The sequence below is a fragment of the Musa acuminata genome, chromosome BXJ1-6, assembly GCF_036884655.1.
Source record: "Musa acuminata AAA Group cultivar baxijiao chromosome BXJ1-6, Cavendish_Baxijiao_AAA, whole genome shotgun sequence".
In the NCBI taxonomy this organism is placed as follows: Eukaryota; Viridiplantae; Streptophyta; class Magnoliopsida; order Zingiberales; family Musaceae; genus Musa; species Musa acuminata.
This window is the reverse complement of record NC_088332.1, coordinates 16692479-16836329: the sequence shown is the minus strand read 5'-3', so window position 1 is coordinate 16836329 and position 143851 is coordinate 16692479. Positions and strand designations below refer to the sequence as shown.

The window sequence follows — 143851 nt, the reverse complement described above, 5'->3', positions numbered from 1 at the left end:
AATAAAAACTGCGTTTGTACGATAAAAGCGATTTCGGTGTGAAAGCCGATTCTAAGATTACTTTAACTTAAGATCAAGCGAGATGAAGTTAAAGTAAATCTATGAAGGCAGTTTGCAGTTATAATGGAAATCAGAATATAAGCGCAAACTGAAATATGACGTTCGTACGATAAAAGCGATTTGCGTCTAAACGTCGATTTGAAAAGCACTGAACTTTGAAACACGTTCGTAAAAGCACAGAAGACAGTAAGCTATTGAGGAGGTTTGCAGTAAATATAAGATGCTCAAAGAAAATGCAAACCGAGATTTAGAGTGGTTCGGTCAATCTTGACCAACTCCACTTTTGGCTTCCTCCACCGACGAGGTCACCGACATCAACTAGAGGCCTTCCTTCAATAGGCGAAGGCCAACCACCCTTTTACAGTTTCACTCCTTTTGACGGGCTTAGGAGACAACCCTTACAGAATTTTCTCTCCTCTCTTTAAAGCTCAGAACTTGGAAGAAAAGAGGGAGAAGAACTTTTGGCCTTTACAACAATTTTGAACTCTAAAAATCACAAAACAAGATCAGAATTTCGGTGTATATCTGTGTGCTTTCAGTGCTGAATGGGTGGAGTATTTATAGGCCCCAACCCAGTTTGAATTTGGAGCTCAAAACTGTCAATTCCCAGAATTCCGAGATCTGGCGGTTGCACCTCCTAACTGGAGCAGTTGCACCGCCTGGCAGAGCTCGAAGACTGAGCCTCTAGGCGATGCCACCTCCTGTCAGGGGCGGTTGCACCTCCTGCCAGAGCACTGCCTGACTGAGGCGGTTGCACCTCTCGGCCAGAGCTTGGAGACCGAGCCCAAGCGGTGCCACCTCTGTCAGGGGAGGTTACACCGCCCACTCTCGCTCGGAGACTGAGCCCATGCGATGCCACCGCTTGGCTGGGGCGGTTGCACCGCCCAATCTCGCTCAGAGACTTAGCCCAGGCGATGCCACCTCCTGGCTTGGGCGGTTCAACAACCTGGCAGAAATTAGGGTCCGAATGGGTTTATCCATTCGGCCCAATTTGGGTTTTTCAAGGGCCCAATTGCCCCAAGATTAAGTTAATGGGATCACCTCTCATTTCCAACTTAATCCTTGTGCTAACTATGATTTTTCCTAAGATATTTACTGCAGCTTACTCCGGTACGTCAATCGCTTCTTCCGGTGAGCTTCCGGCGAACTTCCATCGATCATCCGATGAACCTTCGGTGATTCTCCTGCCGACTTCCGGCAAACTCCTGGACTTGCGACGATCCACTTGGCGAGTTCCGACGAGCTTCTTTTGGCAAGCTCATAGACTTCTCGGATTCGTTCCCGTAGAACCTCCGACGATTGTCCGAACTTCCGTCGAACTCTCGAACTCCCAACGTGATCATTGTCTTGACTCCGGCGTAACTCCTGCTGCATATCTTACTTTCATTGTAGTTAATCCTGCACACTTATCTCAACATACAGATTAGATAACAAATGACAATTTACTTCATCATCAAAATCCGAGATTCAACAATCTCCCCCTTTTTTATGATGACAATCAATTGTTAATGGAGTTAACCTTAACTCCCCCTGTTTATATGTCATACTTGAGATAAGTCATTCTTGAATTCAAAACCTTTGAATTCAAGAGACATATTGATAAGTTAAAATCATTTAAACTTATCAATACTCCCATCATGATTCCCATCATGATGTTTCTCTCTGAAGATGATGTCAAGGCTTGACATTCATTTTCATTTTCAGGTTTGAATGATGGTAATAGTAGCAATTCATCAGATTATAAGATATCAACATGTAAAACTGCGAAGTAAGATTTTGATATCATTATATGATACAACCAAGGCATAATACAAATTATAGTAATCATAGCATCAATTCATATATCTCTTGGTGATCGGTGATGTAAGCATGGCATTAATACTCATATATTTCTCCCCCTTTGTCATCAACAAAAAGCATGGTAATTGTGATAGTACAAGAATAATAAGCGAATTTTGAGCATAAGCGTGATAGTTGTTCATGCCTTTACATGTTATTTTCCAAGCATATAAAGGAATGCATGATACATAGAATACTTAATCTTTTTGCATGAAGAAGGAAGGCTATTTGTGATACCAGCTATTTATGAGTTTACTTTAAGTGAAGTTAAAACCGATGAGAGATTAAATCATGCTTCAGTTTTACAAGGATCACGATATGTATGTGAAACAAATCTTTGCAAGTAAAAACACTATCATTCATATTTCAAGATGGAATTCATAAGCAGGAATCATTTCATCAAGTCCATTTCAGAAAAATATTTTTCATATAATAAGTGTATGAGAAAATCCGATTTTTAGGATACCCATTGTTAAGTGAATCCGAAAATAAAATTAACACTTTCATTCATTCGGACAAGATTATGTTATTGATTTTCAAATACAATCATGAAGACAAAACATGCTTATTGTTATGGAAATTTTTGTATTCAACACATAATTTCCAACATGTTATTTAGGCATGTAATGGCAATCAAGTGATTTGATCATTCAATAAAGTCCGAAAGATAATTTTAACTAGTTTATGTATTCGAACACATCAACATTCCTAATTCTCTTCTTATGAAATCAAATTGTTCTTCATTTAGAGGTTTTGTAAAAATATCAGCTAGTTGGTGTTTAGTATCAATGAACTCTATGATTACATTATTAGTAACATGATCTCGTATAAAGTGATGTCTAATATCAATATGTTTTGTTCTTGAGTGTTGTATAGGATTTTTCGTTAAGCATATTGCACTTGTGTTATCACATTTGAATGGAATATTTTTAAGATGAATTTTATAATCTTCTAAGGTGTTTTTCATCCATACAACTTGTGCACAGCATGCACTTGCTGTAATATATTCAGCTTCGGTTGTTGATAGTGCAACCGAGTTTTGTTTCTTAGATGATCAGGAAACAAGGGCATGTCCTAAAAATTGACATGTTCCTGATGTGCTTTTTCTATCTAGTTTACAGCCAGCAAAGTCCGCATCAGCATAAGTAATTAACTCAAGATTCTTTGATTTTGGGTACTATAATCCTAAATTTGTGGTACCATTAAGATATCTAAGTATTCTTTTAACTGCTTTGAGATGAGATATCTTAGGGTTTGATTGAAATCTAGCACAAAGTCCTACACTAAACATGATATCTGGTCTAGTTGCAGTGAGGTAAAGTAAACTTCCTATCATGCCCCTATAAGTTTTTTGATCGAAGCTTTCTCCACTTTCATCGATTTCTAACTTAGTGGAGGTGCTCATAGGAGTGTTAATAGCTTTTGAGTTATTCATATTAAACATTTTTAGCAAATTCATAGCATATTTAGTTTGACTAATAAAGATGTCATTGCTTAGTTGTTTGATTTGTAAGCCTAAGAAAAATGTTAATTCTCCCATTAAACTCATTTCTAATTCAAGACTCATAGTTTTAGCAAAGGATTCACAAAGAGATTCATTCGTAGAACCAAAGATAATATCATCAACATAAATCTGAACAATGAGAAAATCATTTTCAAAATTCTTGATGAACAATGTAGTATCAACCTTGCCTTTTGTGAAATTATTTTTGATAAGAAAAGAACCAAGTCTCTCGTACCAAGCCCTCGGAGCTTGTTTTAAAACATAGAGAGCTTTAGTTAATCTAAACACATGATTATGGAGGCTATTATTTTTAAATCCAGGAGGTTGTTCAACATAGACTTCTTCGGAAATAAAGCCATTAAGAAAAGCGCTTTTAACATCCATTTGAAACAACTTAAAATTATTACTACTAGCGTAGGCAAGGAGCATCCTTATGGCTTCTAATCGAGCCACAGGAGCGAAGGTTTCTTCGTAATCGATACCTTCTTCTTAGTTGAAACCTTTGGCCACTAATCGAGCCTTCTTTCTAACCATGATACCATATTCATCTTGCTTGTTTCTAAAAACCCATTTAGTACCAATAACTAAATGATCATTTGGCCTAGGAACAAGCTTCCACACCTCATTTCTCTCAAATTGATTTAATTCATCTTGCATTGCGATAATCTATGAATCATCTTTCATGGCTTCGTCAACACATTTAGGTTCAATTTGGGAGAGAAAAGCGGTGTTGGAACAAAAATTTTTAAGAGAAGAACGTGTTTGAACCCCCTTTGATGTGTCTCCTAAGATTAGCTCCTTAGGATGAGCATCTACATACTTCCAATCCTTGGGTAAGGATGTTTCGGAAGTGGATGCATCCAAGTTGCTAGTTGGAGACGGGGTTTCATTTAAATTCAAGGAATCAAAATTAACATCATCATCAAAATCGTTTTTCCTGATTTCGGGAATCTCATTGAAAACAACATGAATGGATTCTTCAATAATTAAAGTTCTTTTATTGAAGATACGAAAGGCTTTAGAAACCGAAGAATAACCAAGAAAGATTCCTTCATCGGATTTAACATCAAATTTTTCTAAGTTATCCTTTTCATTCAAGATAAAACACTTACACCCAAAGACTTTAAAATATGAAACATTGGGTTTTTTTGTTGTTCCATAACTCATAGGGAATTTTGGTGAGTAAGGGTCTTATTAGAACTCTATTCAAAATATAGCATGCAGTATTTACGGCTTCGGCCCAAAAATATTTGGGTAGGCTATGTTCATTCAACATGGTTCTTGCCATTTCTTATAAATTTCGATTTTGTCTTTCTACTACTCCATTTTGTTGAGGATTTCTAGGAGTAGAGAAATTATGGTTGTATCCATTGAGTTCACAAAATTCTTAGAAATCATGGTTTTGAAATTCACCACCATGATCACTTCTAATTGACGAAATCATAGAACCTTTTTCATTCTGAACAAGTTTACAAAACTTGGTAAAATATCTAAAGCATTCACTTTTCTGTTTTAAGAAGTAAGTCCATGTGTATCTGCTATAGTCATCCACAATGACGAAGGCGTATTTGCTACCTCCTAGGCTTGATGTAGAGATTGGTCCGAACAAGTCCATATGGATCAATTGTAAGGGCCTAGAGTTGCTTATTTGATTCTTCGATTTGAAACTACCCTTAATTTGTTTACCTAATTGGCAAGCATCACATACATTATCTTTGATGAACTTGATATGAGGAATTCCTCTTACAAGTTCTTTAGATGATATTTGAGTGATTAGTTTCATACTAGCATGACCTAATCTTCTATGCCATAGCCAAGCATCCTCATTCAAAATCGAAAAACACATTTCATTACACAAATCATTAATGTCAATAGTGTATACATTATTTTGTTTCAATGCAATCATAGACATGTTTTTGTATGGTTTTTCAATAATGCAAGCATTAGATTCGAATCTGATAATATATCCTTTATCACATAATTGACTAATGCTCAAGAGGTTATATTTTAAACCATCAACTAACAAAACATCTTCAATAAAGAAGTTTGATTTGTTACCTATGGTTCCTTTGCCAATAATTTTACCTTTGTTGTTGTCTCTGAAGGTGACAGCCTTCGTCTATGCTAGTGAGCTTAGAGAATTGAGATGGATCTCCGGTCATATGCCTTGAGCATCCACTATCAAGGTACCATCTCTTGCTCCTAGCTTGCGATGGTATAGGTTTCTACAAAAAAGGATGATATTTAGGTACCCATTTGCTTTTGGGTGCTTCAAAAATAGATCTACATTGTTTATCATGTTGCATAGAATTTATCATGGTTCCTTTAGGAACCCAAATTAATTTGTTTGGACTAATTTTCTTGAATGGACAATAATGCATTTTGTGTCCAAGTTTGCAACAAAAGTTGTATTTGTCTTGGTGTCGAACATGTAAGATGGGGCCTTTTATGAAGGTGGTTGGATTTTGGTGAGGACTTCTCACAAATCCGATTCTACTTCTTTTGGGAACGTGACCCTTGTTTGCAAGGATCATGTTCAAGGACTTGCTACCAACCTCGAATTTCTTCAAGGTGTCCTTAAGTAGCAAGTTTTCCTTTTGGAGAGTTTCTAGATCATGACATTTTATGCATGAACTTAAACTATCATGATATTTAACTTTTAACTTATCGAAATTGCAAGTAAGACTATCATGCTCCTTTTTTAGCAATTTGTATTTTCTACTAATAATCTTGCATTCATCAAATAAATCATGGAAGGCATTTAATAATTCATCAAATGATAAATCTGCATCTATTAAGTTTGTTACCTCCTCTCCGATGGCCATTAAGGCGTAATGAGCAACTTGCTCGGTGTTGGACTCCTCTTCTTCGGACGCGCTCGAGTCATCCCATGTTGCTTTGAGCCCCTTCTTCTTTGATGTTCTCTTTTTAACTTGGGGACAATCACTCTTGTAGTGTCCCGGTTTTTTGCACTCATAGCAAATAACTTGGTCCTTCTTGGGTTCAAGTTTATTTTTTGTGTCATTCTTAAACTTGTTTCTTTTAATGAATTTTTTAAATTTTCTTGTTAGAAGTGCCAAGTCATCATCACAGTCCTCATCACTTGAGTTTTCTCTCAAGTGGTCTTCTGAAGTTCTAAGTGTCATATCCTTCCTGTTCTTTGGAAAGATGTCTTCTTGCTCTTCATGAGCTTTGCAAGTCATCTCGTAGGTCATTAATGACCCGATTAGTTCTTCAAGAGGGAAGTTGTTTAGATCTTTCGCCTCTTGAATAGCAGTGACTTTAGGATCTCAACTCTTAGGAAGGGATCTTAGAATCTTATTTACGAGCTCAAAATTCGAAAAACTTTTACTGAGTCCTTTTAGACCGTTGACGACATCCGTGAAACGGGTAAACATGTCGCCAATAGTCTCACTCGGTTTCATCCGGAAAAGTTCGAAAGAATGTAACAAAAGATTGATTTTTGACTCTTTCACTCTACTTGTGCCTTCGTGAGTCACTTCGACTGTGTGCCAAATATCAAATGCGGTTTCACCAACCGAAACACGGTTGAACTCATTTTTATCAAACGCACAAAATAAGGCATTCATAGCCTTTGCATTAAGAGCGAAAGCCTTCTTCTCCAATTCATTCCAATCGATCATTGGAAGAGAAGACTTCGAAAATCCATTTTCGACAAGATTCCAGAGTTCAAAATCCATAGAAATAAGAAAGATCTTCATTCGGGTCTTCTAATAGGTGTAGTCCGTCCCATTGAACATGGGTGGACGTGTAATAGAATGGCCCTCTTGATTTCCGGCGTATGTCATCTCTCTTGGGTTTTAATCCGTTTGAGAGTTAATCCCGCTCTGATACCAATTGTTAGGATCAAGAGCACTAAGAGGGGGGGGTGAATTAGTGCAGCGAAAATCTTTCTACGATTAATAAAAACTGCATTTGTACGATAAAAGCGATTTTGGTATGAAAGCCGATTCTAAGATTACTTTAACTTAAGATCAAGCGAGATGAAGTTAAAGTAAATCTATGAAGGCAGTTTGCAGTTATAATAGAAATCAGAATATAAGCGCAAACTGAAATACGACGTTCGTACGATAAAAGTGATTTGCGTCTAAATGCCAATTCGGAAAGCACTGAACTTTGAAACCTGTTTGTAAAAGCACAGAAGGCAGTAAGCTATTGAGGAGGTTTGCAGTAAAGATAAGATGCTCAAAGAAAATGCAAACCGAGATTTAGAGTGGTTCGGTCAATCTTGACCTACTCCACTTTTGGCTTCCTCCACCGACGAGGTCACCGACATCAACTAGAGGCCTTCCTTCAATAGGCGAAGGCCAACCACCCTTTTACAATTTCACTCCTTTTGACGGGCTTAGGAGACAACCCTTACAGAATTTTCTCTCCTCTCTTTAAAGCTCAGAACTTGGAAGAAAATAGGGAGAAGAACTTTTGGCCTTTACAATAATTTTGAACTCTAAAAATCACATAACAAGATCAGAATTTCGGTGTATATCTGTGTGCTTTCAGTGCTGAATGGTTGGGGTATTTATAGGCCCCAACCCAGTTTGAATTTGGAGCTCAAAATTGTCAATTCCCGGAATTCCGGGATCTGGCGGTTGCACCTCCTGACTGGAGCGGTTGCACCGCCTAGCAGAGCTCGAAGACTGAGCCTCTGGGCGGTGCCACCTCCTGTCAGGGGCGGTTGCACCTCCTGCCAGAGCTCGAAGACCGAGCTCAGGCGGTTGCACCTCTCGGCTAGAGCTCGGAGACCGAGCTCAGGCGGTTGCACCTCTCGGCTAGAGCTCGGAGACCGAGCTCAGGCGGTGCCACCTCTATCAGGGGAGGTTGCACCGCCCAGTCTCGCTCGGAGACTGAGCCCAGGCGGTTCCACCGCCTGGCTGGGGCGGTTGCACCGCCTAGTCTTGCTCGGAGACTTAGCCCATGCGGTGCCACCTCCTGTCTTGGGCGGTTCAACCGCCTGGCAGAAATCAGGGTCCGAATGGGTTGATCCATTCGGCCCAATTTAGGTTTTTCAGGGGCCCAATTGTCCCAAGATTAAGTTAATGGGATCACCTCCCATTTCCAACTTAATCCTTGTGCTAACTACGATTTTTCCTAAGATATTTACTATAGCTTGCTCCGGTACGTCAATCGCTTCTTCCGGCGAGCTTCCGGCAAACTTTCGTCGATCATCCGATGAACCTTCGGTGATTCTCCTGCGGACTTCCGACAAACTCCTGGACTTGCGACGATCCACTTGGCGAGTTCCGACGAGCTTCTTTTAGCAAGCTCATGGACTTCTCGGATTCGTTCCCGCAGAATCTCCGACGATTGTCCGAACTTTCGTCGAACTCTCGAACTCCCAACGTGATCATTATCTTGACTCCGGCGCAACTCCTACTGCATATCTTACTTTCATCGTAGTTAATCCTGTATACTTATCTCAACATATAGATTAGATAACAAATGATAATTGACTTCATCGTCAAAATCCGAGATTCAACACTTTTCTTGTTATCAGCCCCTTGAGTAGTAGTCAGAATATTATAAGATATTTCTTGTCTTAATCTTAATTCTTCCTGAACACACATACTAATCAGCTCATTCAATTCTCATTTATCTTTGAATGAGCCAAACTGAGAAGGAAGAGAATTAAGAATCAATTGTATAAGAAAAAAATCATCAACATTCATGCCTAATGCTTTAAGTTTCATTACTGTATCAACCATATTGAGGATGTGAGCTTAAATTACTCGAGTGTCATCATACTAAGTCATAGTTAATTCCTTCATTAATACATCGATCAATGACTTATCAATAGATTTAAATCTGTCTTCAATAGCCCTTAAATATTTTTGTGCGCTAATTGTAGTCGGTAATGAAGACTTTATATTATTTGCATTCGTCATTCTTATAAACATTAAACTAAGCCTATTAGATCTTTCTCAAATATTTATTTCACTAATTTGTTCCACGGTATTTTCGTCAGTCAAGTCTATAGGTCTTTCAACAAATAATGTCGAGTCAAGATCTAATATGCCCAATATAAACTGCACATGCTCTAACCATTTTAAATCAGAGAGTATAAAGACACTAGAAAGATGAGGGTGTATGAAAGAAAATATCATTGTAAAAAATAAAACAACATTAATGCTTTAAATTTTCAAGATATGATGAACTATTAATATCACCTATTGAAATATTGACATATCTAATATTTATAAAAAATTATTTTTGAAAGACTGATATCCATATGGAATAGTGTTGTATACAATTCTAAACTATATGGATTACCCAAAATAGTATCATCATACCTCATTATAAAATTATTTGAAGTATATTTTTCTTTGAAATTATCTATTTTTTTAATTATATGTGTCATTATAAATATTATTTCTTTAATATCGTTTAATATTAATTTTTAATATAATTTTATAAGTTATTGATCTAAATCATTTTAGTGACTATAAGACCAATAAAGTAATATAAAATATAAATATCTTATAAATGATAAAATATTTTTTTATAATTTATATCTCATAAGTCTGTCATCCTAGGCCACTTTGATAGCTATCAATTAGATAAAATTTAAAAAAATAAATTATAAATAATATTCACTAAGTCTATTTTAATCTAATATATATAAAAATAATTTATTAATAATAAAATAATATTCATAATAATTATTAAATATTAATCAACAAGAGAAAAAACTCATATGATAACTATAATCATGATAAATCATATTTTTATGTGAAAAATAAATATTATTTTATAATTTTAAATATATGTATGTGAACAATTAAATAAATATTCAAGAACAATAATTAAATTTTTACTTATCACATGTAAAATTTTATCAATATGTCATATATGAGAAAACTATAAAAAATTATAATTTATTTTTTAATTTTATATAAAACCCTAAATTAGACGAATCAATCCTGCTTAATTGGACAAGCAGAGAATTGAGTTAAACATTAACCCAATTAAAAGATTAAAATACATTAAAATAAAAAATATGACTTTCCTCGTATCAAGTTCAAAATTCTCAATTTTTTAAAGGGTAAAACTATCGAGGAGAAAAGAAAAAAAGAAAACAAGAAAAAAAAAAGGATGGTGGCATAGCAGCAGCCATGCGCTCTAATAGTCCTCATGTGCTGTAAGAGTTGGCCATGATGCTGCTGCATAACTGCATATAGCTCATTGGAACCCAAGTGATGCATATTGGAGACCAAAGGAAAGAAGAACCTGCGGAGTCGCATGACTGGCAACAAGGTGACAGGCTACACGTCCAGCGAAGGACCATGCAAGCATCGTGGGTCCCAAGCGTTGGTGCAGTGTGCCAAGCAGGCACACTACGTTGTTGCATAACCTGTGCCTGCACATCGGGTTAGCTATCTCCGACAGGAAGGAGGACCGTGCCTCGTGCTGGCCTCCGCAGATCGCCGCCAGGATCGGCACCTACTGGCTTGCAAGAAGGGAAACCGACGGAAACGATTAGGGTCGACTCGTAGTTGCAGGTTTATGTTGGTAAGTATGGCTTCTTCGACTGGATGAGGCTTAATTGAGTTAGCATATATGGTTTTGATTCATGATTGCAGTCTGTCTATTGTTTGCCGCAAGTCGATCCTTTAGAAAATTGCAGTATACATGTTCTAGGATATGATGATCTTTTGATTGCGTTAGCATAAACTACAGAGATCTAAATAATCCATTCATCAAGTCAATCATAATCTTCTTGTGGATATGCTAAGGAGACGTTGACTTGAAAAGCAAACAAGATTGTATCATGGAAGATTGAATGATTTTAAGACTAAACTCAACAACCATCGTAAAAGGAATAAGAAATAATAAGAATTAAGGATCCCTCCCTACAGGCAGATTGTACCACTCACTCATCTTTCTCCTCAGTAAATAAAAAAGTATGTTTATAAAAGATTTAATAGAGAGATCCATATCATCCTAAACAGATGATGATGATGATGATGATGATGATGATGAGAAAAATGCATCGACGAAACATATTAACGAGAAAAAGAGGAGGGATCCATACGTCGTCTACTCCTCTCTCCCACTGTTTGCATTTTGGCCTCGCTCCTCCTTTGATGATGGCTTGGGAGAAAAGAGGGGGGGAGGAGGAGGAGGAGTTGTATTTATAGGATGAATATCTTATCTCTCTAAGAATCCTAACCCTAATATATATTTAGAAATCCTAATTTACTTAACTTAGTTTGATTTGTGATCCTAATCCAATTACGATTTTCATTAGATCTTCACCTCCACCTTTAACTCAAAGATATACATTAGAGGAATAACATACATATCTAATCAAAAAATACCCTTAATTAATTTTAACCTAAATTTAATTTTTAAATTTCTAGACTAGATTTAGACTAGATTTAGAGGATATTACAATCTTACTCACCTAAAAGTTTGATTTTAACAATGTATAATAGTATAGTGTGATCGGCCCTCTAATCTCATCGTCTATGGAGAGTACTTTCCTACTCGAGTCCTTAACTATATCTGTCATTAGGTCAACACTTAGTTTAGAAGACACCAACTAATCCTCATCCTTAATCAGCTTGATCGATATGTACCACATGTATGCATACTCCTCAACAACACAATCACAATTTTCAGCACACAAATCCAGAGCTTTTTTCTGGTTCAGCAACACAGAAAACTCAGATTAGCATAGGATTCTACTAAGAGAATACACAAGTAATTCATCCTCTCAATTGGCAGCAAGGATGAGAAGGTAGGTTTTAAGGCCCAATTCACAATTCACACATAGAAATTCAAGACATTTTAAACAGCCATTTTAAATCAGTGTTATGTCATTTTGAATATACCATATTACTTGATCTGCATCTGCCAACATGAATAGATGTAAAATTCTCAGACAAATTCTATTTTGATGGTCATCCTATTTTCTAATACACAATCCAAGTCACTATTGCCTTATGCAAATAGAAAGTAGGTTGGTTAGATGCTTCCTGTCATGAATCTAGGTTGATTTGCAAACATGAATTGTGTTATTGAGAGATGAAACTTGCTAGATTCATGCAACCGGGAGTATATGCATACCGATCGATATTCATGTCTCGAAAAATTATATTACTCTGAAGCAAATGCATATCAAAGCTAATATGAATGTTATAGCATCTGCATTTGAGATGATAAGTTTATCGTAGCATGGTGCTTGCTATACTAGGCCAAGTTCATTCGCGTCGATTCTAATATTATTTATTATGACTTGATTTGATGGGACAATCAGTACATTAACTTTGTTGAACCTGAATGATTGAGCGAAAATGCTCCGATGCAAGTTAATAGTAATACATTTATGAGCTTTACTAAATCAATGTATTTATGAAGTAAAATTGAGTCGAGCTTCTTTTTTTTTTTCTCTAATTACACTTGGTTGAGGGTGAAAAGTGGATTTAATAAGTCACAAGAAACTAAAAGCATAGTTTGCAGAAAGGCATTACACCATATGGAGTTCATCATAATTTGCAGAAAGGCATTACACCATGTGGAGTTCATCATAGTTTGCTGAAAGACATTCCACCATATGGAGTTCATCATAGTTTGCAGAAAGGCATTACACCATGTGGAGTTCATCATAGTTTGCTGAAAGGCATTCCACCATATGGAGTTCATCATAGTTTGCAGAAAGGCATTACACCATGTGGAGTTCATCATAGTTTGCTGAAAGGCATTCCACCATATGGAGTTCATCATAGTTTGCAGAAAGGCATTCCACCACAGGTAGAAGACTCCATCTAATTCTCATCCTTCTTCAGTTTCGGCATTAACGATATCATTTGATTGATATCCACTACATATATGAAAACTATTGAACAACACAATCACAGCATTCAGCACAAGAATGCACAACTTTTTTTTCTCTCTCTTCACCAACATGGAAACTCAGATTAGCATAAAAATTCTACAAAGAGAAATCACATATGAAATTTTTTTTATCATTTTAAACATTCATCTACAATAGTATTATTATCATTTTGTATATAATACCATCATACTTGATGTTCACAACCATTTAAGCCCAGTTGTTTGAATCCTTGAAGCTAATTCTTCTCTAGCTAGTTAATTATAATAAGCACTGTTACTTTTACAAATCTATGATTATTATGGAGCCAAGCAACCTAATCTTTTCACATTGCTGGTAAGTTAAGTTACCGAATCTTTGGTTAATTTCTGCATAATAGAATGCAAATGATCTTAGAGGCAGAGTGGCCAACCAAACAGCTGCTGACAATATAATAGCCATTGTTGCAATTATCAGATTAAACAGAGTTTTGAGTCACTGTGAGATTACATATTGCACCAACAGCCAACCATTTCAAAAGCTCTTCTCTCTGCTCCAAAAAAAAAAAAAAAAAAAAAAATCTTTATATATGATTTGGGGTAATTCATCAAAAGAGCTCATTCCAATCGATCTCTACAAGTTCATTCATAGCCATCGTGTACGCCACGTGTAAAGAAAAAAGACTCTCTTGTTAGATTACGTGGTCCTATTTAATTAGGTCAAATATATTATAGATATGATTGGATTTTGATTATGGTTATTGGTCAATAGAAAATAAGTCCATGTTAAAGGAGGATTCCTTATGAGATAATCTTGATGGGAGGAACTCTTTTAATAACTTATCCTAGACCTTTTGTTCTAGGGGCTAAGTATGCATCTGAATAGCATCTCAACAATTGAGAGATAAAGGTTTTTCTCTCAATCTCTCTCTCCCCTAATCGTCCTGTGAAAAAATAGGAAGAGAGGAGAAGGATCTAGTTTTCCTTGTAGATCTTTGCAGATTGATATTTCAGATTCGAAAATGAAGCACTTGTAGATCAGATAAGGTTTATTCTTCTGAATAACAAGAAAGGTACGCATCGTAATATTGTTAGATCCAATTTATTTGATTTCAATCTTGGCATAAAAGTTTTTCCACATTGCAGATAGCATGATTACAGATTTTATGTTAACAATTGGTATCAGAGCTAGGTTCTTGAGATCAAATATATTAGATCTATTATTTTTGTTTACGATGCTTGAATGATTCGTCGGATATTATTGATCTGTTTTTTTTCTATATGATTTGCTCGATTATGAGTAATGCATAATTTTATTTTTCATCGATGAATTTACTGTTTACTATGATCGATGTAATTGAGACAATTATCTCAATTGATCGTTAACGACGAAGGGTCGTGTACCACCCCATAGCTGCGCATCACGGTCGTGCACGGGCAACGGTCCGCTTGCGAGCGGTGGCGGCACCACGGGCATCCCGCACCGCCTTTGAACGCGGTGCCCGCGGAAGGCGGTGGCTGCACCCCGTGTGAAGGCGACGACCGCCCTCACGCATAATGATGGTGCCCGCATAAGGCGCCTACGAAAGGGCAATGGTCGCAGATGGCGGCAGCCGTTGCCCCCGTGGACAATGGGCAGCGGCAGCGGCTGCGCCAAGGCGGTGGCCAAGCGCGGGCAGGAACCGCGGCGGCCGCGCGCAAGCAGCGGCAGCGCCACACGCGCAGGCGGCAGCGACAAGGCAGATTAGGGTTTTTGGCATAATTATAGTTTTGACCTAGAGGCTAGGGTTTTACAAAATTACAGTTCTACCCTTTGTAAATTTCGTAATTCTCAGGTCTAATTTCTGCCAAATTACAGTTCTACCATTCATAAATTGCATATTTTCGATTTATATCCTATCAAATATTTATAATTTTATCATTATGAAATTGAGAAATTTAGTTTAAATTCTTAATTATAAAATTGATAAATATGATTTATTATAATTATGATTGAATTTAATGATTATATTTTGGTTATTTGATTGGATTTAATTTTTGATTAAAAAATATAAATTATGGGTTACTTTATAGTTTTCTCATATGAATTATTCATTATACATGTGATAAATAAAATTTAATTATTATTCCTGGATATTTATTTAGTTATTCATATATATATATATATATATATATATATATTTGAAATTATAAAATAATATTTACCTGAAGACATGATTTATATGTTATCATGATTATCATATTAGTTTTTTTTTACTGATTAATATTCAATAATTATTATGGTTATTATTCTATTATTGAACTATTCATTCTACTTGCTTTATGACTCCCTAAAACAAGAGAGAGAGAGAGAGAGAGAGAGAGAGAGAGAGAGAAAAGAAAAAGGTTCGCACCAATTGAGAAGTCCGGTTAAGTTTAATCAAAGAAGTTTAATTAAACTCATGAAGTGGAATAAGTTATCCCCTACCCAATGAGTATTTCTTTGGATTAATTCCTCATGGTTTTCTATCTGTAACAATTTAGAACACATTTCCCTTTGTCAACCATAATTTTTCGATTCACGAATCAATCAATATAACCACATGCTTTTTTCAGTAATCCTACATTTACATGTGAAAGTGCATTTACACAGTTCCTAACAATATATTTAGCTCATCATTCTCTTGCATTCCACAAGTCACTTCAAAAAGAAAAAAAAAACTTAATGAGGTATCTAAAAGAATTTTGGATTCATGAATAATTTCTTCTTCTCTAATTCATATGTTTGAACTAAGGTTTCATCTTAGCAATTTCAACAAATACATCCATCCTTATGCATCAATTCGTAATTTCTTTAAGTAAAAAGAAACTTGAAAAGCCTTATGCTAATTTGAAGAGTACCAAACAAAAAGGGCCTCCTTAAATGTAATTTAGATTACCTTACACTGAAATCTAATTGACCTTAAAGAGTTTTCGAAATAATACCTTCTTCAATTTATTGTGATGGAAGATAATGATGATACATTCTTGACACCCTTACCATATCTTCTTTGCTATCTTGTATCATTTTCTTCAAACTTCCTAAAACTGAGGTTGAAAACTGTGTCTATATTAATGGCATTTTATGGTAGCATGACAACATTCCTAAGCCATCCAAATCATAATTAAGATTTCCTAATTAAGTGAAGATACATGTGGTCAACAAATTCCACATGAATTGACTTGCATCAACTGTGTGGATCAATAAGGTTGGATTCCTGCATCTCCCAACACAGAGGGAAGCAACATTCTCTGCATTCCAATATTCTTCTTACAAAGAAACATATTCCTCCTCTTTGGTCACAATCTGAGTCATTGTTGTCTTTGATGCTTGCCGTCATGAATCTAGCTAGATCTGCAAGCATGAACTCAGAAATGGATTTTCTGGACTCATGCAGCACTTGTGTTGAAAGGGTCTCTTAACCTGCAGTAGTACCAAAAGAAAGAAGAAAAAAACACAACTTTTTCTGTTTTCTTTCCGGCCAAAGGGTATCGATTAGTCAAAAATATTTTCATGGGAATTTAAAGGAAGATAGTGTTGTTTCTACTTGTGCTTTTGTTCTTTGAGACATTCTATAAAAAGCTTCTCATTCTAAAGAAGATGTGAAAGACTGAGATATAAGATTGTAATGCTCAGCAGCAGTCCAAACACTCCCAAGTCTCTATTAGCTTTAAACATTCTTCAAGCACAAATCTTGTTTTGCTGGCAAATTGCTATGCAGGACAGTCTAAACTTGCATCCCCTTCATTGAATTTACATGTTTAATGCTGTGGATTTCGATGCCAAAGAAGGTTAATGCCAAACTTGCATCCACTCCATTTTGCTCAAAGGGGGAAGCAACAGGTATGCAATTAAAAGGAAAAAGAAGCCACAATGCATGTTATTTCTAGTAAAAAGTACATGTCCAGAATACATTTAGTGACATAACTCCCCTGATTTGCTCAAGTTTGCACTCTACTGAGTGCTATGAAGAAACATAACGTAAAACAAGCAGAAAGATGTTATATAAATAGATAAAATTCCAACCAGCTAATTCTTGTCCCCGATCAGTCTCAGCAACGATAAGAGCACTTCGTTCATGTCTGGCCGGTCCTCTGCAGAAAAGCTAGTGCATGACAAAGCTAACTCCAACACCCCCGTCACTCTTTCTTCTTCTATCTCACTCGCGAGGTTCATGTCGCCGTCTATTATTTGGAGAACACTGTCGAGTCCAGTGACAATGGCCTTCTCCACAAGCTGCTGCAATGTAAGGGAAATACCATTTTCTTCAATCAATCCTGTAGGCCTTCTCTTGGTGAATAGCTCCATCATAACCACTCCAAAGCTGAACACATCCACTTTTGTGCTCGCTCTCCTCATGTATGCAAACTCTTCATAACACAGACACTATTTAGCACAAAAACTACTTATACAGGGCAGAACTACTTTTTAGCAACAACACAGAACTCAAATTAGCATGAGAATTGTATTAAGAAAATTATCTAGCATGCTTTGTCCAACCTACAATGATGGTCGCTGATGAGTAATTCAATGTAATTTGGTTGATCCAGAATGAAAGTGCATATTTCAACTTCCAAGACATTATATTTTCACAATTAAATGAGTTAAGGAGGTTGATTACTTGCAGCAATACATATATATATACACACACTTAAGAAATATTACTATTACTAGTTCAAAGAAAATGGAACCTTAAGGATCACCTGGTGCCATGTAGCCAATGGTGCCTTGGAAGGCTGCAGATGAGGTCTGGTTGCTTCCATCCTGCAAATGAACTCCCAACATGCGAGCTGTACCAAAGTCACTCACATGGGCAACCCAATCTCTATCCAAAAGGATGTTTGATGGCTTGAGATCACAGTGAACTATAGGGAAGTCATAGCCTGAGTGCAGGTAAGCAAGCCCGTTTGCAACAGAGATGCAGACCTGCAACCTTTCATAGATTGTCCACCTCAAACGATTGATTTGTGGACTGTGTATGATGCTTTCCAGATTTCCATTCTCCATGAACTCCAGAGTTAGAGCTTTCATTTTCCCTGATTCCCAAGCATAGCCCAACACCTTAACCAAATTCCTGTGCTTCAATCTGCTCAAAACCTTCAGTTCAGTGAAAAAGCATTTATCAGACTCAACAGGAAACTGCTCCAAGTTTAGCCTCTTCACAGCTACAAAGTGCTCATCACCTTCAAGCCTTCCTTTGTAGACAGTGCTCAAATTGCTCCGACCTATCACATTTTCTTCACTAAATGACTCTGTAGCAACCTCTAGCTCACTCCGTGTGAATCTTTTCAGGTCTGGGATGAGGGGAAGTTCAGTACTAAGCTCCATGGCGTGATGTGAGAATTGATTTTTATCACGTTTCCAGAAGCAGATCAGTCCCACAAAAAGCACTAGCAGGAAAACAAATAGAGAGCATAATGTAATAACAATGATCAATGCCTTTGTTGTCAACTTCTGGCTTCCTTTCTTGCAGGTAGAAGAAGAAGTTGAGCCACATAGTGCAGGATTTCCTTCCAAATTCGATGAAGACAAATTACTAAATATCCCACCTTTTGGAATGAACCCTTCGAACTGATTGAAAGAAAGGTTGAGTGTTTGTAAGCTTGTAAGATTAGCCAAGCTCTCTGGTATCTGTCCGCTGAACCGATTGTGAGAAACATCAAGGGAGACAAGGCTCTTTAGCTCTGATATGCTGCTGGGAAGTTGTCCGTATAACTCATTGTTTGAGAGATTCAAGCTAGTAAGCAAGTCAAGCTGAGGAAAAATACTGGCAGGTAGCTCACCTGAAAATTTATTAGCAGAGATGTCCAGCGAGTCCAAGTTTTTACAGGCCTTCAGCGAAGCAGGAATACTCCCTGACAGTTGGTTGTTTGAGAGATCAATTTCTTGAACCATTTCTAGACCACCAATTTCCATTGGCAGAGAACCTACAAACATATTATTTGATAGATTCAAGTACATCTGCATGTTTGACATGCTTGCCATCACAGCACCTGGAATCGATCCGCTTAGCCGATTATGTGAAAGATCCAACATGAGAAGTCGCCGCAGATTCTTCATAGCTTGTGGAATTGAGCCATTAATCATGTTATCGTTGAGGTACAGATAAGCGAGCTGTTGGAGATTTCCCATGGCATCTGGGATAGGCCCTACAAACCTGTTGAACTGCAGATCCAACAGAACAAGCCGTTCCAGTTGAAACACCTGCTTGGGAATCTCTCCTTCAAGAGAATTCTTTCCAAGGAAGAGTCCCTGAAGACTTGACAGCTTTGAGATCTCTGTAGGAACCTGACCAACAAAATTATTGCTATGAAGCTGTAATTTGAACAACATGCTAAGATTTCCAATCTCTGGTGGAATCAATCCAGACAAGGAATTATGCTGCAACTGTAAGATCCCTAAGTTGGTTAGTTTTCCAATCTCTGGACTGAGTGAGCCAGTTAACTTGTTGACTGCCAAGTCCAGAGTTTTGAGCTTGCTACAGTTGAACAGATCTTCAGGAACGCTTCCAGAGAGCAAATTAGATCCAACCGAGAAGAACGTGAAGTTCTGCAACTTACCCAACCCAAAAGGTAATCCCCCTGTGAACTTGTTGTTAGTAACACTTACATTGAATAGATGAGAACAATTGGTGATGCTCACTGGAATCGGGCCATCCAAAGAGTTGTGGTGAATGACCAAAAACTCCAGCTTGTGGAGTGATCCTATGTTCGGCGGTATCGGTCCTGACAGTGAATTCTCACTCAAGGACAGGTACCTGAGGTTCGTCAAGTTCATCAACGATGGAGGGATTTCTCCTGTCAGTCTGTTGACATGAAGAGAAAGCCACTGAACTGAAGTAAGAGACCCAAATTCAGATGGAATTCGACCGGTTAGCTCATTCTCAGAAAGACCAAGAGAGACTAACGACTTGCAACGGGATAGGGAAGCAGGAATCGTTGAATTCAACTTGTTGTCATGTACACGTAAAGCTTTTAGCTTGTGTAATTCTCCGAGCTGAGGGGGAATGCTGCCACTGAGTTGATTGCTGTAAATGTTCAACAAGGTCAGGTTTGAGCACTGGCCTAGCTCAGGAGGGATGACACCAACAAAACTGTTCTCGTAAAGCTGAACAACTTCCAAATGCGAGAAGTTACCGAGCGCAGGAGGTATAGTTCCTGACAACTGATTCACACTAAGGTCTAGCGTCTGCAGATTTGTTAGCCTTTCAAATGAATCAGGCAAGGGACCGATGAGATAATTGTAATACGCCGTGAAGAACTGAAGATTTATCAAGTTACCGATGCATGAAGGGATCGTACCAGTCAGATTATTCGAACCGAGGATTAGAATTAAGAGAGATGTGCAGTTGCAGATGCTGTCCGGGATGCTTCCACTGAAGGAATTGTTGCTTACATCCAACCACTGAAGACTTTCCAAGCTACCAAATTCTGAAGGTATCAGCCCTGACAGAAGATTCTCACTCAGACCAAACTCACTGAGTTGAGGCAGAAGTCCGAGTTCAGGAGGGACCGGACCGAAGAAGTAGTTGGCAGTGAGATCAAGGAATTGGAGAGTGGAGATGTTTCCGAGATACGGGGATAGCCTGCCCCTGAGATGCATCTGGGGAAGGCTGATGGAGATGACGGCATCGGTTGATGGGTCACAGGTCAGCCCGCTCCAGTTGCAGTGATGAATGGTGGTGTTCCAATCGGCCAGTGCGCCGAGAGGGTCATCGGAGATGGAGGCCTTGAAGGCCAGCAAAGCCTCGACTGGGACATCGGAGATAGACCTCCCTGAGGTCGCCACCTCTGCAGCCATTAGGGAGCAGAGGAGCAGCAGCAACAGCGGTAAAGTCTCTCTTAGCGCCATTTCCTCACGAAGATGGTAGACAAGTGAGAGGACAGGGAGAGGAAGACGAAAGCTTAAATTGGATTCCAACTTGCTGATAAGAACTGCGGTTTTCATCAACTTGTGGTGAGGAACACGACCTCGGAGTCAGCCAAAGTCTTGGAGCAATCCTGTAATGTGAAACCAATCGCTTCTCAAGCCGACATGCCAAACAAATTATGAATGACAAGAAAAGCAACTCCTTGCGCTGTGAAAAGCCTCGAAGATCCAATATTTTCTCATCTGAACGCATATTTACATCGATCTGTCGTACAAACATGCATAATCGTCAAGCATTGGTGGAAAAAATCATCAAACATGACCTGAACAACTGGTGGGGACGAATTATGACCTTACAGTCAACCACGCGTCTTCGAGTAAGCATGTAATGTGAAACCAATTGATTCTCCAGCCGACATCCTAAACAATTTGATAATGAAAATAAATCAGAGAATCATCAGAAAGGCAACGCCTTTTGCAGTCACGGGCTTTCAAGATCCAATCTTTTCTCCATCTCAACGCCTATCTGCACCGATTTCATAAAATCGACCGTGCAAAAGCGTCAAAATTTTCCAGAAAAATTAACGTTTTGCAGCAAAAACGGCATTTTTTTCACAGCAAGAAAAAATACCAATCCCATCGTGACGCGGGAAGAGTGCCTTCCGAGCCACGCACTGACAAAGCTGTGGGACACCGATGAGGATAGAGTCAAAGATACGCCGCAGTTTTGACTAGTGGAGGAGGAAAGGGGGGAGAGCGGCCGCAGGGAAGTGCGCGATTAGCGTGGAAACCGGCGGCTGTACGGAGTCAATGAGATGAAAACAAACGACTGTGACTTGGGAATGGTTGACTCCGTGTCATCTAAAGGGAATGAAGAACGACGAAGGCTATTGAGCTTTGTCGCGTGGTTGAGCTTGCGGACTTTCTCGTGGACGGACGTGCTCTCTCTTCGACTGGTGCGCGCCAGACTGGAACGTGATCTCTTCTTGGCCGGTGACGAGGACATCATCAACCTAAATTCCACTGCCAATGTTTAGATCCGACAAGATTGCCAAACCAATTAGCTGCACACCAAAGATATGAAGGAGAGAGAGAGTGTGTGTGTCTTCATCAAAAATAAATAAATTTCTAGCAACCTCATAATTTTCTAAAAATATATGCCACAGAGGAGAGGGAGAGGGAGAGAGGGTTCCATTTTGTTATTTTCACTCTCTCTACAGACATGGTTTCGTTAGTTTCACTTTTACTCAATTAATATTATAGCCTTTTATTTTTTATATATTTTTAAATTAAATGGTTTGTTTAATTAAAAGATGCTTTTTATGATTGCTTTTATTTTCTGAAAATAAGTTACAAATTTGAAGGTCAATATGTTTTTGGTTTTAGAGTATCAAGAAAAAAAATTTACATTATCATTTGTTTTATAAAAGAAATTTCAACAAATATTTTCATGCTTGAAAACTTCTATAAACCCTACACATGTGTATTAGTAAAGTAAAAAATATGTATAGTAATGTCCAAGTCAGCCTAACGTTGTTCGGACCCATGGGCGTAAAAGAGATGAGATGACATGGATGTCACGTTAGCAAACGTCACAAATAAGTTGGCATGGCTATGGTTCAAATGCTTTCCATATTACTAACGAAAATACGTGGGCCTGAGTTTAATTTGTGATTATCGATTTGATATGGAAGACCAAAGCCAACCCAAGTTAAAATCATCTATTTCTCCCCAATTAATATCATTCAAACATGACATGCAGTAGTTATATTACGGTATCTAACATTGTTAATTAATTAGTTATCTTTAGTATTTTAATTTTTATATTTTTAAAAGTTATTTTAGGATTCTTATACTTATGAAAGTGATACATTGTTGATTCTGTTGACGAAAATATCATAGTATTTATCACTGAGCATATGTTGATTCTACCTTACTTTCGTTTATCACCGAGTACGTATAATATTTTTATCAGTAAAATAAACGACGTGAGGAGAAACAGAACTAAATGTTTTACGTTCGTAAATATAAGAATCCCAATGTAATTTTTTTGAAAGTATAAGAACCGAAATACTATAGATAACTAATTACAGAGAATAATTTATAATTAATCAAAAGCAACATATATTAGTAAATAAATGGTGCAGCGAAAAGAGGACGACCTAAACAGCTGAGTTTGAGCATGATACATAATGACAAGAATGAGCTACCCTAAAAATATTTCAATGCTCAAGAATAGTAGGTTATGAGATCCCGTTTTACTACTAGCAATGCCTGCATTCGGATCACATGATCCTACTACGGTGGCAACACTAGCTGCCATGGAGCCATGTGAGAGATGTCGCGGTCCAGAAGACAACAGACAGTTTCATCAACAAAGATCACCAAAGTACAACCAAGAATCACATGCTTCTCCTCACTCCAATGTATATGTATATATATATAATTGCAAAGGAGATCTTTGAAGCGGTGAAGGCGATAAAAGCATCTGAAACAAGCATGTTAGACAATGGAGATTGGAATCTCTGCCTCCTACTCCGGCAGCAGCAGCAGCGTAGGCGACCCCGCGTGCTACTGGGAGGGAGAAGGGACAAAGGAAGACCAAGAGAATACGAGCCGTCCGATCACATCATCAGGACGAGGCTTTCCCCGTCGTCCGCCATGAGACAACAGAGGCGGAGTAAACGAAGGAAGCGAGCAGGTGCGCAGGTCGCCATGGCTATAGTTGCTTCTACTGCTGCTCGTTCTCAGAAACAAAAGGCTGGCCCGAACTGTTGTAGGGAAACGCATTTCATTACGGATCGGTCGAAGGGCGCAGTGGTCGTGGACCGAACCGGAATCGAATTGATCCGAACCGGTTTTGTCTTTATTTCTTTAATTTCCTAATATGTAGACACAAACAACTGATGAATAGCATCAAAAATATCCTGATATATTTACAGGAGAGAGAGCGAGAGATCGAAAGAGCAAATCAACATGGGGAGGATTTTTTTGGATTAAAAATAACTATTATTGGAATTTTTTTTCATTTACTGTTTTCTAAAAATATTTATGGGGAAGGGTGCAGATTTGGTCTCGACGCCGGGCCGACCGGACCAATTCAGCCCGGTTACGGGCCGAGCCGATCCGGTCCTTCTTCTGCTGCGGCGACAAGACGTGGGCGAGACCCAAGACGGAGACAGGCTTGCCCGACCCGCGCAGGGAGCAGACGGGGACGACGTTGAGGACCGGAGCGACGCGGACGTTGGCGGAGTAGGACCGCTCCACCCCGCGCGGCCGCGGTCTCGGGCCGCCAGTGAAGCTCCCAGGGCTGCTCGAACTCCGCTCCGGGCCATGGAACACGATCTTCCCCGACGAGCTCATCCGCGGGCTGTCCACCGATGCCCCCCGCGGCGGGGCCGGCGCTGCTGGTTCTGCCGGCCGGAGTCCGACCCTCGATGACGCTGGGGTTGCGGGGCGCGGCCGGGCTAGGCGGACCCGGGGAGGGACGCGGCTGGGTTTGTCCGAGTCGATAGAGAGCCTCCCGAGGTCCTCGTGGTCGGGGCCGGAGGAGGACGAGGAAGAGGAGGAGGAGAGGGAGATCCGGGAGGCGATCGCCACGGACTCGCGATCTGAGTCGCGGAGGAGAGGGAGGCTCAGCGACGCGACCGGAGAAGCGGGCTTGTGGTGGCGGTGTAGCAGATGCTTGATAGACGACCGAGGGATAGGATTCTTGGAAGCGGCGGGGGCCGCAGCGGAGGGCACGGGGGCGGTTACATGGACACCAGGCGGCTTCGCGAGGGCCCTCCTGAGGCCGAGGAGCTCGCGCCACCGGGTGGTGCACCTGGGCGCGCGGGGGGAGAACGCGTAGGAGTCGGGACCGGCGATGTCCACCTTCCGCGCCGTCTCAGGGGGCTCCGACCGGGCGATCTCCGACTCCAGAGCCGGTTTCGGCGCAGCCAGCTGCATGGGCACCAGCTTGCCTCCGGAGAAGAGCTCGTCGGCGGGGAGCATCGTGACGGGGTCGTCGTGGAGGCGGAACTCGAAGTCCTCCGCATGGTCGTCAGGGCGGCCCTCCCGCGGGGCGACGGGGGTGGGGTCGGCGGAGTCGTGGCTGAATGAGATCCGAGGGCTGAACCAGGGGAAGGCCTCCGGCAGCGGCGGGAGGGCGACGATGTTAACCATAGCGGACGCCATGAACGAACGAGACGAGGAAGAGGCGGTCAGTAGAGATCACAATGCGTCGATGACGGCTTTCTTCTATATAGAAAACCGATCGCCAGGATGGCCCTCTACCTACCACTGATTCGTACCCAATCGCCACCTGCCCTGTGATCGGAGGCAGCGATGGCCACGAAGCGGGTCCCTTGCCAACGCTGCACACAGCATGGCATGAGGTCCGTTGAAACGATGAGTGCAAACCGTCTATTCTGCGTACTTTCATCAGAGCATGTCGTCCTCCGTGTGTACTGCTGTAGCTTCCTTTACCGTCCTCCACAAACGCAATTAGAAAGAGTGTTGATGTGGAAAACGACGCTTCGCCTCTGTAACGGTAACCTTTGGTCGGATGGGAGATTCCACCCATCTTGGAGACGTGCGACCCATTTTCCTGACGCCGTCGGATCCGAAACCCGTTTCGTGCCCCTTGGTCCTGATTGGATGTGACAGTGGTCCCAGGTAACGGGTCCCGCAACCTTTGCGGCTATCGAGGTTGACTGCCTCATCCAGATCCGTCATTAACGTGTCAAGGGGACCCGTCCGTCCATTTTCACGGCCACCTGATCCGACGGTGAAGAACCCATCACTTCCGAAACGTCAGCTGCAATGTAGCCGAGGAGAAAAGGTGATGAAGAATCCTGTTCTTTGCTTATGCGAGAAAAAACAGCATCTGATGTGGGGGGGTGTCGCCTCCATTCCGAGCACACTCATGTGAGGGTGTGGTAAAAAAAGAATGGAGGAGGATTTGGACCACCCTTTAAGCCAGGATGGGACAAACCTACTAAGCTCTTGGGGCCATGGAACTCAGCACCCGGATCTACTCTCACATGCACTTATCCCAGCAGAATCTTTGTTAGGCTTTTCCATGTCCCCCAAGAGGCATGTGCCTGGATATAAATTGTTAGAGAATTATCTTATGCAGCCATGTGATGGGTCGTAAAATAACTCTTGGCATATCTGGTTTCAACTATTCATTCTACTGGGGAAGGAACAATAATGATTCTGATTGGGATTTACGAGTGCTGCGGGAACAGCTCTCATCTTCTTCTCCTCTCGGTTGGCTGGCTTATGGATTCCGATTTAAGTTGGATAATATATTTGGATTGAGATTCTAGTTTGATCTAACAGAGGTGGTCTTCTACTGATCTGGTAGAAATTGCTGTGGTCGTAAATATTACGACGACAAACAAAAAATGCTTGGTTTGTTGGAGGAAGCTGGAAGAGTCTTTTAAACATGCATGACACCTGATGCACTTACTTGTTCTCTGTGGGGATCCAAGCTCCAGAACCAGTGCTTGACTTTTGTACCTGTGCATGACATCTGATGCAGACCCGAGAGCTCAACAAACCCTCCCAAGTATTATACTTCATTCTATCATTTAAATCAGCATATGATTGAAGTACAGGAATCACCTAAAACAATTACCATTATCCAAATGAACAATCATGTGGCAAATGCAACGAGTTATTTAAAAGTCCTAGTTCATGAAGCATAGCTCACCTCAGATTTGGGCTCTGCTTCAACCTACGCATGCATACAAATGTAGTGTATTGTTTTAAATAATTACAGAACATTTAGTCGTCAGCCTACGGTTGCGCCACTGATGGACCATATGATATATTTCACAAATGACTTGCTTTCCACGATGCTGGATTCACGTGGTGAAACATTATCACATCTTCATATGTTCAAAATTCTTGGATCTATAAATCAGTCAACTATCTTTTGTACAATGGCCCAGTCCGATGAGCAATTATTCACATTTGGCTGCTCCATGCACAACGGCCAGGAAAAAGAAGAGAATCCCTAAGATCATAGCCCAGCTGCCCAGGCAAATCGAACCATGCAAGAATCCACCGTATTCTTTATGGAAATCAAAAAAGAATTATCCCGCCAAAACTTTGATGAGGCGTAAGGGGGATTTGATAAGTCAAACTTCATACCGGAAAGAATAGTGGCCGGATGGCAATGTCTCTTCTAGATCCCAGAGATTCCAGCAGTTTTATCGCAGACGAAACAGAAATCTGAAAAATCATCTTAAGTTGCTTCTCTACTCTTATTTATGCACATTCTTCTGTATCTCATCTAAAAGGGCCCCGTATGCTGTTCTCCATGTGCTGCTTCCTGACTTGCTGCGGAATATTTTCTGCATCATCCTTAATTCTTTGAGGCTTGCCTTCTTGAAGAACCCTCCTAGTATATTCTGAACCTCTTCTACTGATTCACCAGGGTTGTCATATGATGCATCCTCTTCCATCTTAGTTGATAAATTTACTCCAAATAATTTTGTCTTATCCTGATGGGAACTACATGTGCCAACATTAGCGTCGAAAGTCGTCGGAATTGCTGCAGGCAGATCTTTCACATCCATCCTCTTCGAGAAAGAAGGTGAAGTGAACTTACATTCCCAGTACTCTTGACACTGATGGTAAGGATCGAGAGCTTCAACAACCTGTTGACGTTCTAGTCAGGAAAGTGATATAGAGTAGAGATACAACAGCTTAATGCAATGTACTTTAGATATTTTTATAAAAGAAAATAGTACTTGAGATTTAAACAAGAGGATCAATAATCACTAGCAAGAAAAATTCACCTACCGACAACCTAGCAATTGGATTTTCAATGTTTTGCATGTGACAAACTACCAGGAATAATACAACTAACTAGGTTAGCAAACTTTAACTACTACAAGCACTGTTTTCGTATTACAATATTTTATGACATTCATATTACAATATTTTTATAACCAGGTATTCAACAAATCAGAAGCTACTAGCAAGTTTACGATGGTAGATTTTAATCAAAAGTTTGGGCTACTAGAAACTAAACATAAAGGAGGCAGACTTACTCGAATAATTGAAGTAGATAAGAACCCAAACATTTCAAGACCATCCATGGATTCTGGGCTTTGTAATTCAGGAAGGCCTTGCTTTCCAAGATTATGCTGTCTAACAATCTCTTGATTCAGTCTTTCCCGAATCATTTCCCAACACTGTAAAGCAGACGAGGCCGCGAAGGACATCTCTGGGTTATTTTCCACTGTCACCTAAATAAGGTAACAAGCACAAAATAATTGACCTAGGTTAGTCATTTTTTATGTACATCGGAATTACAGTCCAAAGACTAGCTTGCTTTATGAAGATTGAAAATAAAAAAGGAAAAAAAATCATGTCCGACAAGGAATGGAAACAAAAACATGGAAAATGAATGCATCTTGAAAGAGTATGAGTGAGAAAGAAAATAATTGCTGTAGTTTGTGATGATGCTAGTTCTTTACCATGAGGATGGACCTCTTTTTGCTGTCCTATAGTAGTCATGCTATTATCTGCATCTAACCATATAAACCTATTTGGCTAATATCATTTTTTATTATATATACCAAATAATTTGCATACAACTACTTTGGCAATCACAAGTTATTCTAGCGGCCACTGCTTCAGCATTGGGCTTGGATAAAGAGACTTTTCCATAGGATAAGCCTGCAAGGGAAGTTACTTGAACAATACACATGAAATGCAACCACCAAAACAGGATATCAGCAGAGCAAAAGTTGATGCAAATCCAAAGATTCTAACCTTGAACAAAGGTCCCAAAAGTCCAGCATCTAGTACTTCTGAAACATAATTGCATAATTTTGTCGGATCGAGCACACTGAAGAACTTGACACGGGTTCTGAATCCTGTAAAATCAATTAGCCAACCTGGTTAATAAATTATTAATCAGCAAAAACCTTATATAACTGACCTGACTGAAATATACCATTTGGAAAGATGGCTTGCCTACTGCACCACTGCTTCCCATGCATCACCTTTCCAAAGTTAAGAGGTTCAACACAATATTTAGGCATTGGATGAATCGTCCCCAAGTCATGATCGCTTTGATTGACAGCATTAGAATGGTTTGAATTATCCCTCATAGATTGACTTCGTTGACTGCCTGAAGGTGATGAACTATACAGATCATGCTGTAGGTCAACTCCAAAAAGTCTAGGAATAGATTTACGTGGGAGTTCAGTATCTCTTGAACATGATGCTTGATTTAAATTTCTTTCGGAAGAAGCATGGGAAGAACCCAAGTCAGCCCAAGGACCGAGGGACATTGAAGACCCACAATCAGAGCCTGTTCCAATTATGTTTTTATTTTTTCTCATGATATCAGATTCCATTTGGATTCTGACAATGCCACAACCATTTACACCCATAACCTTGAAATTTGAGGAGCACTCCTGTCTAGAGATATCAGAGTCCCAAATCTGCTCTTCCTTAATGGTGCATATCACTGGTTCTGTGCACTCAACATGACACCCTTCAGTTTCAACCTTAGGCTCCCCTGTTATTTGTTCTACATTCAGATCGAGACAAAATTGATGGCCTTCATCCTCATTACTGCTGAATAAGAGGATATTTTCTTTTCCTGATGATGACACCTGACATCCAACATCATTATGCAGCACTACATCTGATTTCACATCTAGAGGTGCTGCATCAGAGTATGTATGTGCACTATTCCCTTCTTTGTCACTTAAACTAACCATTCCTACAGATGGCTTGTTGATATTATGGATTCTTTCTGGTTCTTGAAAAAGACTGTGGCTCTTGTGCTCTATATTTGCAAGAGAAAGAGCTCTGGATAGTTGGTTATCAATCTCCTGATTGTGGACTCCATTATCAATATTCAAAGCATTTACATCACTCAGTGGTCTCTCGTGTTCTGAGATGCTTTTACTCAAGGAATCATTTGGTTCTTCCAGAAATTTTGAATGTGTAGGTAACGCCAACCCAATGTCCTCTAAATTGCAGAGCTTCACTGCACCCAGATCCCCTCCCAGAGCCAGCACAAGGGCATTTAGCTCATCCAAGTTATGTCGAACAAGTAAAATCATTTTACTAGGGTCACACGAGCATATAAGTTTTGCATGGGATAGACATGCATAACGATTTGGAGAGCATTCACAACCAGCTGCAGAAAGATGTAGATCATAGAAGCACAAAAAGCATTCTCTTTCAGTCGATAAATCAAAATTATTATCCATCTTTCTCACATTTGAAATACTAGAAACATTCTCCCTTCTTTTATGCTCCATAATGACTCTTGCCTAAAACAGAATTAGCCAGCACAGATGAATAAGAAACTTATTGCATCATAAGAATGACTTCAGTAAAATGAAATGTTACCTTAATGGCCTCAGTTAATACTCCATCATTCCCACAAAAATTTTGCCACCTCAGGGATCTTGGATTGTTACCCTGCAGGTGAGATTGCTCCAACTGCTCTTTAACAGCTTCCCATGCAACACCTAGCAGTAACTTATCATGGGACAAGGATGTCTTGCGGTGTTGTTCACTATACAACTCAACAGCACATTGACCATGTGGAAGCCAGTTTACCGGAGCAACGTTTACTGCCTCAGCACAATTGAAGCCACAGTTGAAACCAGAGTGGTATGCTCTTGGAAAAGTAAGAACAAATTCTCCAGAGTTCTGAATGGCACGGTATACAGGAACTCCTTCAGATTTCAGGACAGACGGAGACAATTGGGTAACCTGCTCAAATTGGATGATAAGTAGAATAGAAGAAATTCACCTGACTGAGATAAATAACATAAGCTATACAATAGAAGTTATATATTATACAGTAAACTCCAATTTGAGCAGTAAAAATTATATATTATACCAGTAAAGTCTAGAAATCGGATGGCAGAGTTGTTCTTTAGGAGCTAAAAAAATGAGACAAACTTAACAAGGCATTTGAAGGAATTCAACATATCAAAGTCTGATGTCACTTACAATAATCATGATATGGCACCGCATTGCGTACACCATTTACTTTGTCAGAAACAAGCACTAATTTCTTCTAATGAAATTTCAATTAGTTTCATCACATGTATCTTGATGTACAAACACTATAGATTGTTCTTGTAGCCTGATAATCCAGGCAGGAACTATTTTCTTAGATATCAAATGCTTGGTGATTTAGAAAAGATCAAGCATAAGAAACAAGTACTTTTGAGTCTAAAATTCAAATCAAATCTCAAAACCAAATTTTAGATTTTTAACAGAGAAACAAGTTTTAAAGAATGTAACTACAAGTAAAATTTACAATATACATGATGGGTAATTAATTCAAAGAAATAAATTAGGCAGAGAGGACATGATGGGGCAGGCTAGTTCAGAAAAGCCAAAATTGTGAAGTCTGGGCCGTTAGGATCAAACATACACAGTCACTCCTCACATGTGGAAGGCTATGTGAGGAAGGTTATTTTTATAATAAACCCAATGACATGAAAATTTGTGTTATCAGTTACATAAAGAATAGATAAGTATCAGTCTAGCCCCAGAAAATAAAGGATAAAAATTACAATGAGAAAACTTTAAGGAACTTTGACATCCAAAATTTGGATTCCAAATCAAGTGTCAGGCATAATAATTAACATACATATAAAGGATCCTATGACAGACATGATAATGTGTGTCACAATCTAAGCCACACCTTATAGAATGTTGTGTGCATGTAATTTTCCTAAAACTAAGCAATACTGAATATATAAAATCAAGAGATATTGAAACTTGCCAATTCATGCAGCAAATCTGGTTGCTCTTCGAACAACTCGGGAAGGTGTTTTCGCATGGCATCCTCCAGCTTCACTGCATCACTGCCTGGAACCCCATACCATACTTTTGGATCACCAAAGTGCATGTAATTCAAAGAATAAAGATGGTGATCTTCCACATGCTGCCATGACAAAATAAAAAAAGAGATTACTGATCAACCAAGGCATATAAAGAACATTGGCAAAAGAAAAGAAACTAAGAACAAGCTTAGTAGTATAAAATAAAGATCATATAGATCTAAAAAGGATGGAAACCAATAATTTATTAAAAAATATAACAGATGTCATTCTAACTATTTGTGGCCAGCCACTTGGATTTTTTCTACCGTTCAACTCTACAAAAGAGTAATATCACTAGGATAAACATGAAAGATAACAATCTATCCTGATAAATTAATTATCATATATTTCCATGAAGGCTTATATCATTTGCTGAATACAAACTTTTGATGCCTATATTTTCTAATCTGTAAAAATGTGAAAAATTAAAATTTTATTCAGTGATGGAAAAGCTTTAAAAAAAAAGATAACAAAATAATGATATTTATTTATAGCAAATCATGGGAAACAAAAGAAATGTGAAAATACAACTATACACTTACCCAACAAAATGAAGAAAAGCACATTCCCACATATAACCAAGGCACTAACACACCAGAGATATCCTCACGCTCAAATGAAAGAACTGAACCAGGAAGCCGAGGTAAATTATTTAAGTTCCAGCCTGAATTCACATAAGGATCCAATTCGGCCTTGTTTCCCAAGGAAGCTTTAGGGAACCCACTACCAAACATTGCAGTATCCAGATCAGCACCATAATGCACCTTCATTTCAATGATAACATAAAATTGATTATTAAGTATTACTGTGACAAATTAGCACAAAGATAAACAAGCTAATACCTCAATCTCATCAGTTGGATCCTCAACTATCCGCCAATATTCTCCTTCAATATCCTCCGGGGAGGGTTGCCACTTCTTCTCATGGTTGTCGTCTTGATGCTCTATACTTCCATTAGTACCCTTCACTCCAAAATATTGTTTTTTGAACTCATCAGCATATTTCTTGAATGTCTCAAGTGTAAAGTCTGAACCAGACTGAAAACCAAACTTCTCATCTGTGTCTGAGCCAACAGATTCATTTGTTTCAGAAACAGCAGAGGCATTCCGCCTTCGAGTCATCCCAAATCTCAAGCGCTTTCTTCTCTTTCTTCTTTTATGGCAACGATTCCTGAACTTTTTTCTAATTGGCTCTCTATTCTGAAGCTTGTCAACTTCTTGTACACGAGTGGTAAACTTAGTACATCCCCAAAAGTTATTTTCCTTTAGAGGACAAGGTGGTGACCAAGAGTGAGGTGGAATAATGCGACATATACCATACTTTTCTGCTTTCTCTCTTATGCTAGCAATGTATCCAAGTGTATCTTTGAAATCCTAAGAAAAGACATCATTTAGTTAAGACAAAGATATGCAAAGGAACACCATCTAGTAGAGCAATATCCAGTAGGGAGTTTTGACAAGCACCTCCTCAGTTGGATAAAACACAGGAGCTTCATCAATGACAGGTCTACGTGCTTCTTTTGGATTCCATCTAGAAGACTCCTGCTATTAACATTTGCAATTAGTTGGTGGCTACCTTGAGAGAGAAAGTGTAAAATCATACTTGAGCAATTTACCCTTTCATATCTGGACTTGTTAGTGCTCCTCGATACATCATTCTTTTGTCGGGAACGTTTTAAAGTCCGATCCTATACCAGAGCCACAATTATAGATCACAATGGATATTTCAAAAATTAAGGTTTTTTTGCTTTTTATTTAATCAATACAATTAAAAGGTTTAGAGAGAAACATCCATGTCCACAGTAAAAAATCGGTGTATATTTATAAAAGAAGATGTGCTATAAAATCATATGCTTATTATTATGGCCCATTATGAACTTATGGAGCAAGTCCACTGCTAAATTTACATCTAGAAACAGCTGGGTCCATAATGTAGCACTTGACAATAAATAATCTAATTTATATCTCAACAATGATAACTGCTATACACAGAAACCTAGGCAGTAATATACATATTGCATATAGGTTTATAATATTTTGGATTTATAACATATGGCCCGTAGTCTGAAATTTGGTAGATGCATAAGCCTAGCACAATGAGAACATGTAAGACAGATGTGGAGAATTTATTTACAAACCTTAATAGATTGTTCGCAGTCTGATTCCTCTTCAGAGCTAATATCAAATACGCCATAGTAAATCCCACTTCGGCGCCGAAGCGACCGTTTGACCTTCACTTCCTCGCAACCACAACTATCGCTCTCCATCTGCATCTTTGGAGACACAGTAGCCTCATTGACATAACCTGAATTTGCCACAGGAATGCCTGCATCCTCCCTCAAGTCAATAGGCATGTTGTCTGACATTGTTTCTTGTCTTGGTAGATGTAAATCCTTTGTAGTGCATGCTGTCCCCATGTACCTAAAAAAGGCCAGCAATTATTAATAAATGGATGCAGTATAAATACATTGAAAATGCATGAAAAACTTTGAAGTCAAATGAAGAAACAAAATTTAATCCCAGAAGTGTTTGGGATGTCCATGTGGAGGTTTTTATAGGTCACACTATATGTGTTTCTAGGGCATTTTCTTACATATCAAGATACTATATATTTCGAGCTAGATGTCAAAAAACCACATCTCTCAACTCAAACATATATTTGCAGCAGGATAGGTCCAAACTGATACCAAAATCCCCAGAGACATGGGGAATCAATTAACCTAAAAGCAGATGCAGCTGGCTAAGCCCAGATCAGTCAGACTCAGCCAACAATATTTCAATTCAGCAGCCCATTTAAGAAATATCATCATATTATACATACATGTATCCATGTATATATTAATATTGGAATTTCAGCACATATTTAGAATGATGACAACATTTCAAAAGTGTAACTACACTAGTGCTGTAAGTGATACCTATAAAGTTTAACCGAAACCCAAAATTAGAAATCCAAACGGTCTGCAAGGACCAATTTAATTGGTTTGATTAAACCAAAGTGTATAACTCATATGGACGAATTACCACAAGGATCAATTGGGCCTATTTTAGATGTCCATGTTTTGAAGAGCATTATTATCAAAGGGTTTGGTATGATTTACCCAATTGATCAATATTTCAATAATAAGTTGGGTTAATTGTTTTAATCTGGAACATCTATGACTTAATTATAAGGTAGATCCACACATGCCACATAGAATTCTTTGAAACATACCAATCTTCTGTAGCCGGTAAGAGTTTTAAATTATATTAAAATTGCATTAATTCACCTAATAGGGATCTTTTAATAGATATAAAAAATGTACAATTTTGGACCAAAGGCCTACTCAATTATTGGATACCTTGATATTATCCCTTGAAATTTAAACCACATATGCCTTTTTGACCCTTTGTCCTTCTTGACCATGCTCCTGAACCAATTTTGACATTCAAGATGCTTAACATAGGTGAAGCACTGATGCTAATCCATACATGTGCCCTAATGGTCATATTAGACCTACTTCACTTAATCCTTCCACCATAGCGTAAGTTGTTAGTTATCTTTCATCTTTTGATATTGACTATTGACTTTGTTGTGGGAAACAGCCTGGAGCCGTGGCCTCGGGGCCGACGCGGCTCGGTTCGGGTCCGGACGACGGGGATCTCCCTGGGGCGTCCCTCGAGCCCGCTGAGGCGGTCGGGTGCGGCGTCCGATCGGGATGGTGTGGCCGTCTCCTTCGGGTAGGAACTCCTCGCCTGCGGGACCGACGGGGACCTTCGGCTTCGCACCTGCACAAAGGTCGAGCTGGGATGCTCGGCCCGACCCCTCCGACGATCAAGTTAGAAGATGTGGAGGGGGTTTCAGGAGAAGTGTTTTTTGTATGTCCGTCCCCCCCGCTCGTTCAGAGTGCGAGGGTATTTATAGGGAGGTTTACTGTTTCTTGATGTGCCCGCTTGCAGGGGGCAGGCTGGTTGCGTCTGACATTGGTTTGGCGTAGCGTGAAGAACCGAACCTGAGTAGGTGTTAATGCGCCTCGGCCTGTGTTCTGGTCCGTTTGACCGGGTGTCGTCGCGTCGTCCGAGGCGTGAGGCGTCATCTGACGTTAGCCGGGTCTTATCATAATTACTATCCTCATCATATTCCCCCCCGGAAAGAAGTTATGCGTCGGACGTTGTAACAGGAGTCCGAGGCATGGCTTCAGCTTTCAGGCGGGCTGACCGCGAGGGCGCGGTCTGGGGGAGCATGGAGCCGAGGAGCACGACGCAGGCGGGCAGGCCGCGCAGGTGTGGTCTCGGGGGCATAAAGCCAAGGAGCCGAGGAGCCGAGTAGCCGAGGAACACGACGCAGGCGGGCAGGCCGCGCAGGTGTGGTCTCGGGCATCATGCGGCCGAGTAGCACGACGCAGGCAGGCGGGCCGCGCAGGTGTGTCTCAGGCATCATGCGGCCGAGTAGCAGAGGAGCCGAGTAGCCGAGGAACACGACGCAGGCGGACAGGCCACGCAGGTGTGGTCTCGGGGGCATGAAGCCGAGGAACCGAGGAGCCGAGGAACCGAGGAACACGACGCAGGCGGGCAGGCCGCGCAGGTGTGGTCTCGGGGGCATGAAGCCGAGGAACACGACGAAGGCGGGCTGGCCGCGCAGGTGTGTCTCGGGGGCATGAAGCCGAGGAACACGACGCAGGTGGGCAGGCCGCACAGGTGTGTCTCGGGGGCATGAAGCCGAGGAACACGACGCAGGCGGGCAGGCCGCGCAGGTGTGGTCTCGGGCATCATTCGGCCGAGTAGCACGACGCAGGCGGGCGGGCCGCGCAGGTGTGTCTCGGGCATCATGCGGCCGAGTAGCACGACGCACGCAGGTGTGTCTCGGGCATCATGCGGCCGAGTAGCACGACGCAGGCGGGCAGGCCGCGTAGGTGTGTCTCGGGGCATGGAGCCGAGGAGTCGAGGAGCACGACGCAGGCAGGTTAGCCGCGCAAGTGTGATCTCGGGAAGCATGGAGCCGAGGAGCACGACACAGGCGGGCTGGCCGCGCAGGTGTGTCTCGGGGAGCATGGTGTCGAGGAGCACGACGCAAGCGGGCTGGCCGCGCAGGTGTGTCTCGGGAACATGGAGCCGAGGAGCACGACGCAGGCGGGTTGGCCGCGCAGGTGTGTCTCGGGGAGCATGGGGCCGAGGAGCACGACGCAGGCGGGCAAGCCGCGCAGGTGTGGTCTCGGGCATCATGCGGCCGAGGAGCACGACACAGGCGTAGTCTCGAGCGTCATGCGGCCGAGTAGCACGACGCAGGCGGGCAGGCCGCGCAGGTGTGGTCTCAAGCGCCATGCGACCGAGTAGCACGACGCAGGCGGGCGGGCCACGCAGGTGTGTCTCGGGCAACATGGCCGAGGGACACGACTCAAGCGGGCAGGCTGCGCTGAGGTAGAACTCGGGCAGTCCGAGGGACATGACTCAGGCGGGCAAGTCGCACTGAGGTGGACTCGGAAGTCTATGGCCGAGCCGTGTAGATTCAGAAGGGTTTAGGCCGGGGCTAACCGTGAGCCGGGAGGTAGTCAGGTAGATACTGAACCTTCGCTCGGAAGAGACTGAGGCAGGGCTTAGATTTCTTTTCACGAGGACTACATCGGATAGCCGTCGCGGGTGCTTGACCCCTTCTATAGAGCCCGCTGCCGAATGTCGTCCCTTCTCCCTACGGCCGCCCAGGCCTCCGCCGCGATGTACTGGTTAGCCCGCTGAAGCATCTCTAGCACCGTGGTGGGGGGTCGCTCCACGAGAGACCAGAGGAGTCTAGAAGGTCGCAGGCCCATTATAAACGCCTGCACTAACAGAGAGGGATGAGTGTCCGGCAAACCCCGGATTTGCATGGCAAAGCGATCCACAAAATGTGAGAGTGGCTCGTCCTCCTTTTGTTTGAGTCCGAGGAGTAGTGCCGCGGAAGGCTTTGGCCGTGCATAGGCTACGAAGTGGAGATCGAAGTCATTGGCGAGCTGGTCGAAGGAAGTGATAGTCCCGGTCTTCAGGCCGCCATACCACGCGTGGGCCGGCCCTCTCAAAGTGGTAGGAAACGCTCTGCACATCAGAGCATCAAAGGTTCCGTATCGCGCCATTTGGGCGCGAAAAGTAGCTACATGGTCTGCTGGGTCGGCGGAGCCATCGTAAGCGTCTAGAGAGGGGAGCTGGAAGTCCGGGGGGACTGTCAGATCTCGTATCTCGGGCGTGAAGGGAGACCCTTGGTGTGCGTCCTCCCCGAGCTCTCCCTTGGACCTGCGAACCTCTTTCTGCACCTTGTCGAGTCGCTGGCTGACGAAGCGCAACTGGGCCCGCAGGGAGTCCGAAGAGAGTGCCTCGGGTTCTGGGCGGCCGCTCGGGTTTGCCATCATTGGATCCCCGAGTGGGGCCGGTCGGACCCGAGGCGAATTGGGGGGCTCCGGAAGTGTCATGTGGGCCCGAACGGGCGCCTTGCGTTGTCACAGCGGTTCGATCGCGGGCGGATGCGTCGGATGAGAAACAAGCAGGATAATGGTTTGCACCATTTCCATCAGAGCTCGGACTTGACGGGCGAGGTCCTGAAAGGCCTCGGATGACACGGGCGTCGAGTCGGCTAGGGCACCGTCGGGCGACGACAGGCCCGGGTCGTTGAATATCCACCAATAACGCTCTGCGGTCGTGGCGGGGTGTTCGTCACGACGGTCTCCATGCGGGGGATGTTCCCTCGAGGCTTCAGTCGGGTGTGACCTCTCAGCCATGGGCTCATCTGAGCCGCTCGGGTGATCACCCGACATTCCGGGCCCTCCTTCTAGCGCCAATCTGTTGTGGGAAACAGCCTGGAGCCGTGGCCTTAGGGCCGACGCGGCTCGGTTCGGGTCCGGACGACGGGGATCTCCCTGGGGCGTCCCTCGAGCTCGCTGAGGCGGTCGGGTGCGACGTCCGATCGGGATGGTGTGGTCGTCTCCTCCGGGCAGGAACTCCTCGCCTGCGGGACCGACGGGGACCTTCGGCTTCGCACCTGCACAAAGGTCGGGCCGGGATGCTCGGCCCGACCCCTCCGACGATCAAGTTAGAAGATGTGGAGGGGTTTTCAGGAGAAGAAGTGTTTTTTGCATGTCCGTCCCCCCCGCTCGTTCAGAGTGCGAGGGTATTTATAGAGAGGTTTACTGTTTCCTGATGTGCCCGCTTGCAGGGGGCAGGCTGGTTCCGTCTGACATTGGTTTGGCGTGGCGTGAAGAACCGAGCCTGAGTAGGTGTTAATGAGCCTCGGCCTGTGTTCCGATCCGTTTGACCGGGTGTCGTCGCGTCGTCCGAGGCGTGAGGCATCATCTGACGTCAGTCGGGTCTTATCATAATTACTATCCTCATCAGACTTCAACTTTTCAAGGTTGACGTAAGTCTATTCCATTAATGGAGCTTTCTTCCACAATAGATCATATGTTTAAAAGGCTTTAATCCAAGACCTCTCTAGCTAAATTCCATTAATGAACTAATGTTTTCGGCATACTGTAGAATGTTTAGTTAAATCTAAAGCATATAATCGACATTCCTAGGGCAAAATAATTGCTTGATATGGAGTGTCTAAGAAGGGATCAAGCTTCAATCTATCAATTGGTATGGACTAGTACTCACCGATCCATTGGTAGTTAGTACCTAAACTATTGTTTTGTTTTCTCTTAGCCTTGTTCATGCCTCCACCACAGTCAATGAGGCCCTTGTCCTCAAACGGGTGCCTCCATCGAGCATGAGGCTGCTGCCAACATCAGTAAAGCCTAGCTCCCTTAGCTGTTATGTCATCTCTGCCAATGATGCTCGGACAACAACCTTGCCTCCCTCCATTACCACTAGAGTGAGATGTTCAACAACAATATCATCCAGTGTGTAATGCTTGCTCTCTGTGTACTTTAGGTCATCGTAGTCCAACCAGAATCAAATCATACCAAGACCCTGTACACTGGTAACACTAATACCATATTAGTCCATCCACCTTCCGTTATTGATCCCAAATCAAAATTTGAAGCCTTGTTGTCTGCATCTATTGTTCCACCCTTGATTCATAAATGCTTAATCCCCTAGTAGGGTTCTTTAAAACCTAACTCCTTTTGGCCTATGATGGAACATTCAGCTACTTCCAATCAATATGGCACATCACCATGTCTTGAGGAATCCATTACACTTTTGTACATTCATCCTTTTTAATACCATTCCTCGATCTTAACTTATTTAACCTTATTTTGATTGACCCAATGTGTATCATGCACAAGATTTGTATTTCATATTTTCATTTTCCTATTTTTGTGAGTCTCAACTGAATCCTGATAACAACTGGATTCAAATACCACCTATCTATTTGCTGCGAGCTTCTTCACTCTCACTTTTTTATAATAGAAATAGTGACAATTTTGCATGTGTGTTCTATGTTTCACTCTCCATATATTGCACACACATAACAATTCATTCAGTTTGTGCTGATCTATTTCTAAAACAAAATAATCACCAGCATATGTCAGGAAACCACATCATGGAATCAGCTATGCTTCATCAATCACAAAATTGAATAAATAATTTTGTACAGGTTAGTCTTTTCCTTCTTTTTATTATCTTTACTTCTAGAAATAAAAAAGGAGTTTCTTCTTTGCTAACCTTTATTTTGCACCCTAGAAAATAATAATAGGTAAGCATGACTACAGTCTTAAGACTTTTTCTTCTTTTTTGCAATGCATGTCTTCTCTATATTCTTACTGCACTATTTTTTACTGTCAACATGAAATATGCATGTCAGTATTGGTACCAACATGGCCTGAAAGCGAAAAGTGTACATCATAGATGTTCTCCAATTCTGCCAATATGAATAAGCAGATGTTAATCATGTCGATAAAGTGCTTAGAATCTTAGTTATGTCACACCATAGTCAAAAAGCCCTATCAGAAGATGCAATAATCTGAAATGCCATTTCTTCTACTACTGGAGTACTTTTCACTTTATAATGCCCTAGCAATTCTGTTTCTTGTTAATTGCCTTGGTAAAGATCAACATGTTGTTTATCTACAACACCTAGTATCCTTAATAACAGTCTTTTTTTAACAAACAATTTGCTTCAAAAATAGTAACATAGACCCAGAAACTTTGTTGCTTGTGTACACTTCAAATTTATATTTTTCATGTTAGACAACAATTCAGCTAAAAGACACCACTAACATAATTAGCTTTCTCTGATAGTCAATACAATAGATCTTACAAAATTTTGTAAGGTTTTAGGAACTACAGCTATCAATCCTACTATCCCCCAGATGCATCCATACTGACTCATAATAGTACTACAGTCAGAATCCAAAGTGACAAGATCCTGAAATATCAGATCAAGTAAATCTTGAAGGATGCAATAGGAAAAACAAGAAGAGATCCAAAAAGGGCAGAAGATTAGGTCAATAAGAGCAAAAGTTCTCTTTTAGGAAAACTCAATATCATTTATTATTCATCTTGGAAGCCTATACATGCCTGAATAAAATTCATGACAATCATGCAGTCTACAACCAGTTCAATTGCTTGAAAAAAATAATATATTCACCACAGAAATGCATTCTGCTAAGGGTACTTTGAAAAGAAAAACAGAAAAACCAGGTCTGAAGCATTGTCAAGCCCAATTTCTTGTTAAATCTAAATTTTCTACAGTGGAGCTTCAACCTCTGTAATTTGACAAGAATTAGCAGCAAAACCTGATACAGATCAATCAAATTAAGGATTGAGATCCAAATCTATGTCATCCAAACTTGAATCCAGGAAACCAGGCAGTCGCTTTTTTTGTCCTGTGATCATTTGTGGGAGAGAGAATCGGAGACAACAACAAAATTCTAACTACCAAGGTAGATGCACAAAAAGAGAAGAAAAAACCCTAACCCTCACTACAACTGCTCCATACACTACGGATCTGGAATATCTATCCCCCGCCACTTCCAGTAATAGACCACCATGAGATATCACAAACCCTAGAACCGATCTGCAAAAAGAGCACAACAATGTCACTTTTGGAAACCAAAAGATACCAAACCCGTTCCAAGAAATCCCAGAAGCCCAATCGGCAATACAGATCAGCTCCAATCAGAACTAAACGAGAATTCTATTAAGATCCACACAAGATGTAATGCCCATCAGAGCAATATATCAATCAATTGAGATCCATCCACAGAAGAATCACGCATCCTTCGAGAAAAAAATCTGTCAAACCTAACCAAGCAACATCATAACCAATAAAATTACCCACCCAAAGATGCAGAGATGCATCCCAGCAAGTTCTTGAGAATGGGAAATTTGATTGAACGACCGATGATGATAGCTGAAATTAAAACAAGTGGAAGAGGGGAACCAAAATACCTTCTTGCAAGGGTTTCAGGGATGAGGAGGTGCGATGACGGAAGACAACAGCAACAGTATCACAGCCCACAAAAAGATTCCTTGACAACAGCACAAGAATTCAACAGAAAAAAGGAGACTCCTCCTCGTTCATCACCACCACCTGTCCCTTCTCCTCCTCTGAATCTAATCCAAATCTTTACGATCTTACCATTTCCTAAATCTATAACCTCCCTTCTTTCTCCCTGACGACAAGAATTGGAGGATAAGGAGGTCAACACAAACACAATGAACGCAATCGATTGCAACCTACACGCTTTAACCGAAATCCGAATCCAACCAACAAAAGCAAAGAGGGAGATGATTGACATGCTCCACGGATGTGGAGATGATCATGAAAAGACTTATTTACCCCTCATTTGTGATCGATTCTCCATTACGCCCTCAGGGCTTTGCACACACCGCCCGGTGAGTTGACCCTTATGTTGGGTCTTCTAAAAGCCCCATGCAACACGTAACAATAAGAACGAGATTGACCGATGACTTTAATGTTGACTATAATAACCACCTTCTTCACTTACATGTGGATTAATTTAATAATATATTTATCATTACAAGAGTGATTTGGCCATCAATAACTATATTATTCTTCTTTAGAAGCTTGGGCCTCCCATGAACACGGCCGAAGCTACAGCCTACCGAACGAGAACCACCGTTCGGTGACGGGATCCAACGCCGTGTCGTTGGATCAGTCCGTGTCCATATGTTAATGCGTGCGGCGGGGCAGCCGAGACCCTCGAGATTCGTGCGTACAGGATGATGTGCGGTAGCCGTACACAGATTTAGGAAACTTCTTCTTTGCACTCCCCCTCGCCCACAGTAAAAAAGAAAAATAAAAGATAAAATAAAAAAGAAATAAATAAAAGTGCAGGCGAACAACGCCTTAAAAGTAACAAAAATATTTTTCGGTCCCCTCTGCGACTGACCAGCCTCTCCCACCTGCCTCGTGATTACACGTACGGGATGGGTCCCACGTGGTAGATCCAATGCGAGATGCGGTCGGTCTTAAAACGACTAGACCACGAATGAAACGGGTTCGGATCCGATTAGATATTATTACGTGACACAAATCGGCGCCTTCAATGCTGGATTATTTGGTCGATTTCTGCGAGCGATGAATGAATGAACAGATGGGAAGAAGTTTCTTGGAGAAGAAGAAGAAGAATTAGATTAGCATGATCGGCAATAATATGACATACGTTAAAAATACGCACTTGAGCAGCTTTATTTTTTTGCTTTGTTGCGGGAAAGAGTAGCAACTATTGATGTTGCCGCATGTGATTGTTGGGCTGGTAATGTTGCATTCTCTTTTCATCTTTCCATCTGTGCTTTTCCATCGGGTCCTAATTTTGCGGATCTCTCTCTTTTTAGCTACAGGATTATCGATTGTGACTTCCTAATTTCTGGCATTCTCTTAATGCTCAAACCATTTTTAGAAAGAGAGTCTCAATCAATGACTATGACTTGATTTTTTTTTTATTTGATATAGTTAATTGTGATTTTATTGATTGATTTTAGTTTTGTGGTTCCACCTTTTAATTTTAAAGAGTCATTTTGGTGTTGAAAATATTTAAATCTAAATTAATAATCATAGATTTATCCGACTTGAATCTCTTCACGCGTGAAAGCAATTTCCTATGATAGCTAATACCCGAAGCGAGACCCCAAAGAATCTTGCGCTGGAAGAGCATCATAATCGATCGGTACACCGAAAGAAAACATAGCACAGTGATCAAGAACTCCTCCGGTTTCGGCGAGAGGTGAATCGAGCCTTAGAATGAAGGAGGGGAGTTTGGCCAGGAAGCCTTCTGGGCGATATTTGGAGCTACGGTTACATAGATCGAATATTTATACTCACTCGAACGTGGATTCTGTAAGTGCGCTGTGTTTGCAAGAAGAATTCTGCATGCATTTATCAGTTTTGCGAACATTGCACTGAGAAGGGAGGAAGGAAGAGGTAATGCCTCGCCATAAATCCGGAGGAACAAAGAAACGAGCACAATGTCAGCAGCCTTCCTGTGCAAAGGAAAGCCCTTGTTATTGGCAAGATCAGAACCAAGTCCTAAACAACACACAGCAGGAAATCAAGTGAGCGTGGCATCCTCGTTCTTCCTCTGTCTCTTCTTTTGTCCGGGACATGTTCGACTCCTGGAACCTTGCCTGCGGCACCTATCGTGTTCTTTTCCCCTGCTCACAAATTGGTGACAAACAACATGGGTTATCTTCCTATCACCACTAAGAGCAAGCGTACGAAAGCGAAGGACACAAGTGTAGAAGAAGCGCTTATCTGGTAGTGTATACCTTCTCGCTCTTTTCAGGTGTTTTCGACTGCAACGCTTCGTTAATTTTTTTGGCATGGATTGTGCACCCTTCGGGGCCGGTCGTCCACTCGTAGCGCTGCTCGAGCTTTGGACACCCGTTGATTTGCAAATCCACTAGATTGCTAGGTAGGCTTCCCTCTGGGAGCATGTTTATTTCAGGGCAATCCACTATGTGCAGGCTCTTGAGGCTTAGAAGGGTGACCAGTTGACGAGGAAGGTGTTGTGGGCGGCATACTCCGGTGAGATGCAGGTGGTGGAGAGAGGAAATGTGATCCAGCCGCTCCTCCAGCCCACGAGCAAACGCTTCGAGGTCAAGGCTGCCGCGAATCTCCAGTCGACGAAGCGAAGTAAGGTGTCCTTCCTGAAGGCATCTCTGTAAAAGCGAGAGGTTATCGACGTGAAGCATCAACGTCGATGTCGAGGCCTCGTCCTCGGGCAAGTCCCACGAGTCACCACCTGCAAAGAATCGAACAACAAGCTCGTCCAGTGATGAAGGGAGGGTTATCAGTCCTGTTAAACTGCGGCAGTTTCCGATGGCGAGGTTGCGAAGACGAGGGAATACTTCACGGCGTTGCTTCGCCTCCACGTCCCACTTCTTCCACTGGTTCAAGTTATCGAACCAAAGCTCCTCCAACGATGGGAATGGTGCATCTGTGCTGCCATAAAACTCAGCACCCACCTCTTCCACCGAATCCATACGTCTTAGGTGCAGAACCCTGAGAAAAGGAAGCTCGCCGAGAGGGGGGAGGGACGTCAGTTGATGGCAAGACCACATCTCTAACCTCTCTAATCCCAGCAAATATTTGTTCTCCATCCAACACGGATGTCGGTGACCCTTGTAGCCATTAATCTTCAGCTCTCTAAGATCCGGGTGCGGTCGGAGTCCTTCCAGAGAGTCTTTGCATGCAGTGGGAGCTATGGGTTTCCCTTCATTGTTCCAGCACAGTTCCAGCCAGCGAAGGTGCTCTTTGTCCTCTAACACAGCCTCTGCTGCCTGTTCCCTGCTCTCTACATGCTGGAGACCTCTGATGCAGAGTCTGCGGAGCTGATTCATGAGCTTCAGTTGCCCTACATCGAATCCTTTCTTTTTGCGTTGGATGCGATAGTCCCTTAATTCTTGAAGATAAATTAGATTTCCAATCCACGGAAGGGCTGCAATTGCTTCGGTATCTGCATCTACACATCGTAGGTTGCTTAGCTTGTTCATGTCATCTGGCAGCGAAACACTCTTGGAATGCATCCTCAGAATCAACCACTGCAGATGGTAGAGCTTGCAGAATGAGTTGGGCCACTCCGTGATGGCGTTTCCAGGCACCTCCAGGGTACCGAAGGTGTTTCAATTCACCGATAGCCTCAGGCAAACCACTTACAAGTTCAGAAACCACTAACAAACGTAAGCTTTCCAAACTCTTCAAAACCATTTCAAGGGATAGATTATATTTTGACTTGATATCCTTACGAGTGGCCGATAGCCTCCCAGCGACCACAAGACTGCGTATCTCTTTCTTCTCGCACAAAGTTTCGGTAACCGCGATGAGATCATCGGCAGCAACATAAACATGGTGGGCCTTGTTCGGGATTCTAATTGGCTTGCTGGATTTGATACCCTCGAATCTAAAGTACTCACCATCACAAACACATTCTGCAAACTCATGCAGGATAGGGTGGAGCTCAAACTTGTTGTGCCTTCTCTTTGCATTCACGAAAAAGGATCTGCTCGACAGCTCTTCGATCAACTCCTCGCCTATGTCCTCCATTATGGTGGTCTCGTCATCCCCCCGAACGAAGCCTAGGGCCATCCAAAATCTTATCAGCTCATCTTTCTCAAAGCAGTGGTTCCTTGGGAACAACGAGCAAGAAAGATAGCACTGCTTTAGATGGGCAGGTAGGTCTTCATAACTCAATCTCAGCACCGCCACAATGTCACCTTCGGTTTGTTTGACCTCACAAATTCTTTTACGCAAGATTCGCCGCCAGTGTTCTTCCTCTAACTTGGACTCTAAAGCACGCCCTACGGTCACCGCTGCTAATGGCGAGCCCCCCAACTTCTTAGCTATTTTCTTGCCTATGGACTCCAACTTGTGAGGTATGGCAATATGGTTTCGATCACCCAGTGCGCGTTCTCTGACTAATTCCCAGCACGCCTCTCCCTCTACGCCATCGAGATGTATGATTTCTTTGGTCCGCATCATCTTTGCGACGTTTTGGTTGGTGGTCGTCACCACAATCTTTCTTCCCTTTTCTCCAGAATTAAGTGGGACGCAAAGGTTCTCCCAGTTAGTATTGGATTCCTCCCACACATCGTCCAAAACAATCAAAAACCTTTTGCCCATCAGCCCCTCCCCAAGAATGTTCTGAATCTCTTCCAAATTACTAATCGTATGCAAATCGCTAGGCCTTTTAATTGCAGCAGATTCCACCATCTCTATGGAAAGCCTTCTGACATCAAAATTGTTGCATGCACACACCCACATCATGATATGAAATCTTTTCTCTTTTTTGACAATGTTATAGACGAGCCTAGCGAGGTGTGTCTTCCCCACCCCACCGTGTCCTACAATAGCGACAACAGAGTACTTGTCGTCCCCTGATGCATCACCTATCATGTTCAGTAGCCTGTCTATGTCGCGTTGCCGTCCCCTGGCCGAGCAGGTCGACTTGGTTGGGGAAGTTGTTCTTCGCCAATCGGGGATGGCTACTCCATGTTGCTTGTTAGTGACTACACTGAATTGTGCTACCGAAACGAGTATACTGATTTCTTCAACTAGTTTAGCGGATGTCTGGACAGCGGTGTTTAACTTTGAAGTTGTTTCAGAAGCAAAAGCAAATGCCTTCAAGAATTCTTTAGTTTCAGCTCCTACTTTCTGAGCGAGTAATGAAACTCTACTGACCTTGCCCTCGCCCTTGCTTCTGGCCTTCTCCTCCAACTTGTAGTGGAAGTCATCGATGATGTCCTCCACAGAGTAAACAGCATCCTTGACGTCCCACAGCCAAGCTTCCAAGCTCGGGTTCGTGATCCGTCTCTTGCCAACTTCGAAGATGGCCGCCTGAATCTTTCGGAGGTGTTTCTCCAGCTCATGTAGCTTCCACTTCTTGTCCTTCCGGTACTCGATCTGGTTCTTGATGTAGAATTTGATTATGTCCGTCACTTTGGCAACGACGGAGGACACGAACCATCCTGCTATTATTAGTTCCGCCATTGGAGAAGAGAGAAGAGAGGAGAGCAAGATCCAAGTAGAACAAGTGTAGGTTTGGTTTGGGGTGCTTAGACTAGCCCGTTTTGCAAGTATATACGGCAGTAGAAACTGGTGGAGATCTGCTCGAGACGAGGCAGACGACCTTGTTTTCCGATGGATCTGGCTTTGGATCTGGAAGAAGACTAACAACACATTGCCTCCGCAAATTAAAATTGACTCAGCTTGACTACACGAGTTAATTCTCCGACAATTTTAATTTGGTCATCTGAGCTCACATGGAGATGTTGGAATGGAAATGAGAAGGACAACTTGACTTTTCTTCACACTTATGAAGTAGAATATGATAAAAACAATAATAGAAAATAAGAACAATAATTGAAGAAGCTTTATCGTAGAAATGAAATAGCTTTAGCTTGAATATATTAATATGTTCCCTCTCCTATTTATACATATTAGGAGGAAGGATTTCTGACAAGGATACCAATCTTGGATCGATGCAAAGAATGGTTTAAAGCGAGAGGCTTCGTGAGTAGGGCAATAGCAGATCGCTGTTGTTGCTGCGATTGCTGTTGTTGTGAGGGCACAGGCGTTCCCTTCGTTCTCCTTACGTCCGCCCTTCATTCTCCTTTAAGTCTGCCGACTGTTGGCAGATCAGCAAAGACTACTGCGGTGAGGAAGATGAGGATTGGCCGTGGAGCCTCTCAGAAATGTGACTGCAGCGACGTTGGTCGCTGGCCGAAGGCAAGGGCGAAGCTTCGCTTTTCTCAGCGGCATTAGTCGCTAGCCAAAGGCAAGGGCGAAGCTTCGCTTTTCTCAGCGGCGTTGGTCGCTGGCCAAAGGCAAGAGCGAAGCTTCGCTTTTCTCACCGGCGTTGGTCGCTGGCCAAAGGCAAGAGCGAAGCTTCGCTTTTCTCACTGCTCTGATACCATGATAAAAACAATAATAGAAGATAAGAATAATAATTGAAGAAGCTTTATTATATAAACGAAATAGCTTTAGCTTGAATATATTAACATGTTTTCTCTCCTATTTATACACAGATCTCTCCTATTTATATACAGATCTCTCCTATTTATACAGATTAGGAGGAAGGATTTCCCTCATAATAAATAGATTTCTTCATATAGTTAGGAAAATCTTATCTTCTATCATAATTAAGTGAGCGGAGACACCCAAGCGTCGTGATTAAGTACAGGAGCTTCAATATCTGAGATCTCAGCACGCCACTTGCAACCTGGAGATCCCAAATGTGGCTCCTTAATTAGTGGATGTAATGTGATTTAGCCTCGTCACAACCATTCGTCTTCTAGCGGCGGCGAGTCTGCGAGCTTTCCCTAGTCTGCATACCTGTCGGTCTTCTCTTCCGAGTACAGCAAGATGGCTTCTCGTTCCCGGATCTGATCGCGTGAACATTGACCGACATTATTCAAAGCCCGATTTCGTTGACTTCTCATATTATAATTAAATCTCACCAAACTGCGCTACTCATTCAATCCTGCTCTTGCCTTTCATCATATATCATCTTCATTCTCATACCGATTGCTCAACGAATCGATAATACTTCCAAAGAATCCACACATGACCACATTAATAGCCTTAGTCATGTTGTAGAGATCTATGCAGAATACACACCTTTAATGACTAAACTGTAAAAATCCATTTTTACACACCCTCATAAAAGAGAAGAAGGAAAGAAGAGGAGCTAAGAAAGGAAAGTAAAAATCCAAGTAGGATTTTGTCCCCTATCATCTAATCTATAGACAGGTTAATTATTTCTAAGAAAGCTTACAAATTTGTCTGAGGATCTGATGATTGTATAAGAGGGAACAGATCCAGGCTAAATTGTAGGCCCAAGCTTACTTAACATTGTGTGTAATTACTTCTTTTTATTCTTTATGAAATTGATTTGGTATGTAGAACTACTTGGTTATAATTTCCAAAGCTTAGTTAGATGAATGCAATGTGATTTTCACATTATGATTAGCTTCCAACCTTTCTTATAATTTTTATTGTTCGATTATGACTATTTATTTAATATAAATTTATTAAATTGATAAGAATCATATATAATTCTTATTGCATATAGAGACTTTCTCATAAAATATTTTACTGAGATCTAGAAATTATATCTTATTATCAAGTTCTTGTGAATCATGTATTAATTAATATGTCTATTGAGGAATGTTGACCTATACTATTTTGTAATTTTCATGAAATTTTGATTAGTCGAATTTAATTGACACCAATTGCATTGAGACCTCTCTTAATAAATTTTACTTGTGGATTATTCATTCTTATATATATATATATATATATATATATATATATATATATATATATATACTCTTGCATTTTAATTAGAATTAGAATTGATGTGTTAAGATATTATATATAGTTAATTGATTGAACACTCACATTAGTACCAGTAAATTTTCTTGTTTGTGGAAGAATTCATGTCCTTTGCACTAAGATTATTTTTGTTTTAAAACCTTTGATGACAGTCAGCTTCAAACCCATTAAGCAATAGAAATTTTCTTCTAAAAATAAAAAATAAAAAATTATTGATGAATAATGTGAATTATCTTCTTTCGTAACTACGAACAAGCATATGAAAGAAAGTAAAGGTGACGAATATGTTGGGATAAAAATAGGGTTATGGATTTTTTTTTTTAAATTTAAAAATAATAAATACATTAAATATCAAATTAAAATAAAATAATATTTAAAAATCTGACGATAAAAAAAAATATTATTTTAAGTCAAAAATCTCATCTCAACGTATAAAAATTAAATAACTTGACTAGTCTCTTTTGATGAATCGAATAAAAATTAAATATATAACTAGAAAAAAAATAAATGAAGGATATTTTATTTACCTCAATAAAAATTACTTAGGAATCTATTTATAGAGCCTAAAAAGGTATTATCTCAAGGGACATAATGAAAATATAGTTAATATAATTACCAAGAATATATTTATAAAATTTTAAAAATATTTCCAATAACATATATAATAAATATTATAAGTAATTTTTATATCAGAATAAATGAGTCTAAAGCTGATGTCATACACTCAAATCATGTGATTGTGAGCTGAAACAAATGACAGTACCCAATTTACTATTGCTTTCATTATTAGTCCACTCTTACAAGATGAATAGTATTCCTCTAACTATCATTTTTTGGGCATTTTTATACATGATGTTTGATTTATGTCCATCACTAAGCCTATGAAGTCCTTTACAATATGTATTATATTTTGCTACCTTCCATATCTATATGATACATTTGAAATTTATTAAAAGCCATAAAACATTAAACAACTTTATTTTTTTATTAAATGATTATTTTTTTAAAAATGATTATTTAAAAAAATGATTAACTAAATTTATTTATACCATTATGTAGCTTTTTTATGCTAAGACACCCAAAATTTAACAGACAAATAACCAGAAACATATAATTAGGGTGATTTAGGCAGCACATAGGTATTATTATTACCATTTACCATTATTATTAGTCGGTGGAATTGGAATGCTATGGCAGCAATCCTCTATAGCACCTCGCCGGTCACGCTTTGAGATTGGTGCGAAGCCCTGATTGGAGCCTTGAAGGTCCGCGTTCGTCGCATATGGACGGTTGGATTTCGTTCCTTCGTACTGTATTGGACAGGAGCCGCCGGATTTAGTCGTGGGCCGAATTCGAATCGGGTTCGGGTATTTTAGACTCGGATCCGTGAACCTGGTTTCCACCGGCATGTGGATTCGATTCCAGCTTCTCTTTATCTGGCTTTCGATCGCTCGCCCTCTCTTCCCGTCGTTTCCGTGGGTTCCATCTTAGGGTTTTGTTGTTCCCCTCTCTGTCGCCTCGTCGACTTTCTCGTCGGTCGATCTTGTTCTCCGATTTGGTAGGTAAGCTTTGCGATTCTCCAACCTCTCACCTGTCTCCTTGCTAGGTTTTTGTCATATCCCAACTTCCGAAGGATTTTGTTTCATCGCCTATTGATGAGTTCCGTATTACTCATTTTTCGATATTTTGTGTTTAATCTGGATCTTATTGGGGGTTTAGATGAGTTTGTTTGGCCTGTTTTGATCAGTTATAATGATTACGCCGATTCCTGTTTCATTTTGCAGCATCAAGATTTAATCTTTGGTGCGATTTCGCATTCTCGGACAGGGTTCTTATTTTTAGGTGTCAAGTGCTTAAGGATGGATTTGGAGGTGGGCGAGATAGGAGTGGAGCGGGATGAGGACGCTGGAGCAACATCCAGAGATGATGCAGATGAATTGGGTGATGATATGGCAATCGACGATGTTGCAAAGGAGACGTCCAGAGAGTCAGGAAAGCACAGAAGCAAGGACAGAAGTAAGGGAAAGCGAGAAGACAAGGATCATGGGTCTAGGGGGAGAGAAAGGTCCAAAGACAAAGAGAATGAGGAGCACGCAGAGAGAGATTTTGATAGGTATGACTTGAAGGATAATCGGAATAGATCAGAGAGTGGCAAGGACAGAAGGAAAGAAGAAGGACTGGAGCATGGGAAAGACAGAGAGCATGTCAAGGACCGAGATCGGGACAAAGAGAGGAGCAGGGATAGGCTTCGTCAGGAGGAACATGACCGAGATAAGTACAGGGATAAGGATAGAGGAAGGGAGCACGATAGGGTGAGGGAGCGAAGTAATGATCAGGAGTATGACAGAAGTAGTGATCATGGAATAAGTAGAGTGAAAGAACGAGGCAAGGATAGTGAGATTGAGAAGGATAGGGATTTGGCCCGAAAACATGATCGGGGAAAGGAGCGGGATCGTGACAGGAGTAAGATCCGTGAGAGGGATCATGAGAAAGATGTGCAGAGAGAATCAGAAAGAGAAAGAAGAAAGGAGAAAGATCATGAGAAGGGAACTGACAAGAATAGGGAAAGAGAGAAGGACCGCGACATGGTGAAGGACAGGGAGAGGGAAAGGGAGAAAACTAAAGATCGAGAAAAAGAGAAGGAGAAAGAAAAGGATAGAGTGAGGGATAAGGAACGGGAGAAGACTAAGGAGAATTTTAGGCAGAAGGAAATTGATAGAAGCTTGGAAGCTGATCGAGATAGATCAAGAACAAGGGACAGAGAGAAGGGGCCAGCTGGAGCTAAAGAAAGCGAAAAGGATGAGAGAACACTATCTGATTTCGAGGATGGTAGACTTGATTCAAGGGAAGAAGAAGCACGAGATGGCAGTGACAGTCATGAAAAATCTACTTTGAAGAATCAGCAGAGTGAAAAACATACTGACTCTCTATTGGCCTCAGAGCTTGAGGAGCGGTTAGCAAGGTAAGGAATTCTGTTCATTCATTTTGGCTATGTTGTTCTTGATTTCTTTGACTGTTATTTCGCTGTTAAATTTCCTGGATGTATACTCTTTTATTTTGAAGTGCTCTTATAATTAGGAGTATGTTTGCAAATTCTGAGATGGTCTTGCACAGACAACCATAATTGTACATGTTTTAACCTTTTCTTCTATTTTGGATGAGCTTGTTCATAGAGTATAGGTAACTATAACATTTTTTGTGCTCTTTTATATTTTTTGATGAAACAAATGACGTTTCATGTTCAAACTATCGACATGTCCTCCTAGTCTTATTACGCGGTTTATTAGTCGTTTCTGGGTTAAAAAATTTGTAAAACAAGAATCATGATATAAGGCTTTGTCTTGCTTTAGTATTTTTTTAACGATGTCATTCCGTCTATAGATAGAACATGTCTATGATATATCTACACAACTACTAATTCTTTGAAAAGGAAGCCCTTTTTGGTAGTCACCTTGATTCTTTCCCATCATCGAGCTTCATTAAGGATAGTTAACTTGTTATTGCAAGTTTTGTTCATATGTGATTCTAACAAACTCTCTTTTAGTTTTTAAAGCCTCATTTCTATTCATTTGGTTTTGCAAAGATTTGTTGGTTAATATGTATGTCTTTTTATAGATGTGTGATGTACATATAATGGTATCATGCTTGTTAAACTTTTGGCGTGCGTATATTCATCTATATGTGCCCATTCACATGTATACTTGCTTAATAATGGGAAATGACATATGTATCTTCATATGTATGTATACATCCATATGTATACTTGCTTAATAATCAAGCAAAATTTTGGAGGGATCAAACTGGTAACTCCCCTTTAATGATGTCAATTTTGGTCATCATGTCACAGATATTAGATACAGGGGCTGACTTGGCTTGCTTGGCTGAGCACCACAATGGAAGGAGGAATCACCTATTTATCCAGGTTTGGATTTGAGGTTCCGATATGACACCCCACCCTAGTTGTACATTAGATGTGAACGGGTTTAAGTTGGATTTGTAGGATTAGTTGGGTCTACTGCTAACTTGAACTTAAGTATTATGGAATGTAGTTTTATACCTATAAGTTAATAGCTCAGTTGTTTTATCGAATTACATTGTAATAAATGATATTAAAACAAACCTAGTATTGGAAGAGACATAGTAGACAAAATCCTCTATAGATGGGTTCGGAGGCATACCATGGTATGGAGTCACCACTGGACTAGGCCTTACATGCATCATATCTGTGTTTGATTCTGGATTAACTATGAGCCTTGATGAGGTCAAGCTGCAAGTGAGGAAAATGTGACACCCCTATGTAGTCCTACATTAGATGTGGGAGAAGATTTATGTTAGTTTATAGGGCAAGGAATTACTATTATAAATTTCATGAGGTTTTAGACCTATCAATTTCAGGGGTCAATTATTGTATCAGATCAAAAGAAGGGATTTGGGGAGGACAAGAGACATTCATACAACAGGAGAAAGAAGGTCATGTAGGGGACGGACTTGCCTTTGCTCCAATAGATTACTTATGCCAGGCATCACTCTATCTCCAGACTGAAAACTTGACCAAAAGCATTCAATCGATCTATCTACTACAGGGTAGCTTATTCCATTTCCCTCAGTCAAGTCTTTGGTCGAGGAAATCTACATCGCCCTAGCTCATATGTGAAAGCCTAAGATCAACTCTATCTACCGGAAAAAGATATAGATCAAGATTTTAGCCATGCCCTCCTAGCTCATGCGGAAAGTCCGGGCTGTATGATGTGAATAAAACTCAAGAGTAGGATCTAGGACGTGAGTGAACTATGATCTGTAGACAATGAAGTCCAAAGAGTCCCTACTATGGAACATTTAGGAAAAGAGTTACACACTAAAGGGATGGAACACCGGCTCAGAAAGTCACTCCTTGTGGGCGTGCCTTCCCTCAGACATCGAGCAAGCAAGGGAGGATATATTTTGTTGACCAGGGAAATAAACAACAGTCTCAGCTTACGGCTGCTTTCAGTTACTCCTTGCTACCATCCCATGGCCCTTAGGATGGGGGGAGGTTTGTGATGTCTGAGGTATGACATACTGAGATAAGAAAGGAACATAAGACTGAACTCAACGAATCATATTTTGATGCATAAATCAAGCATCGGGATTTGAGGCAGATGAAGGGGAGAAACTTGTAGCATTATTCGAGCACTAACTGCTTGACTGACTTGCGAGCTTCTTGTTTCTTGCCTTGTTTAATTCTTTATTGGGTTTCAGCATCTAAGAATTCAGGTATGGTGACATGCATACAGGTCCAACATGTTTAATATATATCTTGTCCTCATCGGTGTATATTGTCATAATTTCTTAAATATGCCTTTTTAGTTAAAATTCTGATTATTTCATTTTTGTCAGCCCTACATACTTCTAAGCAATACAACTTTTTCTTGCTAACCGTTTGTGTTCAATATTTATGCTTGTTTGATCTGAACTATCCTCTGAAATTTTATATACATATTCTGATATCGGTATTGTCCATTCAGGACAAAAGAAGAAAGAATGAAGAAAAAATCTGATGGTGCTTTTGAGATATCATCATGGGTTAATAAGAGTAGGAGGCTTGAGGAGAGAAAAAATGCTGAAAAGGAAGCTTTGCGTCTTTCAAAAGCTTTTGAGGAGCAGGTTAAAATCTATATACTCGAGTATTCTCACAATGCTCCTTTTGGAAACTTGTGATAAAATTTTTGCTTTACTGCTCTCTCTCTCAGGATAATATGCTAGCAGATGGTGACGATGAAACAGTTGGACACACACAGAGTACTGTTTCTACCTCTGACAAGATTTTGCTGTTTAGTTGACAGCATTAGCTGCTTTTGTATTCAAGCTATCTTTTTCTAATAAACTAGATGACAGTACAATAATTAACCAGATTGAATTTTTGTTCAGAATTGCTTTTTTACTGACTGAATTATTGTGTGTAAATAGAGGATCTAGCAGGAGTTAAAATTCTTCATGGACTTGATAAAGTAATTGAGGGTGGGGCAGTTGTTCTGACCCTCAAAGATCAAGATATTCTTAAGGATGGTGATATCAATGAGGGTAAATGATTACTTGTTGGCAGGCATAACTCTTTTTTATTTTTTCTTACCTTGTACTCGGAGCTAATTAAGCCTTTTATTCTATAGAGATTGATATGCTTGAAAATGTGGAGATTGGGGAGCAGAAACAGAGAGACGAGGCCTACAAGGCCGCTAAAAAGAGAACTGGATTATATGACGATAAGTAAATCTCTTGGAACACTTTTTATTTTGGAACACAAGTCTCTGATTCTCATCTTGTTCTTTGTGTTTGTAGGTTTAATGATGAAACGGGATCTCAGAAGACAATTCTTCCGCAATATGATGATCCTGTTGAAGATGAGGTATCTGTTGTAGAGTTGATGTATGCCATATGTTGGTCTGTGTCATTGATTATTATGTTATTATTGTTTTCCTTCCTTTATTTTCAGGGAGTAGCATTGGATGAAAGTGGGCATTTTACTGGTGAAGCAGAGAAGAAACTTGAAGAGGTGTGCAACTTCTGCCTAATCTTGTTGCTACCTTTAAGATTGTTAATTTAGCAGAAGTTTCTTTTTCACCCTTGCTTTTCTCCAAAAATTTTCTTCGAACTTTTATTAGTATGGCATGTATTTACCCATCCTTAGGTTTACGTAGACAGTTAGTCTTGTGTAAAATACATGGACTCACTTGCCATTCTGCTATATTTTTCTAGTGGGTTATCCTATATGACAAGCTTCATTCTTGTGATTAACTATTTAATATTTTCAGCTGCGCAGAAGGATTGAGGGTAGTTTTGTACCAAAAAGTTATGAAGATCTGACTTCTTCAGCAAAAAACTCATCAGATTATTACACTGCTGAGGAAATGCTTCGGTTCAAGAAGCCAAAGAAAAAGAAATCTTTGAGAAAGAAAGAAAAGTTGGATCTGGATGCCATGGAAGCAGAGGCCAGATCTGCTGGATTAGGAGCTAGTGATCTTGGTTCCAGGAATGACATGAGAAGGCAGATTGAAAGAGAAGAAAAGGAGAAAATTGAGGCTGAAAGGAGAAGCAAAGCATACCAAACAGCCTATGAAAAAGCAGAAGAGGCATCTAAAGTTATGCTTCAGGAGCAAACTTTAAGATTGAAGTCTTTTGAGGACGATGATATCGTTTTCGGTGAAGATTATGAAGATCTACAGATGTCCCTTGAGCAGGCAAGAAAACTTGCTCTTAGAAAACATGATGAAGCAGGTGCTACTGGTCCTCAGGCAGTTGCTCTTTTAGCCACATCTATTAAAGAACAAGAAAATTCTCAGAGCCAGTCTACAGGAGAGCTACAAGAAGAAAAAGTTGTCATTACAGAAGTTGAGGAGTTTGTACTAGGTCTTCAACTTAATGAAGGTGGTATTAGCTATCCTAATTTATCTTTTGGTTTTTATCAGCTTAAAAAGGCAACTTGTAGGAGAAGTAAACATGTCGAAGGAATTTGCACTTTTGCTAAAATGTAAACCACAAAGTTATGACTGTATCTTGAATCCCCACTGATCTTTTTGTTCCTGTTTATCTATGTTCTCTTTTAATTGTTTTTCACATGTTGTTTTACATATTTTAGGTGCCCAAAAACCTGAATCAGAAGATGTTTTTATGGATGAAGAGGATTCTCCTAAATCCCTTGAACCAGAAATAAAAGTTGATGTCACTGGATGGACAGAGGTGGAAGAAACCAGTAAATCTGAAGATCCCATCAGTGAGAAAAAGGATGATGTTTCTCCAGATGAGATCATCCATGAGGTTGCTGTAGGAAAAGGATTATCAGGTGCACTTAAGTTACTTAAGGAACGTGGTGCACTTAAGGAGACAGTAGATTGGGGTGGCAGAACTATGGACAAAAAGAAAAGCAAACTTGTTGGTCTTTATGATGATGGAGGGACAAAAGAAATACGAATTGAGAGAACTGATGAGTTTGGTCGCATTGTAAGTGTATCCTTACATAACTTCTAGAGTTATTTGCTTTTTAATCATCCTTATGAGTCTCTAATTTCTCTGTTATAAATTAACATCTATCATAAGCAGCTAGTTACATGTAAGCAAATAGCAAGAAGTTTCTTAGTTTCTGATGTGCTTATATGTCATTCATCTCACTGTTGTAGAAGGTTACTAGCGAAGAGTTATTTCAAATGTATCAAGTAGAATCTTTTGTTTATATCAGTTATGTTTCAGTATAGTGTTCGTATGGGTATCTGTTAAATCCTTTCATGTCCAGTTTTGTCAACATCCATTTTCTAATGACTTGATAGTAAAGGTATGTTTGTTTCTATTTTTATGCAGATGACACCCAAGGAGGCATTTCGGATGCTGTCACATAAATTTCATGGTAAAGGACCAGGAAAAATGAAGCAGGAGAAGCGGATGAAGCAATATCAGGAGGATTTGAAGACAAAGCAAATGAAAGCTTCTGACACCCCATTGCTAGCAGTGGAAAAAATGAGGGAAGCTCAAGCTCAACTTAAGACGCCTTATCTGGTGTTAAGTGGGCATGTTAAACCAGGGTATGCTTGTCAGTCTTCTCTTATTGCTACCTTTTTCCTTCTTTTCACAATTTCTACCTGTTTTTGCAAAATTTTTTAGATACTCTTGGCACTACTGTTGACTGTTGTATACTGCTTTAGTTTGTGTAATATTCTACATTACTATCAATGTTCACTGCCCTGACTCTACAACAATGTCAACTATGTTTTAAAACCTATTCTTTTATTAATAGATCAACACTAGAAATTTTTTTTGGTTGCTCTGTGTGTCGAATCTTGAGTTTTCTCCATCTTATTGCGACATATGATGACCAAATCCTGTCTATCTGGATAAGATTTTTGAAAGTTCAGTCACATAGAAGTGATAAATCTATTTTCACTTTTCCTAATGGATTATGGTTCTTTTTTTTTTTGCTCAATTTCATGACAAAATATCGACAATTTTGTGTCTAACTACGATAATGTGGGATTGACATGTACTTTTAGATAAATGGTGAAAATTGCTTCAACCATATTTTATAAATTTCTAATTTATTAGTATGGTTCAGATTGCAGTTTTTTCGTTTTGTGATTTAACTAATGTTTCTCTATATCTGAGAGGTTGATTCTTTAATTATCATTAGCTCATTTAGTTTTTGTTTTGCGATATGTTTTTTATCAAGCTTTTGTGGTGTGAGAAGTAGCAGTTTTCCATTTTGATGTTTGAAGATGATTTATAATTGTGCTATTTTATTTTAAGAATCCCTGTGGCATGGACAATAGAAATAAAAGCTTATTATATCAGGGCAAGAGGTTGGGTCATGGTGTTATGATAAGGTTGGTCTTTTGCGATCTTGATGACCATTGTTTGAGTCCTGAAAACAACTTCCTTGCTTACAAGGATTTGGATGTGTACAGTGACAGAGTACTTAATCATCTGTTGGATATTAACTATCTGCACAAAATCTTATCATGTGTTTAGACAACTGTCAAAATTTGATTGTGGTGTTATCTTCTTCTTTCAGAAAATTACTTCTAAGATCATTGCTTGTCACTGATGTCATGTCTTTTTTTTCTGGAAATGTAGGCAAACTAGTGATCCCAGAAGTGGTTTCGCTACTGTTGAGAAAGATCATTTGGGGAGCCTGACACCCATGCTTGGGGACAAAAAGGTATTTTCCAAAAAAATGGCATTTAGCATTAGCCTTTGTCGTTTAAGGGTTTTTTTTGTACAGTTTCAATGAATTTGATTTAAATAGCTTTCCTAGCCGAATATTATACTTTGCAAGAGTTTTTTTTTTTTCAACTTCATTTGCTTGCTTTGTTTTATTTTCTGAAATTCGGGTTGATGCTCACTGACTTAGGTTGACTTCTGCAGCATATGTGATGCCCTTAGATTTCTGGGTCGTAATTTAAAGGTCCAGGGGAGAAGTCTAATGTTGAATTATGTGCAGGTTGAACATTTTCTGGGAATTAAACGGAAACCTGAAACAGGCAGCATGGGTCCACCTCTGCCAAAAAAACCTAAGAGTTGAAGCTTCTGGGGTGAGCCCACACTTCTCAAGTTGTCGATAACTGAAATTTTGAAGGAGTTTCATGCAACATCTTTTATTACACTGGCCTGGTAATAAGGCCACATTGCCAATGCTCGCTCAAAAGTTTCATCCCAACTGATGTACGAAGAACTTCTATTCAAGTAGTTGGATGACTGATGCTCGAGAGGGTTTTCTCTTGGGTCAGGATTAGATTCCCCCAGTAAAGCGCATTGTGCACGTCTCACTTCTACATGTTTCTACATCCATCTTGGAGTGCATTTATATATATGGAAGGGGACCTTTTACCTAAAAAAAAAATGATGTGTGAGAATGTACATTTTACCTTTTTCATTTCGAAGCAATGGTGGAGGAGAATTCTGTTCCCCAAATTTGCATTTAGAATCTGTTTTTTCCTAGTAAAATTGGAAGTTGCTAGTGATGCAATTCACGATGAAGTCAGTCATCCTTTTGGCAGATCATTTTTCACTTGTGGTTACTTTCTGTGTGTGTGTGTGTGTTTTTTTTTCTTTGGCTTTTTGATTGTGTGCTGAGCTGAGTGGTAGTGACGGAATATGGACGTACGGTTTGATGCGTGCGCCCAAGTTGAGCTCCCTTGACGATGATTGTAGGAGGGTTGGTTCACGTTAATAATCTACTCGTCCGTTGTATCATGCATGGAATTTTTATCACATTTGTGTCAATTTTTCTCAGGTAGCAATAATGATATGTTGAAGTCCAATGTTTTGCTTCAAGACACCAATTTCTTGTGAATACTATTTTGGTTATCTGTTATGTGCTTTCCGATGGTGCTAAACGACCAACTTTCCACCCCCATTGCACAAAGGTTTGTCTTTCTCTCTGCTAAAGATGTGATGATGTCTTTGTCGATGACACCAGAGAAAGCAGTCCATAGGCAGCCATGCTTACACGAGTATTGACTTCTGATCTCACCACCAGCGCATATATTTTGGTTAGTGTCCACCAAAATGAAGTCAATTCTACAGCTGCTAACATGCTTTTGACTTCTCAGCTATCGGAAGTTATTTTTAGCTACAGTTTTGTGCCCTTTTGTTCTGCATCTGTATACTAATCAAGATGGGGCCATGTTTGATGGATCCAAATGGCATTTATTTATGTGCTAATGCAACAAAAGATGTCTCAACAACTGCTCTCTTTGACAGGCGTGGAGGGGCACTACACCTTCATGCTATTGGATGGAACTCATTGTCGAAGGTTTTCATTGGATTGCCGGAAGCCGAAGAACAATTTTCCTATAGGAAAATAAAAGATGGTTCCTAAAACATGACATGGTGCGCACATGGAAAAGTTTTGGAAGATGGAAACTGCTACATGAGAAAATGGAGGTGGATTAATCCTAATGGGCATCATTATATGTCGGCCTCGTTGTCTCACAAAATCTGCCTAGAAAATGATGGGATATATTTTCCATGCCTATGGAAGATATTTCTGAGTCACTCTTTTTAGACTTAACATCAAATATTGCTTGATACATCCTTCTTCAACCAAGCATTAAAAGCTATTGGATGTATTTTTCTTGGGCTAAGCATTGAAGGTTTCTGGATGTGTTGACCAAGTATTAAACATTGTTTGACGTTCTTCTCGCACTAAGCATCGAAGATTTCTTGATGTACTTTTCTTAGACTAAGCAATAAAGATTGTCCGATGCGCTCTTCTTCTTGGTTAACATCAAATAGTATTTGATGTGTCAGCTAAATTTCAAAGATTGCTTGATGTGTTTTTTCTTTGAATAAACATTGAAGGTTGCTTAATTTCTTATGCTAAGCAATGAAGGTTGCCTGGCACAAGCATCGAAGATTGTCAGATGCATCATTCTCCATCTAAGTATTGAAGATTGTCTAATACATTCTTCTAGGGCTAAGCATCGAAGATTATATGATGCTAAGCATCAAAGATTGCTCAATACATCCTTCTCGGACTAACCATTGAAGGTTGTTTGATGTGCTCTCTCCGAGTTAACTATCGAATATTGTTTAATGCATCCTCCTCAAGCTAAGCATTGAAGGTTGCTCAATGCGTCTTTCTTAGGTTAGGACATTGAAGATCATTCGATGTATCCTTCTTGAGCTAAGTATCAAGGATCGTCCGACGTATCTTGCTTGGCTAAACATCAAGAATCACCTGATGAGCCTCTTGATAGAGCTCAACAATCCTATTGATGGACTAAACATGATTGCTCGATTAACATACTAGTGGCCAACGTGTTGAGCTAATAAAGCTACTGTGCTTTAAGACCCGAGCCTCTAAAGCACACCGTCGAGGGAGGACAAATGATAAAAGAAATATTCACCTCCAATTAATACTTAACGAGTGATATTCAAGTTAGTGAAAAAAAAAAGACAAACCCATAATCTCCAACCCGGTTAATGTTCACCTATTGTAAGGGAATATGATATAAAAGACGAACTGGGACACGGTTATAGAGGTTGAACTCTTTCTATTCTCACTTTTTTCCTATTCCATTTTGGGATCTGATTTGAATGTCAAGGGGCCACGTAAAGAATCCTACTTAATATTTGTTTTAATTCAAATTGATACTCTACATTGGCTCTCGTAAGCACACCAAACGATTTGAAAGGCTTTTAGTGCAAATAAAATCCGATTTGAAACTATATATATATATATATATATATATATATATGGAGAAAGGAGTTCCTTACCACTGTTGAGCTACGAATCCAACGTTTCAACACCTTGATTAATCCCCCCACTACACCTTACTGCATGGACAGTAAACGATTGTGGTATGCAAGAATCATAGGTACACCAAATTCACATTGATATAAGGTGTGTCTCAGCACCTTCTCTTTCCTTCTTTATGTTTTGTGACAAGTGTGTCAGTTAATAGTATGATCTGGTTCTGGCTGCAAGAATCCGTGTTCATCCAGGTGGTACTCAAGACAAACTCGGTTCAATCTTTCAGATGTGGAGATATATATTATATATATACATATATTCTTCGCAGGAGATGGCAAAAGGACTGCTGCCATCTCTTTATATATGTGCCCTACAAGCTTGAAATGATAGCACGCTCTCTCTCTCTCTCTCTCTCTCTCTCTCTCTCTCTCGTGAGTTACAGAAAGAACCAGTTTAAGCAGCAAAACCTGTTGATATCCCTGGAAATGGCTGGTCTCGAGGCTTTGCCATGCTTTAGATCTATCATTTAAAGCGAACACCACTCAAAAGTGTTTATTTTGTATGAAGCGAACACCACTCTTACAAATTCTCAATCAGCTACCCCCACCATCCTATCACCTTTTCTTTCTCTCTCTACTCAAAAGTGTTGGTGCTGAAGACAAGCTTTCTGGGTTTTGTTACATCCTCTAAGTTGTGACTTCTTGGAGGAGGAAGACAGGTTGGCTTCTCAGGCTGCTGCACTTCTTCGACGAGAGTGGTGTGTTCTCTTGAGAGAAGAAAAAGTGGAAAGGGTTGCGCCTGGCTCCCTGTATGCCACATGCATAGACCGATGTCCATGGGGAGATTGGATCTTGTGGGTGGCGTGCGAGGAGCCAAGCATGATCTCTCTCTCTCTCTCTCTCTCTCTCTCTCACACACACACACTCACTCACTCATGTTAATACTATGTCTGCTTCTAATTTGTGGCTACAACCATTGTTGTGCAACTAGCTCGATGACTCACATACAGAGACGAAACTTGTACTATCTGAACTAATTTCTAACAACATGATTTCATGTGTTTTTCGATATATATATATATATATATATATATATATATATATATATATATATATATATATCTCAATCATGATGATATGCTACTGCAGGATCCTCGTCTGTGAGTAGTATTATACCAGAAATGTAGGAAATGTTAGTAGTAGTTTTGGTAGATTGATTTGGTTGGGACCTCTAAAGACAACACTTGCTACTGTGTTCCATGTTCTCTTTTACCATCGGTCTTTTTAGTTGCAGTGAGTTCTTCTTGACTTGAAAGTCTCTGGGAGGATTCCTTCCATTCATTTACTCTCTCTCTCTCTCTCTCTCTCTCTCTCTTGCACACAGACTATTAATAGGGCATTGGTTGCTTGAGCCCTGTGGCGATTACTCGTTCAAGGTTCAATCTCATTGATATCTATCCATCCATTGATAAATCGAAGAGAAGATTCAGTGGTGAAAGTCAATTCAGTCTCGTTTCGGTCGGTCAACTCATCAAATATGTACCATAAATTTTTCCTAGTCATAGAAAAGAAAACCTTCGCATCAGACATAATCCTCTCAAATTTGATAATATCATGTTTATACAAAAGTAGATCAGCTCAGATCAAACTCCATCAAATTTGACACTAACACAGAAAGATTAATTTTCTAACGGTACACTTTTTTTTTCTTTTCACAAAAAAAGAAAAAAAAATAGATTCATTTTAGTGATGAGTGAGTTTGGCAATTGAGCAGTTGCAGTCAATCACTGATTGAGCAGACCCAATTACAGCAGGTGAGTTATGTGGCAAATAAATAAGGCAGCAATTGTGTGGTAGATGAGCCAATCTGAAACCCACCGGCTAGTATTCAGCTTCACGTCTCAGCAAGACAAAAATGGTTTATCCTATTTCTACTAATTAGTGTTCAACAAGTCCCTTGATGCACAAGATAAATAAATAGAACAAATATTCTGCAGAAGTTTAACTAATCTTGAGAGACTGCAGATTGATTGTAAGAAGACAACAGTGACCTCTAGAGCTGCTATTTAATAGGATATTTTTAGAAGTATCGAGCAAGGTCAACTAACCTGATGCTGTGTATGTTCATTGTCCTTTCGTCCTCGGTATCGAGCTGCTCCTGTGTTTTCTTGCGTCCTCTCATTTAATCATCAAGTACTAATAAATCACTATATCACCAGAACATCTCCTGGAGTGAAACAATTGGGTGGCTCTTCCCTGGAGTGAAAAAATGTAAGGAGAACATCCCAGTCGATGTCGAAAGTCAAACCAAAAGGCAGGTTATAGATTCTTATTGCTTTCAAGTCTATAAGATCAAATGTTCTTCCATCATCCTCCAAACCTCAATTTCCTATTGTGTGGATGTTTTTTTCTCTCTAACTTGTATCAGTCATACATGTAACCTCTGGAAGGTTTGGGGGGGGGGGGGGTGGGGGGGGTTTGGGGTGCGGGGAGGACTTTCTGAATATTCCGGCATCACAAACAAGTCTGGCTGTCACAAAAACAGAAACACTTATCTGAAGAGTCACTGTAGACTGGCTTCAGAACTCATAGTCAAAAATTTCTACAGCTTTTCCAATGGCTCGGAGTCCATATGGCGCAAGCATCTAGCAACATAACCAAATTCAATTAAAACCATGGAAGCAGCAGATAATGCAGCAATAAGGTTTTGAAAAATTCTAAATCCTAGGAGCAATTAGGAACCTGATTCTGACTCTGCAAACCCTGAACGAGAATCTTATATATGCATTCACAATACAAGAGGATCATATACTCACCAACAAAAGTAAGGTAATTGTCAAGTCAATCAAATAGTATTGCTTTTTATTTCTCTTTTAATCAATCTCAAAATCTCCACAACCTGTTAGGAGAAAGATATCCTCATTAGTCAAAGGTTAACATTAGAGAGATGCGAAATTTCAGGAATATCATGCATGCCAAAAGTGTGCTTCATAGAAGAGAAATAGTTTTATGTTAGAGGCTGCATACGGTCCAGAAACAGAATAAGCTGGGTTGAATACATAGGCTGCACCCATTAGGAACAAAGATAAACTAGGTAGTTATACTTATTCCTGGTAGAACTACTTATTCCATCAAATGTTACCAACTTATCAATGATCTTGGTCCGGTCACAATATCTTCTGATCCACCCAACAATTGCACTTTAAGTACAAAAGAAAAAATGGTTCTCAAATTGGAGAAGAATAGCTACTCTGTGTTTCTATTAATGAAAACCAAGGTTAGCCATGTCATGAATGTTTCACTGGGACAGCTTGAATGTAGAAGAATAGCAATTCTGCATTTCTATTAATGGAAAACCAAGGTTAGCCATGTCATAGATGTTTCATTGGGACAGCTTGGATGTGACACCTTAGCCATCTTATACAAAGTCACTCCTGAAGAATAGAGCAACATAAAACTTCGAGAAGATTCATTTTTTTAAGTAAGAATCTTTCAACAAAAACGAACATTAGGCAGACATAGGAAGCAAGACAAATCAACAAGACAGATGAAAAAACCAAAAACTGAAACATTATTCTGCACAATAACAATGTCATATTTGATGCTTAAGAGTGACACTACTAGCATGTACACAGCATTTCGGGGTTCACATTTTCTGGCTCAGAAGATCTTTGCTTAAGTTAGCACCTATTCTTCATAAATGAATTATTTCCTACAGAGATTTCTATGAGAAGACACGGTTATCTTGTCACTGTACTCTAAGAAATATAAGTAGATGTGACAACGAGATCTACTGTTCTAGAAGGGTTTCTTGTATCAAGCTCAAGTTAATTGTGGACCTAGCTAACCTTATAAACCGCCACAATGATCATCCCACTTCAATGTGGGGCTATTAGAGTGTCACATTCACACTCACTCAAAAGGTTTGCTGACATCCCCTTCAACGACTAAGGTCCGATACATAAACCAAAAATAATTTTTTGGAGGTGATACGTGAGGCCCGTAAACCATCCAGTGATAACTCCACGAGTCTCTTGCTCCATTTATGGGGCCTCTTTCTTATTTGGGCTCATTCATCACATGTTTTAGGAAGCTCACTCTTATATCAAGTGACATGACCCTCTCAAGTAGACTTACTAACTCAATAGTTTGGAGGCCTAGAACCACATGAGCAAAGTATTAATAGTCGACTCTAGTCCTATAAATCATCACAACCATCCTCTGGGTATATCCTGTGGGACTAATTAGGAAATATATAATGCTTGAGGGACTTTAAATGTCAATAGGTACATTGACATTGTTTAAATAGAAACCAACAGTAGGCATTAAATTTGATTATAATTACAAGCATAGAATATAAAAACTAATTATTAGCAATTGGATCCTTTTCTTTTACAATACATCATACATTAATTCAAGAGCATCCAAATTATTATCAACCACTTCAACCCTTTTCGATGAATGAATAGATAGATTTCTCTCTTTCAGAAAAAAAAAAAAACCTACAACCCTTAGTTTAAATGCTTTTGCATCCTAGGCATTTAGGGTGGCTGATATGCAAGCAGAAAAATATCTTTGTGCCATTGATAATGAAATCAACATACAATAATAATGATAATATCTTTGGCCATACCTACTTATTGCATGGTGATATTGCTACAAGTTCACTGCTAGTTATTGCTGAAACCAACTAAACCACAGCACCGCTTATAGTCATTAGGAGATGAGAAATGAGAAAGGAGCAAAAAGAGGAGATACAAGCGGTAGAGCTGACTTCTGTCTGCTTTCAGTCACATGCCTCTGTGCACTGAAGCCACAATGATTATAATATATATAAGTAGTTATAAAGAAATATGTATAATTTAAAATTATATGCTTAAGCCTTGCACATCTCACCTACCCTAGGAGTCAGTGACGTCTGCCACTGAAGAGGTGGGTAGTGACAGACAATAGAGAATTCATGTTCAAGGAGGCAAAGGTTTTTTGGAATCCTATGGCCAAAGGTCTTTCAAAAATAATATATAGAAGATTTTACTGTTTTAAATTTAAAGAGAATTGATATTTTAGACATACATGATTTTTTCATTCTTATTGAACTTTTTCCTTTTATTTTTTGGTCACTACTAGTCTGACAGTCCTTATCCTAGGTCCTAAGGGCAACCACGACAACAGTCCTATCCTACAATCCTTGCCTTGATCATTTCTGTAGTTTGAAGGATTTGTCACCTCCCACATGTATATTGCACTGTTAAAACTCAACGTCATCTTCTTCAACCCTGAGGTGATCACATTGACCACATGAAAGTTTACCACTTCATCGCTACGTCTTGTAGAAGCATCATCTCATTTTCAGAGAGTTTGTCATGTAAAATTATACCCACCATTAAATACAGTTAATAAATGTTTAATCATATTCCTAAGGGAAGTTGGTGCAAGAGAAAATTGCTTTTGTGACAGTAGACTTCTACAACCTAATAATATATAGATGCTCGACACACAATAGATCTATATCTTCCAATCATTCATATAACTGAATTATGCATAAGATCAGCAGATTTTAGTTTGAGTTCCAACTCAGAGTAGAGTTTGATAATGGCAACACTTGACCGGACAGCCTAGTTTAATGGGATGACATGTAAGATTAGCAGTTAAGTTAGCTAGAAAGAAAGGGAAAACTAAAACACAGTGATAGTAAGAATGTGCATCCAAACTAAAAGTAGGCTTAAAGCAGCAGTCTAAGAACAAACCAATGATCTGGGTAATTACAACAATTCCAAAGAGATATGTATATCATTACTGAGCAGGATATTTAAAACTTTACTAACTGATAAAATATAATCATGGTTGCAGTGCAAATATATAAATCCTAAATCTGTTATACAGTAACAAAACAAAAGACATCAACCACATGGCATAGACAAGCTTTATATGTTCTACCATCTTACATGATGCATTTCCCATTTATGCTAATATGAACAAAGTATTTACTACAAAAAATTGCAAAATTTGTCAATTATTAAGCATTGAAACTTTCTTTGTTCAGAAAAAGCAAGAAGATATATCATACTAATGAAAGCAACATTTAGTAAGGTTACTTCTCTTACTCCAGGATAGTGTTGTAAAACTGGAGAGTAATGTTCAAGCGCTACGTGTATCTTCTCAAGAAGATGTAAGAGAACATCAACCTCATCACCTAACAGATCAACCTGTGATAGAAGCAAAACAATATAACAGATTGCAAAAGATTTATCACAAGCAGTAATGCAAGATTTATCACTATTGATTTCCGTAAGATTATTCAGAACACCAGATATTTTCTCAAATCAGAGTATCAACTAGTAGAAGAAGAAATCTTAAAGTCAGTAAAAAATAGTAAATTCCATATTGAGTAACATGTTATTATTTAGATGCAAAATGATCATATACAAACATATATAAGTCATCTTAAAATGAATGAACAACTGAAAAGCAAATTTTTTAAGTACGTATATAGACAATTCTCTGAGTTAATACCTCATGTTCAGCCTTCTGAAGGTCAGCACATCTTCTTTCAAATCCTTGCTTATACCAACAAACCTCTCTCTTAAGGTAGTTAGCCTGTTGAAAAAGGCCAATGAATTGATGGCCAAGAAATTCTAACCTGTAAACGTAGAAGGATTAATTTTTTAGCTCATGAAATTGCATTTAGTTATATAAGAAAAGAAAAGATAGAACTTCAGAAGTGGCTAATAGCTAAAAGCAAGCTTAAACTACAAGAGCTTGGGAAATATACTTCCTACAAGATTAGGTCACATCTTAAAACTCAACATGATATTCTACAATGTGCAACTTTGATGTAGGATTTTTTAAAAAAATCTACCTGCATATAAGAATACTATCTCATAACAAAATAAATGAACAAGAGAATACTATTGCGGTTTTTTTTCTGGTTCCACTGGCTTTTTGTAAACACACATTCTATAATTTCACATCTTGCAACATTAAACTATATGTATCATAATATATTAAAAATATTGTTCTGCTACATGTACCTGTGTCTCTTTCTCTCCCTGTTAAATTGGGAACTAAGAAGGTGTCAATATGCCCGGTTCCAGTGGGCGTTCCTAATATATGTTTATTTTTAACATTTATGGTGTCCTATGGTCACTGATCCAGCATACATGCATGATAAACAATGAATAGCTTGGTTAAATTAACTTCCAAAATTGTATCATGGGCAAGAAAAAAAAAATTTATTGAGCAATGAATAAAGTGAAGGTATAATGGAAGCTTTAAATTCATTTATAAACTAATCCACCAGAAAAAGGAAATACCCATTACTGTCCACATCTTGGCCAAGAGTTAAAAAATCTAATTCAGAAACATACTTAACTAACTGATTAAAATTTGTCTGAATGCCTAGCACTGCTCTATGATTGAAAAAATGGATAAAAGATACGCAAGCTACCAAGCGAAAACCATAAGTTGGCACCGCACAAATATTACAAGGACTTGATTTCATGTCACCTACAGCTAGTAAAAGGTTCACACTAAGTAGAATTTGATAATAAAAATCTTAAATTAAGAGGAATAACCTTGATTCATGAGTTCCAAGCTTGTTAGTCAAACTGCATTCAGATTGCAAAATGGTTTCTGATAACTCCTTGATGGAACTAAGTACAGTTGTCATAAATTTTGAATGCTCCTCTTCTCTAGCAACAGCTAATTCTAGTTTCATTTGCTTTTCTTCGACAAGTTCATGAAGAAAGTTCTTTTGTTTTTCTAGTTTCTCCAGAGAATCCAATGCAACTTTATATTTTTGGTTTATTTTTCGTAACTCAGCTTCATATTGTGGAACTTGCTTCAACATCTCAGCCAATTTTTCTTTCATTGAATCATTGTCTTTCTTACAATCTGAAATATGAAGTGATTGATTTCCCAGCTGTTCTCTCAGCTTATTAAGCTCATGGCACACATTGTCATGGTACTCCTTTTGCTTCATTGCCTTAACCTCAGTCTCAAATAATAATTTCTCTTTTTCATTAATTAATGTCAATAGCAAGTCTTTTTCCTGCTTCAACTTCTCGTTTTCTTCCATCAGCAAAGATAGTGCCATCTCCTTTTCCACAACTAATGTTGCAAAGGAATCCTTCTCTCTGTAATGTTTCTCGACAAAGGAATTAATGCTAGAAACGACATCTTCTAAATATTTCCTACACAAAGTGAAACTGATATCCTGTGACATCTTGCACTCCAAATCTAAGTATTTGATGCCAATTTCAAGTTCATCAACTAATTCTCTTAGAAGAATCTTCTCTATTTTGTCTCTGATCATGGTTTCTGTTATCCTATCTTCTGCATCCGACTTGAACTCCTTATGATGCTCCAAGAGGTCTTCCTCTACTTCTGAACAATTTGCTGATCGGTTTATGACATTTGAAACCAGTGCAGCAACATGAATGACTTCCATTCGCCTTTCTACTAACAAATATTTTAGCTGCTGGTTTTCAAGTAGCAGGACACCGATCCTCTGACTCAGATTATGTAACATGTTCTGCTGACTTTGGACAACAGACAATTTTTCATTCTCTAAGAGAATGTTATCCAGCATTGAGATAAACCCAATAATTTTCTTCCTTAACAGTTCACCTTCCTTGTCTCTTCTATATTGTAGAGCATTACATCCCTTTTCCCTAAGGAATTCACGCTTGAAGATGTACAATTCCTCTGTCTTCTCTTGCAAAGCTAAGTCATATTGTCTTTTCATATTGGCCATTTGAGTTATATAATTGGTTATCAGTTCAGCCTTTGTCATATGATTTAAATGTGAGGTGTCAGTAGTTGTCAATTTCACAGCATCTTCAGGGCTATGACGTGAGAATGCTAACCCTGACTCTGAGGTCAGTAATGATGCAGAAATATCATGAAGCTCTTGGTGCATGGTGGAGAGATCATTAATGTTTTTCTGCCAGTTCTTGGTAAATGTGTCTACAAGAATCTTTTGTTTACTTATCTTTGCTTCAATATCATCTTGATCTTCCCTTACTAGATTCTGAACCATAATGCTAATGACTTCTTGTTGAAACCTGTGTTCCCACAATTGCTCATTTACTAAATACTCGGACGAGAAGCATGTATCATAAATTTCCTGGTGTGTTGCCATGAGTACTGCTTCCAGTTCATCAGCAGATCCATCTATAACATTCAACTTCTGAGCAAGAATGCTGCAGAACTCCTTATCCACAGGACACACTTTGGATTGTAATAAAGTATGGCCACCCCTTAGATTACTAGTTTCTTTCTTAGGCCTTTTAAGATAATCTTGTGCAGCCACCTTTATTTGACTGAGATGTCGAACACAATTGCTCACCACATCTTGATCCAAAGAGTGAAAAAACAAGCCTGATTTTTCCCTTTGGGATTCTAACATCTTTGTTGAGGTCGCATCTATCCTGTTCTCATCAGCCATAACAGACTCATAAAACTGCAACCTCTTTTTCAAAGCTGATATCTCTGCTTCCTTTGTATCAACTTTCTCAGATGCCTCCAGTTCTATTGCATTTACTATCCCTTTGATGACAGAGTCACTTACCATTCTTGAGACAGTAAGACGGGAGTTGAGGTCATCCCAATAAGACTCCATCTCCTCAAGGAGAAGCTCCTCACGCAAGGATGTATCATTGTCAACGCTATTGCCTGCATCAATGTTACAATCTGATAATAATGAATCATTGTCTGAAATCAGATTTCCCGACTTGAAGGCCTCTTGATTCTTCATGAGTACTGCCATAGACAAACAAAAGGTTTATACAATCCTATCGATGACAAGAAAATATGAACTTATGCAGTTAGCATAGAGAGAATCCACACATGTAACTATAAGCCATGCACCCAATCTTTGCATTCAGCAAAAAGATTCTGTATGAGAAAAAAAGACAGCAGATTTTTATCGTCTCGATACCAAATAATCAAATTTGCTAAGCTGTAAATTACATTAAAAAAAGTGTCATATTTAACAGATAGGGAAATTCACGTGGCCCATAACAATGCAATATAGATGTCCCAGTGCTATACGATAAAACCACTATGAAGGTCCCCGAGTGTCAATCATGCACACATCAACCCAAAATTTAATCATATGGATACTACACGTTGCAACCACTATCAACGTTTTAAGATATCTAAGTAGATCTAAATTCAAAACTCCTGGAATAACAAAAGAGAGTAGCTCATGCAGCAGCGCTATCAGAAAGAATCCAAAGACCAGGGACAAGGGGCAAGGCTAAATCGGTAAAATTTCCCAAAATAAACGACTTGGATCATTCATTGACATGTTAATACCATAAATGCAATAAGAACAAAAAGGCCTATTAAGATAAACCACCAAATCCAATGACGGAAATGACAAGAAATCAATTATTTCAGTGTTCCCAATCACCAACCTAAACTGCAATATTCCAGCGCTACCAAGCCGCTAAGCGTAGAAAGGAAATCTTCACAATCGGAAGCAGCAAAAGGGACTCCGGGAACTCAACAGACAAGAAGACATCGAAATCCTCAACCAACTCACCCAGCATCTTCAGAAAGATGAAAAAGGAAAACATAAAAGAAAGAATCACAACCCAACACGAATTCAATTAACCAGCCGAGCGGTAACAACATCCACCAACATTCGATCATCCCACTGACCCCAAACATCTTTTCCGAAGTCAACACGATCGACAAAGAAAGAAGAAGGGGCAACCACTGAGGGATTCGAACCAAACCTTGTGCGACGGAGCGCGAGGAGAACGGGTGGAGAGGAACTCCCGCGGTGGTCCTCGGCGATCAGGTTTCGGGGTGGGAAACGGAGGGGAGACACAGAAAAAGGGTAGCCTGCCTTTTGCCCAAGGAGAAGAAACGAGACGGCGACGGCGACGGCGAGAGGAAAGAGAGCGGGAGGAGTGAAACTTTAGGGAATAATTTATTCTTTTCGGCACATCCTTAGTTCGTTTTCAACTTATACCCTCAAAAGTTTTTATTTAGGCCCCTAATAAAATGCTTTATATATGCGCACGGCCTTATATATGCACTTGGGATATATGTGTATGCCAAAATGAATTTTTACAAGGGGTGTTTCTAGAAAATAATTTAGCTACATGTGCCAGTGAGTGGTGAGGCACCACTCTGCACTTTGGCTATACAATTTAGGACAGTATCTTGCAAACATTAATTTTAATTGCATTCGACATAGGATTAAAGCATCATCTAATTTCCTGTTTCAATTTGATATGAGTATCAAATATAAAAAATAATAAAGTTTTTCTAAAGAAAAAATATATTAATATAAATCCCATATATATGAATCCTATCAATTTGATTTAGAAAAAGTCTAATGCTTAGTGATGTGAGCAATTAATTCATGATTAAAAAGGAAATGTTGGCAAAGAGAGAAGGCTGGCAGCTAAAAGGATGCCCCCCAAAGACATGTGATGGAAAGATGAAGTTTGGTGATCCAGTTAAAGACTCACTTTGCTTGGAAGTGGAGAAATCTTTTTTGAGTTGGGAAACAATGGACACTCACATGAGGAGAATAAAGTTGACCAGTGGAGCCACTGCTACTCCATCAAAATGTTTCTTCCCTTCCTTTTTCTTTCAACACATTTTAAAACCAGCTTGTACACTATAAAACAGTTGGACAAAGTTAAGATCGACAAAAGGATCACTAAATAAAAACAAAATCAATTAATACGTTTCGAAGGCTGAAATAATTAAAGTATTTAATCACTTCACGGCTAAAATACCTATATAAATGGAGACGACGACGAAGCTTGTGAACATAGAAGTCGTCGAGGAGGAGTAAGAGAGAGAGTGAGGAGACGAAATAATGAGAATTGGACCGATCGAGATGATCAAATCATAAAAAACTAACCCTACTTAATATTCAGCAAACAACGATGATTAGAAAATCAACATTATAAGATAATATTTATATATGTTTTTTCATCCTAAACTCATTGAACTAATTCTGAACTCTTGACTATCGGAGAGCTTTGTGGAATGTATTTTCGATACAGTATTTTGTAAGAACAGATGATACATGATATATGTATTTTTTTTTTAATCCTTAATAGTAATTATCCCTTATCTAGTAATCGAATCATTAAAGTAGTCATCCCCTTAAGCTGATCACATCCTTTGATTATATTCTCAAACTAGTTACAACCTTAAAATAACTATATCCTTCAAAATGATTATATCCTCAAGTCAATTTTATCCTCAAAATGATCAAAGTGAATTACATCCTCACATTGGTCACTTTGTCTTTTAAGATATTTATATTCTTAAATTGATTATATCTAGAAGTCGATCGTAAATTGATTATGTCTAGAAGTCGAAGTAAACAACTTATTTAAGATGATCAACCTTAAGTGAATTACGTATTTAAGTTGGTTATGTTGAATCTCATATTTTGTTGATGAAATCAATTGATAAGTTTACGATCTAATTTACGTTTTGAGTGATGCAGGACTAACTTCGATCAGAAAAGACAAATCGATTAAAGTAGGAGGAATCAGACGTTAGGCCGGAGTGAAACATGTCAGGAGATTGGACGTCGAGCCGGAGGATCGGTCGATGTACTAGCAGAAGGATTTCGTGTCACGAGTTCGGGCATCGGGCTAAAGGATCAAACATTACACTAAGGAGATCGGATGCTGCGGAGGTCAACATACCGATTGGGCAATACGCCGAAGGAGAGGACGACGTGTCGAAAGATCGGACGAAGCGCCGGATGAACCAATGACATGCGAGACAATATGGGATTCATACTTATAATAATTTGTCTAGATCAAAGTAGTTTAGGTTTAATTGAGTTAGTTTCAAGTATAGTCATGCTAACTCAATCAGAGGATCATTGGGCAGGAGTTTGGGCTATTTTGGGTCAAGAGAAAGGCTCTTTCAGTGACCCTTGGCCCAAGCGGTGGCACCGCCAGGGCTGGCGGTGGCACCTCCTGAGGCTTGGCCTCCTAAGTGGTCTAAGCGGTAGTACCGCCAAAGCCCAATCTCCAAGGCTCTGTTAGGCGATAGTACCACCAAACTGGGCGGTGGTACCGCCTAGTGTTAGACTAACAAGCAGTGGTACCGCCAAGTACTAGTGGTGGTACCGCCAATATCTAAAAACCCAAGATGAGACCATTTTGACTTCAAATTTGAATCCATTTAAGGCCTATAAATACCCCACTTATCCCTGCTCGATTAAGACAAGAACTGAAACAAAAATAGTGTGAAACTCTGTAGTAAATCAATAAGAATTCCCCTTTAGCTTTAAGTTTCAGTTTTAGTTTAAGAGAGGTGTGAGAGGCTTGTAAAAGTCAACTCCTGAACTTGTGAAAAAGAGAAAAGAGTTCTAAGAGTAGTTGATTTTCACCTATTGGAAAGAAGATAATTAGTGAAAGCCGGTGACTTCGAGTGAAGAGGGATCAGGAGTGGACGTAGATCACGACGATCGAACCACTATAAATCCAGTGTACTCGGTTTGTATTTCTATTTTGCTTTTCATTCTTATATTGCAAACTTCTTTACTTGCCTATTACATTATTATGAACGTTTTCAAGTTAAACATATTTCCAATATAATTTTATCGAACAAGATATTTGAATCAAACGTAACTTTTATAAAAGCACTAATTCACCCCCCCCCCCTTCTTAGTGTCGATTTTGGTCCTAATAATTGGTATCAGAGCTAAGATTTTTTTCGTTTGATTTAACACCTAAGAGAAATGATTTTTACCGGTAATCAAGAGGGTCTTTTTATCGTTCATCCTCCTATGTTCAATGGAACAGAGTACGTATATTGTAAAACTCGAATGAGAGTTTTCTTGCTTTATATAAATTTTGATTTATGAAATATTATTAAAAGTAATTTTCAAAAGTCTTCTTGACCAATGAATGAATAGAATGATTTGGAGAAGAAGACTTTTTCTTTGAATGCTATAGCTATGAATGCTTTATTTTGTACTTTGAACAACAATAAGTTTAATCGTATTTATTTATGCAAAACTGCACCTGAGATTTGACACACACTAGAAGTAACACATGAAGGCACAAATAGAGTAAAAGAATTTAAGATAAATCTTTTGATGCATGATTTTGAATTATTTTGAATAAAGCCAAGTGAAACCATTATTGACATACACACCCGTTTTACGGATGTCGTCAATGGTTTAAAAGCTCTTGACAAATGTTTTTCTAATATTGAACTTGTAAACAAGATTTTAAGATCCCTTCCAAAGAGTTGGGATCCGAAAGTAACTGCAATACAAGAGGTAAAGAACTTAAACAATTATCTACTGGAAGAACTTATCGGTTCATTGATGATATAGAAATGACGTGCAAGGCATATGATGAATATGAGAATAACTTTCCAAAGAACAAGAAGGGTTTGACACTTGGAATAAAAGAAGATCACTCGAGTGAAAGCTCAAGTGATGATGACTTTAAACTCCTCATAATAAAAATAAATAAGCTCGTAAAAGATTGTGACTCGATGTCAATACAGCCCCCACTGCACCCCTCAAGGCCTAGCAACATGCTGAACATGTTGCACACTTCAGCCTCCCACGGACGTATCCTTCACATACCAAAGAGAAAGTTTCAATGCTCCATAGCGCCGAGTTTCGGTCGCCTTGGGATGGCCACGAACATTCCACTGTCCGTATACAAGTCCTTGCATGAGTACCGAATTCTTCAAGTTAGCAATTCCCGTCACCTCTGTGAGCTTTGCACAACTCTTTCGGTCGCTGAGCAACTCATTCCACCTTGCATGGTCTCATCCTTTACTAAGCGCCTAGCTTGCCTTGAGCACCATCAAGTATAGTTGTCAACGTTGAGCCGAAGCTCAAACTCAGCCATACCAACCTTTGTGCTCTCCGCATTCTTCCAAGCTTGCTTGTTCTCGTGGTGCCTCTTGCGCGAAGGGTTGGCCATTCCTCTGAATGCCAATCTCAGATGCCCGCTCCTCCGAGTGACTCTTTTTCCCTACATCTCCATGCCTGGTTTTCCCCAAATAGTCGCGCGTGTGTTGACTACCCTCAACGCAGCCCCGCTCGGTCCCTCACGTTTGCATGCCAAGTGTTTCTATGAGTGCTTGTCCCACTCTGATATCATCTATCACGACTTTAGCTAGTTTTGCCTAAGTCGTGCGGCACCCTTGTGTGTCCGTCCGCAAAGGTCAGCCTCCCCGAAGCCTCCCATGGTCCCTTAGGACCTACGAAAGAGAAAATGGGTTAGAGAGAATGCCTCACTCGGGATCCACAAGCAAACATTCCAAGAAACACTTAATAGACAAAGCAAATTATAAACATACTTTGCAAGCTCTGAACAGTTGCACAACAAAGGGTCAAAATGGTCCATTATAGACTAAAAATCTCTCACAAGTATCCATATGACACAACCTTTATTTACAAGCCTAAAGCGGCCACCAAACCCAACTAAAATGAGACTATTAAGCCTTTGGTCGTCCCTCTACGTGCTGTGCAAAGCATGAACATACCAAAAGACAAGGACATACATAAGCATTATATCAAACATTTTGTTTCGAAGTTTGTCCATGACACCATGTCGCCTCCTGGTGACATCTCCATTGCATTTTGATCCTTGTGGGATGAACTCGAATTGTGATCCCTCCATGTGTGGCTTCTGCCAATACATCGCAGGGTCTCTTCCACCTTCGATTTTGTTCGCTCCTTTGGTAATCGATCATCATCCACCCGCTCTTGGGTCACACTAAGATAAAGCACCGCTCTAAGACAGTCCATCGCCTAGTAGCTCCCGAAGTCCACCGACTTCACTAAAAATGGTGCACCATTGTCTGGGTCCTGGGCATCTGCCCCTACCAACATAATCTCCGCTATGCACCGCTTCCTTTATGGCAACTTGAATGGCAACACTATGGCATATTCTTCAAGAGTACTCGCCTTTGCGTCCTCTTGCCCAGTGCTAAGGCCTTTTGAACCCAACTTCGCCTCCGCAAGTTGGGTCGTCTTAGTTCCTTCATCAAATGCTTCTCCGAGATAAGGTGCATGTGCCCAAAAGCTCCCTTTGTCTTTGGCACCATGCAAGATGAGTCAACTCTATCAGAATAGACCCATGGAACAACATGATCCTGCTCTTGCCTCTACAAGAGTTTATATCCTTGACCACTGCCCAAGGAAAGCTTTGTGCCTCTGCTCTATATTCCATCTTCTATGCTGGCTCCCTTCATGCGGCTTGGGTACTTCACCAAGTTATACCCAAGTTGCTCCGCTCCTCGTTTTGCATTGAGTTGATGGTGGCTCTCACGCCCACTATTCCACGGGTCAGCCCTCCCTTGAGTCTGATCTCCATATCGACTCCAAGTGTGCCTTCATTTATGTTGCTTTGGGTCGCTCCCCTACTTGATCTCGTAATGCATCCACCAATGCATTCTCTCAAGCGAGATCATGCGACGACTCCTCATTGCTCACTCGGTCCATTGAGCTTCATGGAGTTGTTAGTTTTTAGGTACTCCTCCTCAACATGTGCGGTCTATTGCACATGATTCTCCCTCTAGAGAGCCGAGACTTATCTCTTTTGGATATCTATCCCGTTGGAGCAATATCTCTCTTCATTTCGGAGACCACCATCCCCTTGGACTACTCCGATTTATTGAACAAACTATGCATTGTTTTGCCTCCTGCAAACGTACTTGTTAGATTGCGACTCCATATCAATATAGCCTCCGCTGCACCACTCAAGGCCTAGCAACATGCGGAACTCGCTGCACACTTTAGCCTCTTACGGACATATCCTTCACATACCGAAGAGAAAGTTTCAATGCTCCAAGGCGTCGAGTTTCGGTCACCTTGGGATAGCTGCGAATATTTCATCGTCCGCATACAAGCCCATTCATAAGTACCGAATTCTTCGAGTTAGCAATTCCCCTCACCTCTGTGAGCTTTATATAACTCTTTCGGTCATTGAGCAACTCATTCTACCTTGCTTGGTCTCATCCTTTACCAAGCGCCTAGCTTGCCTTGAGCACCATCAAGTATAGTTGTCAACGTCAAGCCGTAGCTCGAACTCAACCATCCCAACTTTTGTGCGCTTCACATTCTTCCAAGCTTGCTTGTTCTCGTGGTACCTCTTGCGCGAAGGGTTGGCCATTCCTCTAAATGCCAATCTCAGATGCCCGCTCTTTTGAGCGACTCCTTATCCCTACATCTCCATGCCCGTTTTCCCCCAAACAGTCGCGCGTGCTAACTACCCTCAATGCAGCCCCACAAGGTCCCCCACATTTACATGCCAAGTGTTTTTATGAGTGCTTGTCCCACTCTGATACCATCTGTCATGGACTTAGCTAGTTTTGTCTAAGTCGTGCGGCACCGTTACGTGTCTGTCCGCAAAGGTTAGTCTCTACGAAACCTCCTATGGTCCCTTAGGATCTACAAAAGAGAAAACGAGTTAGAGATAGCGTCTCACTTGAGATCCACAAGCAAACATTCCAGGAAACACTTCCTAGACAATGTAAATTACAAATAGACTTTACAAGCTCTGAATAGTTACATAATAAAGGGTCAAAATGGTCCACTATAGACCGAATATCTCTCACAAGTATCCATATGACACAATATTTATTTACAAGCCTAAGAAGGCCACCAAACCTAACTAAAATGAGGTTGTTAAGCCTTCAACCATCCCTCTATATGCTGTGCAAAGTATTAACAAACCAAAAGACATGGACATACATAAGTATTATATTAAACATCCTATTTAGAACTTTGTCCGTGGCACTATGATAGTTTTTAATAACCCTAGCCCACTTTAACATTAATACTCATCTCTTTTAATCTAAACCCTAACTCTTTTAACTAAGAGGTGTGACAGTTAGGAAAGAAAAGGGGTAGCAGTGGCTGTGAAAAAGAGAGAAGAAGTAGTGGCAGTTGAGGGTAAAAATAAGAGAAAAAGGAAAGAGAAGAAGATAAGGATAATGCAGAGGCTATTCTCAATCATCCAGATATTGTTCTTATCTCAGGTTAGATTAGATTTACAGTAAATTCTTATTATGATCACTTAGGGAGATTTTGGATATTATGTACAGTAACATAATCCTTGTATCCCAATTATTTTTTTGTGATTATTGTTTGGGTTTTGGCAAGAGACTTTGAGATTTATACATTCATTATTTTTATAGTGGATTTTCTCTAACTTGTCTCGTGGTTTTTATCTTTCACGTTGAAAGAGTTTTTCACGTAAATCTTAGTGCATATTTAATTATAAATTTCATTTAATTTCACTATGATATAGTTTGCTTATATTTATTGATTCATGTATAAAAATTCTCCATTTATCCCATCATCGTTGCATATGATATATCCACTTTGGACAATATCATTCAAAATATCCAATTATGAATCCTTCCTTTATAACTAACATAAGCATTCAATCTATAATTTAATTATGTTTAAAATAAACAATAGCAATTGAGGTGCCTAAATAGATATTATACTTTTAAACAGATAAACCCTTATCTCTAAGTTTGGATATGATAAAATTTAGATTAATTATGACAAATCAATTCCACAAGATAAGGAAGCACCAATTAGACATCAATGTTAGCATGACATAAAAAAAATTATATTCCCTCATTAAGCCACTTAATATTCTGGATTTCGACCGTTACCGCCACACTGTAGCAGTGGTATAATGCTCCAACAGTCAATTTGACTGTTTGCATTAATTCATACGAAGGTACACAACAGACTCTCCTACAGACGGTTAAAGAAACTAGTATATGTCCATTATAACATGCTGCTAAAATTACGATATGCTAAGTTGGATAAGGAGCCAGAGGAACCAGATATTGATCCCATTGACCTCCAATTCTACAATGAAGATTCAGAGCCAATGTTAGATTGGGTTGAAGCAGTAGAGAACCAAGAGGATCCTCTACTTGATGAGGTGGGAGATCCTCAACGTCCTTCACGTTTTATTACCGAGACAATAGAAGAAGAATAAGCACAACTCCAACAGATGAAAAATCCCCCTCGATTACAACGTGGTAGGAGTCAAACTGTTCAAGGAACTACCGACACCCAATGGTCACACTCATCCGCCCAATGTGTAAAGGCAAAGGGGAAGGCAGTAGCATTAGTTGCATCATTAAAAAGAATCGAGTCGGGCAATGAGACACCTTCACAATCACATTCTCTTTCTCGCTCGGTCTAGAGACATGACAACAACATGGACAACAATGCCTCGACAGATGATGGCGGTGATGCCGCGCAATCGTTAGTCTCATCTACATAACTTGAGGGTGGTGAATGGACTGAGGAGAAATATTTTACACATGCCACTTAAGATTCAGATCATGGAACTCGACAAAGTATTGGTCAAGTTTATGTGCGAAAGAGGAAAGGGAAGGGGAAGGCAATGGATGAATATGAACAAATGCGACAAAGCATACATGATATAGACACAGAAAGAGGCTCATCGTATTCACAACTATCGTATTATGGAGAATCATATGGGCAACAATAGTATGGTGATAGTTGGTCATCTTTATCTGAGCAACAGTATGATATAGAACAACAGATCAGTAGCGAAAGTAGAAGCTCTTACATTCACCAATATATGCCTCAAGAGCTGCCTTAGACAAATATGATTCATGACGATTAGTCTACGATCAGCACCATATTAATGCATCAATGGTATACGGTGTATCAATACACTATGTCATGGGATCAATTTCATGATTGGGTCTAACAAATGTATCATATTGATATGCAGATATATTGGATCGATGACCTCGATCCACCACCCGTGGAGGTTCGTTGTTCATTTTGGTAGTAGAATTAATAATTAGGTATATCTACATATGTGATTATTTAATTATTTAAATTTTAGAGTTTATATTGTAACAAAATAGTCTAACAATTCAACTAATTTTTCTGTAGATATTTCAATCTATAACGGGCTGAAATACGAATCTCGAACAAGACTACCTCAAAGTCCGAAAAAGATATGTAATACTATTGTTACCTAATTTACATTGATTTTGCTAAACTTCTACTATTACTATATTTATTTGTAACTTGAAAACCCTATCCTAATTTTTTTAAAATTTTTAGATATTTTCGGAGGGTTAAATATGTGAAATTAGATGTACCGCTCAGTACATTGTACCGTACCATACTATACCGAGCCTAAGTCGAAACATCGGTACGGTGCGGTAAGGTGAAACTTGCTTCTAACATAAACTTTTATAGGAATAAAAGACACACTATGTGATTTTTGACTCTTGAGAAGAATTCTCTCATCAAATTGTGACTCATACATAATATTATATCTCTGAAGAAAAATATGTTCCCCCTTAGATATGACAATGCTTGAAAAACGGATCATGTTTGATTAATTTCACTTAATGTTCAAATTAGATATGACAATGCTTGAAAAACGGATCATGTTTGATTAATTTCACTTAATGTTCAAAAATCGATCGGATCAAATAAAACAAGATATGATTTTGTAATATAATCATTTGAATATTTTCTATTATTTATTTCAGAAGATATTTATGTTAATTTCAAATGAGGATTAAGTGGAGAAAAGTATTTTTTTCTTTATATTTCTCCTTTCTTTTCAGCCTTCTTTATATTTTCTTTTCATCTAATTATCTTTCTTACATCTTCTTTTATCTTTTATATATTTATCATATTTTATAAAATTAAAGTCTTATTTATATTTTTTATTAATTTTAAATATTATATTTTTAAAATCAAATTCAGCCATCCTAACGTATGTGCGCTTCGCAACCTTTGTATTACATATAATTTTAATTATTATATTTTTTAAAAAATATTTTTTAATTATATATATGGTCTAACTCAGGATGGAGTCAATATTATATTTGTGAAAGTCATATTATTCTAGGCATGCACATGACATTCATATAGACATAAAATATAGATTAATTATATATTATCTTATGTAATTAATTATCTTTAGTATCTTAATCTTTATAGTTTCAAAAGTAACACTAGGATCCTTATGTTTATAAAAGTAAAAAATTTAATCTATTTTCTTCTCGTATCGTTAATTTTGTATGTTGACTTTATAGGATTTATCACTCTGTACATGCTTGACTTTATTCTTTCGATTATCATTAAGTATAATATTTTCATTAATAGATTCGAAGACGTAAAGAGAAATAAAACTAAATATTTTGCTTTCATAAATATATAACTCATAATTAAAAATATATGGATCAAAATACTAAAGATAATTAATTATCCTCCTAAAACACCCAACTAGCCGAGTACAATATGCAAATAAAGCCAATTAGTATTACTATTATACCATACCATATTACACTGCATAAAACGCCTTCGCTCCGGAACGCCGTTTGATATCTGTGAGGAATTAATCTCTACCGTCAAAATAAATACGAAAGAACCTTTCTCTGTTTCTCACCATAACTCTCTTGCACCCGCGCTTACCTGCCTTTTGTTAACATGTCGATCTGGGACCCACTCCCGTCCCACCTCTCCTTCCCGTAGCAACGAAGGTTGATGAAATGACACGTACAGCTGATCTCTTTCTCCGTCGTCTCCTCGAACATGAGATTTAAACCTCTAACCCTAATTCTATCCCCAAGATCGCCACAAAAGACTCGGCCGGAGCCTTCATGGAAGACCCCGAAGGAGCCCTTAGCTTCGACTTCGAGGGCGGCCTCGACTCCGCCGCTCCCGCCGCTGCCGCCGCCCCCCTCGCGCCGGCAGATCCCACCGCCGCAGCGGCGACCGCGGGAGCGGTCCCTCACTCTGGCGCAGCCGATCCGATCGCCGTAGCAGCTGGGAATGTCCCTGGGCGGCGGAGCTTCAGGCAGACGGTGTGCCGTCACTGGCTCCGTGGCCTATGTATGAAGGGCGATGCCTGCGGCTTCCTCCACCAGTACGACAAGGAGCGGATGCCCGTCTGCCGCTTCTTCCGGCTCTACGGGGAGTGCCGCGAGCAGGACTGCGTTTATAAGCACACCAACGAGGACATCAAGGAGTGCAATATGTACGTATTAAAACGAAATCTTTTTTGCGTAGCTTGATGATTGGTAGCATCATCTTCCTGATCACTTCATGACGCCATGGATCTCCTGTTTTAATTTTTTTTTTTGAAGATGTATATGTTTTCAATTTGGTCGCCTATGATTTGGCGTTTTGAACTTTTTGCTTTTTGATTGATGTCGACTAATTTCCTTCTTTTCTTCATCTACATCAAGTATGACAGTGGTTTCTTGGAGGCATCTAACGATGGCCTTCATTTTCTTTATCTTCCTATGTAAGCACTGTTCTTGTTGTGTGTTTCTCCCAGCAGATGGAATTAGGAGCATCGGTATAAAGCTGGTCCTTTGGCTTAACAAAGAGATCACAGATGAGACAATTTAAGGGACGAAGTGTTCGGATTAAAACCAACAGAATACACTTTACAGCAAAACCCGCAAATCATGATGCAGTAAGGTGATTACAGTAAATAGGGCAAGAAGGACAAAAGAGGAGAAATATGTAAGCTTATTCATATCTACAAAGAGGATTTGCGGGTAGTGTAGAGAGAAGAATAGAGACGGATTTTAGAAGAAAATAAGAAAAAAGGAGAACAATGGTAGGGTCTCCTTTCTACAAAGGGGAAATAACTTTTACTTATCCAAACATTCAGAAGTTGCAGCCACGTCAACCTTATTCCTACTCTATTAAGGATTTCATTGCAACCAAATTTATATGGAAAGTTTTGGCTATATCAAACTAAATCTGCTTCAGGTTATATAAAAATTCATTTAGTGTTTGATTCTGCTTGCATGGTGTTGAGCTTGAACATTCCTGTTAGTACTATATCATCCTTTTTATTGTTTCCATTTCTCTCGCTGCAATGCTGGCGCCAGTTATGAAGTTTCATTCAACTTTTGGACTTTATTTCTATTTTTTTAGCCCCTAGCAGCACAATACTGGGATTGCATGAATGAGTGAAAAAAACATAGAAATGTATAATTGTACAGTGTAGTCAATACAGGCGTTTTAATATTGTTTTAATGGAAACTAACACTGTTTGGACTACTGATGATAATGTCTTGAGCTTCTGGTGCAAGAATCGAATAGGGTGGGAAGGAAAGATAGAAGATGGAGGTGAAAAAAGGCATAAGAGAATTGTTTATGTGCTTGAGAAGAGGGTTTGAAATTCTCATATGGTCTTCAGTTCTTAGCTTCAGTTCTAGAAATTTTAGGAGTTGAAATATCATAAGTAGCAGTAACAATGTTCTTTTTTTTACCAAAAGGATTAGAAATAACAACTTGAATAGAATAGTTTCCCTCCCTGTTATAGGATAAAAGGTTACAAAAATCAATAGGGCACCTTCTATGAAAAGGTGTCCTTAGAAGATCTGACAATAGTTGCCCATTTATCATTTTCATGCCACTTCTTTTCTGTAAGAGACATGTTTTTTTCATCTGAAAAATATGGAAGAAACAGAAATGATGCCAATGAATCCTTAATCTTGCAAACAGTTGGGTGTTCCATTATTTGTATATTAATCATCGGCTGCATATATCACCTCACTGCAGGACATCTTGGGAATCTAGTTAAGTTTGTGGTCAAAATATGGTAGTTTTATCTTATTTTTCATGACCAATATTCAATTTATGTGAAGTTTGTTAGGCATTATGGAACTTAAGTTAAGTTTGTGACACTACCTTTGCAGGTATAAACTTGGTTTCTGCCCCAATGGACCTGATTGTCGGTATCGACATGCAAAGCTTCCTGGGCCTCCTCCCCCTGTAGAAGAGGTTCTCCAGAAGATACAACATCTGGGTTCTTTTGGTTATGGGTCTTCAAACAGATTTTATCACCACAGAAACACTAATTATAACCAACAACTGGATAAGAATCAGTTGTCATCAGCTCCTGGGTTACATAATCAGAATACAGCAGTTAAACCAGCTTCTTCATTTGAACCATCAGATGTAAAACCATCACAGTCCCTAGTAGTGCAGCAGTCTCATCAGCAGCAGCAGCAACAACAACAACAACAATATCAGCAACAACAGCAACAGCAACAGCAACAACAACAACAACAGCAACAGCAACCACCACCCCCACCAACAGAGAACCAGGTCCCTGGAATTATGAATGTCTCATCAAATCAATCAACCAGAACTGCATCTCCACTCCCTCAGGGACAATCTAGGTGTGTTTGGAATGTCTAAAATTCTATGATTTCTGAGAACTTATAGTGATGAAGGTCTGCAATACCGTTAAGTACGGTTCAGTTTGTGCACCGTACAGGGACCAGGGCAAGTCGCATGATACACTTGGTTCTAGGCATGTTCCTTGGTATAGGGCTGTACAATCTGGTAAAGGGGCTGAATCACCCAGTACACCAGGTACAGGACCTGTACCAGGCAGTTCCCTTTTCTTGTTCTTTTTTAGCCTTTTTTTTCAGGTTTTTCCAGAATTCAGTACCTACCTGTCACGAACGGTCGTCGCGCATCTGTAACATTTTCGCTCCACGAACCATTCGTCGCTTTTGCATGCTTACACAAATGCTTGGTAGTATGTTTTGCTTTGGTTTTATATGTTTTTTGTTTGAAAAATGTAAACAACAACAGTTCGCAGTGCTGTAGTGCGATCGCTCAATGCATCGGACAAAACTGCCCCAAAATGGCTCTATTTTCGCGTGCCACGACTTGTTTTCTACAGACCATAACTGCACGTGAAATGTTAGTCATCTCAACACCTTGGAAACCCCTTGGTGGCATCGGGGGGATGGGGCTTCGGGGTAGGGTTGAGCGTTGATCGGTATACACAAGTTCACACATTAACTTGATGGGAACTTGCTATCGCGCCCGACACTCGGTGAGCAGTCGTTTGTGGATTTGCGATTATTCGTTTTGCCTTCTAAAGTTTTTGTTTTCTCCTTTCTTTCTTTTCTCTCTTGCACTCAAAGTGCTTGCTGAATTGCTTGTAAGGCTTCCCTCTTCACGAGACATCGGGATTTGTCCGTTGCTCGTTTTTGAACTAATCAACATTATCTTTTTATAGGTTCCTAAGCGAGGTTGCAAATTGGTTGACCCTTTGCGAACGCATATCGCAAGGGCGCGTCATGATTTAGGCAATCCTAGCTAAGTTTGAGAAGTTGATGCAAGGGAGCATCACGACTTAGGTAACTCCAGCTAAGTCTGTGACTTTGCCGTAAGGGTGCTTCACGACTTCGGTAATTTCAGCTAAGTCTGTAACATTGTGGTATCAGAGCGGCAAGCAATTTGAGCAAATAGCGAAGAAACTTCGCAATCTCGCCATGGCGATGCATCGTGGCGAATCAAGCAAGACGGGGCAAGCCAGACCATTGCCCCAAGCATCCGTAGGTGGGTTGCAAGTGCAAACTCGCTCTCATGCTGTTGGAGCCGCTCAGGAGGAGCACAACAGCGAACATGACGACCGAGAAGTTGGCTACTCTCCGCAAGCGGAGGAGGCGCAATCTGGAGCACCAACCGAAAAAAAGAGCCACAAGGAAAGACTTAGCGGCGGAAACCCGCTTGGATGTTCTTGAAGCGAGTTTGGAGGAACTCTACCAAGGCCAATGAAGGCTTCTTGCGGGTAGAGAGCTCGCAAGAAGAAGTTGAATCTCGAATCGACAAGGTTGAGTCCCTAATCAATCAACTCACGGAAGACACCAAGGACTCCGTGCGACATTTGCACGAAGTCGTGGCGAAACTCACTTCTAGAGTGATATTACTCATAATGGCACTAAATGCAGGAGGGAGCAACACTTGTGTTGCGTCGCTACAAAACTTGAGGGCACTTGAGCCTCATTGCTACAGGGGTGCCAAGGATGCAAAGGAGTTCGAGAATTTCTTGTTTTACATGGAGTAGTACTTTTGGGCTACAAGGCTCGATTATGAAGATATCAAAGTTTCGATAGTAACCATGTATCTGAATGAGGATGCAAAACTATAGTGGCGAACCTGTTGGGAGGAGATCCAATAAGGTTGGTGTCGAGTGGACACATGAGAGGACTTGAAGCGGGAGTTGAGAACTCAATTCCTACCCAAGAACATAGAGTTCGTTGTAAGGTGGAAGCTGAGACAACTCCGCTAAAGTACTTCCATTCGGGACTGTGTGAAGCAATTTTTCGCATTGATGCTGGACATACAGGACATGTTCGAAAAAGATAAGCTGTTTAGCTTCCTCGATAGCCTCAAGCCATTGGTACAACAGGAATTGCATTAAAGGAATGTCATCGATGTGATCGGAGCAATTGCGGCCACGGAAAGGCTCACTGACTTTGTTTCCTCGGAGGACTCAGGGAAAAAGAAATAATCTTCAGGAAATCGCCCATCGAAATATTCTGGAGGGAAGGAGTCCGGTGGCGAATAAAAGAAGAGTTCCCATAAAGGGCCAAGCTCAAAAGGCAAGGCTCTAAAACTTGGCGGATGCTTCTTGTGTAGAGGATCACATATGGTGAGGGAGTGCCTATAGAAACAAGCACTTAATGCCTTAACAGCTTCAATCCACCCTCCCAAATTGGACAAGGGCAGGGCCGTCGCTTTTAGTTCGAGTATCTAGCAACGACGATGAGGAGTCGCAAGGGCCCTAGATGAGAGCAATGCATTTGTTGAATGTGTTTCGGGGTCAAGTGGGGGAGAACTTGAAGACGAAGCCACAAAAAGCAGGGAGCAACGAATTGATGTATGTGGACATCAAGCTCAATGACCGAACAACTCGTGCAATGGTCGACATGAGTGCCACCCACAATTTCATTGCTGACAGAGAAATAAGGCGACTTGGGCTAAACTTGGAGAAGAACCCAAGTCGGATAAAGGCAGTGAACTCGGAGGTTAAGCGTATCTCTAGACTAGCGAAGGCTATACCCATCAAGATCGGGACGTGGAGAGAAAGCACAAATATGATGGCGGTGCCACTGGACGACTTCCAAGTGATTCTTGGAATGGAGTTCATGCATGCAGTGAAGTTGGTGCTAATGCTGTTCCTAAACTCCCTATGTCTAATGGGAGGCGACCACCCCTGCGTGGTTCCTGTTTCTCGAGGAGGAGCCAAAGACCCATAACAAATATCAGCATTACAATTGAAGAAGGGGGTGTGAAGAGGAGATCTAACCTTTGTGGCCATTGTAAAGTTGGAGCCACTTGATGGGGAGGACATTCATGAACCTGCTGTGGTGACAAACATTTTGAAGGAGTTCACATATGTCATGTCGCCTGAGTTGTCGAAAACTCTGCCACAACGCAGAGGCGTGAATCATCGTATCGAGCTAAAGCCGGGAGTGAAGCCTCCAGCGAGACCACCATACCGCATGGCTCCTCTATAGTTGGCAAAACTTAGGAAGCAATTAGATGAACTGCTAAGCGGTGGTCTCATTTGCAGTTCAAAAGCACCATTCAGAGCTTCAGTTCTCTTTCAAAATAAACAAGATGGGAGCCTCCGATTATGTGTCGACTATCGGGCCCTAAACAAGATGACGGTGAAGAACAAGTATCCCATCCCGCTCATCACGGACTTGTTCGACCTATTGGGTAAAGCAAAGTATTTCTTAGAACTCGACTTTCAGTCGGGGTACTGGCAGGTGCGCATTGCCGAAGGCAACGAAGCGAAGACTACCTATGTAACCAGGTATAGAGCATTCGAGTTCTTGGTGATGCCTTTTGGCTTAACCAACGCTTCAACCACATTCTGTACTATCATGAACAAACTATTCAAGGAGTATTTAGATAAGTTTGCGGTTGTTTACTTGGACGACATCGTCATTTATAGCTAAACGCTCGAGGAGCATGTCAAGCACCTTCGAGCAATTCTTAGGGTCCTCAGGGAGAACACTTTGTTCATGAAAAGGGAGAAGTGCTAGTTTGCTCAAATGGAGATTTTGTTCTTGGGGCATCGAATCGGTAATGGTTCTATTTGGATGGATAAATCAAAAGGTGCAAGCTGTGGCGGAATGGCGAATACCAAAGGAAGTACTGGAGTTTAGATCATTCCTTGGTTTCGTCAACTACTATCGGCGCTTTATAGCTGGGTACTTGAAGCGCGTATCTCCATTGACGGAGTTGTTGAAGGAGCAGCCATGGCGATGGTTTGACAAATGTGAAGCGACATTCTAAGATATAAAGGATACTGTGTTGGAAGAATCGATACTCAAATTGTCGGACTATGGGACGCCCTTTGAAGTCCATATATATGCTTCAAACTTCACTATTGGGGGAGTACTCATGCAGGAGGGTCACCCGGTGGCCTATGAGAGCCGCAAGTTCAACGAGACCGAGTGACGGTATTTGGTGCATGAGAAGGAGATGATGGTGGTGGTCCACTGTCTACGAGTCTGGCGGCACTACCTTCTCAGATCACGATTTGTGCTAAAGACGAACATCACTTTGAGTTACTTCCAAACTCAAAATAAACTCTTCCCAAAGCAAGCACGATGGTAGGACTTCCTGACTGAGTTCGATATGACAATGGAGTATAGGCTCGGAAAAGCAAATGTTGTGGTCGATGCATTGAGCCAAAAAGTGGAGTTGGTGAATGCCATGCAGCTAGAAGGCAGAGGCCAAGCAAGTCAGTTGCGCTCTAACTTTCCTTCTAGAATCAGGGATAGACTGCACAGTGATCCCTAAGCAGTAACCCTGATGCAACTAATCAAAGAAGGCAAGACACGACGATTTTGGGTCCAGGAGGGACTCGTCTACAACAAAGGGAATAGGGTTTATGTTTCTCGAGTGGACAATTTGAGGCGTGAACTCTTGAGAGAGTGTCATGATTCCCTTTGGGCTGGACATTTGGGTATTCACCGAACATTGGCTCTCGTGGAGAGGGCCTTCTTATTGGCCGAAGATGGGGGTTGATGTGAAGGAATATGTTTCATTGTGCCTTACTTGCCAACAAGATAAGGTAGAGCAGCGGTAGCCGATGGTACTTTTGGAGCCATTGCCCGTACCAGAAAGGTCATGAGAGAGCATTTTCTTAGACTTCATATCAAGCTTTTCGAACGGTCGTAGGGGGACTCAGATTGATACTCATAATGGTCGATCGATTTTCAAAGTATGCAACATTCACTGTTGCGCCCCTACACTGTTCAGCAAAGCAGACGGCCAAGTTGATGATGAAGAATGTGGTGAAGTATTGGGGAGTCCCGCACAATATTATCAGTGATCGAGATGCTCGGTTCTTGGGGCGATTCTGGACCGAGCTATTCAAATTGCTAGGGTCCACGTTATACTTCTCCATAAACCTCCACCGTCAGACAGATGACCAAACTGAAAGAATAAATTCGCTCCTTGAGCAATATCTTCGGCACTACGTGAGCAATCACCCAATGGGATTGGGTGAAGCTATTGGACATTGCCCAATTCTCCTACAACTTGCAACGGAGATTTGTGTCTAACAAGAGCCCCTTCGAGATCGTTACAGGACAGCAGCCGTCGACTCCTCACACCTTAGCGATTGGTTATACTGGGAGTAATCCGTCAGTATATCACTTTGCGAGTGAATGACACCGAAATGCATATATTGCATAGGCTTACTTAGAAAAGGCGACTAAAGAGATGAAGAAGTTGGCAGACTTAGGAAGGCGACCACAAGAGTTTAAAGTTGGCGACTTGGTGTTGGTGAAGCTCCAATCACCATCACTCTAGTTCTTTAGGCAAAAAGTGCACAAGGGATTGGTGCACAAGTACGAAGGACCCTTCCTAATTATTAGTAGGGTAGGCAATGTCTTCTACATGTTGCAACTGTCGGCGTGGCTCAAAATTCATAATGTCTTCCACGTAAGCAACTTGAAAGCCTATCGCTCAGATCCGCAAGATGCTTCTCAAAGTGTTCCAACCCGGTTACCGCCACCAGAGCCTCCTACGAGAAGTGAGTTGAAACTATTTTAGCGGATTGTAAGACAAAACTACCCAACGGAGCAGAGCAAACCAAATACCTAGTGAAGTGGCGAAAACTTCTCTGAATAGAAGCCAGTTGGGAGCCTGAAGACGCCATACGACACGAAGTAGCAGTCATCAAAGCCTACCAACAAGCGTCGACGAGGGTGTCGATAGTTCAAGTGGGGGAGAATGTCACGAAAGGTCGTCGTGCACCTGCAACATCTTTGCTCAACGAACCGTTCGTCACTTTTGCATTCTTGTACAAATGCTTGATAGCATGTTTTGCCTTTGTTTTGTGTGTTTTTACTTGAAAAATATAAGCAACGACAGTTCGCAGAGCTGCAGTGCAACCGCTCACCACGCTGGGCAAAACTGCAGTGCAACCGCTCACCACGCTGGGCAAAACGACAGTCCGTTTTCGCATGTCACGACCTGTTTTTTGCAGACCGTAGCCGCACACGAAACGTTAGCCATCTCAACACCCTGGAACCCCTCGGGTGGCACCAGGGGGGATGGGGCTTTGGGGTAGGGTTGAGCGTTGATCGGTGTACACAAGTTCGTACGTTAACTTGACGGGAACTTGTCATCGCGCCCGACACCTGGTGAGCAGTTGTTTGTGGACTTGCGACTGTTCGTTTTGCCTTCTAAGGTCTTTGTTTTCTCCTTCCTCTCTTGCATTTAAAATGCTTGCTGAATTGCTTGTAAAGCTTTCCTCTTCGCAAGACGTCGGGATTTGTCCGTTGCTCGATTTTGAATTAATCAACTTTATCTTTTTATAGGTCCTACGGGACCTGAGCGAGGTTGCAAATTGGCTAACCCTTTGCGGATGCATATCGTGAGGGTGCGTCATGACTTAGGCAATCCCAGCTAAGTCCGAGAAGTTGGCGCAAGGGTGCATCACGACTTAGGCAACTCCAACTAAGTCCGTGACTTTTCGCAATGGTGCCTCACGGCTTAAGCAATTTCAGCTAAGTCTGTGACATACCAGTGTCTTGATACTTGGTATCACCGAATTGGCATTGTACCATTCTGAGCCTTGGCCGGTATTATACTGGTACATGAAATCACAAACCTTGATAGTGACACTATCTTTAAAGATTCAAATCAAGTTGTATTTAGATTAACGTTGACTCCATTCTGGATTGTTCATTTTGTCAATGATATTTAGTATTTCGTACCTTGATTTGTAAATTTATTTTTTGGGGTTTCTTTCTCTCTTAGTTGGCAGTGAACACTGACTATAGAACAGGATAGATAGGTAAGGTCAGAAGTAGTTCAGTGATTAAATGTATTGTTTTGCAGCACATTTGGATCACCTTTGTGAAGTGTAGGAGTAGCTGGTTAATCAAATTTATTTAAATGATCATGATAATTTATTGATAAAAATGCCATCGAACAGTGTGTAAATAGAATGATTGAGTCGGGTGAGTATTGCATTATCTATAAGGTTAAATAGAGTGTCATTTTGATTTGGATTATAAGATGTGGATTGTTGAGGTGTCTGATCTAGATGACATTTTCCGTAGTGTATGCTCTACAATGTGTAGTAGTTGAGAATGAAATTGGTGTGTATGTACTTTGTTGTTGTATAATATTCTAGTATTGATATTATAATGTGCAGATATTCTATATGTTTTTCTGGTATAGAGAACATGGTAGTTTTCTGTGATCCATTTCTAGTTTAAAGCTTCTTTCTCTGAGCTTGAGACTATCTGAGAAGGATGTGCTTCTCTGCTTCATTGGATTTTTACACCTTGAAGTGGTTAATATATGTAATCCATATGCATCATACATATTTTTTCACATCTTATATTCTTCATATTTTTAATATCTTTTGGATGGATTTGACTAGACACAGTATTGCAATTCTGATTAAGTTTTTATTCAAAAAATAGGTATTTTATTGTGAAAAGTTGCAATCGGGAAAATCTGGAAATATCTGTCCAGCAGGGTGTGTGGGCAACTCAAAGGAGTAATGAGCCTAAACTTAATGAAGCATTTGAATCTACAGAGAATGTTATTTTAATATTCTCGATCAACAAAACTCGCCATTTCCAGGTATCATATATTTTTCTTGAGGAAATTACTTGTGGACAACATTATGTAGATCTGCAACAGAAGTAAAATCAAATAGCAGTTTCTTATTGCATCATCAACTAATTGTGGCTGAAACATAGAATATTGTTTTTGATTTTATTAGGGATGTGCTAAGATGACCTCTAGAATCGGTGGCTTAGTTGGTGGAGGGAATTGGAAATATTCTCATGGAACTGCACATTATGGTCGAAATTTTTCAGTCAAATGGTTAAAGGTATGATTAGTTTGACCTTATGTAAGTTCTGCAACTTTAGATTGGTGTCCTATTCTTTCCCTCAATCAAAATGTCTTATATTTTTGTTAAATGGCTGTTCCTATTTTCCTTTTTCAAATTTCTACCTTTCTGCATAATGCAGAGTCAAGTATGTCGTAGTGTTTTAGAATTTGCTTCCCTTGAATCTTTTTATTACATTTGTTAGAAGCCTTTGTACTCAACTTTCTAAGGGAACTTGTCTCCATTAGTTGTTGAAGCTTCTCACAATGGAGAATCATTCTTGCCTATGTTATTCATGAAAAATGTTTTCCATTATGATTGCTATTAGTTTTACATTGAACACAAGCTTTTTGTTATGAGTGTTTGTGGAAAATGAAGTTATAGAATATACAATATGATGGCCTATTTCAGACTAGCAGATTGACATGTAAGAGCATTGGCTGGCTCTCAGTAAAATGATGCAGACTGGTTTTTCTGTCAATCTGATTGGATATGGTGTGTTATGGTGCCTTGCTCTTGGTTAGGCATGTCTTTCTTCTGGTCAGATGAAGGATACTGTTTATGGTTTTAGATGCACTGATATCAGTTTGTGGTGTCCATGTGAACACCAATGACAGATAAAATGAGAAAAAACATTTATTTTCTGCATTTGTTGGTCTGAAAATTGGTCATTCCTTAAGAGGCAAACAAAATTATTATAGAAGTTTCTTAATTGAAATGAGGATAATATCTAGATTTTGGACAATTTGGAAGCTATCATCCACCAAATTGTGTAAACTGAGGGAGAAAAGAAAGGGTTCAACCCAGATAGAGATCAGACAGCTGAAGCTAGATTGGTAGCCGCCATTAATGGGAAGAATAGGAACTTGGAGACCAAAATTTAAGGATACTCGATTCTGTAACAATATTTGTTTGGAATGAACAAGAATGCAAACAAGATGTACATACAATGCATGCATTTAAATTGGATTCATCATTCAAGGTGGATGGAGGTTTGGATTTTGCATGAAGAAGGCAATCGCGAGCCTTGGCACCATAGTGTGGTTGCTCTTTGCAATCTGCTAATGGCTTGAACCGTGAAAACAAGGCTGCATATTGACACTTTCTGGATCCTTTATTGGTGAGAACGTCATGCTTTTGGGTTGCCTTTTGAGACATTATGACATTCAGTTAAATCACTTAAACTTGTCTATGCTATTTGTTGGATAAATAATTCAAAAATAAATGTGGAAAAAAAAAAACAAAGATGAGATATAGGATTAGTGAGAAAAACAGACCAAATAACCCTCTTCTCATTTTAAAATACATTTGGATATTTGAAAAGATACAGAAGGGTTAATATATGTAGCAATACCTTTCCAGCCGAACATGCGATTTCCAGAACTCAAATCTCTGATTACCCAGGTCATAAAAGGAGTAAGCTTAACAGACCTGAATTGGCTAGGTGGTGGGAATATTAGAAGTGTTAGGATCAAGAGCACTAAGAGAGGGGGGGGGGGGTGGGTGAATTAGTGCAGCATAAAACTTTCGACGATTTAAAACGACGTTCGTACGATAAAAGCGATTTCGGTATGAAAGCCGATTCGAAAATTGTTTTAACTTAGATTAGGCGAAGTGCAGTTAAATTAAAGCTATGGAGGCAGTTTGCAGTTAAGATAGAGAACAGAAAGTAAATGCAAATCGAGATTTAGAGTGGTTCGGTCAATCTTGACCTATAATGGGTTGATCCACTAGAGGCCTTCCTTCAATAGGCGAAGGCCAATCACCCTTTTACAGTTTCACTCCTTTTGACGGGCTTAGGAGGCAACCCTTACAGAATTTTCTCTCCTCTTTTGAAAGATCAAAACTTGAAAAAAAAGATGGAGGAGAACTTCTAGCCTTTACAACACTTTTGAGCTCTAAAATCACATAGTAAGATCAAGCTTTCGGTTCTCTTTTATGCAGGAAAGGGTGAGGTATATATAGGCCCCAAACTGATTTGAATTTGGAGCTCAAAAATGTCATTTCTCGGATTTCCGGGGTCCTGGCGGTACTACCTCCTGACTGGGGCGGTACAACCGCCTGGCAGCTCGGAGACTGAGCCTCTGGGCGGTGCCATCGCCTGACAGGGGCGGTACCACCGCCCAGTCTTGCTCGGAGACTGAGCCCAGGCGGTGCCACCGCCTGACTGGGGCGGTTGCACCGCCCAGTCTCGCTCGGAGACTGGGCCCAGGCGGTGCCATCGCCTGACTGGGGCGGTTCCACCGCTCAGTCTCGCTCGGTGATTGAGCCCAGGCGGTTCCACCGCCTGACCTGGGCGGTTGCACCTCCCAGCTTTCCTGGGAGACCATCTCCTGGGCGGTGCCACCGCCAACCTTGGCGGTGCCATCGCCTAGCAGGAATTCTGGTCCGAATGGGTTGATCCATTCGGCCCAATTTGAGTCTATCAAGGGTCCAATTGCCCTCAGATTAAGTTAATGGGATCACCTCCCATTCCTAACTTAATCTACATGCTAACTATGATATTTCTTAAGACATTTACTGCAACTTGCTCCGGTGCGTCGATCGCTTCTTCCGGCGAGCTTCCGGCGAACATCCGACGAACCTTCGGCAATGCTCCGGTGGACTTCCGGCAAACTCCTGGACTTGCGACGATCCACTTGGCGAGTTCCGAAGCGCTATTCATGTTAGTAAAATATCTGAGACAAGGTCTTGTCCATTTGATGGAAATCAGTGATTTAAAAAGCGCTAGGCGTCAAAAGGCGCCAAAGTCCAAAAACGTTCGAAGCGCTAGGCGCTCGCCCGAGCGCAGCGAGGCGCTAAAATATAAAAATATATAATATAATTAATAAAAAATTAATAATATTAAAATTAAAATAATATATTATTAATCTATTAATAATATTTAAAATTAATCATTTCAAATAAACTTAATAATATTAACATTTAACAGTATACAGTATACGTATACTGTTAAAAGGAAGTGTAAAGGGGTGCTGAGCCTGCTGACTGAGAAAAGAGGAAACGACAGCGGCGACAGCAGCAGCGGTGAGCGGCGACAGTGGGAGTGGAAGCGGGAGTGGCGAGCAGCGGGAGGCGCGAGCGGTAGCGTTTGCGAGCAGCGGGAGCAGGAGCAGGAGTGGGAGCAGGAGCGGCGAGCAGCGGGAGGCGCGAGCGACGACAGCGACAGTGTTTGCGAGCAGCGACAGCGGCGAGCAGTGGCAGCGGGAGCAGGAGCGGCGAGCAGCGAGAGGCGCGAGCGGTGACAGCGGCAGCGTTTGCGAGCGATGACAGCGGCGAGCGGCGACAACGGCGAGCAGCGGGATCAGGATCGGGATCGGCAACGACGAGGGTTAGGGTTTGTTTGTCACTTATATTAGCTTTAGTTGGTTCGATTGAACCAACTAACCATCATAGACCGAACTAGGACTGAACCAGACCTAAAATCTTGGTTCGGTCGCCTTAGTTAACCCAGGCACTCGCCCGAAGCACCCAGCGCCTGGGCTCGGGCGAGTCCCCAGGCAGTGCCTATTTGAAGCGCGCCGCCTGGGAGATTAGCGAGGCGCTCGGGCCTCGCCTCGCCTCGCCCAAGCGCCTAGGCGAGCGCCCGAGCGCCTTTTTAAATCGCTGATGGAAACCAATTTGAATGCATTATTCACACAATGATTCTCATTGAAACATGATCAGGTAGCTGTGGAACTTAGTGTTGCTTAATATTTTCCTGGAATTAGTCATCTGTATTTTGTGTAACATGCAAAAAATGCTGCTATTACCTTTATTATATGGCTGTGATGTAGTCTTTTCCTTTTCCAAATAGATGAGTTAAGACACGAACCTCTTATGTTTACTCATGACTTTATTTCATGTTTCAGCTTTGTGAGTTGTCCTTCAATAAAACTCATCATCTCAGGAATCCATATAATGACAACCTCCCAGTGAAGGTATGACACAAAATCCCATCTGGTAATTTAAGTTAAATTTTGTCCAATGATTTGCTTTCTTAAATATGGAAAAATTGAAAATAGTCTTGGGAGGATGAAATGCAGTACAATGTAGGATGTTCTATAGAAACTTAAGCATCGGTGAAAGTCCATGCTAATTGAAATTATTGAAGTATCAAAGATCAAAAGTAAAACAACTCCTTCCTTATTTTTTCCATTTCTACAATATTGATAAATTTGTTCTTTTATCTTGTTTGAATTGTAGTTTGAAAGACTTTGTGAAGCATTTCTGAACTAGTTATATCAACTATTCATATTCTTTCTCAACTGATTGCTTAAATTTAATAAAATGACCCTAATTTGTGTAACTCTTTAACAAAAATAAGGGGTTATCATAATTTATAATGCACTTAATACTATTAGTTTCTTTTAGGTTCTATTTGTTTTTCTTTAAGTGGATGAAGCCAGAAGTCAGGTTTTTAAAAGTGGCATTTTCAAAATCAACTTCTAAATTTTTAGGATTTTTCTATAAATCCCCTCTCATGTCATTATCATTAAAATCCTTCATCGAGATTTATATCGTGCTCCTACATTATGCCTTTCGTAGATTTTGAACTCCTTTATAGGCAACAAACATGACATAATATTTCTTTCATCGTCTAGAGCAACCATTACAATGTTACCATTATGCCCTTGTATGTCCTTGAAAGGTTCCCTTTTTTCATCTTGCTCTTCTGCACATGCCATGACACACCACCATCAGGATTTCTCATTTTCAAATATCATTAGGATCTATCTTCTTTAAAATATGTGACATACTGATAGAGATAAATGCTCATTGAATAATTATAAAGAATTGGAAACTAGACCCATCTCATGGAAGTATGGCATCAGTTTCCCAATCAAAATGGGAGTGTGATGTCATTTTCTGTGTTAGTGGGAATTGGAAGGTTAGCCTTTTCGCTTAGTTGCAATTTGTGGACTATAAAATTTTTGATGTTTTTGTTTGATCATGGGGAGACAATGATGCAGTGGATGAAAGAAATAATTGGAAAGGAAGTTGGAGGATATTGAGGACAAAGATTATGAAAGAACAAAGTAAAGAAATCTAGAGTGTACTTGAAAAAAAATCTGATTTGTAAAGGTGAGTAAGACCATGATTTGTGGCATTGGTTGATTCCAATGTGATATGCATGATTTGTATCATTATTATCTATGGTTGGTTCAATTTCGCTTGATTTTGACTGGCTTATAATCAGAAATCTTGGTGAAAAATTTATCAAACTCAAATGAAGTTGTTTGATTTTAACCAATTCTGGTCGATTTGACATTGTCAGAAGAAGAAATAGAAGAGGGGAGGAGCACCAGAAAAGGAAGGAGAAACAATAGGAATATTGAGATAGGAAAGATAATAAGGAAGCCTATGACAATGAGAGTGAAACAAGAGACAAGACTTTGTTCCTATTGCATTTACTATCTGCTTAAACTATCATATTTGTTATCTTCCATCATTTTTGTAATGTTCATTGTCCACTGCCATATAAGACGTTAGATGGGAGGATAGGATGTAGCCCATGTTTTGATTTTATATGATGCCGCCATGAGATTTAAAATCAGCTCCAAATACCATGAGTGCTCTTTTCAAGTAATTTCTTTATGTTTATCTTTGCATTATCCTGCAATTTAGCTATGTTATCTCCAAAGTTATAGATGGATAAGTTTTGAATTCTATGTGATATATAAAATATTATCTTTTGTAGTGATATCCTTTTCTTCCAGGTAAATATTGTGATGTAGATCATCCCATCTTGGGTGGTCCAGGGTCAAAATAAGGTTTACTGCTCGATAACCCTTGCAAATTGGTTTGTCTGCTTCAATTTGCCCATTACCAGGCCTGAACCAGGTGGGAAGCCTGATCAGGATTTTCATTGAATTGTTTTTTTTTTCGAATCACTTAACCTTAACCCCTTCCGTGATGTTCTGCCCTTCTGTACTCTTGCCATGCTAGCACAATCACTGGCTCACCTCTGCTAACCCTTACTATCCAGTTTAGGATTTTATTGAATTGTTTTCTTTAATCACTTAGCCTTAACCCCTCCCCCTGACACACCCCTGTGTGCTTGCCTGCATACTGCCGGCCCTATGCTTGAATCGCCTGCCGCTATCAACCCATCACCTGAGCCTGGTATTCATGTTTTGTTTGGCTTCCTCTTGTCTTATCCTTCCCCTCTTCTTCCTCTTCTCCTATTTTTCTCCTCTTCCTCACAGTAGATGAGGTGAATCAATTATAGAGAAACACCTAAGACAATTTATTAGAATTAAAAAATAATTACTTTTGATTTAGTAGTAATATTGTCTTCAACAGAGCTAAATGTCCAGGAAAAGGATCCGTACTCTATCCCAAATAGTTGTGATATACAATTTATTGTTGATTTTTGTATTTTGGAGATTTTTTAGTTTTTATCCCTTGGAATAAGATGTTTGCCATTAAGACATCAATTTCCCTTTTGGATTCTTATTTAATTGCAGATAAGTCGAGATTGCCAAGAGTTGGAGCCTTTTATTGGTGAGCAGTTGGCCTCACTGCTTTATCTCGAGCCGGATGGTGAACTAATGGTGTGCTATTTCCTTTTCAATTAATGTCACTATTGGAATGTTTTCCAATTTCAATTGCATTATTCTCATTTCTCAAGTAATTCAAATTCTTAGAGTTGAGCTAGGATGTGTTTGGTTGTGTAAATATAAAAAAATCATAATTAAAGTAAACTCTGATGAGTAGTTATTGTGAAGATAGACAGGTCTGGCAAAATACATTAATGTTAGACAGTCAAAATCATGAAATTGTTTGATTTTGTTGGATCCTTAATCAACTCAATGGTTTCTGTCAACAATTTTAGGCTTGAATAGCCTTCAAGTATCCATATTCTTTTTTTCTGGTAGATTCAGTTCAGATCAATAAATTTTAGCATGTTATATAATCTTTGCCTATTGTTTCATGTAGTATTATAGTTCTCTGCATGGTCAATATGCTAAAATATTTAATCATTTCACTTGGTACTTTCTGCTATTTGGCTAACTTAGTAGATCATTTGCATCTCAGTCACCTATCGATGTGAATTATGCTTGGATGACAGTAGTTGTTTCTATCTTTTCATTTTTCCTCAGAATTCGTATCTTAGTGTTGATGTTGTATTGTATGGTTCAGGCAATGCTGATAGCTGCAGAGTCCAAACGTGAGGAGGAAAAGGCCAAGGGAGTTGGTGCAGACGAGGCTGCAGATAATCCGGATATTGTCCTGTTTGAGGACAATGAGGAAGAGGAGGAAGAGGAAAGTGAGGAGGAGGATGAGAGCAGCGGCCAAGCCACCCAAGGGAGAGGAAGGGGAAGAGGGATGATGTGGCAACCACACATGCCACTGGTACGTGGAGTGAGGCCCGTGGTTGGTGTTCGAGGCTTCCCTCCAGTTATGATGGGGGCTGATGGATTTGGTTATGCTGATGGTTTTGCTGCACCAGATCTTTTTGGTCCTCGGATCTTTCCGCCATTTGGTGGGCCAAGATTTTCTGGTGATTTTTCAGCAGGCCACATGTCGGGCTTAGTCTTTCCTGGTAGGCCCCCACAGCCAGGGGCTGTCTACCCAATGGGCAACCTTGGGATGATGATGGGACCTGGTCGGGCTCCATATATGGGTGGCATGCCAATGGCTGGGATTGGCCGATCCAATCGTCCTGTAGGAGTACCACCCTTCCTACATCCTCCACCTCCACTGAATAATCGGGCTGCCAAGAGGGATCATAGAAGACCAGTTAGTGATAGAAATGACAGATATGAGGCTGGATCTGATCAGGGCAACAGGGGCCAGGAGATGGTGGGAAATGTTGGTGGAGTGGATGACGACACAGGGTATTGGCAAGGTGAAAAGGCTCCCGAGGATAGATACGGTGCAGGAAGAAGCTTACAAAATGATGAGAGCGAGAGCGAGGATGAGATGGCACCAAGACGATCGAGGCATGGCAATGTGAAGAGGAAGCATCGTGTGTCCGAGGGGGAAGCTGCCTTGGACTAGTGAATCAGACATCAACTCGGTGTGAAGGAACATGGACGTCACAGCTTCTTGCTCAGGACATTTTTTGGAGATGTACCCAGATTGTTTCCTCTTTTTTTGCCCTCTCAACAATGTTTGTAATATTTGTACTACAAAAATGGAGTATGTTGCTCAGAAAAGGTTGGAACTAAATCTTTATGTTAGAGCAGTGAAAGGTTATGTATTTGAACGATAGAAATTAGTGCGGGAATGCAGGGTAACGCTGCCATCTAAACTTGTTTCTGTAGAGTTCTGTATAGGATGCTGAAATGTTGACCTGTACAATCATTCGAGTTGTTGAGGGCCTGCAGATTGGAATCAGCCGCAGCAAATTTCAACGCAGATTTATGCCTCCCGATGAAGTTTCTCCTCGAATTCAATTTCTGGGTTGTTTTCGGTAATGCTGAAGTTGCTTTTCCTTTGTTGTCGATAGATTTGTTGGTCAATATCTGCGAATAATTGCATAATTGCTACCCCATGAGCAGTGGCCGCAGATACAATCTTGGAAGTCCTCATTCTGATTTCTTGAACAGGTGATGCTTATAAGCTATAGATTAGATGGGATGCTACATCAACCGAATCGATCATTGGTTCGTTGATTAGCTGCAGGAAAAAAATAACACAAAATTATCCTTTAAACAAAACATTTGACACTTGGAAATCGAAGTCATGTATGGGAGGGACTCTATCGTTGCCGCCTGATATTGATACTTAGAAATGGAAGAATTGCATGGTAGCAGAAAGTTCGGTCTTAAGCACACAGAGCAGTCTTGTCACAAAAGCATAAACAACGACTAAATCAATAAGATATCACAAACAAACCATTTCTTTGTATTATTAAACACTGGTGTCGATCTACAGGCTGATGTATAGCTTCTTCTCTTAGCTTCTTGTGGATGGAGCAAGGACAAGCTGAACATGATTGTTGCGCATCTATATCATTATCCTCCCACTTAGATCACACGGTTATAACAAAGCTAAACAGTGTCACCAGAAAAGAAAAATGGTCTCCATCCATCACTCCTCTTTTGTTTATATGTAACACACATATATATAAGGAGAATGAGACATGGTAGCACTGTTACAGGAAGCAGCTACACGCTGACATCGGCCGCCCTCGTCTTTTTAGCCATGAGATTACAGCACCAAGTCTCTTGTTGCTCCAGCTCCAGCACTCAGCCACAGCAAAACCATTTACTCTGAATCCAGATTTGTGAAGCAGTTATGAGATGGATTAAGAGTTGGAGATTTAGATTGCCACATTACGGTTAATCTTAAATGGGAGACATGAGAAAGAAGCATACACTCTTTCTTGGATATTGATAGGTGGGATCTGGATTCAGACCACCTACATCATTTCTTCTTGGTGAAGCTGGGGCACCGGAGTTAACGATAGGTGTCTTCCTTTCGTCCCGAGCTTTGTTGAATATGACAGTAAAACCTTCAGCCGAAGCAGGATTATTTACATCCCACTCTCCGAACTTGGGCAGTGGACGACCTTTCTCCTGCTGCATTTAAACATTAATCGTAGAATCTGTGAATGTCATGGCAGAACAAAGCTGCAGAGCACTATAAAATAAAAAACAGCAAATTGCGAAAGAAGATAAACAGCATCGACAAAGACATGCAACATCATTTCCGTATCCACAATCACAGACAAACTAGAAGGATCGATCTAAATGCAGTGTGCACTGCAGTTTTTCAAGTGATTCATGACGTCGTGTACCCATTGGCATCTAAGGAAAGAACTAACAGAGGATGAAATAGAAGATCTAGACAACGAACATAGACTGCCTGCATCGAGGAAAAAGAGAAACAAAGATTTTTCTTGAAAACAATGCAGCTTGGTGTATTCTCGTTTCACATTTTTGTGTTGATCAACTGTTTGATTAATACACAACCATACCTCCAAAACAAGCATAGAAAAGCTTTGTTGCTCAAATGTATGAACAAAAATGTTCATACAAATGTCAAAAAGAAGCTACTTGGCAGCAAGCACGAATACCATTTCCATAAATCTAGTTCATTAATTTAACTATACTAAAAGCTAGTTGATTGTTTTATGGACAAAAAAAAAGCTTCCAATTTTGAGAAGAAAATATCATATCCATGCCAATTGTGCATGTGTTCCGATTGGACAAGCAATACAAGAAACAATGACCCAAGCTGCAACTACTCCAGAAAGAAATTACGGGGGCAAAGCCCTAATGGATACCGACATGACTCTAATTGATACCACCAGCTTCAACATACAATCTAAAACATCAAACCTTCGAGGGAACAATATGCCACACACAACTAGCAATCCAATTCGTCTTCTGCAGCATCTACGGACACAATGAAGGCTATCGTATATCCTTACCCAATAACCTCTTCAAATCCAATATTCGAACGAACTACACCGACATCCTATTCATGTCCAAGAATTAACTCCGACGAGGAAGAAGGCAACTTTACTAATTCCAAGGTTTAATCGACCAATAAGCATCAAAAGAAGGTAATGCGCGGGAAAGAGATGCACTTACCGACGCCATGACCGGCGGAAGCAGAAGCAGAAGCTATGAGATCCAAATGTCGGAGAAGATAGATAGATAGAGAGAGAGAGAATTCGGTAAGAAAAAGGGACGGAGAGGGTAAATTGGTCGGAAGAGAAGACAGAGAATGTATTGGGAAGAGGAAGAGAAGCAGAAAACATAAAAGGCCATTTGTTCCCTAAAATACCCCTATTCGTCTTTCAAACTACGTATTTATCCCTCGCGAGTCGACACCCACTCTGCGTTTTAATACTACCTCGACGTACCAGTCCTATCTGGCGGGCCCCACAAGCTCACATCAAGACAACTGGGTCCGGTGGTGAAGTGGGTGGATATGTCGATGCTCAGAGATATAACAATACGATTATTTGATGTTGCGTCGAAGGGCTACGGATGTAATTCCACTGAACGCACCGACGAATGCGGCCGGTCGTCCGCTCGCAGTGGGGCGTGGCGTTGGCTCTTTTGACGGGTCAACGACGGGCCCGGTTCTCATTTGACGAGGGACCCACGACTTTCGCTCGTCCATAGCAGCAGGACGGTGAGGTGGCTCGACGGTCACGTGGACCGTCTTCCCCGATGATGTCCTTTCCAAGACAGGGAACACCGCTTCGTCCGCAGCCAATATTATTTATTACGCTTCTTTTGTATTCGACATTTGTTCTAATATTCTTATCTTTTGATGCTATGCAACCTTAAGCCGACATATAGAAGAATAAGTTATCGTCAATCAACTAATAGATTCAGACAAACAGTATATTCCAATCCTGCATACGAATCATAAGAAACAAGTTTAATTGTGCATAGAGAAAGCATGAGTACGTGAAATAACTACGCAACTAAGATAAGAAGAATCAAGGAAACACGAAGCCTTAACACAATCCGATCCGTCCATTTCCAGGATCATCATCACCGACCACTTACCACCTGCACTCCTATACTCCAGCGCCGTCAGCGGCTGAAGCCTTGGCCGTATCGTAGGACGCATGGAGCCCGAAGAAGAAGTAGTAGATGAGCAGCAGTACGGTCCATACGCCGAACCTCACGAACGAAGGCCCGTCGATTGAACCGAGCAGGAATATGTTGATGGCAATGGACGCCGACGGCAGCCACGGCACCAGCGGCACTCCCCACGTCTGCGGCGCCCTCGCCTGCGGCACCGCCCACCACAAGAACCCTGTCCCCCCGAACCATACCACCACCGTCACCACGTAACCGACCCACCCTTCCCCGCCTGCCGCCCAGTACGCAGCGGTCGCGATGGAAGATGCCAGGATCAGCACGATGGCGCCTAGGAGCTTGTTTCGGTTGGTGTCGGTCGTCTCGCCACTGACGTAATAACGTCGGACGAGGAGGGCCACCGCAACCAGCATGAAGATGAAGAGTGTCGAGATGGAGAGGAGGTTGGAGAGTATGTTGAGGTTGGTGAAGAAGGCGATGATCGCAGTGGCCACGAGCATAACCACGGTGGCGTTGATGGGGGTGCCGGTGGTGGGGTGGACCTCGGCGAACCATGGAGGAACCATGTGGGTGCGGGCGATGTGGGTGAGGTAGCGGGCCTGCCCGACGGCCGACACGAGGAGCACCGTCGTCATGCCTTTGAGGGCGCCGAAGGCCACGATGTACTTTGCCCACTCCATGCCGATGGCCTCAAAGGCCACCGAGAAGGGCGCATCGGGGTCGATCTGCGCATAAGGCTGCATGAGGCAGAGAGTGAGCGCCAGTAGGCAGTAGCAGACGGTCGTGACGGTCATCGCACCGACGAGGCCCAGCGGGATGTCCTTCGCCGGGTTTCTGGTCTCCTCGGCCATCGTAGACACTGCATCGAAGCCGACATAGGCGAAGAACAGCACAGCGGAGGCAGAAAAGAGTCCGCGAACACCGAAGGGAGCGAATTCGGAGAGATTTTTGGTATTGGCGTGGGTGAGGCCGGCGATGATGATGAATATGATGATGGCGAGGTGGATGATGGAGGCTACGTAATTGAAGCGAGAGGTCGCCTTGGTGGAGAGGACAGCGGCGACGCAGACTAAGGTGATGACGACGACAGCGATGGGATCGAGGTGGCTGTAGTCGGGATCAAGGGAGGTAGCGTGGATGCGGAAATCGTTCGGGTGGTGGTTAAGGAGGGTGGCGAAGTACGACGTCCATGAGCGGGAGACGGCGGCACCACCGATCACGTACTCGAGGAGGATGTTGCCGGCAGCGATGAAGGCCATGAAATCGCCGAGCTCGACACGAAGATAGGCAAAGGAACCACCTGTTAAGAAAAAGGAATCAAAGTAAGCTAATCATTACTGGAAGCAAAGCAAGGCGGCGGTGGTAACAGTATAGCCCGAACCTGCAACTGGAATCTCCACAGCGAACTCGGTGTAGCAGAAAACAGAGAGCATGGCAGAGACGCCGGAGACGACGTAGGAAAGGATCACAGCAGGGCCAGCATCGTCACGCGCCTCCTGGCCAGTGAGGACGAAGATGCCGGCGCCGATGACGGCGCCGATGCCGAACCAGATGAGGTCCCACCATGTGAGGTTCTTCTTCATTTCGTGCCCACTCCGTGCCCTGATCTCGGTGAGCTCCGACTTGTCGAGGGACCGCGACATGACGCGATCCTTGAGTCGCATTCCCGTCTCCTTAAGCGCCTTGCCGTAGTTAGCCCAGCTCTGGAACGACTCCTCGGGAAGGAAGTCCTGCTTGGTGCAAGAACAAGTTCTTCTCTGCGGCTTCCCTCCGCCACTGCCTTCGCTGATGGTCCCCATGCCCACTTCGCTTCTTGGATCTCCTCTTCAGGCTGTCTAATGGCCCTGAAACAGTGACGACAGTAAGCATGCAGTGTTTGTTGTTCTTTATCCATCTTCTTTCTTATCTTTTGTCGATCTCAATCTTAAATATTTTCTCATCAGGAAACTTCAATGATTATAGTAAGTAATAAAGGAGATAATTATATTCTAATTTTCAGAGAATAAAACTCTTGAAGAATATTTCTTAGTATAAAATGGAGATCAGTTCATTCTATCTATAGATGAAGATACAATTGTGTAAAGGAAAAAGTATTGATGACTGTACGCAACGAGTAATCTCTCTCTGTATCAAAATCGACACTGGAATAGTGCCTTGAATCTGTATCTATGCCTGCAGAAATGGTTATTATCTCGTATGCTAATATCCCATTAAGAATGCAACAACTCATGTCATATCATAGTATACCCACTGGCTATATGAGAACTGCTCTTGCTTGCTTACTGTTTGTTTTTTTGTCAGTTCCAAACTCGCTTGAGAAAAACCTCACATATCAGAATCGAAAAACAGTGAAACAGCAACCTTTTTACTACATTTTTCTGCAGATGTTCGACGATATTCCAGGAAAAATCACACTAGTAATCAACAGAAAATAAAAGACAAACTTTTGTTTCTTTCTCAAAGGAAAATAAAAGTTGAGACGAGAAAAGAGAGCAATCTACCGATGCAAAGGCGTAGGAGAGGGGAGTAAAGCACAGGGTGGAGGAGGAAGGAGAGCCCAAGCACTCGATGGCTCTCTCTCGTAGACGACGAACTATATGAACACCAACGTCGACGACGACCAACCCCCCCCCCCCACCGCACGCCAGACCAAGCCGAGCGACACGTGTTAACAACACCCCTGCGGCGCGGGAATGGAGGAGATATTGAACAGTGATCGGAATCCAGTTCAGATACACGGGAGGAAGGAGCCTCTTTGTGGATTCCCAGCTATCTATGGAGAGATTAATTGACAGCCGGCCATTGGCTGTCATCCGTTGTGATGTTTACCGTTTAAAAGAGTATCAGGGCCTAATAGATACTGCTGATCTCATTGAAATCTTCCATTTCTATCAGATGCCAAAGATCTAGGGTGAGTTTTCCAAAAAAATTTCTAACTTTGATTTATTTTCACGTAGCACCCTGATTTGAAAAATTGCCTAAATATAGCGCTCATATATTTTTTAAACGATAATATTAATCTTAAAAAAATATTTAGATTCACATACGATTATATCGGATAAAAAATTAATTTGACTTGAAGCAATGCTTTTACCAAATACTATACATTCTTATTTCACATTTATCAATTGATATAATTTGTGTTGTATGATATTTCATCTCTAGTCGCTCTCTATTTCATCATTATTGTCACAATGTACTCTACAACCCTAAGTATCATTGATTTTGTACGTCATTGTGTTTAGAATCGAGTTATGCCCTTATAACATCGACTCATTTTAGATTCTATTTCGTTACTATCCCAAGGAGGATTCTAAGGTTTGAGAATTTTTTACTTTTAGGGTTCCAGAACTGTAGAATATAGTGTGCTTCCTTAAGGTGTGTCTCATTTCTATAAAATATATTTACTAAAAAATTTAAAATTTTGGTTTATTATGTAGCTGTGGTTCAAGGGTTGCATTAATGTAAATTACTTTGAATAGTGTTATGAAAACTTATTATTTTACTACCAATTTTTTAGTATTTTTATAAAAATAAAATCTTTATCCAAAATAAAATACTATTTTTACCTTATTTATTTCATTTCCAACAAATTATAATTCATCCATATAATATTTTTTTTCATATTTGATCTTCTAAAGAGGTCCACAATATGAGTAGAAAAATTGGTCGAGACAAAAATTTTCCTAAGTGATGTACTTTTATAAAGAAAATTCCAAAGATAGTTTATTGCATAGATGCAATCTCAAATTTTAAGAAAAGCTTTGAATAGAACACTTATTGACATATGTCATTGGTTTTCAATTTTAATTTTTTTCGAATATTGTTATAAAATTTTGAGCATATGAATAGTGTGTTATTTTTTATTTTCACTTTTTTTTATTTAAAAAAATTACAAGGCATCCATGCAATATTTTTTTTTTCACATTTAAGCTTTTAAATAGGTCAACAATTTTATGTAAAAAATTTGGTCCACAATTTTTTTAATAGATGATGCACTATTATTGAGAAAAGTTAAAATATAAAACATCACATAGATGTACTATTTAAAATAATCTTAAATTTTTAGAAAAACTTTGAACATGACATTTATGGACATATGTCACATATTTCTATTTTAGAAAAAAATTGATATTTTTATGGATTTTAAAGCATTTGAACCGTGTTTCACTTTTCTATCATCTCCTATTTTTTCTATTCTAACAAATTTCTTCGTATTTGAGTTTTTAAAGAGGTCCTCAATAAATAGAAAAAAATTAGTCTAGAAAAAAATTTTTGTAATAAATGATACACTATTTTTCAGGAAAAATGAAAAATAGTTGATTGCATAGATGCACTATTCAAAACGATCTCAAATTTTTTATAAAGTTTTAAATAGGAGATTTATGGACATATGCCACTAGTTTTTAATTTTAAAGAATTGTTTGGTATTTTTATGGATTTTTGAGTATCCAAACAATGTATCATTTTTGGGCCTTTTCACTTGGCCCAACACAACCCAAACTTTACCCAATTGGCCAAATTCCAACTAAATTATGTACTAACTACGAATTTTAAAACATTTACTAAGCTAAATAAGTTTATAAGTCTAGGTTTCTTTCGGCGAGCTTCCAGCGATCTTCCGACGAACTTCCGATGATCTCTCGGCAATATTCCAGCGGACTCTCGATAAGCTCCTGGACTTCACGACGATTTTCTTGGCGAGTTCCGACAAGCTTCTCTAGCAAGCTCCTAGACTTCTTGATCAATTTTGATAGAACTTCCGACGAATGTCCGGACTTCCGACGAACTCTCGAACTCTCAACGAAATCTCGTTCTTGACTCTGAGACTTCATTTTGCTTTATGCCTTGCTATTGTAGTTAATCCTACATACTTAAAACCTACTTCGATCTAGATAATTATTATAAAGCTAATTAAATATTGTCCGGCATGTCATTGGTTTATCGATGCTTCATCTGATTATTCGATGCATCGTCCTCTCTTGCAACCTATTGCCCAATCGGTCAGTTAACCTCTGCAACTCCAATTTCCTTGGCGCAATTTATGCTCTTCTTGGTTTGATGCCCGAACCCATGGCCTAAAGCTTTCTGTCGATACGTCGATCGATCCTTCGGCTCGACATTCAATCTTTTGACATGTTTTTCTCGGCCTAGCATGATTCTTTCTGCTTTAATTGTCTCTTCCTGATCGAAGCTTCCTATGTTACTCAAAACGCAGATCAAATCATAAACACTATCAATTGATTTCATCATCAAAATCCAAGATTTAACAATCTTCCCCTTTTTGATGATGATAATCAATTAATGACAGAGTTAACCTTAACTCCCAAAGTTTAAACAAACTCCCCCTATCAATGTGAGATGAACTTTGAATTCAAAATAAATTAAAGTCAAAGCAATATTTCATTATGAATATTTATAACATTTGATCATAAAATAATGTATAATCAAATTATCCAATACATCATTCCATGCATGATTATACATTATCCTTATATCTTCTTCCCTTTTGTCATCAATAAAAAAGAGAAGTACAACTAGCATTTTTTGAAACATAATTTTAAATCATTGCATAATAAAAATAGTCTTAAGTTTTATCATCATGCAAGCTAGTGATTTTCTTTTCTTTTGAGAAGTATAATTTTTTGCTTCAATTTTTGCTAGCAAAAGTTTGAGCTGGTAATTTTTGCTTTTCTAGCAATTATTTCTCCATGCAATTTATAAGTTAGCAAATTTAGTAAGTTTTACATAATTTTAAAACATGCCGGCTAGCAAATTTTATACATATGAAAGTTGACAAAATTTTTGCATCTTTTGAGATGAGCAAGCTTTTTGCTTCTCTTTATGATGTGTAAACTAACAACTTTTTCTTTCTTCTTGAAGTATGCAAGCTTGCAATTTGGCAAGTGTTACTTCGATTTGAAGTATGAAGACTAGCAAGTTTTTTAAAAAAGAATGCAAGATAACAATGCATCATTTTAGAATATGCAAGCTAGCAAATTTTGCTCCCCCTTTGTCATTGTCAAATAGAAGGGAAGAATATAATGTTGTAATTTTTTTTCCTTTACAACTATTTTAAAATTATGACAAAGGTAAAGTATCAATCTTATTTGTGCATCATTATAGTTTAAATTAAAACATGTACAATTTTAAAACCTTACATATCATTCTTACTTTATGCATAATATCAAAAATAAATTATCACTATGGGCATATCATACATGATACTCAAGCATTCATGATACATCATTTTAGCATCAAATCATAGTATTGTATGCATCATTTCAAATCATAAATAATTCAAATCATGATGGTATAAAAATGTCAAATTATATTATATCCTACCATGCATGATCATTAACTTCTCATGAGTATTTCATGCATAATTTCATTTCAAATTAATTTGGTGATGAGATAAACACTTCATGAATACAAGAAATTATACATAAAAATCATATCATGAAAGATAAAATATCAAAGATCATGAAGGATTAAGTCATGAATACTAAATGACATGATTTATCTTGACAAATCTCCCTTTTAGAAAATAACAAAAAGAAACACGAGAGTTCAAAAAATAAGATCTTGATTCATAGAAAAATTTCAAGTATCAATATCGAGAATTCAAGATCATGAGATAGATAAAGATATTCCTATAGCAAAAGGTGTCATGAGAGAACACAAAAAGGATCTCGATTCATGTATATTATCTCTCAATTCATTATGAATCATAAAAATTATAATTCTAAAAAATCATGATTTATTTGGATAGTAGATAGCAAAAAGAAATATTAAGAATAAAAGATCTTGATTTATATAGGGTAAATCTCAAGTTATAAATATGGAGAAATCAAGATAAAAATCATAGTTAGATGAAATTCATCCAAATTCAAATCAACAAATCATCAAAATTATTTTTAAGAGATTCAATAAAAGTAACATAAATATATTTACGAAACTCATCCAAATTCAAATCAACAAATCATCAAAATTATTTTCAAGAGATTCAATAAAAGTAACATAAATAGATTTATTAATCTCTTTTTTAAAAAAGGATAAAGTAGAGAAATTTTTTAAGGAGAAAGCATTTCTCTTTTTGGTATTTCAATTCATATGATTGATTTCATATAAACATGCCCAAATTTTTATCTAAATAAAAACAAGCATCAACATTTAAAATGAAAAAGCAACTTTCATTACGGTAAAGATCGATAAGCCATAAATTACAAGAATCATCATGCATAATTTTGAAATATAAACTCATTAAGCATTATCATTATGCATCATTACTTTGGGCATAATACCGAAATATAGTTTCAAGTTTTCAAGGCATAACATGCAATTATAAACTCATTAAGCATGATATCAAACCTCTTAACATTTTCATTAAGACATCAAGTATGATTTTATTGGGCATAAAGCATTTTCAATAAAAATCAGAAATCATCAAAATACATATTATTTCTTCTTAAAAACATACATAGGATTAATCATCATTTTATTCCTTTATCATAAAATATGTAATTTTCATGATCATTTTTTCATGATCATATTGATAGAACATTTTTATATTTTTTATTTTTTACTAACTAATTTAAAAATAACTCATGAAAAAGCATCAAGTAATTTCAAAATAAGGCAAATGGGTTTTGGTTACCTCGTTGTCAAAAATCGTTAAGGCATAGCTTGCTATCTCGTCTTTATTGGTTTGTTCCTTGTTTTCGGAGGTACTCATTTCATCCCAAACCATCTTGAGTGCACTTCTTCTTTGACAATTTCTTTTTAAGTTCATTTTTATTTTTTAATTCTTATTTAATAAATATTTTAAATTTTATAGTGAGAAGTTCGAGTTCATCATCACTTTGAGCTTTCGCTCGAGTAGTCTTCATTTGTTCTAAATGCCAAATCCTTCCTATTCTTTGGAATGTTGTTCTCAAGTTCAAGTGCCACATAAGTCATTTCATAGGTCATCAAAGACCCAATAAGTTCTTCACTCGGAAAATAGTTCAAGTCCTTTGATTCTTGTATTCCTATTACTTTAGAATCTCAATTTTTAGAAAGTGATTGTAAAACTTTATTTACAAGTTCAAGATTTAAAAAACTTTACCAAGAGCTTTTAGACTATTGAGACATCCGTAAAACGGGTATACATGTCTCTAATAGTCTCGCTTGGCTTCATACGAAATAATTCAAAATCATACATCAAAATATTTATTTTAGAGTCTTTAACTCTACTAGTGCCTTCATGTGTGATTTTAGGAGTGTGCCAAATATCGAAAGTCATTTCGTAAATAGAAACTCGATTGAATTCAGTTTTATCTAAGGTGCAAAATAGAGCATTTATAGCTCTAACATTTAAAGAAAAAATTTTCTTCTCCAAACCATTCCATTCTTTCATTAGAGTAGAAGACTTTTTAAAATTATTTTCGATAATATTTCATAAATTCAAATCCATAGAAAGCAAGAAAACTTTCATCCGAGTTTTCCAATAAGTGTAGTCCGTCCCATTGAACATGGGAAGAAGAACGATAGAAAAACCCTCTTGAAATCCGAAAAGAGCCATTTGTCTTGGGTGTTAAACCAAATGAGAAAATAAAATCTGATCTCGAAAATGCTTAACTTAAAAGCATGCGGAAGTATAGTGAAGGTAAGAATTCCATTTGCAATAAAGGTAAATAACAAGAAATAAATGCAAACCAGATTTTTATAGTGGTTCGGTCGTCGTGACCTACATCCACTCCGTCGATTCCTCTTCCGTCGAGGCTACCAGCATCCACTAATGATCTTCCTTCATTGGGTGAAGATCAACTACCCTTACAACTCGATTCTCCTTTTAACATGTTCAAGAGAGAACCTTTACACCTCCTTTTTACAAAGCTTCCCAAATTTAACCTAGATGGATATATGTTACCATTTTTTATTTTATAAAATTTATTCAATATTTTGTGAATTATTCAACTTATAAACTCTGTGTCATTTTCTATTTTTGGTAAATTTTTTTCTTATTTTCACATAAATATCATGGATCCGTATAATATTTTTTTGACATTTGAGCTTTAAAATTGGCCCAAGATACCTGGTAAAAATTTGGGCAAAAAGAACTCTACCCTAAAAGCCAGTCTAAAATTTATTATTTTTTTAAATATATAAAATGGAGCATATATTGTAAAGCAATGAATCTACTGAAACCTACAATTTCAATATAACTTGAATAATTATAAATATATAAGTCACTGAAAGTAAGTTTTCACTATACCACTTCAAAATTACAATTCAATTTTTAATAAGCTACTGCAACCAAAATTCCTATGTAAATGTCATTACTCTATAATATAAGTGAGAATTAACATAATCAATTATTATGTCTAAATTATTGGTACTTGGAAGACTTTTTTTTTTTTTACCACTATGTTTTAGATTCAATTTTTACTTTCTTTCTTCTACAAGCCTGTACGGATAATTTGATACGATTATATTATTGTTGTAACTTATATTGTTTACTTTTCGTAAAAATTATTTTATCATTACAGGTCTTATTGTAGGTGTCAGCTCTATAATAATTTTTATAAAAAGAATATGGAGTATCATTCCTATACCCAATAGCAACTATAAGATAAGAATATTAAAATATTAAAATATTAAAATATAAAAAATGAATAACTTCTTTTCTTCAAATCTATTATAATTGTCTCAAAGGATGTTTACACTTGCAATTCAGTATGAGTACGAGAAAAGATACCGTAGTATCAACCCTTATCCTTTGCATTGGCAAGTTAATTCTGGAATACTTGTTAAAATTAATTTTAAATTATTAGCTATTTCATGACGGATGTAGAATCACTCGGCAATATTCATCTTAATCATTTCAATCATAAAGATAATAAGTAAGTCACAAATATTCTTCATTAATGAATTCATATTTTATGATATATTTGTTGTGAACATTATATAACGATGGCCAAGGAAATATACAAAAGTTAATTTCTCCTTCTCAATTTTAGATATCCATATAAAACTTTCTTTATGATTTTTTTCTCAACTTTTGTATGCATTTATTAAACTTGTAACTCAAAACAACTTTGCAACCTCTTTGTCTCGCATATCACTCAAGATTTTTAGTTATATAAACCATACAATAACCATGATATGCTACAGGAAGATTTCTTTCCCAACTAAAATAATTCTTAGATTTCAATCACTGACAGTTAAATTTTTGTATCTCATAATATATATTCTCGGTTAATGCAAGAACCACTCGCATAAATACTTGCACTCAATTTTTGTCACATCAAATGTAATTGAAAAATAATCTATTACAACCAACAATAGGCTATAGCCATCATCAAATCACTAGGATATTTGTCTAATAGATATGCAACATCAATAACAAAAACAAATCACATATATAATCTAAAACTTCTAAGGTAAGCCTATAAAGTCCAAAATATTCTTTGAAGATGATTTTATGATGAAACCAGATATGCAACATCAATATCCTATAAAGTCTATTTGTCTAATAGGTATGCAACATCAATATCAATAGATATCCTATAAAGTCCAAAATATCAAAAACAAATCACATATAAAGTCCAAAACATCAATAGATATCACATATATCAAAAACAAATCACATATATAAAAAACAAATCACATATAAAGTCCAAAACATCAATAGATATCCTATAAAGTCCAAAATATCCTATAAAATCTATTTGTCTAATAGATATGCAACATCAATATAAAAAACAAATCACATATATAATCTAAAACTTCTAAGGTAAGCCTATAAAGTCCAAAATATTCTTCTAAGGTAATCACAGCAAAACTCATAGTTATGCGGTTTTTAACTCCATTCAAAATAGAATTATATTAGTATATGACTGGTCAAAGTTATCATAAACCTTATTAAGGGTAATCTCTCTTGCAAAATAAGCTTTCTTGTATGAAACAATAACTCAAAATCTCTTTCTAAATATCAACAATAATAATTTTTAAAATATAATTTGTTAGGCTGACAGCTCATATTCAGCCCACACCCCCTCTTAACCTAACCTTAGATCAATATAAGGGGGGTGTGGTGGCTGCATTTTTAGAAAGAGGTGGCTGTGTTTTTTGGGTAGAAAAGGGTAGCAACGTGGTGATCTTGGCAGTAGTAAAGAGGAGAAGAAAAAGGTAGAAAAACAAGAGAAAGAAAGGGAAGAAAACAAGGACAATGCAGAGAGACTGTTCTCAATTATCTAGCAGTGTTCTCATCTCAGGTTAGATCAAATCTACAGTAGACTCTTGTTGTGATTACTTGGGGAGGTTTTAGATATCGTGAACAATGACGTGATCCTTGTATCCCAATTGTTCTCTTGTGATTCTTGCTAGGTTTAGGGCAAGAGATTTAGATTTATATATTCATTATTCTCATAGTGGATTATCTCTAGTTTGCCCCGTGGTTTTTACCCTTCACATTGGAGGGGTTTTCCACGTATATCTTGGTATTCTATTTGATTGTGATTTCATTTAATTCCGCTGCATATCATGGTTTGCTAGTATTTGTTCATATACAAAGGTTATTCCGTTTTATATCCCTATAAATTGGTATCAGAGCAAGGGTTTTGGTGATTTAATTTTTGTATTTGAACATGGAGGCCAGTAATGTTTCTCATATGATTAGTTTAAATGGAAACAATTGGATGATATGGAAACCAAGAATGTAAGATCTCTTGTATTACAAAGATTTATATGGATCTTTGTAGGGGGATAGTGCAAAACCCACAACTATGACAGATGATGAGTGGAAGATGTTAGATCGAAAAACAGTTGGGTTTATTCGACAATGGCTTGATGATAGTGTCTTTCACCATGTTTCTACTGAAATTTCTGCATAATCTCTTTGGAAAAAGTTGGAAAGTCTCAAAAAGTTGGCAACAAAGCTTTTTTGATCAGAAAACTTGTGAACCTAAAATATAGAGAGGGTGCTTCTATTGCTGAGTATTTGAATAAAATGTAAAGTATTACTAACCAGTTATCCTCTATGAAAATGTTTCTTGATGATGAGTTACAGGCATTGTTAATTCTGCGCCAGATGGTGTTATCACTGTGAGTTAAGTAACAAGCAGTTTGTTGAATGAGGAGTTGAGAAGAAAGAGTTCAACAACATCTCAGAATGATTCACAAGCACTTATCTCAGAGAAAAGATATTGTTTGCTATAACTGTGGTGAGAAAAGACATTACAAGAACCAATGTAAGCAACCTAAGAAGAGTAAGAAAAAGGAAAAAGAAGTGGAGTCTATAGAGTCAAAAGATAATATCACAGCTATAGTGCAGGATGGTGATTATTTGATTTTGTCTCATTCTGATGATATTTTTTCTTGTGTATTAGGATCTTGAGTGGGTGATTGACATAGGTGCTTCTTATCATGCTACACTATGGAGGGAGTTTTTTTCCTACATATAGGTTTGAAAATTTTGGTATTATCAAGATGGGCAACTATGGCATATCAGACATCATAGGCATGAGTGATATCCATTTAAAGACCAACCTTGGCTGCAAGTTGGTGCTTAAGGATATGAGGCATGTGGTTGACTTAAGGCTAAATTTAATTTCAGTTGGAAGGCTAGATGATGAAGACTATGATAGCAGATTTCACAGAGGGCAATGGAAGCTCAATAAGGGTTCTCTTGTTATAGCTAATGGAAAGAAATGTCATACTTTGTACAGGTTGCAGGCTAAAGCTTATGGTAAGCAGTTAAATGCTACAGAAAAAGACTTCAGCATGGAGTTGTGGCATAGGCGACTAGGACACATGAGCGAGAAGGAGCTGCAAGCTCTTTCCAAGAGAGAGGTATTATTAGACCTCAAATGTATATATCTGAACCCTTGTATTGATTGTTTGACAGGTAAACAACATAGAGTTTCATTTGCTAGTCTTACTTTGTCTAGAAAAATACATGCCTTAGACCGTGTTTATACAGATGTATGTGGTCCTTTGAGGATAAAAACTCATGGCGGATCTGTTGATGTTCTTGGTATAAGTGGTGCCCTTTATTTTGTCACTTTTATAGATGATTTTTCCAAGAAAGTTTGGGCCTATGCTTTGAAGACCAAAGATCAGGTTATTAATGTCTTCAAAGAGTTTCATGCCAGGGTTAAAAGGGAGACAAAAAGGTAATTAAAATGCATAAGATCAGATAATGGTGGTGAGTATACAGGATTATTTAATAATTATTACAAGTTATATGGAATCCAACATGAGATGACAATTCCTGGTACACCTCAGCATAATGCTATTGCAGAGAGGATGAACCGCACCATCATGGAAAAGATCAGATGTATGCTTTCATAGGCCAGGCTACCCAAAAGGTTTTGAGATGAGGCTTTGAGGACTACAGTTGATGTGATCAACTTATCACCATGTACAACCTTAGATGGTGATGTTGCAGAGCATATATAGTCAAGGAAAGATGTTTCTTACAAGCATTTGAGAGTGTTTGGTTGTCGTGCATTTACACATATTCCAGACAATGAGAGGTCCAAGCTGAATGGTAAGTCTAAAGAATATTTTTTTTTTTGCTACTCACATGATTATTTTGGTTACAGACTTTGAGATCCAAAAAAGTAGAAGGTGTTTAGAAGCAGAGACGAAGAAGGCACCAGCCAATACTTCTGTAGAAGCATTAGCAGATTGTGACCCAATTACTCCTCTAGTATATCATGGTGATGGGGGAGATGTGCAGGAAGATAGTATAGAGCCTGATATTGATCTACCTGCAGGACATGTTGAGCAAGAAGAAGTTGGAGAGCAACTTCCCGCAGAACTTTAGTTGAAAAGATCTTCTAGACAATGTCAACCTTCTAGAAGATACTCTATAGATTAGTATATGATACTTACTGATGTAAGTGAACCAGAGAATTACCAAGAAGCAATTGAAAGTGAGCAGAAAAAGAAGTGGTTAGTTGCTATGTAGGAAGAGATGGATGCTCTTCAGAAGAACCATACTTATGATTTGGTGCTACTACCAAATAGAATGAAGACCTTGAAGAACAAGTGGGTTTTTAGGTTGAAGACTCAAGAATATTGTTCTCAACCAAAGTACAAAGCTAGATTGGTTGTGAAAGGCTTTGGTCAAAAGAAAGGGATTAGCTTTGAAGAGATTTTTTCTCCTGTTGTTAAAATGTCTTCTATTCGTGTTGCTCTTGGTATTGCTGCTAGCCAGGACTTGGAGGTTGAATAGTTAGATGTGAAGACAGCTTTTCTTCATGGGGATTTAGAGGAGGAAATTTATATGGAGCAACCAAAAGGCTTCAAAGTCAAAGGGAAAGAGAACTTTGCCTGCAAATTGAAGAAGAGCTTGTATGGGATAAAGTAAGCTCCAAGATAGTGGTATAGAAAGTTTGATTCATTTATGACAGAAAATGGATACAAAAGAATGGCTTCAGATCATTGTGTGTACATCAAATGGTTTGGTGAGGATTTTATTATTCTCTTACTTTATGTTGATGACATGCTTATCCTTGAGAAAGATATGTCTAAAATTGACAGATTGAAGAAGGAGCTGAGTAAGTATTTTGCAATGAAGGACATGGGGCCAACAAAGCAAATACTGGGTATGCAAATTTTCCGTAACAGGAAAAATAAGAAGATTTGGTTGTTATAAGAGAAATACATCGAGAAGGTATTGGAAAGATTCAGTATGAGCAATGCAAAACCAGTTGGTTTTCCTCTTGTCACTTCAAGTTGTGCTCAGAACAGAGTCCGTCAAGTGATGAGGAGAAGGAGAAAATGCAAAAGGTTCCTTATGCTTTAGCAATTGGAAGTTTAATGTATGTAATGGTATGTACGAGGCCAGATATCGCATATGCAGTTGGTGTTACTAGCAGATTTCTTGCAAATCTAGGCAAAGAGCACTGGGCAGTAGTGAAGTGGATTTTTAGATATCTCAAAGGGAGCTCTAAGGTTTGTTTAAGCTTTAGATGTGGACCATATATATTGACAGATTACACAAATATAGATATGGCAAGAGATATAGATACGAGGAAGTCTACTTCAGGTTATGTACTTACTTTTGCAGGGAGAGCTGTGTCATGGCAATCCAGGTTGCAAAGGTGTATTGCTCTCTCCACCACAAAAGCAGAATATATTATTGCTATAAAGGTATGCAAAGAAATGTTATGGATGAAAGAATTCTTACAAGAATTGGGGCTGAAATAGAAAAATTATGTGGTGCATTGTGATAGCCAGAATGCCATCCATTTGTGTAAGAACCTAATGTTTCATTCTAAGTCAAAGCATATAGATGTCGGATACCATTGAATTCGAAATGTATTTGAAGAGAAGTAGTTGTAGCTTCAGAAAATTCATACAGATGACAACGGACCAGACATGTTGACAAAGACTTTACCAAAAGAAAGACAGGAGATATGCCAACAACTAATCGGCATGGCTTCATATTAAGGAGTCATGGGACAGTCTCCCTTATGGGCTGAAGGGGGAGGTTATTGGACTGACAGCCCATATTCAGCCCATGTGGGCTTTATCAACCCACAGCCCACACCCCCTCTTAACCTAACCCTAGATCAATATAAGGGGGGTGTGGTGGCTGTGTTTTTAGAAGGAGGTGGCTACGTTTTTTAGGCAGAAAAAGGTAGCAACGTGGTGATCTTGACAGCAGCGAAGAGGAGAAGAAAAAGACAAAAAAATAAGAGAAAGACCGCTTTATATCCCCATCATAATCAACATTTGTTATAACTTGTTCTTTGATTTGATCTATAACAAAAAAAACTACAATATTCCTTATGATCCCTATTCAATCTTAATAAATTATAATCATACTCTTTATGAAATTTGATAATTCAAAAGTTATTAATTCCACCACGAGCTACCATCATCTATTAGCAATAAAAAACTTTACATTTTTCTTTTACATCATAAATTATAATTGCAACATGTTTAATTTCAAAATTTCTTCCAATAACATAATCTTTCAAAGCTTTTTGAAATTTAGCCCTATCTGGAAACACATGTACAAAGAAATTATTTGAGTTACAAAATAATATATAAAAAATAATAAAATAATTTTAATATCATTCAAATACCATATCTTATTAACAAACACATCATTGTACAAATAATCATCGTCTTTAGCAAAAGGAACTGCGCCATCATCTTAGCTATAATCATATTCAGCAAGTACTTGTTCAACATCATCATACATATCCTCACTTAAGATAACTCGCTAACCAACATCTAATGCATCATAAATATTAAGGTTTATGTCACCTTTATCTTCTTCTTATAATCTTTCTTTAGCCAATTCATTTTTGAAGTCTTCATCACAATAAAATGGGTAATGAAATTCTATAGAAAAAGTCCCAAAACATAAGCTATTTGACAAATGATTTTCATCAAAACTTAATAACTTGATGTCTCATCTAATGTCTGTCGATCAATATTATCAAGAACTAAAAATACTTCATCGGGAATAGGATCCTACCAATAATAAGATTATTAGAATTAAAAATATTATTTTTTTAAATTAATGAATTAATATAACAGTAAAATATGTTATAACACATTGACTTCCATGAAAGTACAACATGAAATAGGTGTTTTTTTGTAAACACATCAAAATACTTGCATGATATTTTTTGTCTTCTTGATTCAAGAAGAAAAAAAAATAAAGAAAAAGGAGATGGACAAGAAGAACAGCAACAATCCACGTACGGAATAAAGGAGAAGATAAATAAGGAGATGAACAAAAGAAGGAAAGTGATAAAAGAGAAGCCTTTTGTTTCTTCATCAAGATCAGCACCCATACTATGACAATATCTTACCGTACATTGTACTGACCACTTTGTAAGTCTCCTTAACAGAGTTAAAATGTTAAACCAGTAGTGAACCATCTCAACCCGAACCGGTCAACAAAGCCTTTCCGAGGTCCAAAAGCCACTGTTTTGGGGGGAAAAAAGATAATGACTTAGTTGTCCAGGAGTAAACGGATAAAATAGCTCACCAAGGGACACTGTTTGGGTATTATTTAAAGTAAGAGAACTCTTAGAAAAAAAGCCAAAGTTATGAGATTTTTTCTAGAATTCATCAAGATCTAATTGATTTTAAAAAAATAATAAAAATTATTATTAGATCAAATTTTGATTGTTCAAGATAGATATTGATTCAAATCTAACCTAATTTTTTTCTTGAGTTAGATCTCAAGTCAAACTTCTCTAATCCAATCTACACTCTAGAAAACGACATCGAGCCACTCTTAATAATACCTCCCCAATACTTAAATAAGTAAGCTAGCCAGTTAAGTCGGACAAGTTTCAAGTTTCAAGTTTCAGACTATCCTAGGACATATCTATGAAACCCCTTTTATAGTGGATTCTTGAAACCATTACCTCTGAGTAAAACATTACTAGTGAGAATGTGGAGCGTTGATCTCAAGTTTAATTATCGTTGGCCCGTGTCGAGTCCGAGATGATATAATGTTCCAAACGTGGTGCAATTCAAATGGTGGGAGAGGTTAGATGGCCGAAAAGAGTGAAGCCATGGAGTGTTGATGTGCATGACACATGAGGACCGCTTCGTGTCTATCCATACGAGGTATGGGTTTCAGGCACATGACATTGAGGTGGCGCCTAGGTGTTTGTTAGGACCAAGTCGGTGCTAAAAGGAGAGGGTGAATTAGTGCTTACGATAAAAATGTTGGTTTTGAAAAACTACGTTCCATGAAAAAATCATGTCGAAAATATTGAAGTTGTGCTTGACTTAGAATAAGTATAATAAGCAATTAAAGCAATATCAATAATAATGAAAAGTAAAATAGAAATGCAAACCAGATTTATAATGGTTCGGTCGTCGTGACCTACATTCACTCTCGATTCCTCTTCACTCGAGGCCACCGGCTTTCACTATTGATCTTCTTTCCAATGGGCGAAGATCAACTACCCTTACACTTTTTCTCCTTTTCACAGGTTCAGGAGAGAACATTTACACCTTTCTTTTATAAGTGTTCCCTCACACACCTCCCTTAGGACTATTATTAAGCTCTTGGAGAAGGGACTCTATATTTAAAAGAGTTTACAACCTTAGAATCATAGAGTTTTTGCTCTATTTTTGTATGTTTTCCAAGCAGAAATTTGTGAGGTATTTATTGATAGCAGATAAGATGAAGACAAGAATAATTGTCGAAGAAGCTGATTTACATTAACATGTCCCTCTCCTATTTATACAAGTTAGGAGGGAGGATTTCCCTCAATAGATTAAAGGATTTCCCTCAACAGAGTAGAGAGATTTCCTTATATAATTAGGAAAATCTTATCTGCTATCATGCCCCCGCAAGATGGTGCTCCTATCAAGGACATCAATCTTGGATCGATGTAATATAAAAAGTCAACGAGCGAGAGGCTTCGTGAGTGAGTCGGCTAACTGATCAGCTGAATGGATATGAGAAACTCATAGTTGACAGCGGACAACTTGATTTCGCATAAAATGGAAGCCGATAGCAATATATTTCATGTAGGAGTGGAACACCGAATTAGCACACAAATAGGTAGCTTTGACATTATCACAATATATTGTAGGAGTGGAGTTAATGTTGAGTTCCTTGAGCAGATTTGTGATCCAATTGAGTTCTACAGTGGCTATAGTGATGGCACGGTATTCAGCTTCAGTTGTAGACCGTGCAACTATCTTTTGCTTCTTAGAATTCTAAGTGAGGATCATGAGGGGAGGAACGGGACGATGTCATAGGAGGCTCATCCGGTTGGATCGGAGGTATATTCTAGTGAGGAATGGTTAATAAAGTGGTCCGCATGGTAGGCCTGATATAGAAGTATTAGCCTAGTTTCTACTATATGCTAATGTTTGCATTCAGTGGAGCTAACAATTTGAGGAGTATGTAGGGGAGACTTGAGGTGTTGAATATCACAAACGGTGAGATAAGATGCCAAGGCTTGATATTCACTGCCACCATCAGAGTAAATCATTTTGATTGTAGACTGAAAGTGGTTTTCGACCAACTTTTGAAAGATAGGAAAGATGGTGGATACGTCAGATTTACGGTGAAGAGGATATAACCATGTGTACTTAGTGAAATAATCTACAAAAATGACATAAAATCTGAATTTATCAAAAAACAGGATTGGAGCAGGGCCCAAACATCTATATAAATAATTTCAAATGGCTTAGAGGAGGAAATGGAAGATGAGCCAAAGGGCTGTTGATAACTTTTATTACTAAGACATGCATCATAATACATTATAGAACTATGTGATTTAAAATAGGAAGAGAGTAACGAGAAAGTAATTTCTATTGAATAAAGGATGAGGAACGACCAAGACGACGATGTCGTACATCAACTAGAGCCGCAACGGAAGAATGAATAATGGGCTGGGTTATTTGTGGAGCCGACGGTCATTCGTAAATGTTGCCTCTATTTGGGCCCTAGACCAAGGATGCCCTCATGCTCAAATCCTTAACAAGAAAGGAATAAGGAAAGAATTCAATTGAAGTATTGTTATGTTTACAAAATTGAGAAACATAAATGACATTGCTTTTAATATAAGGGGCACATAAAATATCATCGAGTGTAAATGTGGTATTATCAGAAGTAAGCGTTATGGAACCAGTATGAGTTATAGGAAGTCCTTTACCATCACCGATGATTATTGGAGTTGCCAGTTTGCAAGAAGTTATGATTGGGAGGATAAGAGGGGTTTCGCATGGGATCCATATGATCAAGATGTGTATGGGCCAAACCTTTGGAGATGTTCGGAGGGTACCGAGTGCCCTTTCTCTTAGACTTGTGACTAACTTGAGTTGTGATAGTTGGTCGGGGTAGCTTGTCTTCATGCTTTAAATACGTCTCATAATCAATCAACTTGTCATAGAGGTCTTCAAATGATACTGGCGTGTCACGTGCCCGAACTGTAGCTGCCAGCTCCTTGTAATCATCTCCGAGACCATTAATGATATAAATGATGATCTCTTTGTCACATGGGGAATGAACTATCAAAACCAAATCATCAATGATAATTTTGGTATTTTGTAGATAATCAGTTTTAGTACTTCCGTCTTATTTGGTCACCAACAGCTTGGACAGAAGACTGAGCTTCGACCATGCTTCAGCAGTAGTCCCACAAGAAGATATCAGTGGAGCGACGGAACAAGTAACTGAGGCTTGAATAACTTGGAGGATGAGACGATCTTGATGTAACCACACTTTGTGAGCTGAATTTGGTACTGGACTGGGTTCGCCGGGGATGTGGATCATGGCTGGCGGACAATTGAAGGAGCCATCAACATAGCCTAGCAAGTCGTAACCAAATAAGAGATTAGACAATTGAGCCCTCCAAGATGTATAGTTGCCACCCTTTGATAACTTGAAAGGGATTAGTGTGGTAGCATTGATGGAGATAAGCCCTGTAGGAGAAGGATTAGGAGTCCCTATAGACATAGTAACTAGAATATTAGAAGAAGATAATGAAGATATCCCAGACAATCTCTTGTTGTTTTTTTTTTTTTTTGCTGAAGAGCAGTGGCGGTCTCACAGTGAAGAGAGGGTTTGGAGAGCAGGTCGCTACTGCTGCAGCGATGTTGCGGCTGCGACTACGGCTGAGGAAGCTGCAGCAGATGAGGAGGATGCACCTGATGAGGAAGCTGTAGCAGATGAAAAAGCTATAGCAGATGAGGAAGTTGCAGCGAAATCTGCAGCGGTGCTCAAGGAAGCTGCAGCGGGAGAAATCTGCGAGAAATCTGTAGCGATTAGGCGTATAGAGGAAGAGCTCTATCGGCCTCGATGCAGAGGGAAGTCGCAGCGGCTGTGGTAGATGAGGAAGCAAGATGCAGCGGCTGTGGCAGAGGGAAGCGACAGATGTGGGCCGGGAAGCGGCTGCGGAAGATGTCACAGCGTCCTTGGGATTTTAGAGGCTGCGACGGCGAAGGAGGAAGACGCAGCAGCTGCCGTTAAGTGAGGAAGACACCACCATTGCGTCCGCTGTTCGCCGATGGAGAGGACACCGCTATTGAGGAGGAAGACACTGCCGTTGAGGAGGCAGTGGGAGAATAGTTCTCTCCTTGCGTGGCGGCGGCGGAGAGTGTCTGCTATAGGCAGCAAAGTAGGAGAGCGAGCAATAGGCCAGTGAAGAAGAGGAGTGGATGAGCAGAGCTAAGACGGTGCTCATTAGCGCCGGCTCCGAATCCACATCCCAGTGCGCCATTCGTCGTTGTGTCCTGAGAATCCACATCCGAATGCGCCATTCGTTGTTGTGTCCCGGGAAGCTTCTTCAATGGCTCCGCTTGAAGCAGCGTGTTGCTGCGGTTGCTTGGCCAACACAGAGCTGGTGCTATCGCAGAGGAGGAAATCAATAGCAAAGCTCTGATACCATGTTCGAAAAGATAGAAAACAAGAATAATTATCGAAGAAGCTGATTTGCATTTACATGTCCCTCTCCTATTTATACAGGTTAGGAGGGAAGATTTCTCAGGATTTCCCTCAATAGAGTAGATAGTTGGGAAATCTGCTATCATGATAAATAAGATTTCCGAGAAAATCTTACTCTGTTGAGAAAAATCTTCCCGCCTAATCTGTATAAATAGGAGAGGGACATGTTAATGCATTCAAGCTTCTTCAGTAATTTCTTTTCTATCTTTTTTCTAACATGGTATCAGAGCATTCTCCCTTGTGGATGTAGGCAGCTCTGCCGAAGCCTTCTGCTGCTCCTCTTGGTGTCGGTGTGGAAGCCGGAAGGACCGGTGTTGACTTCCTTCCTCCCCTTCTCCTTCCTCCACTGCAGTTCCTCCCCTTCCGGCCCTTCTTTAACTTTGCCGGTCACCTTCACCACCGCTGGCGCCTGCGGCGTCTGTTTCTCTCACAAGAAAAGCAAGAACCGAAGCTCCCATGGCCAGCAGCAGCTGACGCCAACCTCTCTGCCTTGATGCAACTCCGCGGCCGCTTCCTGGCCAGCAGCAGCTGCTGGGCACACAACCCGAACCGCTGTGAGATTCCTCGCCATTGGGAAGATCTCCTTCCGCCCAAGTATACTGGGAAGAACATCTTTAGAAGGACTGCTCCCTGCGGATAGAAGACCGGTGATTCCTCTCCCGCCGCCTCCTCCTCTTTCATGTCTGGTTGGAAAGGGCAGGGCCGCTGCTTACCTCTCCTCCGGTGCCTTTGGGCGTCTTCTCCTGCCTCTCCGACTCCGTCACTCGCTGCCTCTCAGAGCACCGCAGCTGGTCCGAACTCGCCGACCGCTCGGCCACCTCCCGCCCTCGCAAGAACCTCGCCAACTTTCGCGTCCGCTATGCTGCCGTGGTGGCCGCTGTCCTCCATTTGCCCGAACCGCTACCTCCGTAGCACCAGCCGCCACCAGTCTTCATTGCCGTGGTGGCAGCTTCCTCTGCTGTGGCCGCTTCCAGGCTCCCTGCCGCAGTTTCTCTGCCGCAGTAGTCTTCGCTGCAGCAGCAGTTTTCAGCAGCTTCTGCAGCCGTAGCAATCTGTAGCAGCTGCAGTCTACAGCAGCAGTCTTCGTTGCCGCAGCAATCTTCGTTGCTGCAGCAATCATCGCTGCAGCAACAATCTTCGTTGCCGCAGCAATCTTCGCTGCAGCAGCAGTCTTCAGCAGTCTTCAGCAGCTGTAGCTTCTGCAGCCGCAGCCACAGCAAGCATCCACAGCCGCAGCATCCGCAGCCGTAGTAGCCGCAGCCACCGCAGCCGCAGCCACTGCCACAGCCGCAGCTGCAGCGATCTGCAGCTGCAGCAGTAGTACTCTTCTCACTCATTTCCTCCCCCACTTCCTCCATGTTTCAGCTACTCTTTTCACTCATTTCCTCCCCCACTTTCTCCATCTACCGTGAAGCACTGCTGTAAAAAAAAAAAAAAGTGGGTGCTAGGATGTCTTTGTTATCTTCTTCTTATATTCCAATTCCTATTTATGCATAGACTCACAGTTTTTCCCTTACAGGACTTATATCCATCAATGCTGCCACATTAATCCCTTTCAAGTTATCAAATGGTGGCAACTATATGTTCTGGCGGGCTTAATTATCTAATCTCTTATTTAGATACGATTTGCTAGGTTACATTAACGGCTCCTTCAGTTGTCCGCCAGCCATGCTCAACATCTCCGGAGAACCTAGTCCAGTACCTAATCCAGCTCACAAACTGTGGCTGCGTCAAGATTGTCTCATCCTCTAAGCTATTCAAGCCTTAGTTGCTGGATCCGTCGCTCCATTGATTTCTGCATGTGTGACTACTGTCGATGAGTGGTTTAAACTACAAACAACCTTGACGAATCATTCACGTACTCGCAAGCTCAGTCTTCCATCCAAGCTGATGGTGACCAAACAAGAGGGAAGTACTATCACTGATTATCTACAAAATATCAAAGTTATCATAAATAACTTGGCTTTGATAGGTCATTCCCTATGTGACGAGGAAATCATCATCCATACCCTAAATGATCTCCATCATCATCCATACCCTAAATGATCTTGGAGACAACTACAAGGAATTGGTGGCTGTAATTCGGGCATGCGACTCGCCAGTCTCCTTTGAAGAACTCTATGAGAAGTTGACTGACTATGAGATGTATTTGAAGCGTGTGGACAAACTGCCCGGACCGTCTATCACAGCTCAAGTCAGTTATAAGTCTAAGAGGAAGAACACTCGGTACCCTCCGAACATCACCAAAGGTATTCTTGATCCTATGGGTCCCATGCAACAACCCCCTTATCCTCCTAACTTCTCGCAAAGTGGCAACTCCAATACTCGTCCACCTTGGCATCCTGCCCCTTCAAGCCAACAACGATGGGTCGTTTGCCAGCTATGTGATAAAATCGGACACTCCGCTAAAGTTTATCAATCTCGCCCCCGCTTTCCTGCTCTGTCACGTTGGCCTCAGGCAAATCTTCTCACTACTCTGATGACTAGCCAGCCCAATTGGATTGTGGACTCTCGCGCCTCCCATCACATCACCTCTGATCTTTAGAATTTGTCTCTCCACAATCCCTATGGTGGCGATGAAGATATCATCATCGATGACGGTAACAGCCTTCCTATAACTCATATTGGTTCTACAACGCTTACTTCTAATACTACTACATTTACACTCGATGATGTTTTATGCGTTGCTAATATTAAAGGCAATCTTCTCTAGCAAGCTCCTAGACTTCTTGGTCAATTTTGATGGAACTTCCGATGAACGTCCGGACTTCCGATGAACTCTCGAACTTCTAACGAAATCTCGTTCTTGACTCTGAGACTTCATTTTGCTTTATGCCTTGCTATCGTAGTTAATCATGCATACTTAAAACCCACTTCGATCTAAATAATTATTATAAAGCTAATTAAATGTTGTTCGACATGTCATTGGTTTATCGACGCTTCATCTGATTATTCGACGCATCGTCCTCTCTTGCGGCCTATTGTCCAATTGGTCAGTTGACCTCCGCAACTCTAATTTCCTTAGCGCAATTTACGCTCTTCTTGGTTTGATGCCTAAACCCATGGCCTTAAGCTTTCTGTCGATACGTCGACTGATCCTTCGGCTCGACGTCCAATCTTCTGACATGTTTTTCTCGGCCCAACATGATTATTCCTGCTTTAATTGTCTCTTCCTAATCGAAGCTTCCTACGTTACTCAAAACGCAGATCAAATTATAAACACTATCAATTAGTTTCATCATCAAAATTCAAGATTCAACAATCTCTCCCTTTTTTATGATGATAACCAATTGATGACGGAGTTAACCTTAACTCCCAGAGTTTAAACAAACTCCCCCTATCAATATGGCTTATGTGAGATGAATTTTGAATTCAAAATAAATTCAAGTCAAAGCAATATTTCATCATGAATATTTATAACATTTGATCATAAAATAATGCATAATCAAATTATCCAATACATCATTCCATGCATGATTATACATTATCCTCATATCTTCTTCCCCTTTGTCATCAATAAAAAGGAGAAGTGCAACTAGCATTTTTTGAAACATAATTTTAAATAATTATATAATAAAAATAGTCTTAAGTTTTATCATCATGCAAGCTAGTAATTTTCTTTTCTTTTGAGAAGTATAATTTTTTGCTTCCTTTATAAGCAATTTTTGCTAGCAAAAGTTTGAGCTGACAATTTTTACTTTTCTAACAATTATTTCTCCATGCAATTTGCAAGTTAGCAAATTTAGTAAGTTTTACATAATTTTGAAACATGCAAGCTAGCAAATTTTACGCATATGAAAGTTGACATAATTTTTGCATCTTTTGAGATGAGCAAGCTTTTTGCTTCTCTTTATGATGTGTAAACTAGCAACTTTTTCTTTAAATATGCAAGCTAGCGAGCAAACTAGCAATTTGGCAAGTGTTACTTCGATTTGATGTATGAAGGTAGCAAATTTTTGAAAAAAGAATGCAAGATAGCAATGTATCATTTTAGAATATGCAAGCTGGCAAATTTTGCTCCCCCTTTGTCATTGTCAAATAGAAGGGAAGAATATAATGTTGTTATTTTTTTTCCCTTTACAACCATTTTGAAATTATGACAAAGGTAAAGTATCAATCTTATTTGTGCATCATTATGGTTTAAATTAAAACATGCATAATTTTAAAACCTTACATATTATCCTTACTTTATGCATAATATCAAAAATAAATCATCACTATGGGCATATTATACATGATACTCAAGCATTCATGATACATCATTTTAATATCAAATCATAGTATTGTATGCATCATTCTAAATCATAAATAATTCAAATCATCATGGTATAAAAATGTCAAATTATATAACATCCTACCATGCATGATCATAACTTCTCATGAGTATTTCATACATAATTTCATTTCAAATTAATTGGAATTATACAAGGAATTATACACAAAAATCATATCATGAAAGATAAAATATCAAAGATAATGAAGGATTAAGTCATGAATACTAAATGACATGATTTATCTTGACAAATCTCCCTTTTAGGAAATAACAAAAAGAAACATGGGAGTTCAAAAATAAGATTTTGATTCATAGAAAAATTTTAAGTATTAATATCGAGAATTCAAGATCATGATATAGATAAAGATATTCCTATAGCAAAAGGTGTCACGAGAGAACACAGAAAGGATCTCGATTCATGTATAATATCTCTCAATTCATTATGAATCATAAAAATTATAATTCTGAAAAATCATGATTCATTTGGATAATAATAATAAAAAGAAATATCGAGGATAAAAGATCTTGATCTATATAGGGTAAATCTCAAGTTATAAATATCGAGAAATCAAGATAAAAATCATAGTTAGATGAAACTCATCCAAATTTAAATAACAAATTATCAAAATTATTTTCAAGAGATTCAATAAAAGTAACATAAATAGATTTATTAATCTCTTTTTGAAAATCTATAAAATAGAGAAATTTTTTAAGGAGAAAGCTTTCCTTTTTTAGTGTTTCAATTCATATGATTGATTTCATATAAACATGCCCAAATTTTTATCCAAATAAAAACTAGCATCAACATTTAAAATGAAAAAGCAACTTTCATTACGGCAAAGATCGATAAGCCATAAATTACAAGAATCATCATGCATAATTTTGAAATATAAACTTATTAAGTATTATCATTATGCATCATTATACGGAAATATGGTTTCAAGTTTTCAAGGCATAACATGCAATTATAAACTTATTAAGCATGATATCAAACCTCTTAACATTTTCATTAAGACATCAAGTATGATTTCATTGGACATAAAACATTTTCAATCAAAATCAGAAATCATCAAAATACATATTATTTCTTCTTAAAAACATACATAGGATTAATCATCATTTTATTCCTTTATCATAAAATATGTAATTTTCATGATTATTTTTTCAAAATAAAAAGAAGCATGATATAATATTTTTATATTTTTTATTTTTTACTAACTAATTTAAAAATAACTAATGAAAAAGTATCAAGTAATTTCAAAATAAGGCAAAGGGGTTTTGGTTACCTCATCGTCAAAAACGATTAAGGCATAGTTTACCATCTCGCCTTTATTGGTTTGTTCCTCGTCTTCGGAGGTACTCGTTTTAGCCCAAACCGTCTTGAGTGCTCTTCTTCTTTGACAATTTTTTTTTAAAGTTTATTTTTATTTTTAATTCTTGTTTAATGAACATTTTAAATTTTATAGTGAGAAGTTCGAGTTCATCATCACTTGAGCTTTCGCTCGAGTAGTCTTCATTTGTTCTAAATGTCAAATCCTTCCTGTTCTTTGGAAGGTTGTTCTCAAGTTCAAGTGTCACATAAGTCATTTCATAGGTCATCAAAGACCCAATAAGTTCTTCACTCGGAGAATAGTTCAAGTCCTTTGATTCTTGTATTCCTATTATTTTAGAATCTTAATTTTTAGAAAGTGATTGTAAAACTTTACTTACAAGTTCAAGATTTAAAAAACTTTACCAAGAGCTTTTAGACTATTGACTACATCCGTAAAACAGGTGTACATGTCTCCAATAGTCTCGCTTGACTTCATACGAAATAATTCAAAATCATACATCAAAATATTTATTTTAGAGTCTTTAACTCTACTAGTGCATTCGTGTGTGATTTCAAGAGTATGCCAAATATCGAAAGTCATTTCGTAAATAGAAACTCGATTGAATTCAATTTTGTCTAAGATGCAAAATAGAGCATTTATAGCTCTAGCATTTAAAGAAAAATTTTTCTTCTCCAAATTATTCTATTCTTTCATTGGAGTAGAAGACTTTTTAAAACTGTTTTCGATAATATTCCATAAATTCAAATCCATAGAAAGCAAGAAAACTTTCATCCGAGTTTTCCAATAAGTGTAGTCCGTCCTATTGAACATGGGAGGACGAACGATAAAAAAACCCTCTTGAAATTCGAAAAGAGCCATTTGTCTTAGGTGTTAAACCAAATGAGAAATAACGTGGCTCTAATACTAACTGTTAAGAACGAGTCGACATTAAGAGGGGGGGAGGGGGTGAATTAGTACAGTAGATAAAAATATCAGTTTAAAATTTCTTCATATGATAAAATCTGATCTCAGAAATGCTTAACTTGAAAGCATGCAGAAGTGTAGTGAAGGTAAGAATTCCATTTGCAATAAAGGTAAATAACAAGAAATAAATGTAAACTAGATTTTTATAGTGGTTCGGTTGTCGTGACCTATATCCACTCCGCTGATTCCTCTTCCATTGAGGCTACCGGCATCCACTAATGATCTTCCTTCATTGGGCGAAGATCAACTACCCTTACAACTCGATTCTCCTTTTACAGGTTCAAGAGAGAACCTTTACACCTCCTTTTTACAAAGCTTCCCAAATTTAACCTAGATGGATATATGTTACCATTTTTTATTTTATAAATTTTATTCAATATTTTGTGAATTATTCAACTTATAAACTCTGTGTCATTTTCTATTTTTGGTAATTTTTTTTTCTTATTTTCACATAAATACATTGGATCCGTATAATATTTTTTTGATATTTGAGCTTTTAAATTGGCCCAAGATACCTGGTAAAAATTTGGGCAAAAAGAACTCTACCCTAAAAGCCAGTCTAAAATTTATTATTTTTTTAAATATATAAAATGGAGCATATATTGTAAAGCAATGAATCTACTGAAACCTACAATTTCAATATAACTTGAATTAACTTTGGACAACCAAATAGTTAGAATAAATTAAAGTATATTAAATTATAAATGTATAAGTCACTGAAAGTAAGTTTTCACTATACCACTTCAAAATTACAATTCAATTTTTAATAAGCTACTGCAACCAAAATTCGTATGTAAATGTCATTACTCTATAATATAGGTGGGAATTAACATAATCAATGATTATGTCTAAATTATTGGTACTTGGAAGACTTTTTTTTTTTTACCACTATGTTTTAGATTCAATTTTTACTTTCTTTCTTCTACAAGCCTGTACAGGTAATTTGATACGATTATATTATTGCTGTAACTTATATTGTCTGCTTTTCATAAAAAATATTTTATCATTACAGGTCTTATTGTAGGTGTCAGCTCTATAGTACCATTCCTATACCCAATAGCAACTATAAGATAAGAATATTAAAATATTAAAATATTAAAATATAGAAAATGATCAACTTCTTTTCTTCAAATCTATTATAATTGTCCTAAAGGATGTTTACACTTGCAATTCAGTATGAGTACGAGAAAAGATATCGTAGTATCAACCCTTATCCTTTACATTGGCAAGTTAATTCTGGAATACTTGTTAAATTAATTTTAAATTGTTAGCTATTTCATGACGGATGTAGAATCACTCGGCAATATTCATCTTAATCATTTCAATCATAAAGATAATAGGTAAGTCACGAATATTCTTCATTAATGAATTCATACTTTATGATGTATTTGTTGTGAACATTATATAATGATGGCCAAGGAAATATACAAAAGTTAATTTCTCCTTCTCAGCTTTAGATATCCATATAAAACTTTCTTTATGATTTTTTTCTCTAACTTTTGTATGCATTTATTAAACTTGTAGATAGTAGAGGATTTGGTAGTAGCTCAAAACAACTTTACAAGATTTTTAGTTATATAAACCATACAATAACCATGATATGCTATTGGGAAGATCTCTTTCACAACTAAAATAATTCTTAGATTTCAATCACCGATAACAGTTAAATTTTTGTATCTCATAATATATATTCTTGGTTAATGCAAGAACCACTCGCATATATCCTTACACTCAAATTTTGTCACATCAAATGTAATTGAAAAATAATCTATTACATCCAACAATGGCTATAGCCATCATCAAATCACTAGGATATTTGTCTAATAGATATGCAACATATATAATCACATACATAATCAATACCAAAAACAAATCACATATATAATCTAAAACTTCTAAGGTAAGCCTAGAAAGTCCAAAATATTCTTTGAAGATGATTTTATGATGAAACCATCATTTCGATATGAGTCTCATGGTTATGCGGTTTTAACTCCATTCAAAATAGAATTATATTAGTATATGACAGGTCAAAGTTATCATGAACCTTATTAAGTGTAATCTCTCTTGCAAAATAATCTTTCTTGTATGAAACAATAACTCCAAATCTCTTTCTAAATATCAACAATAATAATTTTTAAAATATAATCAACATTTGTTATAACTTGTTCTTTGATTTGATCTATAACAAAAAAAACTACAATATTCCTTATGATCTCTATTCAATCTTAATAAATTATAATCATACTCTTTATGAAATTTGATAATTCAAAAGTTAATTAGTTCCACCACGAGCTACCATCATCTATTAGCAATAAAAAAACTTTACATTTTTCTTTTACATCATAAATTATAATTGCAACATGTTTAATTTCAAAATTTCTTCCAATAACATAATCTTTCAAAGCTTTTTGAAATTTAGCCCTATCTCGAAACACGTGTACAAAGATATTATTTGAGTTACAAAATAATATATAAAAAATAATAAAATAATTTTAATATCATTCAAATACCATATCTTATTAACAAACACATCATTGTACAAATAATCATAATCTTTAGCGAAAGGAACTGAACCATCATCTTAGCTATAATCATATTCAGCAAGTACTTGTTCAACATCATCATACATATCCTCACTTAAGATAACTCGCTAACCAACATCTAATGTATCATAAATATTAAGGTTTATGTCACCTTTATATTCTTCTTATAATCTTTCTTTAGCCAATTCATTTTTGAAGTCTTCAGCACAATAAAATGGGTTATGAAAGTCTATAGAAAAAGTCCCAAAACATAAGCTATTTGACAAATGATTTTCATCAAAACTTAATAACTTGATGTCTCATCTAATGTCTGTCGATCAATATTATCAAGAACTAAAAATACTTTATCGGGAATAGGATCCTCCCAATAATAAGATTATTAGAATTAAAAATATTATTTTTTTTATAAAATTAATGAATTAATATAACAGTAAAATATGTTATAACACATTGACTTCCATGAAAGTACAACATGAAATAGGTGTTTTTTTTTAAACACATCAAAATACTTGCATGATATTTTTTGTCTTCTTGATTCAAGAAGAAAAAAAAATAAAGAAAAAGGAGATGGACAAGAAGAACAGCAACAATCCACGTACGGAAGAAAGGAGAAGATAAATAAGGAGATGAACAAGAAGGAAAGTGATAAAAGAGAAGCCTTTTGTTTCTTCATCAAGATCAGCACCCATAACATACTATGACAATATCTTACCATACATTGTACTGACCACTTTGTAGGTCTCCTTAACAGAGTTAAAATGTTAAACCAGTAGTGAACCATCTCAACCCGAACCGGTCAACAAAGCCTTTCCGAGGTCCAAAAGCCACTGTTTTGGGGGGAAAAATAGATAATGACTTAGTTGTCCAGGAGTAAACGGATAAAATAGCTCACCAAGGGACACTGTTTGGGTATTATTTAAAGTAAGAGAACTCTTAGAAAAAAAGCCAAAGTTATGGGATTTTTTCTAGAATTCATCCAAGATCTAACTGATTTTAAAAAAATAATAAAACTTATTATTAGATCAAATTTTGATTGTTGAAGATAGATATTGATTCAAATCTAACCTAATTTTTTTCTTGAGTCGATCTTTAAGTTAAACTTTTGTAATCCAATCTATACTCTAGAAAACGACATCGAGCCACTCCTAATAATACCTCTCCAATGCTTAAATCAGTAAGCTAGCCAGTTAAGTCGGATAAGTTTCAAGTTTCAGACCATCCTAGGACGTATCTATGAAACCCCTTTTATAGTGGATTCTTGAAACCATTACCTCCGAATGAGACATTACTAGTGAGAATGTAGAGCGTCGATCTCAAGTTTAATTATCGTTGGCCCGTGTCGAGTCTGGGATGATATAATGTTCCAAACGTGATGCAGTTCAAATGGTGGGAGAGGCTAGTTGGCCGAAAAGAGTGAAGCCATGGAGTGTTGATGTGCATGACACATGAGGACCGCTTCGTGTCTATCCATATGAGGTATGGGTTTCAGGCACATGGCATTGAGGTGGCGCCTAGGTGTTTATTAGGACCAAGTCGGCACTAAAAGGGGAGGGTGAATTAGTGCTTATGATAAAAATATCGGTTTTGAAAAACTACGTTTCATGAAAAAATCGTGTCGAAAATGTTGAAGTTGTGCTTGACTTAGAATAAGTGTAATAAGCAATTAAAGCAATATCAATGACCTATATTCACTCCCGATTCCTCTTCACTCGAGGCCACCGATTTTCACTACCGATCTTTTTTCTACTGGGCAAAGATCAACTATCCTTACACTCTTTCTCTTTTTCACAGGTTCACGAGAGAACATTTACACCTCTCTTTTACAAGTGTTCCCTCACACACCTCCCTTAGGATTATCACTAAGCTCTTGGAGGAGGGACTTTATACTTAAAAGAGTTTACAACCTTAGAATCATAAAGTTTTTGCTATATTTTCGTGTGTTTTCCAAGCATGAATTTGTGGGGTATTTATTGATATTAGATAAGATAGAAGACAAGAATAATTGTCAAAGAAGCTGATTTGCATTAACATGTCCCTCTCCTATTTATACAGGTTAGGAGGGAGGATTTCCCTTAATAGATTAAAGGATTTTCCTCAATAGAGTAGAGAGATTTTCTAATATAGTTAAGAAAATCTTATCTACTATCATACCCCCGCAAGATAGTGCTCCTATCAAGGATACCAATCTTGGATCGATGTAATGTAAAAAGTTGACGAGCAAGAGGCTTCGTGAGTGAGTCGGCTAACTGATCAGTCGAATGAACATGAGAAACTCATAGTTAACGACGGACAACTTGATCTCATACAAAATGGAAGTCGATAGCAATATATTTTATGCGGGAGTGGAACACTGGATTAGCGCACAGATAGGTAGCTCCGACATTATCACAATATATTGTAGGAGTATAGTTGATGTTGAGTTCCTTGAACAGATTTGTGACCTAATTGAGTTTTGTAGTGACTGTGGCGATGGCATGGTATTCAGCATCTGTTGTAGACCGTGCGACTATCTTTTGCTTCTTAGAACTCCAACTGATTAAATTAGCAAAAAGGAAGATAATATACCTCGATGTGGATATTCTATTATCAAAGTTATCTGCCCAATCAACATCGGTGAAAGCATGAAGCTGAAGTGAAGAGTGTTTACAATAAGGATCATGAGGGGAGGAACGGGACGATATCATGGGAGGCTCGTCCGGTTGGATCGGAGGTATATTCCAGTGAGGAATGGTTAATAAAATGGTCCGCATGGTAGAAAAAGTATGGTTTTGGAAAGGAAAGACTAACTCAATAAAAATAACATGACGTAATATAAATACTTTGTGAGTGTGGAGATTATAGCAGCGGAAAGCAGTATGTTTAAGAGAGTAACATATAAAGACAAAAGGATTAGATCGTGATATTAACTTATGAGAGACATAGGGATATAACAATGGATAACATAGACAACTGAATATTCTGAGTTTTACCAAGGTTTGGGGGTTTATGAAATAGTGTATCAAAGGGGGATTGGTAATGTAGGACTGGTGTAGGCATCCTATTAATAAGGTAGACAGCAGTTTGAAAGGCTGTTGTCCAAAAGTTGGAAGGCACGGAGGCCTGATGTAGAAGTGTTAGCCCAATTTCTACTATATGCTAATGTTTGCGTTCGGTGGAGCCAACAATTTAAGGAGTATGTGGGGGAGACTTGAGGTGTTGAATACCATAAGCGGAGAGATAAGATGCTAGGGCTTGATATTCACTACCACTATCAGAGTAAACCGTTTTGATTGTAGACTGAAAGTGGTTTTCGACCAATTTTCGAAAGATGGGAAAGATGGTGGATACGTCAGATTTATGGTGAAGAGGATATAACAATGTGTACTTAGTGAAATGATCTACAAAATGCTAGTCATAGGTGCCCAGCAAGCCAATCACATGAGTGATGGCACGTGTGACTTGATACAGAATCTTTTTGCTTATTATATTTTGGCGTATGTCACTTTATAACTATTGCATAAATGTATATATATATTGTGATGTCCTTGGATTTGTGCAATGGGAATCGGATCGTGATGAGATCACGATAATGAGATCGATTCACCTTTAAACACATATCCTAAATAATCCCGGTCATAGGTTACTCGAGAGGGACATCGTGATAACCGGATAGACTGGTGTGCTGTATACCCGTCCATATGATGGATGCAGCTGGTCTCATAGCTGCTCGTGTAGGGACACTAGGGATACAGTACAGGTGCTCATTGGAGAATGAGTTCACTGATTGATCCGCTTACGGAATGCTGGATGGTTGACGATGCCTTATTGTCAGACAGCGATTTCGTAGTCCTAGTGATGTATCTGGTCCTTAGACTTGAGACACCAAGGATGTCTTGTATGAGTGCTCCACTCTTTGATACCAGACTTATAGGTTTGGCTGTCCCCAGATCTAGTACAACTGGTCATTGGGAGTGGTAGTCGACCTTACGAGGGCTATTGAGTGTCAATAGAGGATCATCCACTCTCGGCTTCATGAGAGGAATATCCTATGTGTTCTTGCTCAGACAAATCCCTGGCTAGGGTCATTCGGGTTGAGAGAGAAAGAGTTCTCCGGGAGAATCCGATTAGAGCGAGACTCGAGTAGAAACCGTATGGGTTTGACAACACCATGCTCGATATACGGTCTCTGGGATATTAGATGGATGAGGGACTATAGGTACATGGTAACTGAGGACAGACAGGTCCAATGGATTGGATTCCTCTGTATCGTCTGGGGACTACGGCGTAGTGGCCTAGTACGTCCGTAGTCGATGAGTCGAGTGAATTATTACAGAGATAATAATTCACTGAGTTAGAAGGAGTTCTGACACGTATGACTCACGGCCAGCTCGATATTGGGCCTAGAGGGTCACACACATATGGTAGGCATTGCGATGAGTAGAGGTTCGGATATGAGATATCCGACGGAGCCCTTGTCTTATTGGATGCAGATCCAATACCCACTAAAGAAGGACCCATTAGGGTTTGACACGGGATCTCTATAAATAGGAGGGATTCACAGCCTCATAGGCTAGAGTCTTTGCTTGCCTTTCCTATTCTCCTCTCCCACTCCACCTCAGAGCAGGCCTTGAGTTTTGAGGAGCGTCGTCGCAACCCTACTGTGTTGATCACCGCTAGAGAGGAGGACGCTTGACCTCCTTCACCCTCTCATAAGGATCTGCAAGGAAACTGGGATATACGATCTCCCTAGGTAACACAATCTCTATACGCAGTTTTGTGTTTTGCGGATTTTTGCGCACCGATTTTCGCACGATGACGAACATCTTTTTGGGAATCGGGGATTTTTGTTTTCTTATTCTTCCGCTGCGCATATGATGTCGCCCCCCCCAATGATTTCCCAACAGTGGTATCAGAGCCAGGTTGTTCGTGCGAATGATTGGTTTTGAACTGCGTGTATTGTGTTTAGGAAGAATTTTGACGTCAAAATCGTTACGCAAAAGCGAGGAAGGGCAGCAACAGTTGCTGCCCTCGATCTGCATGCCTGCAGCCACCTGCAGCGGCAGCCGCAGCCAAGCAGCACAGCGCCGGCGCATGCGCAAGCGCTGTGCCTGCAGCAGCCGCCCGGCGGTCTGCTTGCAGCAGGCTTGCTGCTGGCGGGGCTGGCAGCCCACGGGCAGAGGCGCCGTAGGGCAGCGGTGCCTACCACCGCTGCTCCCGCGGGCGAAACCCCCCCCCACAGGGGCGGCCGCCCGGCGGGACAGCACCGCCTGCGGAGGCAGCGACGCCCGAAGGGGGAGCCCACCTGCAGCGGCAGCGCCGCCAGCGAGCGTGCCGCTTGCAGGCGAGGGCAACGCCCTCGCCCCGCCGCACAGGCCGCCGCCAGCAGGGTGGCGGCGGCGGCAGCGGCAGTAGAAAGAGGGAATTAGGGTTTTGGGCAAAAAGACAGTTTTGCCCCTGTGAATTTGAGAAATTCCAGTTTCTGTCTTTTATCAAAATTATGAAAATACCCTTAGGAATTGAGAAATTCCCTATATATCCCTGATTTCAGAAAATATTAATTAATTAAAAGGTTTAGTTGATTATTATTTTTATTATTATCTAATAGTCCTACATGATGATGATTATTTATACATGTGATGTATGATGTGTGGACGGATGATCATGGACCGTGTGATGTGTGTACTTGTGATTATTATTATTGAGGTCTGCGAACCTCTATTATATTTCTCGATTATTGTCGGGCCTGCGTGCCTATGATTAAGTTGTAATCACATGAGGAGGCGCAACGGGAGCGTGGATGCGATAGCGGGACCCACGAGACGGACGATCGTGATGCATGGAGATGCATCAAGATGTCGACGAAATCGACGAGGACGAGATGGACGATCACAGGGCATGGAGATGCACCGTTGCACACATAGATCTTGATGTGAGTGATTAGGCCTACTGGCTCGGGCCTAATCATATTAGGTTGTGGTCCATGATCATCTGATGTGATTGCTTATACACATACTAGATATGTATATATATTTGCATGCGATGTAGATATATATTAAATATGTATATGTGTGACATGTCATATTAGGAGACCAAATTATAGAAACATCTCTCGATAATATTAAGTCGGTAAACGTGAGGCAATTAGATTGACCCACGTGGCCTTCCATCGTTATGAGTAGAAACCGATTCCCGGTGTAAGTTGAGTTGGTCGAGTCCCTCGAGACTCGCCTATATTGCGATTCGCTATCTTGCTTACGACATAGAGATGTCACCGGTGACCTGAGGGCATGGTATGCTTGGTCGAGTCCCTCGAGGGTATATCATCAAATCAGACTCATCTTGTAACGAAGGTGTTGATTTAACCGAGCATCATGGTTGGTCGAGTCCCTCGAGGCCATGGTGATTCGGAGGCCGAACAGGACGGGAATCACAAGGAGTTGTGATCGGCAAGAGTTGCCTACCTTTTAGGCTTAGTGTGATTGGTCGAGTCCCTCGAGGTTACACTAAGACGCTGATTGGATCCTGATCCCAACTAGAAGTCTGCCGGAGACTTCCGTTTCACGTGCTGAGGATGTCGCGTGACTCGTTAGTAAAATAGTGGGAGCATATTAAGATAGAAGTCTATATCTGGATGTTGCGGAGGCAGCGACGCCCGAAGGGGGAGCCCACCTGCAGCG

At 39.4% G+C, this 143851-nt stretch overlaps 11 protein-coding genes and 1 long non-coding RNA gene across 20 annotated transcripts; 2 read left to right on the top strand and 10 right to left on the bottom strand.

Annotated features, from left to right (window-relative positions):
- Window positions 1-17104: 17104 nt before the first annotated feature.
- Window positions 17105-21876, bottom strand: LOC135676537 (LRR receptor-like serine/threonine-protein kinase FLS2). 3 transcript variants are annotated; one of them, XM_065187832.1, is made up of 4 exons: window positions 21754-21876; window positions 21475-21648; window positions 17957-21387; window positions 17105-17623 (listed from the first exon to the last, which is right to left on the bottom strand). In XM_065187832.1, the coding sequence occupies exons 3-4, from the start codon at window positions 21198-21200 to the stop codon at window positions 17283-17285; spliced, it is 3585 nt and encodes a 1194-aa protein (XP_065043904.1). In that variant the 5' UTR covers window positions 21201-21387; window positions 21475-21648; window positions 21754-21876; the 3' UTR covers window positions 17105-17282. The 3 variants fall into 3 exon arrangements, with proteins under 3 accessions (XP_065043904.1, XP_065043906.1, XP_065043907.1); XM_065187834.1 differs by lacking the exon at window positions 21754-21876 and having other exon boundaries at window positions 21475-21652; XM_065187835.1 differs by lacking the exons at window positions 21475-21648; window positions 21754-21876 and having other exon boundaries at window positions 17957-21453.
- A 2157-nt stretch (window positions 21877-24033) lies between these two features.
- On the bottom strand, window positions 24034-25528 carry LOC135677744 (uncharacterized). Its single transcript, XM_065190130.1, has one exon. It carries the CDS (start codon window positions 25296-25298, stop codon window positions 24162-24164), a length of 1137 nt encoding a protein of 378 aa, XP_065046202.1. The 5' UTR covers window positions 25299-25528; the 3' UTR covers window positions 24034-24161.
- A 1131-nt stretch (window positions 25529-26659) lies between these two features.
- On the bottom strand, window positions 26660-42634 carry LOC135676536 (lysine-specific demethylase JMJ14-like). 3 transcript variants are annotated; one of them, XM_065187830.1, is made up of 13 exons: window positions 42325-42629; window positions 41851-41950; window positions 34128-34410; window positions 33606-33677; window positions 33454-33534; window positions 32833-33363; window positions 32533-32754; window positions 31891-32052; window positions 30495-30863; window positions 29080-30415; window positions 28896-28999; window positions 28169-28366; window positions 26660-27772 (listed from the first exon to the last, which is right to left on the bottom strand). In XM_065187830.1, exons 3-13 carry the CDS (start codon window positions 34404-34406, stop codon window positions 27377-27379), a joined length of 3750 nt encoding a protein of 1249 aa, XP_065043902.1. In that variant the 5' UTR covers window positions 34407-34410; window positions 41851-41950; window positions 42325-42629; the 3' UTR covers window positions 26660-27376. The 3 variants fall into 3 exon arrangements, with proteins under 3 accessions (XP_065043902.1, XP_065043903.1, XP_065043901.1); XM_065187831.1 differs by lacking the exon at window positions 41851-41950 and having other exon boundaries at window positions 33454-33531; window positions 42325-42634; XM_065187829.1 differs by lacking the exon at window positions 41851-41950.
- LOC135677477 (uncharacterized) lies at window positions 37620-38072 on the bottom strand. Its single transcript, XM_065189837.1, has one exon. It carries the CDS (start codon window positions 38070-38072, stop codon window positions 37620-37622), a length of 453 nt encoding a protein of 150 aa, XP_065045909.1.
- A 1676-nt stretch (window positions 42635-44310) lies between the features above and the next one.
- LOC135676535 (putative disease resistance protein RGA1) lies at window positions 44311-48143 on the bottom strand. The gene is made up of 2 exons (XM_065187828.1): window positions 44665-48143; window positions 44311-44550 (listed from the first exon to the last, which is right to left on the bottom strand). The coding sequence occupies exon 1, from the start codon at window positions 47882-47884 to the stop codon at window positions 45893-45895; it is 1992 nt and encodes a 663-aa protein (XP_065043900.1). The 5' UTR covers window positions 47885-48143; the 3' UTR covers window positions 44311-44550; window positions 44665-45892.
- On the bottom strand, window positions 44647-45891 carry LOC135677476 (putative disease resistance RPP13-like protein 1). Its single transcript, XM_065189836.1, has one exon. The coding sequence runs from the start codon at window positions 45889-45891 to the stop codon at window positions 44647-44649; it is 1245 nt and encodes a 414-aa protein (XP_065045908.1).
- A 3508-nt stretch (window positions 48144-51651) lies between the features above and the next one.
- On the top strand, window positions 51652-60746 carry LOC135676534 (SART-1 family protein DOT2-like). 4 transcript variants are annotated; one of them, XM_065187825.1, is made up of 13 exons: window positions 51652-51788; window positions 52015-53192; window positions 55735-55873; window positions 55960-56008; window positions 56177-56290; window positions 56377-56473; window positions 56546-56612; window positions 56700-56759; window positions 57019-57631; window positions 57843-58204; window positions 58559-58779; window positions 59825-59909; window positions 60192-60746. In XM_065187825.1, the coding sequence occupies exons 2-13, from the start codon at window positions 52090-52092 to the stop codon at window positions 60270-60272; spliced, it is 2991 nt and encodes a 996-aa protein (XP_065043897.1). In that variant the 5' UTR covers window positions 51652-51788; window positions 52015-52089; the 3' UTR covers window positions 60273-60746. The 4 variants fall into 4 exon arrangements, with proteins under 4 accessions (XP_065043897.1, XP_065043898.1, XP_065043896.1 ...); XM_065187826.1 differs by having other exon boundaries at window positions 51652-51792; window positions 52058-53192; XM_065187824.1 differs by having other exon boundaries at window positions 51652-51792.
- Window positions 60747-64539: 3793 nt separating this feature from the next.
- On the bottom strand, window positions 64540-73883 carry LOC135676533 (WPP domain-associated protein-like). 2 transcript variants are annotated; one of them, XR_010514327.1, is made up of 7 exons: window positions 73693-73883; window positions 70522-72709; window positions 69461-69587; window positions 69052-69153; window positions 65764-65846; window positions 65056-65592; window positions 64541-64814 (listed from the first exon to the last, which is right to left on the bottom strand). XR_010514327.1 is itself a non-coding variant. In XM_065187822.1 (6 exons), the coding sequence occupies exons 2-5, from the start codon at window positions 72702-72704 to the stop codon at window positions 65793-65795; spliced, it is 2466 nt and encodes an 821-aa protein (XP_065043894.1). In that variant the 5' UTR covers window positions 72705-72709; window positions 73693-73883; the 3' UTR covers window positions 64540-65592; window positions 65764-65792. The 2 variants fall into 2 exon arrangements, 1 of the variants encoding a protein (XP_065043894.1); XM_065187822.1 differs by having other exon boundaries at window positions 64540-65592.
- A 10636-nt stretch (window positions 73884-84519) lies between these two features.
- Window positions 84520-103510, top strand: LOC103988533 (zinc finger CCCH domain-containing protein 45). The gene is made up of 7 exons (XM_009407082.3): window positions 84520-84984; window positions 86666-87151; window positions 94736-94898; window positions 95041-95151; window positions 99003-99071; window positions 101601-101687; window positions 102277-103510. The coding sequence occupies exons 1-7, from the start codon at window positions 84608-84610 to the stop codon at window positions 103135-103137; spliced, it is 2154 nt and encodes a 717-aa protein (XP_009405357.2). The 5' UTR covers window positions 84520-84607; the 3' UTR covers window positions 103138-103510.
- A 453-nt stretch (window positions 103511-103963) lies between these two features.
- Window positions 103964-105835, bottom strand: LOC135677743 (uncharacterized). Its single transcript, XR_010514743.1, has 3 exons — window positions 105681-105835; window positions 104460-104663; window positions 103964-104354 (listed from the first exon to the last, which is right to left on the bottom strand). It is a non-coding gene; the product is annotated as an uncharacterized LOC135677743 (long non-coding RNA).
- A 789-nt stretch (window positions 105836-106624) lies between these two features.
- Window positions 106625-108462, bottom strand: LOC135677475 (cationic amino acid transporter 1-like). The gene is made up of 2 exons (XM_065189835.1): window positions 108031-108462; window positions 106625-107949 (listed from the first exon to the last, which is right to left on the bottom strand). The coding sequence occupies exons 1-2, from the start codon at window positions 108446-108448 to the stop codon at window positions 106625-106627; spliced, it is 1743 nt and encodes a 580-aa protein (XP_065045907.1). The 5' UTR covers window positions 108449-108462.
- A 20477-nt stretch (window positions 108463-128939) lies between these two features.
- Window positions 128940-129440, bottom strand: LOC135677474 (uncharacterized). Its single transcript, XM_065189834.1, has one exon. The coding sequence runs from the start codon at window positions 129438-129440 to the stop codon at window positions 128940-128942; it is 501 nt and encodes a 166-aa protein (XP_065045906.1).
- Window positions 129441-143851: the final 14411 nt, after the last annotated feature.

Bases quoted from the DNA above. Each gene is read 5' to 3' on its own strand.
- LOC135676536 (XM_065187830.1), bottom strand. From the start codon at position 34,406: ATGGGGACAGCATGCACTACAAAGGATTTACATCTACCAAGACAAGAA. The intron at 32,053-32,532 runs GTAAGTGTATAG...TTGTCATGGCAG, and splicing joins GCTTTTCTTCATTTTGTTGG to CATGTGGAAGATCACCATCT. The intron at 29,000-29,079 runs GTATATTTCAGT...TTGATTTTACAG, and splicing joins GCAAGCCATCTTTCCAAATG to GATTCAGAACCCGTGTCAAG.
- LOC135677476 (XM_065189836.1), bottom strand. From the start codon at position 45,891: ATGAACAAGCTAAGCAACCTACGATGTGTAGATGCAGATACCGAAGCA.
- LOC135676534 (XM_065187825.1), top strand. From the start codon at position 52,090: ATGGATTTGGAGGTGGGCGAGATAGGAGTGGAGCGGGATGAGGACGCT. The intron at 56,009-56,176 runs GTACTGTTTCTA...GTGTGTAAATAG, and splicing joins AACAGTTGGACACACACAGA to AGGATCTAGCAGGAGTTAAA. The intron at 57,632-57,842 runs GTGGTATTAGCT...TACATATTTTAG, and splicing joins AGGTCTTCAACTTAATGAAG to GTGCCCAAAAACCTGAATCA.
- LOC135677474 (XM_065189834.1), bottom strand. From the start codon at position 129,440: ATGGAGGAAGTGGGGGAGGAAATGAGTGAGAAGAGTACTACTGCTGCA.
- LOC135676537 (XM_065187832.1), bottom strand. From the start codon at position 21,200: ATGAAAACCGCAGTTCTTATCAGCAAGTTGGAATCCAATTTAAGCTTT. The intron at 17,624-17,956 runs GTGATCCTTAAG...TGTGTTATGAAG, and splicing joins CATTGGCTACATGGCACCAG to AGTTTGCATACATGAGGAGA.
- LOC135676535 (XM_065187828.1), bottom strand. From the start codon at position 47,884: ATGGCGGAACTAATAATAGCAGGATGGTTCGTGTCCTCCGTCGTTGCC.
- LOC135677475 (XM_065189835.1), bottom strand. From the start codon at position 108,448: ATGGGGACCATCAGCGAAGGCAGTGGCGGAGGGAAGCCGCAGAGAAGA. The intron at 107,950-108,030 runs GTTCGGGCTATA...TTTTCTTAACAG, and splicing joins TGTGGAGATTCCAGTTGCAG to GTGGTTCCTTTGCCTATCTT.
- LOC135676533 (XM_065187822.1), bottom strand. From the start codon at position 72,704: ATGAAGAATCAAGAGGCCTTCAAGTCGGGAAATCTGATTTCAGACAAT. The intron at 69,588-70,521 runs GTTATTCCTCTT...CTACGTTTACAG, and splicing joins CTTGGAACTCATGAATCAAG to GTTAGAATTTCTTGGCCATC. The intron at 69,154-69,460 runs GTATTAACTCAG...CTTCTATCACAG, and splicing joins TTCAGAAGGCTGAACATGAG to GTTGATCTGTTAGGTGATGA.
- LOC135677477 (XM_065189837.1), bottom strand. From the start codon at position 38,072: ATGGCGCGATACGGAACCTTTGATGCTCTGATGTGCAGAGCGTTTCCT.
- LOC103988533 (XM_009407082.3), top strand. From the start codon at position 84,608: ATGGAAGACCCCGAAGGAGCCCTTAGCTTCGACTTCGAGGGCGGCCTC. The intron at 99,072-101,600 runs GTATGACACAAA...ATTTAATTGCAG, and splicing joins ATGACAACCTCCCAGTGAAG to ATAAGTCGAGATTGCCAAGA. The intron at 101,688-102,276 runs GTGTGCTATTTC...TGTATGGTTCAG, and splicing joins AGCCGGATGGTGAACTAATG to GCAATGCTGATAGCTGCAGA.
- LOC135677744 (XM_065190130.1), bottom strand. From the start codon at position 25,298: ATGGCGTCCGCTATGGTTAACATCGTCGCCCTCCCGCCGCTGCCGGAG.